Raw genomic sequence first — 136528 nt, 5'->3', positions numbered from 1 at the left:
CCAAATCTTTTAAAATGCAATGGTCTGAATATAAAACTTGCCAAGACATTTCTTTTTATTTTATTACAACGATGATTATGTATAACATCCACGGCATCTTTTGATGATGTGTATTATGTAACAAGCGCAACAATGTGGCCATCCATTCAGCCGCTATCCTAACTTCCCTTTTCTTTTGACTATTCAAAATCATTGAGGTCCAAGTTAATTTTCTCCACTCTCACTTCCTCTCATAATGTAGACAGTAGTCATGCGTGAAAGTAATATTGCACAGACCAGTGAAGCTGTGAGATTGCATTCTCTGTCTTTCTGTGCTTCCAACTGTCAGTGGTAAAGAAGTGATTGACAGAATACGCAATAGATTTGGAAATCAGACGAATGCTTAGTGTCAGAATTTTGTTGTTCAACTCATCTTCAGACATCAAACGGTCCAATTCCACCATCACATTACATCTGACTTGATGATACCTTTGATGGCTCATTACACTGTGGGGGAAAAACACTTGTTAATTTTTATGAAAGAATCGGGCAATTCTTACAGTGACACATCAGTCCAAAAATTAACAACTTATCACAGCACACTTATTCAAAGTGATTGACGCTCTCTCGCTCGCTTTAATTGTGCTAATTGACATATAGTTATTTTCTTCCCTTTCCTTCAGGGAATAATTATGTTGACAGCCAGTGACAGGTATGAATGTGCAGTGCAATGAATAACATCTTTCACTAAACAGCTGCATGAGCTCCCATTGATGTTGTATGTGGTTGTTTTAATTAGATTTCCATGTAACACTGATATCATTATATATCACTATAGATGCTGTTCCTTCCTCACTTACTCTTTTATTTCTTGTTGGGTGATACTTTTCAATTGGGAATTTTAATTAGCATTTCCAGCTGAAGAGTATAGATATCGGATTTTCCGAGCCATCTAACAACCCAACCATTGGCGCGCATGGTGTGACAAGGATGAAGCAACATGGTAGGGCAGTTTTTAATTACCTTGCTACGTCCTTCTATCAACCCGGCGAGGGAGGCTTGGAGCAGCAGCCTCCTTTTCCACTCCACTAGACCCTATCACTGCTGCAGCCTAGGGCCAGGACCCAGCAGCACGGCGGCAGCTGAGACCGAGGCAGAAGGGGGAAACAGTGCAGAGGGAACGGGCAAGCAGCTAGAGGTGAAAGCAGCAGCAGCCCACTGGAGGACGGAGATGGATGAACAGTACTCTAAAGGATCAATCTGCACTCGTAGCCACAGCAGATCATCTTTCTCCAAGACTGACCATCCTCTTCATCCATCCCTGCCCCCTCCATAAACGGCATCACCCCACTTCCCGTATGGCACCTTTTTTTAAAAAAACCAAATATATAGAGGAAGGTGGACTGGAACAAAAGGAAGAAACATGAGAGGGAAGGTTATGTGGTGTCGTGTATCTCCCTCAGAGAGAGACAGAGAGAGAAAGATCGGGCAGGGATTGTGGGGTGTTGTACTGGGATGTATTGATTGTTTTCACTGTGATATAATTGCAATTAAAGGTTGCAAACAGCCCAGTGGATCAGTTTCTCTGCTGTCACACAGCAGGACGCATGGCAGCATTGATGCATCCCAACACATTTCCTCAGCCAGCAGGGAAAAGTGCTAATACACTGTCGGTCCCTGTGGACTGTGTGTAGATTACTGCCATGGCGTGCAGTAATTTAGCTCTGCAACTCCATATAAACAAAGTATTTTACTGAAAAATAACACCACAGCCTCAACGAGACGAAAGGAGAAGTAGCATTTGTACTTCTGGGGTCATGGGGGAGAATAATATCTGGACAAGAGATCAGGAAAAGTACATCTGGTATGTTGAAATCAGATTTCCCCATAGTACCTCGTTGTGTTTGCAACTGGAACAATCTAAATACCCATCAAGGGCTGTGAGCAGTCATGAATATTTTTCTCTAAGACAGTCTTGGATTCCTGTTGGCCCATGAAGAAAGAAAGCAATACAAAGGTTTCCATTGTAAGTTACCAAAAATAACAATTCAGAAACCAATGACTTCCCTCAAAATTTCCGGTCCGTCAAAAAGCCCAGAAAAAATATATTAAAATGATATCTTTGAACTTCCTCCTCAGATGAATGGTTAGAAGTGGTGCAATTCCAAGCTGTTATTCTGTACCCAAAACCATTCAATGTTTGCTCAGCTTAAAACTGCACCTGTCAATATTATCTAATTCACTGGCCCTGTTTCATGGGAAATGGCTCGGTCACAGTGATAAAACTCACAATCATCACTAAAGTCAACAGTCGCCCTCAACTCTACAGTGTCAGAGTGTTTCCTATGGTTAAGATCATTGTGTTGGTATTTTTCTGCCTGCAGATGATGGCTCACTCACTGCTGGTAGCTGCAGCAGGCAGCTGTTTTCTGTGTAAGAGTCCTAAAACCCGACTGAACACCACCTCACCGGCCATGAACGGCAGAGAGGGAAAGTGTTGCACTAACTTGTGAACTGGTGGTGCGTTTAAAAGCTAAAGAGCCAGGTTTTTTTTCCCTCTGGAGTTGGTGGAGAGGAAAACAGAATAAGCTAAAAAAAATAAATAAAATAAAAAAACATTTGTGACCTTCACTCATCAAGTGAGCAGTTTGTTAACACAGTCACTGTATGAATTGTAGGTGTTATAGTGTGTCACTGTGATGAGTGGCAAAAAAAACCCCAATCAATTCTGATTTGCAGGTGCAGATGAAGTAGAATAAAACAGGAACACACAAAAAATGAAGAACACAACCTCCTCTGCTAACATTGGTATCTGCAAATATCTCAGACTATCGCATGTGCTTCTCAGAGCGCCCTTGGGTTCTGTGTGGTCACATACTGTTCCTCACAATAAGCTCAACATTGTTGTTTAAACAGTGTGAATATCAGCGCTTGCTGAGTGAATGACTATGAACCAGCAGCACCATTAGCTTCTGACAGCGGAGTTTGGATTTTGAAGCTCCACTCTGACAACAATTTGAACTTTTCAAATAGTGTCACATTGACATAATCAACAGTTACCCCATGATAACCCCGTCTGACTCCCTATCACAGCCCCAATCAATGCATCCCATTAATTTTTTTTTTTTTTTTGGAACCTCAATTTCCTGCCCGTGTGCGTGAGACATCTTTATGGGAACCAGATCGACTGTTCATTAACGAGAGGAAGCTGTATCAAGAACAAACATCTTTAATTAACACATCCCCAGCACTTCCTGTCTTTGATCTCCCCATTTGATTTATGCCTCTGCAAGAAAAGGGTGGGGTGGTGGTGGTGGGGTGGGGTGGGGGGGGGCACGAGGAGTTCGGAGGGGACAAAGATGCTCTATGAGAGAACAGTGAAAACTGTGGAGCCCCTGTTGATCAGGAAGTCTCGCAGCATTAGGACCTTTTCCCTGTGTGTCAAGGGGCCAGCTCAATTACCAGTCAGTGCAGCTATCTCTGTAATAGCCTGATAAGGCAATAATCCCAAATCCATACAGTTTTAATGACTTTCTGTCTAATTAAGGACTGTTTTATAAAAGCCAGACACATCACAGGCCTGCTCATTGTCCAGAGAGCTATTGTTGGAAATATTAGCGTGACCAGTTAAGAACGACTAAATGGCTTTTAAAAAGTATTAATACATATATTTTACTCAGAGAATTAGTGTCATGGTAAAGTAATCCATCTGTGATTGTGCTGCTCAGTGTCAAAGAGGTCAGAGCAAAGTAGAGGAGAGAAATCTTCCCTAACTTAGTTCTCACACCAGGATTTAAATCTCACCAGTGGGGAATGTAGATCTTAACTTTGTCTTCAAATGTGTTTGCATATCGCATTTTAGTACTAGACCAAAATCTGCAACAAATTTAAAATGGATTTGTATGAAGATTATGTTCTTGAAAATGGAAATCCCAGGGCTGGCTGTCATCTGTCAGTCTCCTGTGAAGTGAAGAGATGACACATTTTTACCCTCAGATATGTCCCAAAGTCGAGATTCTGTGTTTGTTAGTCTTTAGCCCCCTCAAGTGGTGAGCTGTGACACTGTCCTGTCCTGTATCAAAATCATGTATTATTCTGTGTCAAACATAAACTGCTATACTATAAAGATATTATATAGTCCCTCTCTTGAACTGCTGAACTGACTTTGTGCTGTTTTTTTGTCACATTTTTATGTTGAAAGAGAAGAAAGATCTACAACATCACAATAATCTTTCTTTCAATAATCTAATGTTTCCAAGGTCCTTGAAATGCACTAACAGAGTTCTACTGTAGGCTATAGTGAGCCAGCTGACTTCTCTTAATTACACCAGAAGAAACCTGACAAACATGGCCCTGAACACTGAAGTAAAAACATTTATTTTCCATTCGGATACATTAAAGACATGGAAATGTGTTTTTCCACACTACATAAAGCATGCCAGTTCACATGGACATGTCATTATTTTCTGATGCAAATATTCACTAAAACTTGCAGTCTATTTCATCAGAAAACTCATTTTAAGGTCTCAAATTGGAGTAACAACAAATGTGATTTTCTGTATTTAAACAAATTCACTGAAAACCACATTTTAAAAACTCTGGGTGGGAATAGTTGTATGTTCAAGGACAAAGTTGTTTGTCATTGTATAATACAGATACACAGGTAGGCTAAAGTAGCCACATGTGTTTTGTGAGAGTTGCCAAAATATGTTCGAAGGATTTTGTGTGCCCAAAAAGAAAAAAGAAAAAGAAAAAACACTAGTGTCCTTCCCAACTATTTTTGCTGGTCAGAACAGGAAGTGTGCGGCAAGCGACTGTGATAACACAGTGTGAGACAAACCACAGGTGCACACCTGACTTGTGTTGCAGTGGAAAGTACATACACACTTTTCCACAGCAGCTGAAGGCCAGGCTGTGGTATAAAAGAAAGATTCCTCGCAGAAACTTTCAGACACACTGCAGACATGCTCAGGTTTTTGGTGTTGACAAGCCTCGCAGCCATTGGTAAGAGCACACTGCCATACAATCATTCATTATTGATCTTTGTCTGTCAGTCTATCAGTTACTCTCTGTGTCATCAGTCAGTCACTCTGTGTTAGTTTAGTCCAGACACAGGAGCTGTAGATTATCTGATCTATTTCATTTCTCTCTCCTCTGTCCGTGGTGGAAAGTAAATGATATTGTAAGGTTTCTGGTAAACCACATATGAATCACCCCCTGTTTTAATCTACTTGTTTTTTCTCAGTGCTGGCTGAGCTGGAGCCCCAGCCCAGGTACCTGGAGGACAGCGTTGAAAGGGTTGTGGGGGGTGAGGTGGCCAGACCCAACTCCTGGCCCTGGCAGGTAACCTTCTGCTGTGACACATAGTGTTTATAAGAGTTACATTTATATTTAAAAATGTGGATGATTTCAGCACAAAAACTAATATCTCTTTCCCCCCTCAGATCTCTCTCCAGTACAAATCTGGCAGCAGATACCGCCACACATGTGGAGGAACCCTGATTGAGAGAGGCTGGGTTATGACTGCAGCTCACTGTGTGGACAGGTATCATAATGATTAACCACAACACACACTCAGTATCCTCTGGCCATGAAGGCTTTGATTAAAAAAGAAAAAAAAGAAAAGAAATAATGGCATTTGTTCAAAATGCATTGCTTACTCTTATCTTGAAACTCAGCCATGATTTATTTCAGTGTTTTAAATGTCGCCAGCATCAGGACGCAACTCACAACCTCATTTATAACTGTCACATTGTGAAGGGGATTCCATTTATTTGACTAGAAAGAAAAGAAAGACGAGAAGAAAAGTCTCCAAACAAAAATAAAACAAGACAATTATTGGTGTTATTTATTTACTTACTTTAGTTTACTGTAATAAGAATTGATAAGGCTCAAACTGACCTGCCATTAGTTTATTTGAATCACATCTGTATTTAATATCTGACCAGTGGCGTGCACAGACTTTTTGAAAGGCAGGGGCGAAAAGGAAAAAAAAAGGGCACATATAGCGTGTCCTCACCACTGAAGAGGGCACTTGAGCACACGTTTTGGCTCCCAGGGGGCACTTTAGCACACATTTTTCAACAATTTCCCCCCCCACCCACCCCCCCGTGCACGGCACTGTATCTGACTGTTGTGTTTCATTTTGCTTTTTACAGCCACAGGACTTGGCGTGTCGTTATTGGTGAACATGACCTGTACAGCGACAGTGGCAGGGAGCAGATCAAGGAGGTTTCCAGGGTCTACATCCACCCTAGATGGGACGCCAGCAGATTGTCTCAGGGGTGAGGAGTGTATGATGATTATTTTTCATATTTTATGTGCATCTAACATGTTTTTGGTGATTGAATGTGTATAGGGAAGTGCAGGTCTAACCAAGAAATGATATGTCTTCCCTGGAAGTGTTGTATCTTTCCTCCTGTTTAATACGGATCTCTACCTCAGATTCGACATCGCCCTGCTGCGTCTGTCCTCTGATGCCACCCTGAACTCCTACGCCCAGCTGGGTTCTCTGCCCCCCTCTGGCCAGGTTCTGCCCCACAACAACCTCTGCTACATCACCGGATGGGGACTCACTTCCAGTGAGTTGACAGCATGATCCCTCTGGGCACAAACTGTGGCTGGGTCCTTTCCATAAAGCTCAACATATCTTCCCTGTGTCTCCGTGTCTAGCTGGTGGCAGCCTGTCTGCCCAGCTCAAGCAGGCCTACCTCCCCCTTGTCGACCACAAGACCTGCTCTAGCTCTGACTGGTGGGGCAGCACTGTCAAGACCACCATGGTCTGTGGTGGTGGAGCTGCTGAGGCTGGATGCAATGTGAGTCTGCACTAATGTAAAACTGAAAACTGAAAAATATAAAGCCATAGACGTCATTTTACTTGTACTTGTGCCAAGCCAAAGAAGTAGCAGGATGAAGTGATATTAGTGAAAAAAGAACAATTTAATCCACAATAAAAGTGGTCTACTGGTTTTAAATGCACAGCTGAATCATTCTATCCATGATACTGAAGATGCTTTCTTTCATTGACTTCCTCTCAGGGTGACTCTGGTGGCCCTCTGAACTGCATGGTTGATGGAAAATACTACGTCCATGGTATTGCCAGCTTTGTGTCTGGTTATGGATGCAATTATCCCAAGAAGCCCACTGTCTTCACCCGTGTGTCTGCCTACATCGAATGGATGGACTCGGTTAGTATGAGGGATATGCACAATGCACATTTATGATAAGTGCTAGAAAAACCTATTACAGAACTCATCAATCAAGGGAAGATAGAATGGATATGGTATATTATTCTGGTGATACCATGTAGGTTTTATAAGATGTCTGATCAGTGCTTCTCTTTTCCAGATCATGGTCTAAGCAAATGATGTTGTCCATGTGGCAGGATATGAAGACAGAAACTGTATTCAACCATGTTTCCATCTACTGTCTTCACTTGTCTGGCCTTCATTTTCTGAAAATAAAGAAAAAACATTTGATCAAAGTTTGTATCATGATGACTCATCTTTTTATCTGAAAGTTTATGCAACCAAGGCTGTGATGTGGCAGCGTGTTTTCACACTGTGATAAAGCCTGAGACAGACAACAGGTGCATGACTGACCACAGCCGAGCTCAGGTCAGTTCAGGTTGTGAGAGAACAGAGACGAGTTGCAGATGTGCTTTTGTGTGTGTTGGCTCCTCACCACTCTCACAGCCACAGGTAAGACATTTCAAAACAGCAAAGTAAATAACATCCTGATAGAAAATGTTTTCCTGGCTTGTGATAAAACACACGGACACAGTTATTTCCACAAAAGGAAACCCTGATCACTGGTGTTTTGATGAGTTTCCTCTTGTGCATCAGTGCTGGTTGAGTTGGAGTACAGACTAACTACACAAACAGCAGCACTAGAAAGGTTGTGGGAGGTGATGAAGTGCCTTATCTCAGCTCATATCACTGGCAGGTGCAGTTACACCAGGCACAAAACAAAGTTGCAAGATCCTTTCCCTCCTCACAGTTCACTGCAGGTGTCAGGTGGAGCCAAAACAGGTAGGTTTGCATCATGACTCCCAATTTGGTCTTTAAGTACAGTAGGCCTAGGCTAATTTCAGTCAAATACTCCTCTATTCTGTCACCTCCAAAAGTACGCTGCATTAAATTGTTATTTAGGAATGTGTTTTAAGGTTTAATGCTTTTTTTTCCATTTTAGCTACTGTATGAATTAGACAAGAAAATTGATACCACTCTCATGTGCATTAGATGTAAAGCAAAGGCCAAAGCACAAAGATGAGGAACAAAGGCTGAAACAGCTAGCCTAATGCTACCCAAAGGTAAAAAATGCCTCACACTTTTGAGTTTAGATGGGTTAAACAAGATGACCTATGCTCGTGTTGTGTATTTTATTAATATTTTCAGAGAGGACCATGCTGACTTTCCTGTCTTAGCTAAGCTAGGCTAACACACTCACCATAGCTATGAGTGGTGTCTGTCTGCTCATCTCATTGTTGGGTGAATGTGAACAGGTGGGTACTGTACATCATAAAATATCAAAATTGTAGCTCAAGAAAAAAACAATCCCCTCAGAAGTATTTCTGAAGTCGTATTTGACAACAAAAGACCACCAGACCTGCACCAGCTCTGCTGTAGACCACCATGGTCTGTGCCAGGGGAGGTGTTCAGAGTGCAATGTGAGTCTGCTGGTGTGAATGATATGAAAATATTGAATACACAGATTTTTTTTTTTTTTTTTTAACTGGATCTCCCAAACACAATTAAAGACTCAATAAAAATGCAGGATTACACCTGAATAATATGAATCTCTGTCTGTTCTACTTAGATGCTTACATGTAGTGGGATAGCTACTATATATTCATAGATACAGTAGGCTACTCTGCAAAGGTTTTAGCCACTTGTGACAAAGTGAAGATGCCGAAAATAATTTCATCAGCAGTTTATTTTATTAGTTAAATCCTTAACAAATAAGTGTATTTAGTGTGACCACACATGACTTTAAAAAGCTCCAGCTCTCCTCAGCACACTTTGGTGAACTTAGCTCCATTCCTTTGTCCCTGTGTAGTCTTAATGATTCTGAGATCAGCAGGTCAAGACCATCTGTTGCAGGATGCCTTGTTCTTGTCACCGAGAAGACTTTCTGTTTGTGTTACTTTATCTTTACTGTAGCCTATGTATGAGGTTGTTATGCAATGATACAGAATAAATTTGAATGGGTAAGAATCTAAACATCTAAAACAGTATGTCTTTCATCTCTTTTATAGTTCATGGTAATGTATTTGTTTATGCGGATCAATTCTTTAAAAATGTTTCATAGGGTGACTTTGGTGGCCCTCTTCACTGCATGGTGATGCATAATGATGGTATAGGAAGCTCACTATTCTTCACCCACGTCTCTGTCACATACTGTAACATTGATTAACATGGTCACTAATGTGAACACACTGTAAATGAAAGGATCTGTTACAAAGACTTTTATGTATATTACATCAAACCATTTTTTTTTCATTTTCCAGGTCATAAATATCTCTTGAAATGGATTATAGTCTTGCAACAGAAACAACTCTGAATTGAGCTGATTTTGTATTTGCAACCCGTTTGCCTGTTCAGACTTATCAATAAAAAAAACTTTAAAAATCAATATTTGTGTTTTAGACCATTTCTCAAGTGGTTTTTCAACAGACACAGACAAATATATGATGCATCACACTCCACCATCAAAGTCAAATCTTTTCATTTGGATAAACACCCTACAAACCACTGCTTTATGCCACAATTTCCTTAATCAGCAAGTTCTCTATGCGACAGAGACGGGACTTGATTCACAGCCGAGCAGATGGTGCACCGAGGGGCTGTACCAGGGATATGAGGATAGACTTTTGTGTTTTTGACATAATGCAAATGTATTCTATTTCTGAGCTCTGTCTACTCAGCCACCGTGAGTAAATGCTGACAGTCATTTTGCAGTATTTTGTCTTTTGTTATTTCTCAAATTGAAGTTTTGTCCTCTAACTTTTCTGTTTTTTCATCCGTCAGAAACTGCGGCGTTTAATAAACAAAAGGTTTTTGTTACCCTTTTCTGTTGCCTCTCTGGTGATTTTGTGACATTTTAGAAGAAAAAAAGCTGCAGTGAGTGAGTAGCTATAGTACACGCATGATAAGTGTCTCCCTTCAGTGAGAACCACACATGTGTCACAGCTGTGCTTACAATCAAAATCCCAGACAGACTGACTGAGCACTCTGACAGGAGGATTTCAAGATACTTTATATGTATCTTCACTGTGTAATAAAGAGGCAAAAGAATAGTGTCTTCATTATGTTTTAGGTCAGTGCTTCCTTTTCTCCTCTGACTTCCTATTCCCTCACTTTTGTATGTTAAATCTTACAAGCTTATTTTATTGAATGTTTCATTTCGACCTTGAAACGCTGCAGTATCCTCCATAAATAAGACTAAAACAGGGCCTAAGGGGAGGCTATATCATTTATGTGAATGTGCTGGGTATTGGTTATGTGCTCACAGCTATACTTTTATTACTCTGGGATTGCTGTAATGGATGTTTCTAACTACATTCTTTAAAGCCAAAATAAAGAAATCTCACACTAGAACATCCTCTGCATACTAACAGGCCCTTTGTGTATCACATGTTTACATTCACAGTTGCATTTAATCGGAGAAACAGTAGTGCAATTGTTCTTTTTTCAGTTCCAAGATGAACAGTACTATATGTTATAAAAGATCCTTTTAAGAACGAGATTACCTGCCTCACTTAATGGGTTTCTTACCTCCACACAGGTGTTTACACACAGGCAGCAATTGAGGAGTTCCATTAAAGCCACATGAAAACCAAAGTGTAAAACTGAGAATTGTTTGCCAGATAATTTCTTGTTGACAGGAAGGTGCTGTTCCCCTGTAAGATGGTGAATTTTTCTTTTTGACACCAGCTTTGTCAAATGAAACATAACATAGAGACCACTGTGCAGGTGGTGAGGGTTTTTTTTAGGTGCTTTTCTTCTGTTGAGTCTCAACAAGAAAGTGAATGAGGAGACTTCCCAAACTGGCAACATATTCCCTTTATTAGTTGATTTTTTGTTTCGTATATGATAGAAAAAAATGACATGACAGACACATCCAGTAGGTTTCACTGCGAGGCAGCCTTCTGTGGGACACGGGCACAGTAATACTCACCTGCTGTGGGTCTTGTCGGAGAGGAGCAGATAACAGAAGTCAGGTTGTAGCCTACAGCGTGTCATTGATGAGCTGTCTGAGTGTGGCTCAGCAGCTGCAGGATGTGCGCTCGGTATCTGCAGCAGAGAACAGCACTGTCTACCTAAATGTCTACTTCCTGAGGCCACGATAAGTCTGGCATACAGAGTTTAAAATAAAACTCAATATTGTGCCTGTTGCACAGAGCAAACATCCTGAATTTGAATATGTGTAGGTAAAAATGAATGTTTTTAAATCAAAATCATATTTTATATATATTTCTACAATTTACATTCTCCTCAATTGTCCATGTCCCCTTAGACTAAGCTGCAGGAACTCTTTCTACTATGCAACAACACTGGGACATATGCAGAATATGTAATATCACATCCACAGGGCTCATGAATACTTATCAAAGGCTTTAAGTGGAACACTGTATTTTAGCCTCAGGCTTGCTAAGCTTTAAACATGATCTTGATCTATATTAATCAACTTGTGACATGTATAGATATGTACAGTTCATAATCCCATTACTGTCCCCCCCCTCTCGCTATGTTCCCATCTACCCTGTGTGTATGTGGAGCTCAGCTGTCTGTCCAGCTTAAACAACCTGCTGTTGACTTTAGATCAGCTTTGACCCGACTGTGAGTTTCTGTGATAGTGCAGGCGCTCGCTCATTTTTTATGTATCATGACTCTGTGGCCCCTTTCAAAGCATGCTGTGGATCCATGCATGGCATACTGTGTGTGACACAGCCTGATCCCCTCAACCAGCCCAAGTCATCACACATGAAAGTAATCCCATATAACCCTCATGTGCTGTGTACTTTCATTGTCTAAAACTATTACATTTCTTTCCAGCCACTCCAGTTTGTGTAAGACGCACTTACAAAAAACACAAATATACTGTAGATGCAAGAGCACTTTAAGGAAATTAAAGCAGCATATGGTGCAGCTAAAACGCTTCAGAAATCACATTCAGAAACTGCAAGGTTCTTTCTCTTAGTGCTGGAGCACTATATCATTTCTTAAAATAAAATAAAAAAATTGGTATTTTTTTCCCCCCTGACAGATCCCAGTGGTTGATCGCCTCCATTTGACAGCCAGAAAGAGAACAAAGTCGTATACACACTGACACTGCAGAGTAAAATGCATGTCAAGATGGGGTTTTAACTGCAGAGGTGCACTTTAGGAAAATGTCAGAATGTATTTGTGCGCGCTGTTTTCAGCCTCTTTCTATCTTTGGCAAGCAGCAAGTTGCCCTTAACGCAGCAAACAATAACTGGAGGGTAGGGGATGGAGGGTGACAAATGCTGTACAGATTGTAAAGCAGCTCGAGGCAAATTTGTGTATTGCGATATTGAGCCAGAGGAATATAACTGAGTTATGAGGACTGAGGCTTATAGAAAAAGCTCAAATATTTCAGGTAGAGGTTTTGTAATGAAAAACAGACAGAGACCTATACAGTATAAGACAATCTTATGCCGGACTATGAGGCCAGTGCTAGTGGAAAAAAAAAAAGATCTCTTAGCTGAGTCAGTAATTCTGCATATTATGTGATAGTGATAACGGTGAGACAGACACAGGTGGGCATGTTGGTACTGAACAAACCAAACTCACACACACACACACACACACACACACACACACACACACACACACACACACACACACACACACACACACACACACACACACACACACACACACACACACACACACACACACACACACACACACACACACACACACACACGCAAAAAGACAAAATGAGGACAAGGGGCCCAGAGGGTATAAAAAGAGAATCAGACAGAATTCTCCAGTACAGAACTTCTGGAGACTGCAGACATGCTCAGGTTTCTTGTGTTGACCTCTCTTGCAGCCCTCGGTAAAAAATCTGATTGTTCCTCACTCTTGAAATTCTGCACATTCTCGCCTCTTCCTAACACACTTGACCAGATGATATGTGACTGATGTGCTGCCCGTGCTTCTGTGTTTCTCAGTGCTGGCTGAGCTGGAGCCCCAGCCCAGGTATCTCGAGGATGACAGCGTGGAGGAGAGAGTTGTAGGAGGAGAAGTGGCCAGACCCAACTCCTGGCCCTGGCAGGTACAGTACTCAACAGCAGCAGCAGGCTCAAGATGAACTATTTATAATAATAATACATTTTATTTATAACGCACTTTTACAAGTGCTTAAAGGGGAACTATGCAAGTCTCGTCGCTTTTTGCACTGTTTCCCAGAAAAGCTGTGCATTTGTTTCCAACAAAGCCGGCGAGAAATCAATCAGTAGAGCGGTTCATAATGTTAAATATCATATATGATGTTACAGCGTGTATATTTGTGTAGTTTATCTGTCATAAACAAGAGATTACGGGTTATGGGCATGTTTGTATCGCGGTGCCGCAGAGACGAAAGCTTGGACACCGGGTCGGCGGCTCTGATCTTGCAACGTTGGTTTTCAGCCAAGAGAGGCGAGGTTGAAGGCAGAGAGCCTCCACTCTCCCTCGTATCAAGTTAGAAGTCATTTATTAAACCATTACAATTACTCCAAAGCTGTTTAACTGAGGTAAAAATGTAGCAGAGTTAAGCTAAAAATCCTTCATAGTTCCTCTTTAAGGTTAAAAAAAGACATACAATGAAAAGGGGGTACAGTAAAAGAACAGTTTACAGATTAAAAGCCAGTTTAAAAAGGTGTGTTTTTTGTGATTTGAAGGTGTAGGGGTCTGTACAGTCTCTGATTTAGTCAAAAAAAAAGAAAAGAAAGAAAGAAGAAGTTTAGTGTAAAAATAGCAATGAGAAATTATCTGGGCTCTGCTTGTGCTGTGCCATAACAAGCACCCCTGCCATGAAAAGCAGCCCTTAAGGTTAGCTTGTAGTGATGACAAGTTGAGGTTTTAGTTAAGGTTGCTTTTCGCAGCAGGGGGGCTTATTACAGCATAACAACCGCTCTGTGCCCTTATGTTCTAGTTCTATAATATCTTGGACACTATTTTTGTGTGTAATCACACACATGTAAAGCTGCCCCCTTGTTAATACTGTCGGTTCTTATTTCATCAGATCTCTCTTCAGTACAAATCTGGCTCCAGGTTCCACCACACCTGTGGAGGAACCCTGATCAAGAGAGGATGGGTCATGACTGCTGCTCACTGCGTGGACCGGTGAGAGCTTTAATGCATCACAGAAGTCTAAATCTGACTGAAATCTGGATGAAGTAGAAACATGGTGCTGACTGAGCTGAACAGCAACATTTCCTGCTGCCATAAGTGCATATAGCTGAGACACTGTAGATGGAGATAAAACTGGTTGTATTTCAGCTACTGTTTTAAATCAACGATCAAACATCCTGCCAGTGGAGGGATGAAAATGTTCTTTCTTTTATGTTGACAGCTCCAGGACTTGGCGTGTTGTTCTGGGAGATCACAACATCAACACCAATGAGGGCAGAGAACAGTTCATGAGCGTGAGCCGTGTCCACATTCACCCCAGGTGGAACTCCAACAACGTTGCTGGAGGGTAAGTTGTTACTGCACCAAGTCTAACTCACCTCTGTATTCAAAATGAACAAATACTGATACATGTTGAAAGCACGTAGTTACATGAAAAATGTGGATATTACATCTAAATGTATTGTCAGTGTCAGTTTGAGTTTTGCTGAGCGTAAAATCCTTAATGGACTTTACTCTGAGCATGAATTGTGAAACACAACGGATCATACAATCCAAACTTAATTAGAGCTGCAACTCTAATTCTGTCTTGAAATTAAACTTTAAATTTGTCAACTGGCAGAAAATTAATCGGAAGCTATTGATAATCAGTTTATTGCCTAAATTGTTGCCAAATTGTCAGTGTGTTCCACAGCTTCACAGACATTAGGATTTGCTGCTGTAAAAGGAATATTTTTGAGTTTTGTACCAAGAGAGGATCAGACGAATCAGATGGATTATAGATCCACCTCTGGCTTTAAGAAACAACAATGAACAAAGCAATTAGTAGATTAGGCTAGAAAATCTAATCTGCAGATTAATTAATAATGAGATAACCGTTAGTTTGCCCGAAACCACTTTATTCAAAAGGCAGACAATAGCCTCTTAAGAAAAAAGTCAATTACAACAAGCTTCTGTAGACACAGGGAAAACATTATAACTCACTGACCTCTGACCCTCAGGTATGACATCGCTCTGCTGCGTCTGTCCTCTGATGCTACTCTGAACAACTACGTCCAGCTCGGCGCTCTGCCTCCCTCTGGTCAGATCCTGCCCCACAACAACCCCTGCTACATCACCGGATGGGGACGCACACAGAGTAAGTGTGGCTTAATGATACAGTAGATGCTGAATTAGAGAGTTTGGTGTTTACTTTAGCTACCGTATGTGCAGTATAAGGCATGATCGTGCTTTCAGAAGCTTAAACACAGCTCTCATGTTGCCTCCAGCTGGCGGTCAGCTGTCTGCCCAGCTGAAGCAGGCCTCCCTGCCCTCTGTGGACCACAAGACCTGCACTAGCTACGGATGGTGGGGCAGCACTGTGAAGGACACCATGGTCTGTGCTGGTGGCGCCAGTGAGTCTGGTTGCCAGGTGAGTCTAAGAGATCTTAGGACTTTATCATAAAATCCATTCTCACATTCTCTGCAGTTACAGTATCATCTGCACAACTGAACCCAGGACTTGGGGACGGTATCCATAGTATTTCAGTACCTAAATTGCCACCCTTTATCAAGGATTGTAATTAGAGATGCACCGATCCAATTTTTTCCGATCCAATCCGATGCCGATACCTGGGCTCAGCATATTGGCCGATACCGATCCCATACTACTGTTGAATGAATGAACCGTATACCTCGCCATGTGAGTGAAGGCATCAGGCTTGACAGAAACATTTAGCCTCCTTAAAAAAAGGTAACAAATTAACACATATATAAATGTACTTAACAAATAACAAAGTGTACATTAGCAGCAAAAATAAGTAAATAACACTAGATTGCTGTAACTGTATTGCTGTGTATGATATTAATAGAAAAGAAATGACTTGATCGGAATGCTGGATCGGCCTCATTCATCCGATATCCGATCCAGCTAATTAGTCAATATCGGAGCTGACATCCGATCCGGGTATCGGATCGGTGCATCTCTAGTTAGTGGTAGTAGTTGCAACTTGTAGCTTTATTAGTGATCAGTCAAGTATTTACTTATGCTTTATGAATCATTTCAAAGTTATTAATAAGAAACAAATTTGGATATATAAACTCTTACCGTGATATATAAGCTTCAAAAAGAAAGGCAAAAACAATCTTTCACAGCCTATAACAGACCTTAAAAGATTAAAATGCAATTCATTACAACTAAATTCTTGTTTGAAAGTTATTCTTACTTTTATTTTATTTTATTCCTCCCAGCTCAGAGTTTGAATTCAGTTCATTCCTCTAGTTGTCTCCTAAAAACATGGACTGCAGGAGTTATGTGTGGATATAAGCAGGAGCTGGGACAAACGCTGGAAAGAACTTGTCAGATTTCAGTCCCACTCCACCATAACAAAGTGAGATTGAATGTCCCCCACTGAGCTAAAGCCTGACCCTTTCCTGTCAAGGAAGATATTTTGGAGGACACATGTGGGATTACTTGCTGCATCAGCAGGGGCATAAGTCAGGAACAAAGATCCAGGCTATTGCTTAAGCTGCACAAAGTGTCAAAGTCTTGCAAACTCATGTTCTGCACAAACTTGCTCAAGGCGGTGTGAGATTAAAAGGGGATACGAGAAGCTAGTGGGAACATGTTGCTCTTTGAAGAAGGAGGTATTTTTCCAACTGCAGAAATAAAGCCATCAGTCATTGGTTGTGAGATCTGACAGTGCTGTGGTGTTTTCTCTGAATCCAGGGTGACTCTGGCGGCCCCCTGAACTGCAGCGTTGGCGGCCGTTGGGTTGTCCACGGTGTGACCAGCTTCGTGTCCTCCTCCGGCTGCAACGCCTACAGGAAGCCCACCGTCTTCACCCGTGCCTCTGCCTACATCAGCTGGATGAACAGCGTCAGTATTCACCACTAACACAGACAATCATGCTATTTGCAGAAAAAAAGTTTTCTACATGTATTCATCCTTAGGAACAGATCTATTAGGTACTGTACAATACACTGTTCACTTTCTTGGAACATAATGATTTATTTTATCCTTACTTTATCAGATCATGGGTTAAGAAGGACAATGATCTCCATGGCGACAGGAGAGGACTCTGGATTCATCTCTGCTTCTGTCCGACTCTATCACAATAAAACATCCTATAATGTGCATTTGCCTTGTGTCATTTTCTTTTTCTCCAGACACTGGTCAGCCATAAGTAACCAGAGGGGAAATGTGATTTAGATTGCATGAGTGGTTCTGCAAAAAAAAAAAAAAATTACCAGCTGTATATCTATCCAGATATTTGTGTGAGATGACCTTTAGCAACTAAATAGATTTTTTTTTTAAATGAAGAGAACTGCTACAGGCAAGATTTATTAAATATTACTTTCATTAAAGCGGTGGAAAATCACATGTGATAAGACTTTAATAACTGTAAAGTTTCAAAGCCATAAAAATGAGTTAACATCAACTGACAGAAAGAGGCTCCAAAAGTAAAAATGTAAAATAAATGAATAATAATAAATAGTCCAATCAAAAGCAAAATTTTGAATGCCCTTGTACTCCACTTACAATGTCAACTGCAGATGAATAATTCATATCAACACATGACAAAGTAAACAACAGCAAACTGATTGGCTGGCTTGATTGAGTTAAATTAAATAACAGTAAATTGGACATAATGTGCACAGCAGTGTGTGACATTAATCTTTCAGTTATGCCCCACATGCAAATTTCTATTGAGTGTCATAGATTCGCATTCAGATGTTTAACTGCTCTGTCCAGTGTTTTTTTATAGTCATTCTATTATCCATGCTCTGTCGTCTGCTTCCTGTGGCTCGGTCCCTGGGGAGGCGGGAGTCTGTTAGTGGACTGTGAGAGGAGATCACAGCGTCAACAGGAACCCCACAGCAAAAAACACTCCTCAACTGCAAATGCAGAATACTAACTCTATACCACCTCTATGATAGATGCCTTATTCATGACAAAAAAGTAACACATTGAAATCGCTATAATCTGGACAAGACGGTTCCACATCAAACAATTGCCACAGGAAAAAAAATAAAAATAAGAAATAGCTCAAGCTGTCAAAAAAGATGAACTGCCACTTGGATGAAAAACAATATAAAAAGAAAGTGGACACATACACACACACACACACACACACACACACACACACACACACACCAAAAAAAAAAAAAAAAAGGTGAAAAAAAAAGAACAAAACTAACACCGGCCTTGACTGGGGGAGATAAGCATGAGATGGAAAACATCTGCGTTGTAAGAGAGAGAACAGCCTGTATCGCTTACTACAGCACAAGTCCTACACTTACATAGTATGAGGTATGCATATTGAATTTATGATCATCTGCAAGGCCTGACACGCACCAAGCAGCGACTGCTGACAGCTCTGAAAGCTTTGAGGAAGTTAGTTAATGTCATCAGGGGCGGATCCAGAGTATTTTGAAACAGTGAATTTGGGGGGGGGGGGGGGGCGTCCAAAAGTAACAAAAATGAAGGCTGCCATTGATTGCTCTGCTGAATGTTCATATTGAACAGTTACACACGTCTTCATCTTGCTTTAACTGGCCACATTGAATCTTTCACCTTGTAAGGAAGATGTCTGTGAACTTTTTATTTTCCACTTGTCAATATTAAAATTATAACCAATCAATAACCAACTCTATCTTGTAAATAACAAATGGAACACATTAAATTACTGTAAAATAATAAAAGTGAACATCAATATCTCATACTCTTACCCAGTAGTTAGAGCTCAACTCTGTACAATAAACATCTCAGTGTTTTGTGTAACAGTTGGTCAGTGTATGCAGAATAACCAGAACAAGCATTACTCAAATGGTGAAATTCAGAACAATAACAATCTTTTATTACACCATTTTCTATATTTACTATACAGAACACTATAGGATGTTTGCTGTACAGAGTTGATTAAGAGCCTAGAGTAAATATAGCAGTGTTAAAGAGCTTTACACAGTGATTCACATTACCACAGGTCAATGACCATTTTTTTTTGGAGGGGGGGGGCACACAGGGTGGCCAATTAGATTGTCGGGGGGGGGGGGGGGGGGGGGGGGGGGCATGTGCCACCATGGAAGACCTGCCCCTGATATTATGTCATTCCTAATTATCTGCCTCCAGTTTATGTTCGGCAGGGTCAGAATTATTTTAGACAGACAGACAGACAGACACTTCTTGAGAACCTTGCCTCCTGTGCTCCTGTTTTCATGACCCAGTAAATCATTGTGTTACAGCAGCTCCTGAGAAGTAACCCATGTCAGAGAGATACTGACTCACTGGTCAGATGGCAAACAGTGCCATATTGTCTGAGTTTTTTTTCTTCTTCTTTTGAGTGTGTGTGTATGTCCGCGCCTGTTTGTGTGTGAAACATTTTGTTGTGCCTCTGCAGCCGTGTGGCCATATGGTGGCGATGATGACTTTACATCCTCCAGTAAATGTTGTCATATTGTCCCACTGTAACACAGGGATCTGTAAATTTAAGTGGAATGCCAACTGCATCTCTAACGAGCCAAAATGTTTAAAGCTTTTACAGTGTCATTGGATTTCTGACACAGTAAAGTGTACAGAGCTTTTCTATGTTTAAGCTGCTTTGAGGGTAGGGATGTTAATTTTCAAGTAAAAATTATATCTGAATGACTTAAAGCAGAAGTAAGCCATCCGGTCGTTTTGGCTAACTTCTTGTCAGCCGATGGAGTTAGCAGCCCCGCCCTCGTCATGGATCTATTGGTCCTCGTCCCTATACGTCACCACATTCACGCGCATCCCTTGGCTGCACAAACAGCCCTTCATTCTGTTCTCTCTCCTCATTGGATAAAGGTTGTAGGATACAAGGAAAGTTTTCTCCTGGGCTCAGAGCAGAGCAGAGTGACTGACAGACCCGTGTTTCAGACCAAACACTCTATGTAAGTGATTGCTGTCGGAAGATATACTGTAACTATTTAAGACTTATTAACACAAATATTCCGCTTACTTCTGCTTTAATATTCACATTGAATTTCACACACACAGTACACACACATGCCCTGTTTCATGTGGACGAGTAAAAACAAAATCTCACTGCCATCAAATTTCACAATTTAAAAAAGGATCAGTAGATCAGAAGAGAGAATGAGAATCTCTCCTCTGATTGGCTGACTGTTTTTGAGTGGCATGTGGTCGGACCAATCACAGACAAGTAACTGAAACCTAAGCTGCATTCATAAAAATTGAAAAAAAAAAACCAACTGGTCACGGTGGGCGGAGTTACCTTGTGTGTGACATCACAGAAAGGAGGAAGTGCTATCAGCTCGTCTTAAATGTTCCTACCGTACAAATGGGCGGTGTGTGTTTCTCCGTTTATGACCAGTTTGATGCATGGGGCAGTATATACGTGGCCCAGAGACCTCCCCAAGCACGAAAAAATAACCAAAATCACATTTTTCATGCCATGGGGCCTTTAAACAAATATTTTCATGTTTTTCGGAAATGTATATTTATATTTATGAAGGGAAAAGCTACTGTGATAAGAAATAGTGCATTACATTGCCATATAACCTTAGGTAATCTTATGGTCCCTGCAGGTTTGTCCAGAGGCCGTCCTGAAATCCATCCAGCTCGGCTCCCTGCCAATGTTTTGTGCACATTCAGTCCCTGGGCAACCTCTGCTAAATCACTGTACACACCTCCGTGTAGATGATTAAATCGTCTAGTTTCAGGGTGGGTGGGTAAAACAAACTAACAGACAAATGCTGATGAGTTTTTAGTTGTGTGTTGGAAAATTTGCTGCTTGATTACCTGCCATTTTGGAAGATAATTGGGAAGTAATTGGAAATCTTAATTTCTGTCAGAAAACACAGAGTTTCTGTAAATTATTCACATAGAAATCGGCCAAACAATTCCACTACCAGCATGAAACATCAGCTACTTCATTCTCATAAGACTAATAAGAGTCTACAGCCATGCTAGCTGCTCGAGGCTGTACTTAGGCACAGTGGCGCCTAACTGAGGAGAATGTTAATGTCTGCATACTAATACAATCACAATAACAAATGCTAACATGCTGATGTTAATCTGGTATAATATTTACCATTTGGTTGATTGGAATTCAATACAAAATACAGCTGGGGCTGATGGGAATGCCACTGGTTGTGCAGGTATTTGCCAATTTAAAATTCAACCTGATAATAGCACCAGAGTAAAGGTCAGGTTAACATTCAAGTAATTACAGTTTGTCCTCAGAATAACGAGTGTGCGTGTGTGTGATGTGTGTGTGTGTGCGCAACATCAAAGGACAATCCATCCAATAGCTGTCAAGACATTTTAGTCAAAGCCACAAATGTCAACCTCATGGACACCCAATGGGAACAGGGGATGAGGAATGAACAAAGTCACCTGGATTCATCTCCTGGGGACCATGAACGTCTGTTAAAAAACCCAATGCCAAACTGCACTGCAGATAAAATATTCTTGTCAGATGCCAAAACTAATGGACCCATTGAACATCAGTCCAACACAATGGTCCTTTGAACAACAAAAAACACCACATTTTTCATATTTATTCTCTGACTTGTGTCTTTTTCTTTCTCTTCAGCTTTAAAATTTGAATGTGGCTTGAAGGGCTCACTTTCTTTCCAGCTCTATAAGGTCATCTGTCTTTTGATTTCCTACTCTGGCTCCATGACCTGTCTGTCTGGGTTCGTGATGAAGGGGCCTAGTTTATTTTGAGCTGTGGATCCAATGCTGTTATTAGGCTACTGTGGAGAACAACAAAAAGTCTATCCTATAGTGCCCTCCTCAAGGCAGAGAGCTGTAAGAACTAAGATTACAAAAAGATAGTGATTGAGATGGAGTGGTCGTTTTTATTGAACGCTTTGGAGAAACCTGAGTGCACTAGGAAACTGTCACGTCATCAATAAAGCAATGGATCAACATTTGCTCCCAGTTGGGACATGATCAAGTAGACTGCATGTCTTTCCCATGCAAGAGTCATAGCCACTGGCAGATAGACAATGTGAGGAAATGATTGAGCTTACAGTAAAGTGTGCTCTCTGGTCCCTGCCTGTTACTGCAGTATAGGTAGAGGATAAATAAGCGTGAAGGACCACAGGCTGTTCAGGTGGCAGCAGCCTCTCTCTGGATGTCAGGTCAGTCTTATATAAGCTCTATTCTGCTCAATAGTGTTCCTCTCCTGCAGGGAAATAAGTAGTATGTTCAATACAATGGATGCTGAGCTTTCAGCAGATGAGATTTCACACATTTATTAGATGGGGACACAGTGCCACCTGGTGGACACAAGAGAAAATGATGGTAAGAAATGTGTATTGTTGCTGGAACAACTTTGTTGCTTCAATCAGCTTCGTCTGTCAGGACAGTGAGGGGTTAATCTCTCAAAAATAATACATTTTAGATCTTTAGATAATATGACAGTCTGTGAAAATGTGTTGGTGAATGGTGGTGACTCCTCTTCCTTCAGTTTTATGCACTAGCCACAGCTGAACGCCTGTAATAACTTTACAAAACACACTTTGCATTTGAAATAGCTGGGCAACGGCCACCTCCGACTGCCTCTTCATCATGCATCCCTGCCCTCAGGTGATTTAGTCATTGTAGCTTAATATTTAATAACAGAGTGAAACTGCGGGTGGCAGATAAATAAAACATTTTTAATGGATGTCTTCAGTGTCAAAATATTCCTCATTATAAATTACCTACCTTACCTTTTATAAATTTTATGTTTATGCAGAGTTAAAATGTGAATAAATATTAAAACGCTCTCTATAATGGATTATTTCTGCACTTATATACAGGTGAGGAACAAAATATATACAATGAATCACACATTACTTCACTGGGATCATGTAGAATTGTGATAAAACGTCCAAATATACTGGACTTTTTTTAAAAATTGGGAATTCTTTGGTTTGTTTTTCAACACAACACAGTGAGAAAATAAAATCAGACAATACCAAAAATATAAAGTACCATTGTAAGTTATAAGAAGCCATCTGTTGACTCCCTGTTCAACAATACTGAAATGCTCTGCCTCACTTAACTGAACATAAATGTCATTAGAAGATTAACATTACTTGTGTGAGTTAATACTATACTTCACCAGTGCTTATGCACGGCAGCATAAACCCACAGTTGTTAAATTAATTGTTATTACTCTATTGTTTCATTATTTTCCTTTTTTTATTGTCTTAATGTATTTTTGCCCTCATTTATATCCTATTTGCATTGTTCTTGTGGAGTTACTTCATTCAGACAGGAGGCCTTAACCAAAACACTGAGTAGATGATGACAGGTCCATCAGTTTGGTTCTGTTTGGCACTCCTCCTCCTTCTTTGTGCTACAAACCCTATGAGTAACCCTCACAGGTTTCACACCCTGACATATCACAGTTTGTTTGCCTCCATTTAGAAATCACACCATGCCTTCGATGGTGTCCAGCTTCGGGGAGCGCTCAGACTCGGTGCGCTGCATCTCCTGCTGCCTGAAGACCTCCTGGTACTCTTTCACCACCTTCACCACCTCGTCATGTCCAAATTGCTCGGCATCATCGACTGGTAGGTTCCCCCACCTGAACAACAGGGAGGGAAGGTCATGATGAAGAGAAAAATAAGCAGGTGGATTACAGAGGAGAATTTTTAGCGATTCAGACGTTTTCAGTGATGGGTTCACAATATACAGTGAAGTGAAGTTTTTTTTTTTACTAATTTTTTATTAAAATAAATCTTCCTCTGAGAGAATTTTTAAAAACTTCAGTTTGCAGTGCAAAATGTTTTTTTTGTCATTCAAACATTTGTCAGAAATGATCAAACACAATTAAGTAAGCTGGTTAAAATCATTGATCAAATTAAAACAGTGAACCAAATAAAAGCTTAAGGACATAGAGATGTTAGGGATGTCACTCTCACCTGTCTGCTACAAATGGATCAACTTTGCAAGTTTCAGTGAGAAACTTCACGACATCGATGTGGCCTGAGGATAAACATGAAAATATGACAGTTAAAGTTTCACATCAGGTGCAATCAAACAATTTCCTGGTAACTCAAACAACATTTGGTCTTGAATAGCTGTGGAGCTGCAACATAACTATCAAACTCACACCACCCATAAATGGCTAGCTGTTCATGATTTGAAGTTTGTTCTAATACTGTAGCATGACAAACTGTGAGAGAACAAAATATGTCTGACAGACAAATAAAGCTGCTAAATATATGAACTACATAAATAAAAAATAAGATATATGTTTATTGCCTCCAGTCACAATCCAACCCAGAGTCAGATTTAGGAGTGCAAAGCTCTGCCTTTTTCATTTGGCAGAAAACACTTATTACTTCCATGTTTTATCTTGTATACAGATGACTTGCTTACAAGGCTGTTTTTGAAAAATGTTGTTGTAGAAGTCACTACAGTGCTGCATTAAATTTGCACTGTGAATACACTTAAAGCACAGCAGAAGACAAATAATTGACCATATGGTGCTCTGTAAGGGTTTGTGAGCTGATTCATTAGTGGTCTTGTATAATGTGAGCCAGAGGTACTGAACCTCTGTGGTTAATCATGAAAACAAATGAAGTGAAAACTAATTACAGCTGCGAGCGTCAAAACATATAATCTAACAAGTGCAGCCATTTTTCTCTGTCAGTAACAGATCAACAGAATCTTTTTTTACAGATCACACAGTGAAGATACAAACAAAGATAAACAGAGTTTGTTTTTAACACAGTGACGGAATGACTAAAGTCTGTTTGTGTGTGTGTATGTGTGGTAAGGGGTTGCCATGTCAACCAATCTTTTCGCCACTTTCTCATCATATCCACAAGTGACATGTCACACCACATCATTGTTGCTATACAGCCACAGTGAGTGACACATTACAGTTCATCAAGAGCACAGGCTGAGACAGGTGCAACCCGACAGGAAGATGAACATGTCTGAGCAGAGTGTCAGGTGGCTCCAGTCGGGTTTAACCACTCAGGATCAATACATGTGTTTGAAAAGTACAAACTCCAACTTTAATAACACATTAGTTAACGGCCCTGCACACCCACACAGGTGCTCTCACTTGTTCTGGTCGATTAGACCTCTGCTCAGGTTTGAGTTGGGTGAATCAATAATTCATGAACACGTGAATGAATGTGTAAGTGTTGTAGAGGTGTGTATGCTCACACTGTCCACAGGAGGTTTAATTAGGTAGCAGAACATGAGAACACCGTTGTGTGGGTGGACTATAGATCTGTAGAATTTCTCTTTTTTTTTTTATTTGTAGAATTTCAGAATTTCTTTTATTTAATAGGATAAACCCCTTGAGAGGAATCCTCTCGTTTTCGAGGGGGTCCTAAAATACATTACAACCAAAAAAAAGGACAAAACACAATCAACAATCTACAAACATATTGTACAACAACAAAGACAACAGACATCAACACAAATATAGAAGAGAAATGTATAATAATAACATAATTGCAAATTCAAATTACAGTGTGTTATATAACATCATCTGAAACATGTGCAATCTAACTCAAAATACGGTAAGAAGACAAGGCATATTTAAACCTATGAAAAGAAGTCAATGAGTGTATGTTTAAAGGAAGATTATTCCAGTCTGATGGCGCTTTAAACATAAATGCTCTTTTACCAATTGTTTTGTTCAGTGTAGGAATAAGGAAGAAGTACTGAGATGAGTGCTGTAATTGGTATGCTGTGGAATATGAAATCAAAAATTGTTGTAAATAAGCAGGATAATTGCAATGTATACTGTACATTTAAAAATAAACTGTAACCAGTGATTATGTCTTCTTATACTGAGTGTGGGCCATTTGAGTGCATTATACATGATACAGTGATGAGTGTAAAAAGAACAACCAAGAACAACCGAGATCATTGTAGAAGTTTGAAATTGTTTGATGATTGTGATTATGTATAAAACAGGATGGTTTATTGCAGTTTAATTGGAGTTTTCAGATTTTGAAGGTTTCCTTTGACCTTTAAGAGTGTGGGACAAACACTATTTGTACTATATTGCATATTTTTTGCCCTTTGATGCCACAGATTCGGTACCTGACTGTTTTATGGTTTTCCGCTGACACTAATTAAATGTAGCTTGTTCGTTAAATGAAATTTCAGAACCACAGATGAAAAGACCAAGAAGACCTCACCCTCTGCTGCAGCGATATGAAGTGCTGTTCGAGAATCATAGTCTTTTAGATCCATGTCCATTGATGAGAGAGAAAACCTGAAGGACAAAATAAAGGAACAGTTCACAACTATCCTTTTAGTACATTAAAAAATATATGAATATAGTCAAATGAAAAGCATTTTTCACAGAGTAATATGAATATAAATCTACAATATACACTGAACAAAAATATAAATGCTGTACTTTTGTTTTTGCTCCCATTTTTCATGGGCTGAACTCAAAGATCTAAAACGTTTTATATGTACACAAAAGATCTATTTCTCTCAAATTGTGTTAGTGAGCACTTCTCCATCCACCTCACAGGTGTGGCATATCAAGATGCTGATTAGACAGCATGATTATTGCCAGGTGTGCATTAGACTGGCCACAATAAAATGTCACTCTAAAATGTGCAGTTTTATCAAAGCACAATGCCACAGATGTCACAAGTTTTGAGGGAGCATGCAGTTGGCATGCTGACTGCAGGAATGTCCACCACAGCTGTTGCCTGTGAATGTAATGTTCATTTCTCCACCATAAACCGTCTTCAAAGGCGTTTTAGAGAATTTGGCAGTACATCCAACTGGCCTCACAACCGTAGACCACGTGTAACCACACCAGCCCAGGACCTCCACATCCAGCATGTTCACCTCCAAGATGGTCTGAGACCAGCCACCCGGACAGCTGCTGCAACAGTCGGTTTACATAACCAAAGAATTTCTGCACAAACTGTCAGAAACTGTCTCAGGGAAGCTCATCTGCATAACCCCACTGCCACCGAGGCCCATTGTTGTGCCATTCATCCACGACCATCACCTCATGTTGCAGCGTGATGATGCACGGCTCCATGTTGCAAGGATCTGTACACAATTCCTGGAAGCTGAAAACATGAGTCAGCATGGCCAGCATACTCACCAGACACGTCACCCATTGAGTGTGTTTTGGGATGCTCTAGATCGGCAACATGCTCCATGTTCCTGCCAGAGCTGGGGACACACTACGCCATTTTTTGCCCGATTTTACGGGTCTAGTCTGCACCAGTTGGCACTAGTTGGCGACAGTCGGCCTGGCGAGTCGGCGCAGAAATCTGTTAGTGTGTGATGGGGAACAGACTCAAATGGACAAGTGTGTGAGGCGAACAGACACCGCTCGACTTCAGTCGCAGCACTTCAAATATGTTTGATTTTTTTGAGCCGATTCTGGACGCAGTCTGGTAGTGTGTACTGGTCACCGACCCAACCGCAAACACGTCGCCCACAGCCAATGAAAAAGAGGAAGCGGGATAAATGAAACAGTGCCTGAACTCAGCGTCGACTCCTCCACAACTTGATCCAGACCCGTTTTTTCTTTTTAATGGATTTCTCACAGCAGAGAGCTGCACAAACAGCAGCAGCAGCAGCAAGCTAGTGTACAGTATGTATGTTGTCCATGTTTGTTTACACTTTTACACACAAAATGTGTTGACATGGTTGCCTTGCAGCCACGTTCACGTGGGGAATCACTTCCGCCAATAAAGCGAGTCACAAGTTAACTCAACCAAAGATACTCTATATACTTTCTAAACCGTCTTTGACTCAACTAACCGCATTTGTGGAAATTACACACAACACTCTTAAAGTGTCACTCCTGCGAGAGTTTTTTGCGAGAGTTTGGTGCGTTCAGGTGCCTTCAGTTGGTTTGACAAATCGTGTAGTCTGTGCTCCCTCATCTGGCAGAGTTGTTAAGTGTGTGATCCCCAGTCGTCATAAAAATCTGCTGAAGCCAGTCGGTAAGTGTGAACTCGGTCTTTTCTAAATCGGCAACGACTGTGAAAATCGCGTAGTGTGTCCCCAGAACACAGATTTAGCCAGATTGTGAACAATATTTGAGAGAAATAGATCTCTTGTGTACATATAAAACGTTTTAGATGTTCAGCTCATGAGAAATGGGAGTAAAAATAAAAGTGTTGCATTTATATTTTTGTTTTCATTGTATTGGTTTGTCATTGCATCTCAACTCAACTGAACACCTGTGGGAGATTTTGCCCTGAACTGTCCAGCACCATCATCAAAACATCAAGTGAGAAATGTCTTTTTTAAATATGATCTTAACCCCCAGTAGTTTTACACAGACTATCTATACAGTTTCTTATATAAGACAAACAATAACCTGTCTCCAGGTAATGCACCTTCTCAGGGCTGACACATCTCCGCTGTAGGCGGCGAACATCAAGTTGAAAACAGACTTGTTCTGCAAACACAGGAACAATAACTTAAAGATAAAGGCACTGAATGTAACATATCGGTCAACAAACTGGGAAAGTAACTGACCCTGTCATCTCCATCCTGTCTGCGAGGGTCCTGCTTCTTCACAAAGTGCCTCAAGTTGTCATAATTATGGAAATTGAAGAGCGACACAAGCTCCTGAGGATGGAAATAAATTGGTAACAGTTATATGTACAGAAGAGACAGACAATAAACGTTTGTGCACCGATCTTTATCAGTACAAAGATTCAATGGAAAACCAAAAAGTCACTTGGACAAGTTCAAACAAAATTCATGAAATGTTAAAAAGAGTCTAGACTTAAAGCAGAAGTAAGCGATCTGGTCGTTTTGGCTAATGCTGCGTTCCAGGCAGGCTTTTGAAACCGTAAATTACAGCTTCAAGTCACGACTTACGACTTTGTAGCGTTCCAGGCAACCCACTCGTGTTTTTCCGACCTGTTTTACCTGTGAAAGTCACTATAACGGCCACTCGTAACTTCCGACCCGTGAACTCGTACCAGATCGAACTGGTACGACTTCACAGGTCGGAAAAACACGAGTTGCCTTGAACGCACCATAACTTCTTGTCAGCCGATGGAGTTAGCAGCCCCCGTCCTCGTCCCTACGTCACCACATTCACGCGCATCCCTTGGCTGCACACACAGCCCTGCATGCCGTTCTCTCTCCTCATTGGATAAAACTTGTAGGATACGAGAAAAGTTTTCTCCTCGGCTCAGAGCAGAGCAGAGTGACTGACAGACCCGTGTTTCGGTCCAAACACTCTATGTAAGTGATTGCTGTTGGAAGATATAACTATTTAAGACTTATATTAACACAAAAATATCGCTTACTTCTGCTTTAATTTAACCCTTTGATGCACAACATGGGTCTAAAGTGACCCGAGTGAGTTTTTTTGTGCTATATCTTTGCGAAAAATTTATTTCATCATATAGAATTCCAGGTATTCCTCAATTAACTTGTTTTTGATCATAATACATCCTTATTTTATTTTTTACTTTTTCACTTTTTAAATAAAAACACATTTTGTATCACTACCCCTCTAATGCGCAACATGGGTCTAAAATGACCCACATTCATTTCCAATGTGATTTCATGCTGAGTGATAGTTTCTTTGCTGTAACTTTTGAAATCTATCTATTTTATGATTGAATGTTCCAAGTATTATTTAATATCTTGTTTTTTATTAGTGGGGTCATTATTTCCATTTTTCATTTCTAACTTGTGAACAAAAATGAACAAAAATGTCTCAGTGAGTGGACCAGTTGAGTAAACAAGTATAGCAAGAATACTTTAATTTTAGCATTCCCTCACTATCTATACCAACAACAGACCATTGTTTCCTTGATTATCAATAATGACTAGTCATTACTTGTCATTTTCCCCCATTAATAGCTCTGTTGACATATTCTACTGTGGTCAACAGCTAGCCATAGTTTATTATGTCTGAGTAGGCTATTTCAATTATATCTTTGAAATCACTGCACAGTAGCCTATTTATCATTTTCTTCAGTAAATGTTCTTTTTTAAGCACATATAGGTAGTCATATTTACTTGTTTTACAATTATTCCAATTTACCTAAAGAAACATTTGATGACTCATTAAAGATAACTGTGCATAATTGATAAGGTTTTAGTTACCTTGAATAAGTAGCTACATTACTTGTCATAAAGGGAAATAGCTTAATATTAGCAAGTTAGCTAACTGTTAACATGATGACATGTTCTAGCTGGTGACAACAATAGAATAATATTCTATTGTTGTCACCAGCTAGAACATGTCAACAGCTACCTAGCTAGCTAGCTGGTGACATGTTCTACTGTAGTTAACTAATACAGTAGAATGTAGAAATGTCAACTGCTAGCTAGCTAACTGGTCCACTCTCTGAGACTTTTTGTCTGTTTGTTCATAAAATAAGAAAGTAAAAATGGAAACAACACCCTGTACTAATTAAAAACAAGATATTCAAATGATACTTGGAGGATTCAATCATAAAATATATTGATTTTAAAAGATACCACAAAGAAACACTCACCCAGCATGAATTCACATGGAAAATGAATGCGGGTCATTTTAGACCCATGTTGCACATTAGAGGGGGTGTGCATATGTTGTGCATCAAAGGGTTAAATCTTCTTCACATTATTTTCTCTGTAAAACAGATGTGTGGTGATTGATGGTTTGAATCTAAATTTTCATATGTTTGGCTTTGGTATATTGTTCAGGATCATCCAATACTTTGGAGGTCAGTGGTTTGATTCCTGGCTCCTGTGTGTGAAGGGAAAAGCTGTACGAATGTGAGCGTGGCCTCCATTGTAAAGCCGATAAGACTAGAAAAGCCCTACGTTAACACAGTCCATTTCCTACTGTCCTTCCAATGTCACTTCAGCTCCACCTAGTGCTCAGATGAATAGAAATGCAGGGGCAGACAGTGATCCATCAGAGACCATTTGATGCTATAATCCCATTAAATATTCTTTGACATAAATCTCCCTCCTTAAAAGAGACAGTCTAAATGCAAAGACACAGCAGGCAAAGTGTATGTCTTGTTCTTGCCTGACAGAAGTGGATTCCCCGGACACTGTTTCCAACCCTGTCCAGTGGTGGAGACCAACACATCACTCCCATGACGTTGGGGATCACAAGCAGCACTGCACCGGAGACGCCAGATTTGGCCGGCAAGCCAACCTGAGAGGTGAGACAAGAAGATGAGACATTTCCTTCACCGCAAACTGCAACAACGAGATTGCTCTTGTGTAAGAGAGGTGATGTGATACTATATTTCAGCGGTTCCCAAACTTTTTTGTCTCGTGACCCCATTTTGACATCACAAATTTCTGGCGACCCCGTCAATCAAGATGTGCCAGCTCAGATATTTTTATATGCTGCATTTTATTTGAACTTGATTTATATTAGAGAAAGTGAAAGTATTGTATGGAATACAGTTGTTTAAGATTGTGTGTGGTGTTTTTAATCATAATTAAAAAAAAAAAAAATTATCAGTAATTTATTTTACTGGACATTTCAGGCGACCCCATTTGAATTTCAGGCGACCCAACTATTCGCTTACATGAAACACTGTTACTTACATGAAAAGCCATCTGGCCAGAAAAGTCATACATGCCACAAGAGTGCATGAGACTCAAAGTGTTTCTCACTGCCTCAGCGCTCAGGACGCGCTCGCCTGTGATTGGACAAATCCCTCCGTTGGCCAAAGTGGCGGCCATGATGCTCCCTGACTCACAGGTCACCTCGATGGAACAAAGCTGAGAGCGGACACAGGCAAGGTTTAAGATTGACATTTTTTTTCAGCTGTATTGATATCAGGATCAAAAAGAACATAATAGATTCTTTATGAAATGTTCTGCTCATGACAGAGAGGGTTACCTGGAAGTAGAAGTCTAAGGCATCAATCATCTCTGCTCCCGGTGGAAAACACTGGTGGATGAAATACAATCACCATGACTATGATTGACTAACATATGCTGGCTAACAATGCACATGATTTCTCAACCAGAAAATCAAAAACATCTCGGGCAATTCTTAAGGCTCTGGCCCCTCAAATGAGATCAGTTTGATTGAGGCTATTGGACACACACACAACCCCCTGTGGCAAAAGGTTATTGGTGGCGCATGGAGGGCTGTGGGTGTGTGGAGAGGTTGCAGTAAAGTAGTTTTAGTTGACATCAATGATGATTGTATGAGCAAACTAACTTCAGTTGCAAAGATGGACTGGAGGTTGATTCTTTCCCCAAATATGAACTCATGTAACCGCTCTGAGCATGTTGTGAAAACATACATGTGAATGCACAACACTCAGCTGGTATGTATACATGGGGCTTTCTCTAAGACAGATACAATAGAAAGTTATAGGGATTTATAATCCTACATATTTCAGTGTAGCGAGAAAATGTTCTATCACTGACCTTCTTCTCTTTCATGTAGTATCCAATGGCAAAATTTCTGTCTCCTGTTTCTTTTTCTGACTGGAACCTGAGACAGATAGGCAGAAGGGGTCAATACTGAAGCATCAATAATGCAATAGGCCAGTGAAGAGGCAATCTGCCCAACACTGTCTTAGAAGTTAAGTGAGTTAAACCTAATGATAAATCATCTCTAAAATATTCATCTCACGTGGCGTTGCTGAATCCGACGTATTCTCGGCCCGCCATCCTTTTCACAAACTCCATAACCTTGGCACATAGAGACAGGTGTTTATGTGCTCTGCAGTGCCCACTCAGATTATCATGTCATAGCTTGATATCCATGATACTTACATAGTCAAACTTCTCTGCCTTATTCGAATGAGGCTGAAAACATAGTGAGAATCATTTATCTGTGTAAAAAATATGCTGATTGTAATTGGTACACTCATTGGTTCACACATTCATGGACACTAAACATGACTTTGGTATGACTGATTACACTGGGTAAAACAATACATGAATATATCGCTGATTGTGTAATTTAACACCCTATTATCAGCTGGTACAGAGAGAGTACAGATAGGCAGCGATCATAGACCAGAGGGATCAGGTAGAGTTCAGGGAACAACAGGAATATAGACAACTGCAGAAAAGATCCTTCTGATCCATTTCTTTCTAGTTTGAATCTGTAAGACCACCTTAAATGTGCCAACAAGCAGTCATATTCATTGGATGACATACAATTTCTCAAAAACTACCATATGTTAGGTTATGTTAGTTAATAAATCACTTGCCACTACTGCTTTATGACATTTCCCCAGGCTTTGTCATACAGATCATCATTGTACAACAGACTCGATCAGCGGCCTGCAGGCTTCAGACTAAAACATGCTGCACATTACAGGACTAAATGGGGTTCATTATTTTAAGATGTTGTATTTCCAAAAAAGAAAAAAAAAAAAACAGTTTTAACTTCTGGCCATGTTCTCATTTAACATTTTTGGACAGATGGCATAAAGTCTGCCACTGATACAATGAATTATTTTGCATAAATATATATTTCAGAATTTTTCAAACTTTTGGCAAATGACATAACTAACCACAATCTTTTTTTATTTTGAAAATAAAAATAGGAGACTCAATGTAAAGTAGCTGCACACAGTCCAAAGTACAAGTACAGTAAGGGTCAGTAAAATGTTCTGTGTCAGTGACTTTTACTAAAAGGAGAGTGATTTACTGTACTATACATGCTGACTCAACTACCACACATCTGTTTACCTTGATAAGAGAGCTGATCACTATGGCTCCAGCGTTGACCATTGGGTTGTGGGGCTTATCTGGGGGGGGTGGGGGGTGGGGGTGACAAGATAAAGAACAACGTTAATGAGAAGCTCTGTCCTGAATGAAAGCTGAGAAAACAGGAAACTTTATTTTCTTTCAGCTTTCGATCAGCTCATCCTCTGTGTCTTCTACATACAACATCAGACAACATGAAACGGCCAAAGCAGATGCTAAAAAATAGAGATAAATTCACAGATAATGAAACGTGATGTGAACATACTGAGGGGCAGACCCATCAACACATTAAAAAAGAATTATAATACACAATCAATGCTAATAATGTATGTATTGAAAAGCAGTAGTAACAAATCTCCTCTGAAAATGCTGCAGTTCAATTTCTTAGTCAGAACAAATCTCTTATAATTATCAAAGCATTGTTTGGTGGATGAATTGTTTTTTAAATTGCAAAAAAATGTCCATCACAATGTCATTGATACCAAGGCGACATTTTCAGGTAATTTTGTTTGTCTGTCTAAAAACCTCATGATCAGAAAAACTAGAAACATATCCTGGAATTTAGGAACGAGAAGCCAGCAAATGTTTCATGAATATTAATCTGACTAAAGGGTTTTAACTATGATGGTGCTGGAGCTTTCGTTAGTGTTTGCTTTTCCTCTAATAAGAGAGATGTCCTTTAAAATTATTATAGAAAGAGAAATTAACAGTTCTGTTTGACCATGGCTCCGAAAACCACAACAACAAAAACTGTCAAAAAGAAAAGATACATTTCAGATGGGGAGGACGACATAATGCACCCAGGGAGAGCTGCAGTAAGTAAAGGAAACTAAGAGCAAGTAAATGATCTGGCAGTGCAGACAAACGTATCGACCCACATCTTACATATTTCTTTCTCTTGTCAGTTTGTGATTTCCTCACACTGGCTCCAGGGCGATGTTAGCTTTTAGCATCCATCAGCACAGTGCCGAGACCTTACTCACCCTCATCATCAAGTGAGAGCATGTTGAACTTGAGTCCGCTGGGCTCCATGCCGACATAACGGTGAACATGCTCTGTTCCCGCCTCATGAACTGCGATGGCGTACTGCAGGGGCTTCACACAGGACTGCAGGCAGAACGGCTGCTTGGTGTCACCTACTGAGTGCCTGGAGGAGGAAAGACCCAAGCATCAACATTAAAGGAGCAAAGGATCAGGAAAATATGAGTCTCATTAAGAGCCGCACATCAATATAATATCAATATGATGATATGATATGATGCATGATTAAGTCATAGCAGCTATGAGCTTTTTGTCATATAACACTGTTTCTCAGCATCATTTAAATTGAATCAACTTTTAAGCCAAAATCAAAAAGTGTTTAGAAGAAGGGAAATTTAAACATAAGGATCAATGACGACTCCATGGAAAACTACACATCTACAAAGGAAGAATCATAAGCTCCATAACTGCTACTCTGTGGTGGGTAACTTTGGGCCCTCTTACCTCTGGCCATCCACGGTACACAAAGACATGCCCCACAGTTTTGGGCTAAACTTCGCCAGTTGGGGGATGTAGTCAGCAACCTGGGGCCAAGATACACACAACAGTTCACAGATCACAGATCGCACAATTTTAGATTGAGGAGTGAGTGTCAGAGCTGAAGCACTGCAGCAGATGAGATGTTCGAACAGTCAGAGAACTGTGACAGTCACACCACAATCTGCAGTTTCTGTTAGACCTTAAAGGAGTCATCACCCCTTTTTTTACGTATCCAGTCCTCTTGAATTCTTCAATTCTTAAAAGTTATTAGAATTTTTTTTTAAAAAACACACTTTTTCATATGGCAACTTTCTCTCGTGAGAGTAAGTGCGAGGTTTTGATGTCCGGATGTTCATTGTATTAATATGTAATGAGGCGCGCATTGATTGGACGCAGGAAGGACAGAGCCGGAATGGTGGCTGGTGAAACCGCCTAGGCTACTATGCTGCTCTCTGTCGTGTACCGTAACCATGTTATATAACTTAATAAAATAAAACAACATTTAATCGGTTCATTGTAAAACATTATTGATGCGTAACGTAATTGTTAGATTTCATCAATGAGACCAACATTTATCTCCTAAAAATAATTTAACCAGCCGGCAGTAAACGTTTACAAACCTGCGGGTAAGTTCAGAGATCGTTTCCTCCCCAGGCATGACGACGTAGTTTGGCCGGCCAACGAGCTCTGCAGACGGGTTGCTGAGGAGCTGCTTCTCTGGTGGAGATTCACTTCTCCCAACGTCAGAGCAAACTTCTAAACAGCCGTCATTTGGATAAACTAACCGCACATTGGGGATCTAAACCCTTACTTTCTTACATTAAAACTTAATAAAGTGACGAAATAACAGCGCTACAGTGGGAAATAAAACAACAAGTAATGGTGGCGCCGCGGAAGTCGGGGTGGTGGAAGAGAGGTTGGTTTATGAAAGCAGGCTCCTGTGGTGACGTCAACACAGGAGCAGAGTCAAAATCTGGTAATTAGCGGTGTGCTGCCTCATGAGCTACTCTGGCTTAAACAAAGAGCCCAAACCAAAAAACTCAGCCACTTTCAAACTCCAGATTTTCAGCCAAGTTTCCACTGAGGTCCAACACCAATATACATGTTTTAACAAGGAAAAATGCAATTTCCAGGTGATGACTCCTTTAACCTAGATTGTTCTACAATATATACAATATAATATATTCCCTCAACACAAGAGACCTTGAAATTCTGTTGTTCCATTTCTAAGGAACAAAGAGATAATAAATACCAACCTTCCCATCACTTTGGTTTTCCACTCTGTCGTAGATTTTATTTATTTTTTCTGCAAACACATCAAACTCAGGGATGATAAATTTCTTCCTGAAGGCCTGGATCAATAGGACAACGTTTCCACCAACACATCTACAGAAAAACCCACATAATGCAGAGTTACTTGAGAGCACTTACTGAAAATGACACGTTTTACTGGATGTTGCAGTGACATAGTATGTAGTCTGCATGTGTGTGTGTTTGTGTGTGTGTGTGCGTCTGCAGGTCTCAGTGTGAGTGGGGAGCAGCTGCCAGCTGCCACATTATCACTCTGAGAAACAGGCCTTCGCGTTCATCAGCCTGACAGTAAATAAAGCTGACATGTCCCAACACACGCTACATAACACTGTTGCTTTTTACACCACAGGCCACTGACAGGTTTAGATTCATCGATTTAAAGTATTATTTCACAACATGAAGCCCAGTTTATGGCTGTGTGTGCTTTATCTGAAGCGCTGAATGACTTGTTTAGGCCATGTATCAATCAACTGAGATCACAGGGACAAGAAAACATGCTTCTTGTTGCAGTATATATTTATATATATTTTGTTATAGGCCTATATCTTTACACATTTTTTATTGTCGCTGTCTTTACCTTTTAAATGTCTCTGAAACGCGTTGTGCACCTATCCATTACTCTCTTTAAAATGAGCCCTTTAAATAACAGTGAAATACCAGCAGGTTTTAACTGTCCATCACTTTCCTCGACATAGCAATGCACCAACAATGCGTCTGTCAACACCTCATTTTAAGACCCACACCACCATGACGCCCCCTAGATCACTAGTGTGTTTGCTTTTTAAAGTACAAGGCTGTTGGATGGTAAAGTGACAACTGCAACAGTCTGAAACTAGTTAAGACACTTGCATCATTCTTTGCATTGCTCTGTGCCAGTGAAAATACCATAGACATTGTGGGTGGGTTGGGGTTAAAACTGCTTTAGCATTTTGTAGTTTCATGCAATCTAATAAAAATCCACCACAAACACAGCTCATCTAAAAGACAATACAATTGGATGATTACATTTCAGTCACAATCTCAGCAAACACTAAGCTTTACAGACTTCACACACACACACACACACTGGCATCCACAAAGTATTAAACTGCATTCGATTATAAATGTGTTTGCAATATTATGTGAGTCACTTGTGATTCTAAATCCCTCCACAGTCTTTATCTTGTGTATAAAAGTCAGATGTCAAATTCTCCTAATTAGTGAGGTGAACTGTGTGGAAGACAAGGGAATAAAAAAAGGCAAGACAAAGGAGGCACTGGCAGACACACAACCATGCAGCAAGTCACTTACAACAAAATCCTTCATTACACTGGATTGCCGTCGGAAGGTCAGACTAAAAATAGTTTGGTCTCATGCCTGCACTGGCTGGTGAATGGAAAATAAAACACCATGACAGAGCCAGTGCTGAGGTGCTGGTCAAGTTTGAGGGGGAATGTAGAGAAGCAAAACTCTCAGAGACAGACACTAAAGTGGGAAAACTGCAACATCCATGAAACTATGTGACTGAGTTACTATATTTATGTTAAATCTATTCATAAACTCACAACCTGCCTTCTAGTCTTGCTTTTAATTGATTTTTCTTTTATTTATCGTTCTGCTTAACTATATTCTAAGATGTTTTACTGGTATGCCATTCAATTCTCTGACCATTTTCTGTATTGCTTTTCTTTGTGCTTTTGCTCACTTCCAAATATCTCCACTCATTTTATCATTTTACCTTTACTATTGTGTCTTCATATATGTATTTATTGCTAATTTACTTACCCTACTTTTTTTGATTATTAATATTCTACCTTTTATTTCTTGTTCTACAAATTTTTCAAAACGACTTCATCTTTACCACTCAGTCCTCAATGTTTCCTCAGTGCAGTCTGTACCTGTTCTCATTGTCTTTACGGTTCTCCAATTTTTTTCTTGGTCATTCAATATTCTGTGTGTATGTGTGTGTGTGTATGAATATATTTTTCGGAATTGACACAAAGATGCTAAAGACATACAACCACACCACATATGTATTTGGGAGTTGACTTCTGGCCCATGTTTTGCACTGAAGGTAGTGTCTACTGTCCCTCAGGAAAAAGACAGAGAAGTAGTAGACAGACCACAAACAGAGCTTTGACATCTCTGCAGCAGCCACCGGGCTCAGAGCTAATTAAAGGGCTGCACTCTGTACTCACATACAGTTCACCTGTGAAGTCTGGAGATACTGGCTGTACATCAACCTAACACAATGGAGCTGTGTAACATTTGGTTTATGGTGATAGAAGCATCGGCTGTTAAAAGGATAAGCAGGCACAGTATAGACACACTGCTTCCTCCCTCTGAACTATGGGTGAAGTTCAATGGAAGTTCTTAATAGATCACAAATTACTAGGGCTGGGACGATATGCTTTTCTCCCGATTCGATTCTTCTACGATTTTTTGGATGGCGATTCGATTTAAATTGCGATTCTAAGATATTGCCGATTCTCTCGATTTTTAGTCTGCATTTTTAACATTTATCTGCACACAAATACTGTGAACTTAAACCCTTTTCAAAACCTGTACTCTCTGTATGTAAAAAAGGCTAACAAATGCACATTGCACAATATTTAAAAACAAAACAAAACAAAAAAAACAAAAAAAAACAATCGATTTTTGAAAAAAAAAATCGATTTAAAAATCATCAAAAAAGATATTGCAATATTTATGTGAATCGATTTTTTCTCCCACCCCTACAAATTACTGTGTTATTCTAACTGGAACGTATGTAGACGGAATAATAACCTATATGTATGGTGTCTGGAGCAGCTGAATTAATTCAACCATAATTAACTTTATTATTAACACCTGTGCTTTTCCAACTGTGACGCATCAACTTTTTTGAACAAAGAGTGAAAAAAATTCTCATATCTGTGTTTGTGTCTTCGGTCAAGATGAAATCCACTGAATTTATGAAGTCAAGTCATTCCTACGCACTTTTGACTTGCCTGTGGAAAAGGTCTCTGTCCATCATCACCTCGGCAGACTTCTTCACAGCCTGTCTGAGCTTCTCCATGCAGTCCTTCAGACGAGGGTCAGACGGATGAAGGCCAGTTCTCCTCAGGGCCTGTAAATAGTGGAAACTATAGCTATGCAATGTGTACATAAGCAGCAGGGTGAAGTGAGTATAGTTGAGACATGTGTACAGTTGAAACACCCTTAATGTCTTGCCCACGCTGCAAGGCTGAGCCACCATTTTTACTCAGCACATGCATATTAGCATCCTCTTCGGTTGTGGGAAATTTGAAGAGTTTTAGCATCTCCAGTCCAAAGATATCAGCAAAAGTCTGTTTACTAAGGTAAGAATTTCACTTTACCATGTCCCTTCCTTCCACAATGAATAGCTTATTATCCTTTTGTGACCATCAAACATAACTTACATCATTGCGAACGTTATTTTGTGCCCTAAAAACTCACATATTTCATGCTATCCTAGCATGTGAGGACACTGCACAATCTAGAGAAATACACAAAGTGGTCAGCGGGGTATAGTTGAGACACAATGTCTTAACTGTACCCTGATAGAGTTCTATTACTGTACATCACATCATGTGCAGTGTAGGCTAACGATAACATGTTATAAGTCATAATAAGACCAAAAAAACAAACAAAATGAAAAAAAAACAACTAATATTTATGAAACCTGAACAGTGTTATATTAATATATACTATTAATATTATAATTTTATGTTATATAATTATAATAAAATAATATGTATATTAATGATACAATAATATTCCATTGTTTTTTTATAAAGAGATATGAATTTATATTGAAATATCTTGTCAAATTGTCTTAAAAAAAATGTTTATTGCATTTACAAGTGATGTTCAGTCATCATCAATGGGTTTCAATAGGTGTCTCAACTGTACCATGGTACCGTCTCCGTAAAAAACGTAAAACTGCACCTCATGTTTATTACCTGATTGTGGAACAAATAAACAAATAATAAATGATATTAATCAGTAAACAGCATATGAAAAATCACTTATTTTCAGTAGGCTATATAGTTTTTTTTTGTGTTTTTTTGCAATATCTGTTCAAAAAATGTCACAATCATACTCAGTCTACCCAGTGTGTTTTCATCCACCTACTGAAGTAAAGTATGAGATGGGAACTTGCTCCTTTCCGTCTGTGATGGTGTAGAAGAGCATGTCCTCCACTCCAGAGCTGGGAGGCTTGGGAAGCACATTCCTGGTGAAGTGACACAAAACAAAATATCACACCAAATTCATATTAAAGAAACTCATACATAAGCTAACTTATTTTACAATCTAGTTCCACCAGTGCATTATAGCCTACAAGAAACAGCTGACATGCCACCATTAGATTCTTACCTACACAAAAAGGAACAAAAAAGGCACAGTTGATGTATAGGCTTTATGCACTACTCCCTGAACTTAAACAAGCTCTTGTATGTCCTGTCTTACACTATTGGACAAACTGATTAATCCAGGTGTCTGACCATTGTTGTGACTACTGAGGTCAGAGTCAGACACACCTCAGTTTGTCCAATAATGTAAGACAGGAAATAAAGGAGCTTGTTTAAGTTCAGGAAGTAGTGGAGCTGTGCATCAAGCCTATTTTTGAAGCTAGTAATGACACAGCGTGTGTGTGTGTGTGTGTGTGTGTGTGTGTGTGTGTGTGTGTGTGTGTGTGTGTGTGTGTGTGTGTGTGTGTGTGTGTGTGTGTGTGTGTGTGACTGCCATGTGTTGTTTGGATTTTTTTTGACAGGTGCACCTACAGTAACAGGAGCCCTCCTACTACTGAAGCTCCACTGTATTAACACTCATATCATAGAGCTGGTTGTCTACATGTTAACTTGCTGATAAGACCACTAGGAGATGTTGGAGATATGAACTTATTATTTCTCTGCTATATATGTTTATATAGGCTACTCCATGTGTGTATAGGCTATAGTACAACACAGTAGCCTACTGAATTTCTGAGCTAGTGAGAAATTCTTCAGGAAACACATTGGTTAACATGTAGCCTAATGAAAACGTTATTCTTACAACATGGCTCAGGTAAAATGTATGGAGGCGTGAATCCACATTGCCACGTTGTGTGTCACACTGTAGAGATACTTACTTTTTGACATGGGAATGATCCAAGTGCGTGTGTCGTCGCTGGGACGCGGCTGTTGACTCGGAGCTCAGACAACACGCTGCTGCTGGCTGGATGATGAAAACCTTCTTCGTCGCATCTGTGTTTTTGACGACTTGTTGGACACAGTGAGACAGACGCAGCGCTCTCAGACAGTGCATGGCTGCCTCAGCCCGGCTCTATGCTGGGACTGACAGACAGTAGATAACACTGACTGTGCGGACTGTGTTTTCCCTTCACTTTTAAAAACCCGTTCAGCCGTGGTGGCTCTGCGAGGTCACCGACTTTCCACAGAGCTGAAGTTTTGCTGCCTTCACGTGTCATAGGAAGTTCAACAATTTGCCAGGAGCTTATTGCTTCCCCACGATGACAGTGTTCATGTTGTTTAACGGAGTGCTCGTATCATTCAAAACATCAGTTGATATTGGATATTTAGTAACTTATATATTTCTTTCTACACCAGATAGTTCCACAACTTAACATCAAAATAATATATTTCACAAATAATTATTAATAAGATATTAACAGTAGGTACAAAGCGCATCGAAAATACCACAAGTTGTTTGTAATTGATAGGCAATATTTTTTCCGAGTGGCACTTGAAAGCAGCAGGAGGTCGGTCTAATAAGTTACAGACACCCCCTCGTGTTTCTAGCTGTCACCCAACTGACAGCCGCAGTAGCGAACCAGTCGCTCCAGATTTATTTTGGACACGCAGCAGGTCTCCCGCCCATGAGAATAAGTTCCGCATTTTGTAAACAGATGGTTGAAATTAATTATGAAGAAAATGGGCCAAATCAAAGCAAGCTTTATTTACAACAAAATCTCCCACATCTCAAAAATCCTATAACCTGTTGTGCAGCAACACATGTTCAGCCAACATGCTGCTGAGTTTATTAAACACGAACTGAACCTGAATCTGTCAGTGGATTACTTGATAATCAAATGGACTGGTAGCCAAATAACAGGGAATTCAGTGTAGGCTAAGTGAACCAAAAAGCATGCTAAAGAAATTAGTAGAACCGGTACACAGAAATTTCTCAGCCTGAGATAGTAGAGGAGAGATTACTGTAAATGTTGGTAGGCTATTATGTCTGTATGAGCTGACTGACACAAAGATAGACATTGACAAATGTTTATCAGTGTCCTACTGGTTTGCCCTTAATATTGTACCAATTATTTAAGAATAATAATCCAACAGTGTTGCTTCTTTGCCTTTTTAGCACCACCTTGTAAAATGTCCAGCCAAAGGATTTTATAAACTATAATACTACATCATAATATAAAATTATGATTAAAAACAAAAACTGATTATGAAGACACTTTGTATTGGTAGTATATTTATATTTACTTAGCCCTTGATGATTAACATTATTCATAAATAACAGCATCAAAAGGCACAGCATTGTGTTAACAAACAAAATAATATTCATACAGCTAATTTTACTGTACACTTTCATTATGTCTTCTCATACTGTCTACAATTGTCATTAAAAATACTTTCACGTGGCAGATCTTCATATATAAATATAATAACTGCATCTTTATATAATTGCATTGCCAGTTGAGATACAGAATATGGGTATTTTGAAAGGCAATATACAGTATAGTTTATAGTTTAACCTCTGTAATGCATCAAAATGACACATAATACATTAAAAGCCTGATGACTTTGAATACATTTCCTCAAAGTCGTCATGAGTTACACACTCTTTGAAGGACGAGGAAGCACCAGCTTTAGCCCAACGTCAACCACCCAGGACGGCATGTAAGAGAGGGGGATCCAGATAAGCTTGGCATCCCAGCCAGCGCTGTATCTGGTGCGTGGGTAAGCGGCTGTCAGAGCGTGCTCCATGCAGTTGGTCACCTTGGCGAGGTCAGTGTCACACACAGCATTCATGATCAGCCGCTGGACCTTGATGTCTGAAAAGGGGCATGAACAAACAGATGAAAGTGCATAAAAATGCATCATTTCATGTTGATACATTTTTCCTCTCTCACCTAACACTATGTGCTGTATATTGAGCAGGATTTGTGATGTGACATTTTCACAAACCATGAATGTGCATTTTCCCACACCCTTCATTTAAGTACTTGATTACCCTTTATTGGCACTCAATTATCAAGAGCAAACCTGTTTACAGAAAATTAGAACACAATCCCATTTAATTGCAATTTTCAAATCATACTTTAATTTGAAAAATACATTTTGCAGCATCCCGCACTCACACTTATCGAGGTATTTGTCTCCATAGCTGGCTTGGACTTCAGGGCTGAGCTGGTTCCACAAGCGATGCAGCTCCCTCTCCAGTGGGTCGAGGCTTGTCACTGCAGTCTTGAAAAACCCTGGCTCAATAATGCACACGTTGATTCCAAAGTAGTTTATATCTCTCCTGGATACAGAAAATGAATGTTCATATTCAATATTAAACACAAAGCTTTAAGTACATTTAAGAGCACCACTTTCTAACAGGTCACCCATTACTGTATAAAGGTTTTATAAGTGTAATTAATGTAATAATGATATGTTACAATGTTTGGGTTGCCAGATTGCACTCAATCCTAAAATTTGGCAATAACTCTCCCACAAATAAATAGCAGTGAGTTTTACGCATCAAGTTGCAGTTATATGTGTTGATAAGCAAGCAACCAATACATTTACAGTAAATTAAAACACTTGGATGGCTTGGTCAGTAGTTGTCCATTAGAGAGTAGAGAGTTAAATGGTTGAAAAGACAAGTATCCTGCTGGGGGATTTTTTCCTAACCTGGCAACAGAGAGAAGACAGTAAGGGTATTGTTTGGGAATTAAGCTCAGTTGAATTAAAGAAGACCAATGTCCTCCTTCCCTGATCTTATCAGCCAATAGTTTTTTCCTGGCATTTTTTTTTTTTTTTTTTTTACTGTGGCAGTGTGGTAATGTGTTTAGTGTTTTAGTTAGTTTGCTGAATGGAATAAATGTTATTGCACTAAATGTGTTAAATGGTTTTCATTTTGCTGAAAGTGTTCACTCACTGCACTACAAATTTCCCTCATAGGCGAATAAAGATGGTGACTTGTATGACTGTTTGTCCTCACAATCTGAACATACTGTGGGCCTTTGTGAAGAATGGGGAAAGACAAACCTGATAACTGTACAGTATTTTCTTTGTGTGCGTATCTGATGTTGATCAGGTCGCACGTCTTACCTGAGGCAGTCAGAGAAAGACTCCACTGCAAACTTGGAGATGCAGTATCCTCCCCCATTCGCAGCCACTCTACCAAGCACTGATGCTACGTTTACAATACGGCCACGAGCCTTTTTGATGAGGGGCAGGAAAGTCATCGTCATGGCGATCACTCCATTCATGTTGACTTTTAGTGTACTGTGGAAATCCTCCACTTTCATCCACTCCGTAGGGCCCATGGGTAATGAGCGTCCAGCATTGTTCACAATACCCCAAAGCCCTGCGAGGAAGGAAGGAAGTGGAAGACAAACGGGGGAAGAGGACATTTCGTATCAGAGACAAACCTTTAATTAACAGGGTCCTCCCATATTTAGGCTAAATCATGCAAATTATCTCTCACCCCTTTCGCCAACCTCCTTCTTGGTGAACTCCATGGCTTTCTGGATGCTGTCCTGACTGGTCACATCCAGTATGACGGTCTTTAGATAAGGCCCCGCAACCCGCTTCAGATCATCAGCTCCTTTTTCCGTGAGACAGCCGGCCACCACGCGGAAACCTTTTCGATCGAGCTTCTTACACAGCAAGTTTCCAAACCCAGTGTCGCAGCCGCTCACAAACACATACTTGTCAGTGATGTTTTCAATCTCCAGGCTGTCTCTGTACAGCCACACCAGAATCCACAGCACCACAACTGTAGCACCGATGTACAACCAAGCATTTTCCCTAAAAAGAGAAGAGACAAGAGGATTTAGAACAACTGGAGAACGTGGATTTGACTCTCAGAAAATATCACCCTAAATATTATTACCCTAAAAGGTCGTAGACGAACTGTGTATCCATGCTGCTTCCAGAATTAGATGTGGGGTTTTTGATCACCTGGAGGACCCTGTGCCTGCTGGCAAAAAAAATGTTGAGCAAATGTTAATAGGCACTGACATGGCACAACTTCTAAATCTGATGTTTTCGGGAATTCCCACACATCAAAATCCCTGCTCGATTTCATAAGGATGTGGGGCCTTATTGAAGTACTGGGCTGCTTTATTGAACCTGAGAGGTGCTTGTAATACAGAACTGCTCTGGGCACATGAGAAATCTTTGGATAATACTCTTATGGAAGGAAGAAAGGCATTTGTGAGGGAATGAGACCCGAGGAGGGGGACTGGGGTGGGGGGTGGGGGGGTGCATTGTTTTGAAGCCTAATTTTAATGCCCGTGACGGAGCTGCTTAAGCTGCTCATTGCTGAAAACCAATTAGTTTTCAGGCTTATTAGTGAGAAAAACAGGGAAAAAAAATAAATACATACTTCTGTGGGTACAGTATTACCCATGATATCAAAATTGCCTGCAGACTTCAATCAAATACTGTTGCTGTTCAATTAAAACATAAATGATTCAGTAATATCGCCGCTCTAGTTAGAAAAAATAATTTTAGTTCCACAACATTTGCAAAAATATAGAGACAAACGCCTCAAATATTGGTATTAATTAATATAATGCTAATTAAAGTTCAACTTCAATCCTTACACATTTAAAGTAAACTTCAGTTTGGTTGAATTGCATCACAATTTCATGTTAATTAAAAACAAACAAAAAATGAAAAAATAAAACAGACCCAAGGCATGTGTGAAAAGAAAAGTTATTTGTATTAAGTCAATGGTGATATAAAAACTGTAATAGTAATAATATCCTACCTTGTTCTTTTCTTGAGAGGTGATGGATCTCCACAAGTTATCCGTCCTCTTCCCTTTCCCTTTCTGGTTATTCTCCTGTCTTAACTCAGAGAGGCTGGTCAGAGAGAGGCTTTATTCCTGTGGTTTATCCCTTAAGACAAGTCCGCAATTGGTAATCCTCAATCCGTAACCATTTGGTTGGTGCATGTGTGTGTGCGTTTAAGAAAAAAAAAAGTGGCTGGAATTACAGGAGACATTGAGAATTTTCTTTGCAACGTGTGAACTTTGAGAGCAGAACTTCTTTTGATATCTCAACTTCCCACAGTGCACGATGTCCTTACAAATTACTCCTGTTTTTTTTATGTACTGTATTGACAAGAAACTCATGCTGATATATTTTCATAACCTAGTGGTTCTCATGTTGTACAATCATAAGCACTTTATGTGTTAAGACTGTTCATACAAACTTATAATAATCCTGTGTTAAATCACCGTGTGTATAATCTTGCTGACTCATTGAATTCAAGGTCCTATTATATCAGTTTTTAAGCTTAAACAATATATGTAGTATACTCGGTAAATAGTAGTGGTAGTGTAATTAAGATGCATTTCTTGAGACTAGTTAGGCCATTATACTGTCCATTGTATTGTGGCTAATCAATATCCTTAAACCCAGCAATAAGGACAAGTGTTTTGTATAAATGTGACACTCCATAAAAGGTAAATTTGCCATTTTCTTGTGTCACTGCTAATTTCATGCCATGATGTGCACTAACTGGAAGATCAGGTCCGTTACCTGGTTACTGTCCCAGTATTTGTGGAGTTAAAGTGTAATTAGTTTCCAACCACACCTGCACTTACGTGAGTGAACTTAACAGCCACGTGCATCATGACGTAACTTTCCTTCACGTCACACATTCCTTGAATGTGATCCAATTTTTGTATTTAGTGTTTCACAAGCTTTGTTCTGTTGCAAAACTTTGTCCACTATTAGATGTTGAATAACTAATATTATTGTGGCATTTAGCTTTTTGCCATTGTTTTTTTATTTATTTTTTATAACAGCCATAATTAAACCATCAGCTCAAAATCAATACTTTACCCAATTAAAATGTCACTTTTCCTGCCCACCACTGACACCTACTGTCGGTATGAGCAAGAGAGACCTTCATCACTGGTTGGCTGAAACGTCACTCAGTGAAGCTTTTCAGGCAGTTTTGTGTTAAGACTTTTTTTTTTGTACAACAGCGGTTGTACAAGAACAAGATTAAGAACTGAAGAAGCCTCTTGGAAGAGAGGTCAAAGGTCAAGTATGCCCAACCTAATCCAGTCAACCTTTCTCTGATTACCATAACCTGATATGACTGAGAATCCTCTGCTGTGTACAAAAGTTGATTTAGTCTCGTTTCATTAACACAGATGTATTTTTAAACTTTATTAAAAATAATGTTGCATCGTCAAATGGTAACAAAATTCAAAGTTGTCTGACAAAAACCGTACAGTCATCACTGTATACTGACATTTACAGAGACATACATAATTTAAGTATCAGGTCCTACAAAATATTTTCAGGAGATACTACAGATAATATGAAGCGTGGCAATCTAACTTATTACAACCAGGTGAACTAAGTTTTTACATGCGACACATTCCCAATTCCATACCGGCACAGCCTTTTTCCACAAATTGTTTAATTTAGATTATTTGTGAACTGCAGTCACTTCTAAACTTAATACACAAGCTCGATCTTCGAACATCTTTGGACAACTTCAGCATCATCGTGTGGTTGTCGGACGTTGTCCTATACTTATTATTGTTCCTCATACAAAAACTAAAGCAGTAACGCATGTGCCGACTTTCAGCATTTCACTGGACAAAGTAGTCATCAGCATCAGCCCACTCATGCAGATGAATGAAGTCATTGATGCCTGCATCTTTGTTGACAGGAGTCAGCAGGTTTTTGCTTCCGCTCCAGTGTATTTACTCTCAGGTGTAAACCTATCAACGTGTCTTTCTGTGAAGTTTATGAGGAGGCAGACTGAAGCTGATCCTTATGTACGTACTCCAGAGCTGTGGCGATTGTCCTCATGTCCATCTCAATACTGCGAGCCCAGTTCTCCACGTCACCGATTTCCTGTGTAAAACAGAGTCCCAAAAAGAGAGTCAGTGGTGACCTACGATCAGGACCAGCAACAGGAGGGAACACTGACCATTCAAGGAGAATTTCGGTCATTTTTGACCCCTAAATCGTTGTCCTGATGGTCACCCAGTGTTGGGGGGAGCAAAAATTGATGCAGGCAAACCAGAGTTACACCATGGCTAGACGGCACTAGGGATAGCCACAACGCTAACCTATGGGGGCAATTCTTTCAACCACAACAAACACTCAAAAAACAATAAAATATCTATGGTACATGACTGGAATCCTTATGACACACCACTGAACTCATATAGTGTACAGTATAAACAGTATAAACTTTGTGTTTTTGCATGTAGTCACTCACCTCAGATAGCTGAACTCTGAAACATCCTGGAAAGACATTACTATTCGATCGCAAAGCGCCTGCTCTCCCCGCCACAGAAACAAACACTTTTTCCTTACAAAAATAAACGGTGGAGCAGTGCAGTGGTGACAAAATATCTCCGACCATTAATTTAGTCATGGTGTAACTCCGGTTTGCCTGCATCAATTTTAGTCGCGTTTTTTACTCCCCCCAACACTGGGTGACCATCAGGACAACGATCTAAGGGGCAAAAATGACCGGAATTCTCCTTTAAGCTTCCTGTCTCCCAGTGAAGATGAGCTGGATAGTTGCATTGATGAATTGCTTTTACCACCTGTCAAATCCGCTCAGAGCTAGAGGCTGTGACGATACCCCTCCATAAAACTAATCTGCTTTTAGTAAAGCTGATAAAGAAACTCTAAGTTCTGATGAGTCACTGCAATTAGAACATTTTTGTGTCAATTCTTCTCGTTGAACAAGGTGCACTGTGGGATAGTTACATCCCTTTTTCCAACTCAGTATGCTGAAAGATAGTCACACTTTGTGCTGCTTCTAGGTGGAGTTTGGGAACAGATATCATTTAGAGAAGCTATACGGCTTACTCATGCAGGGTCGCAGGGGTCTTGAGCTAATCCAAGCTGACAGGGCAGGGTACACCCTGGACAGATCACATACAGGTAAAAGCCAGTGAATTAGAATATTTTGAAAAACTTGATTTATTTCAGTAATTGCATTCAAAAGGTGTAACTTGTACATTATATTTATTCATTGCACACAGACTGATGCATTCAAATGTTTATTTCATTTAATTTTGATGATTTGAAGTGGCAACAAATGAAAATCCAAAATTCCGTGTGTCACAAAATTAGAATATTACTTAAGGCTAATACAAAAAAGGGATTTTTAGAAATGTTGGCCAACTGAAAAGTATGAAAATGAAAAATATGAGCATGTACAATACTCAATACTTGGTTGGAGCTCCTTTTGCCTCAATTACTGCGTTAATGCGGCGTGGCATGGAGTCGATGAGTTTCTGGCACTGCTCAGGTGTTATGAGAGCCCAGGTTGCTCTGATAGTGGCCTTCAACTCTTCTGCGTTTTTGGGTCTGGCATTCTGCATCTTCCTTTTCACAATACCCCACAGATTTTCTATGGGGCTAAGGTCAGGGGAGTTGGCTGGCCAATTTAGAACAGAAATACCATGGTCCGTAAACCAGGCACGGGTAGATTTTGCGCTGTGTGCAGGCGCCAAGTCCTGTTGGAACTTGAAATCTCCATCTCCATAGAGCAGGTCAGCAGCAGGAAGCATGAAGTGCTCTAAAACTTGCTGGTATACGGCTGCGTTGACCCTGGATCTCAGGAAAGTGTAAAGTGTAAAGTAAAGTGTAAAGTTTCCACCATCAGTGATGGTTTGGGGTGCCATGTCATCTGCTGGTGTCGGTCCACTCTGTTTCCTGAGATCCAGGGTCAACGCAGCCGTATACCAGCAAGTTTTAGAGCACTTCATGCTTCCTGCTGCTGACCTGCTCTATGGAGATGGAGATTTCAAGTTCCAACAGGACTTGGCGCCTGCACACAGCGCAAAATCTACCCGTGCCTGGTTTACGGACCATGGTATTTCTGTTCTAAATTGGCCAGCCAACTCCCCTGACCTTAGCCCCATAGAAAATCTGTGGGGTATTGTGAAAAGGAAGATGCAGAATGCCAGACCCAAAAACGCAGAAGAGTTGAAGGCCACTATCAGAGCAACCTGGGCTCTCATAACACCTGAGCAGTGCCAGAAACTCATCGACTCCATGCCACGCCGCATTAACGCAGTAATTGAGGCAAAAGGAGCTCCAACCAAGTATTGAGTATTGTACATGCTCATATTTTTCATTTTCATACTTTTCAGTTGGCCAACATTTCTAAAAATCCCTTTTTTGTATTAGCCTTAAGTAATATTCTAATTTTGTGACACACGGAATTTTGGATTTTCATTTGTTGCCACTTCAAATCATCAAAATTAAATGAAATAAACATTTGAATGCATCAGTCTGTGTGCAATGAATAAATATAATGTACAAGTTACACCTTTTGAATGCAATTACTGAAATAAATCAAGTTTTTCAAAATATTCTAATTCACTGGCTTTTACCTGTATATAGAGAAAAAACAACCTCACATTTTTTTTCTGTCACACCTATAGGCAATTTATAGAGGCCAGTTATCTTATTGTGCATGTCTTTGGGCTGTGGGATGAAGACGAGAACCTGGAGAAAACCCAAATACACTGCACCGCCCTTATGACTAAATTAAGGAGTATGTATTTGCACATGCCAGAAATCTCTTATTACCCAGGGGGCAAAATCCCAGTTTTTTGGAAAACAGACACGGAGCGTTGTAAAAGGTTTGACACCAGAAATGATATCTAGGAACTTCAAGGATTAAAACCTGGGTGGACAACCTGGTCAACTAGCTGCTGGAAAGCTACAGGGGCCAAAACCCCTTTCTTGGGTCATTTTACTGGCGAAATTATGTAAATGCAAATATTTAGGTACTACAATGGCATAAATAGTCATACAACTATACAATTTGGCAGAGAGTATCTTGACACATAGGGGGGGGGCATGAAAAAAAGATTCTGGGGTTTGTTGCAGATATCACCCTCAACATCCCAAAAAAGACAAAAAAAAGTACTGTTCGCCTGACAAATTCTCATGAAAATTATTATATTTCAGCACTTTATGGAGAATATCTATGCCTAACATTTATATATAAAACTTCCTTAATTCATAAGCTTCCATTCGAGTCCAAGATAGCCTTTCTATCTCAAAAGCCCCACTTGCTGTGGCCAACGGTCCTCTCTATCTATCAGTTCACTTTGGGGAGACGAGAAATAGAATGTTTTCTGATCATGCCAGTTAACATGGAGTTTTTCACAATAGGTGTTGCATTGTTTGGAGACAGCCTGTAGCTTTCCAGTAGCTAGTAGAAAGGCTATCTTGGACTCAAATGGAAGCTTATGAATTAAGAAAAAATTCTATATACATGTTAAGCATAGATATTCACCATAAAGTGCTGAAAAATAATAATTTGTCAGGCGAACAGTACTTTTTTTTGTCTTTTTTGGGATGTTGAGGGTGATATCTTAAAATTGAGTTGCAACAAACCCCAGGATATTTTTTTCATGCCTCCCCCTATTTGTCAAGATACTCTCTGCCAAATTTTAGAGTTGTATGACTATTTATGCCATTGTAGTACCTAAATATTTGCATTTACATCATTTCGCCAGCAAAATGACCCAAGAAAGGGGTTTTGGCCCCTGTAGCTTTCCAGCAGCTAGTTGACCGGGTTGTCCACCCAGGTTTTAATCCTTGAAGTTCTAGATATCATTTCTGGTGTCAAACCTTTTACAACGCTCCGTGTCTGTTTTTTTGCTTTGCCCCTGGGTATATTTTTCTCTTTTAGATAAAGAAATAGTACCTCAAGACTTATCTGTGATAAAGTCTAGTCTATCTCACCTTTAGGGCCTGATTGAAACCCTCAACCATACTGATCCACTGAGCAGTTTGTTTGGAGAACTGGCTCGCCTGCACTTGGAGAGTCTTCACCTCATGGTCGAGCTTACGTTGGTTAACGTATGCCTGAGCAACACTACAGTAAAACAAGAAACAAGAAGAAGCAGTATTGTTAATAAATGAAAACACGAGACAGTGAATTTGCATTCAGAAGCTTGAAGTCTCAGCCACTCATTTGTCAACCTACAGTACAGTGAAAACATACTGTTATATTTAGACTAAATCTTATCAAAGTCACTACAGGATTTCACTCATAATCTTTCTCGTGGAGGAACAGCACAACAATGCCCTCTGTATTGTACTTTTGTTCTTCAAGCTGATTGTCTGGCTTTCAACACAACTTACACAATTTTAACAATCTTAATGTACTATTTGCCGTTGTGTCACACATTGTAACAAAGCTATCCTGCCAGGAATGGATTGCTTTCTTTTATTAGTTCTGAAGGGGACATTGGGGGTATAGGTGCTAAGGAGGGGTTAGCTTGACTTTAATACCTCCGGCTAGACAACCAACCTTGACGTTCTATAAAAAGGGGATGTATGTCAGGGTCTGGAACACTGCACAGGAGCATTCACATCAAGGAACATGTTTGTTTGTACAAGAATACTTAAGTTCATATGTGCTATGCTAAAATATAGCTCTCAATTATGGTCAGTGGACAAAAACCAAATGAGATGTTGCTGTGTAAATGTCGATGAATAACACATACCATAAGACATATCATAGCACTGAAATGATTATAGTCATCATTTGAAAATTTATGTCAATTAGGGCACACATTTGCACCTCAATATTCTTGGATTTAAGTAGTTCATGTGTGGTCCTTCCTATTTGTTCTGTTTTTTTTTTTTTTTAATTTATACCCTTAGCTATACACTATTGGGTTGAGTTAAGAAGCAAATTGAGGACTTCGCATTAATAAGGTCTGGGTTTTTTTTTGTCTATTTGCTCAACTTTTATTGAGTAAACCTTAAATCTAAAGAACAGACTGACTGATTGGTTATCCAAGGATAAAATAATCATTTGTACAGCTCCAGTAACACATTTAACACTTATGGGACACTGCAAATAAATCAAGTGCTGGCTTCTACTGTGCTTGCCCTAACAAAGAGGGAGAATATTGAGTTTAAATATAATGGAGTTATGCGTAATATACATTTTTCACAACATAATAATTGAGAACGGGTCAACAGCTGGTCCATAAATGTCAATATCCTGTTACAACTACTACGTTACCGACTCAACAACAGTGAAAGTCGCATCACTTTCATACCCGACGTTGAGGTGGTCTACCAGGGCTTCCGTCAGACAGGTGGCTGCAGTTATAGCTTCACGTCTGCGTCTCTCTGTTCAGGAAACAATATACACACAGTTAAAACGTCAACACGGTGTGCAGAACTGAGGCCTCGTACGTGAAAGGCTGCTTTGTTTTTAGCATCGGTTAGCATCACAGCTAGCCGGCGGCATGAAGCAGTCAACTCACCCTGCAGCTCCTTCCGCTCATTTTGCTTCGCCTGGTGCTCCTTCAGTAGACGGGACAACATCTTTAACGACCGATGAGATTATTTAGTAAATGGTTTATCTGTAATCTAGCTAAATAACATGACGCTTATTGACCGGGGCGGAGGAGATGCTAACAGCTGAGTAATTTAGCTGCTGCTCACATCACAAGACCAGCCTCGAGGAATATCACACGTGACGTGGGCGTGTCCGATCATCTGCCGTCAGTGAGATGAGACTGTGGTAGTGAATTAATAATTAATTAAAAATTAACCAAACGAACTGTGTGCGAATCAGACTTACACAACACTGTGGTAAAAGATTTAGAGTGCAATTTATTTCAAAGTGAAAGTTTGTTTGATAATGATGTCAAAATCATGTTGAAACGTCATACATTTAGCCTTCAAAATAAAAGTTTGACGAATTAAAATATTTACCATTACTGATGCCATTATTACTAATTTTTATTTATTTATTTAAGTGATTAAATAACAAGTATGCCACTATGCAAGAACTTTCAATAAAATGGGATTTCAAATTTGACATAAGTCAAACTGATCTGCTGGTTTTTCTTCTTCTTTTGATTAGATTTTTTAATTTGTTTGGTCCATTAAACATCAGACAATAATCAGAAATCTACATAATTACCCAGAACAAAATGGCTTTAATGGCATGCTGTGTTTAACCAATAATCTGATACAATGGATCCTCACAATGGATAAATATTTTGTATTTTTGGTTGAAATGGTACTTCCAAGTGTTTGTTATTCTGATTTTTCAGACAGGCTTTGGGCCCTGCCATTACTGAAATTATGACTGAGCATGTTGGCAATAAAATACTAACTTAACTGGAATGTTTAATATACTGTTCAGTCTGGTTTGTGCAATCTAGTATTTACATTTACTTAAATATGAACTAGAACACATGTTTAAGAGGTTAAGGTTCTCTTGCTTCACTGTATATAACAATTTTATTACATGTTTGTATTATTATCTATTTTATAATTATTCTTAATTCGTATTATTTTGCCTCTTTTATTTCTCTTATTTCTTTCTTAAGAGTGCATAGCTGCATGGTTGTATTTGTATTTACTGTTTAGTTTTGAATAAAAGTACTAGTCAATGTATCGTTATTGCAGAGATGTCGCTTTATTTTGAAAAACTCGCACCGGAAAAGATGGTCTTGTCCTAGCCCTAGCTAGCGGAACACGGGTCTATGCTGATGGCAGGCGGCTACCTGTCAACAACCAAGGCATAGCCGAAACTAAAGTCTGTGTGACTCTTTATCATCTGCGTTTATCAGGTACGGACATTTTGTCGTTCACTGCTCGAGTGAGCTACGATTTTCTTCGACTCGATGGCGGACGCTGCTCTGGGAGCCGGATAGTGTTAGCATTACTTAGGTTAGTTAATGCTAAAGCCTCGGTGTTCAACACGTCGGCGAGCGAAGTTGCTCCAGGTGGTGGTGGGGGAACTTCTCACTTTGTATTAGTGGTTAAATGACATATCAACAATATCGCATTCAAACCAGTTAACACATGAATAGTTGGTGTTTGAAGCTGTCTTGATAGCAAATCCCCTGCTGGCTAGCCCCGATGCTAACATGACAGTTGAGGCTATTAACGTTAAGCTACAGCTGGGTTGCCTCTTCTGTTGCAGGTAGCAGGAAACACGTCGCCTCTTTGACAACTTTATGTTGTTGTTGTCCAATACACTCACCATTTGTTTGACAAACTGTATTAACCTGCACCCAAACCGTCTCCATATCTAACCATCTTGTTCTGTCGCACGGTATTTTGAAAGATAAGCAAGCAGGGGAGGTTTAGTGAGCCTTATTTTAGACAAGTTAAGGATGGGATGTTCTGTTATGGAAGATCCTCGGCGGTGTCTCGAAATAGCTTAAATAGATTAAACCACATCCTTGGGTAACGCGCATTTGGTGCAGTGCGTGTCTGAACCATAACAGCTCACATCTTCCTTGTGAGTGCATAATTCATAGTGTAAAACTATGTAACATCCAGGAATTGGTTACAGTAAGGCAATAATTACGTTACATTGCCCTTCAGTATAATCCCTTTAAAGATATATTTGCAGTTAATCGGGTTAATCGTTTTAATCCATGCAAATTCAGATGAAATATAATTGTGGATGCTTGTTTGCTAGTGCTGTACATTATTGTATCCCTGAGGCAGCATCACTACAAACACTCTTTCACTGTAATGACTCATGATACCCGGAAATAGTCAAACAGCTCTTTCAGTTAGATAACATCCTCAGTCCACAGTTACCTTAGTACTTTGAGCCCGGCTGTACTGTCCACTTACTGTAGCAACCCAATTTCCCTAATTGCTCTTAAAGTAGGTTACCTGCCTAAAGTCTTCCATGTTCACATTTGATGTTACTCTTTGCAGTTGTTGCAGGTCCTTTTGGTGCAGCCAAACAAGGCTGCAGTGTTATGGATGAACCATGAAGTCCCAATTGCAAGTCACTGGTAAGTGATTGTTATTGGTAAATTTGTACAATTATCAAATAATAGCCTAAAACACAACAAATATTGTGACTTATTGATAAAGTTGCAGGATTTAGTACTGTTTGCCTTTTTTTGTAGGTTGCAAGTAGTTCGATTTATGTAGGGACTGTATTCACTATTCAGCATCTGGAAAGACAGGATTAAGTGGAATATTTACTGTATATGTGGTTGTAGCATCTCTAATGCAAGCCGGGCTAAAACTTATGCAGTCTGTTACAACAGTAGTTTGCTGCTGCTGAAATGTATTGCATTATACGGGCAGGTGGTTATATTTTATGCTGGTGTTTTCTTCTCTCTAGTGCTGTCAGCCAGGCTGAAGGAAAACAAAAAGAACTGGTTTGGTCCCAGTCCATACGTTGAGGTAGCTGTGGATGGCCAGTCAAAAAGGACTGAGAAGTGCAACAACACCCACAGTCCCAAATGGAAGCAGGCTCTCACAGTGTAAGCATGACTCTGGTGTTTGTGATACGAGAAGATGCAGTTAAACAAATGGCTAATTGATTATTGATTGGACTATATGCTCAATGATAATAGAAGGATCATTATTTGGAACCAGATTTACTAACCTATATCTGAAAACTACACAGTCCATACACCAAACACTTGATGGTTGCTGATTATTGATTGTGCCATTAATTTAGGCCCTAGTATGAATAAATATTTTAGTTACTGTTAAGTAAAACCTATAACCCACCACAAGGGTTTTTTAGCGTAAAGGTTATTTTTAGCATGAATCATCAGAGCACTGTGTCTCAAAATCAGATTCTATTGTATCAAGTCTAAAATTGTGGCTATTGTTAGCACTCTCAGAGCTCATTCTGTAAGTGATGTCTTAAAATAGTTTTCTGGTTTTATGAAAAATGGACGCCACTGTAGAGAAATCAAACATAGAAGAGTAAACAGTACCCTGGAAATGTTTGGAATGAGCTCTGTATGTATAAAAGAGATGTGACAGGAGAAGTTTAGAAGCTATAGGTATTTTACAGTGGGTACCCCCCAAACAAAAACAAATACCACAACCATCACTGGTTGATTTTCCTCACAGCTGATTACTTTGTTTCATCCTCTTGACTTATCTACAGAATTGTGACTCCAGTCAGCAAGCTGATCTTTCGTGTTTGGAGCCACCAGACGCTGAAGGCCGACATCCTGTTGGGAATGGCCACACTGGAGATCTTTGACACCCTCAAGACTAATGACCTGAAATGTGAGTTCTCACTACTTTCTTACTCCTGTGGGCTAAATCTTGTGAGTACATTTTAGATAGTTTTCCTAAAATAATCTTGTTTAGCTTTTTGTTGATTGTTTGAATGGGAAAAAGGTGTAGAGTATGGCGTTAGTTGGAGGCTGGGTGGAGGGAGGGGGGCATTCCCATAGAACATTATGAGGTAATGAGGAAGTAGCCCCCCCCCCCACTGCAGGTCTTATTTATTCCAGGATGATATCAACTAGTTCCTCTTGTATCCCTTCCAGTGTTCATTTTGGCTGTCAGCGGCCAGCCATATTTGGCAGACGTTCACACTTTAGACATTATACACACTTGTTATCTGAAGGTGCATATCTGCCTGTGTTTGTTGTGAGAATGCTTTATTGTACTTTTATAAGCTTAACGACCAACATGCGCCCTGCTCTACTAGGTTTTCTTTTCTCTGGAATAGAGGCCTCACCTAAGCTTATGACCTTCTGCGTGCTCCGAGTGTGTTTATAATTTCACACAATGGCTCTCCTCAGACCTGGTCAGCATGCACAAGCCATGTGACATCAACGTCTGGTCCATGTTTTGCGTTACAGCTGCTTGTTTTGAATTTGCCAGCACTGAACATGATTTGGAGAGCCTTGCTCACAGCCACTCAAGGCCACATTGCTTGTTATACCTCATGACTGAAGTGCTTTGAGCTGGCTGACACTGCCATCATTTAAAGCTGCACACTACACCAGTGAGGAGAAGCCCTTCTGGTTTTCAGTGTTTGATTTTAATCTGGTTTTACATCTAAAGAGGAACTAAGCAGGATTTCTCCTGTAGCTATGCTACATTTTATTTTTTACCTTAATTAAAAAGCTCCGGAGTAATTGTGATTGTTAACTACATGACTTGTGACTTGTTACAGTGAGAACGGAGGCTCTCTGTCTTCACCTGGCGTCTCACGGCTGAAAACCAACCTTGCAACATCCGTGTAGTTACTGGGTCGCCGCCCCAGTGTCCCAGCTCTCGTCTCTGCACACAGACGCGCTCTGTAATCTTTTGTTTAAGACGGTTAAGACTACACAAACACACGCGCCGTGACATCGTATATGTTATGTAACGTTTTCCACTGCTCCATTTATTGATTTTTCGCCGGCTTCGTTGAAAACAAATGCACATAGGCGAAAGGAGCGTAACCAAAACAGCGGAAAAGCGAACGGACTTGCATAGTTCCCCTTTAAGACTGCAAACCTACATAAGTGATTTTGAGCACCCATGAGATCATTAGCATGTATTTTCATGTGTTTTGTTTAGATGGGTTAATGTGGTTCATTGTGTGATGCATTCACCATCCATATAACAAGCACCTGTTCATGTGATCAACATGTTGATTCTGTCCCTATCCCAGTGTGTGAGGTGGTGCAGACGCTGAAGCTTTGCTCTGACAGAGACCCACAGGATGTTGTAGGAGACCTGTCGGTCTGCCTGGACGGCATGCAGGTGGACCCTGAAACCTTTGCCCCAGCAGAGAGAGAACACGGTGAGGAACCACAAACAGTTCAATTCATTGTGAAATAAATGGTTGTCTGCAGTAAGAATCTGAAAACAGCTGCTTTAAGTTTAGAAGTCATCAATCTTGCAGTCTTCTTGGCCCCAGAGCAGTGTTTTTTTTTTTTTTTAAACAGTTAATTTTAGATCATCAGAGACATACTGTATCAACATGGTTGTGTATGCCAGCTGATTATGTACTAACACTGTCACCGTTACATACAGTACATAGAACACTAAAAAACATGTTTCAGAATTCAGATGTTGTTTTTCTTAGAAATGTTGTTTCCAGGATAAATGTGGGTCACAATATCAGATCAGAATCAAGGAATCACAGTAATCCCTACAAGAGCTCTAAATGGATGTTTAAGTTAAAGCAGAAGTAAGTGATCCGGTCGTTTTGGCTAACTTCCTGTCAGCCGATGGAGTTAGCAGTCCCCGCCCTCGTCCCTACGTCACCACATTCACGCGCATCCCTTGGCTGCACACACAGAGAGGACCGCCCCTTTATGCCGTTCTCTCTCCTCATTGGATAAAGGTTGTAGGATACAAGGAAAGTTTTCTCCTCGGCTTACAGCAGAGCAGAGTGACTGACAGACCTGTGTTTATATTAACACAAACATTCCGCTTACTTCTGCTTTAACAAAACAAATATCAGCCAATACACTGTTTGTCCTATCAAATTATTCCCAAATAATAGGGTGCTCAAGATAATTCTTTTTTTTCCTGCCAACAGGCTGTAGCCATAGCATCATGAATTATTAATTGTATTAATTATGTCAATTACCTTATTTTTCTATGTCATTTTAGCTTCTCTTCCAAATGGAACTGCAAAACAAAATGGGGATGCTGGAAACAGGTAAAGTAAATTACGTTATTAAAATATAAATGTTTTTCTCTGCAAATCAGGTGACTTAAATGTAATAATTAATGCGAACATTTAAATTTTGATCCCAGGTCAAGTAGAGACACGTCTCCCTCCAGTGACTCAGAGGAGTGGGTCATTGTACCTAACGGTCATGCTGTCAACGGCACGGCTTCTCCCTCTCGGTCCCCAGGGGGCTCCACTGCGTCGCGTCCTCCAAGACCAACCAGGCCGCCTCCTCCGACACCTCGCAGACCTGCAGCCTCACCGAGTAAGAATTATTCATGCAGTGTTCAAGTGATATCTGAGTCTCTACAACACATCAGCCCACACACAGTTTGATTACCAGTCAGTTCACATTCTCACATTCCATGTAACTGTTGTTAGACACAGTTTCCGTGTGTCTGTGTAACATCTGGCATCAGAGCAAATATGAATTAATTCATAAGACTTCCTCTTCTCTCCTCTGCCTTTATCCTTGCCTCTCTCCCCAGCCTCTTCCAGTAGTTCTTCCCCCAGTGAGCTGAGTGAAGCCCCGGCTTCTGATGGCTCCTCTCAGGTGTCTGCCAGTGGCTGTTCAGATCAACAAGATGAAACAGGTGCAGCGACTGCAGGTTCCTCGCAGACAGCATCTGGCCCCAAACCAGGGACATCTGCCTCAGCAGCTGTGGCTACAGCAACTCCAAGAGTCACACCTGTAACCACCGGCCCCTTACCACCAGGGTAAAAGAGCCGTTGCCACTGTTTAGTAGAAAGTTTAGATTGCAGCCTGTCATTGTGTAAATTTGTAGTTGTTTTAAAGAATTGTGTGATTTCCTCTGCTGTTGGCCCTTCTGAACAAATCCAGTTTCGTGTATTTTGTGTCTGTTCACTCATTTGCATTGGCTCTGCAGGTGGGAGCAAAGAGTGGATCAAAATGGAAGGATGTACTTTGTGGATCACATTGAGAAAAGGACAACCTGGGACAGACCTGAGCCTCTGCCTACAGGGTACGGAAACACTTCATTCATCTTTTATTCCATCAGTTTCCCTCCTTACTCAGTTCTCCAAAAGTCAAGAAAACTTGCATAGAAAAACAAAACCTACCTGTGCAAACTCTCTCTCACACACACGCACATTTGGTAACACTCTAGACAACAGCCATGTGTGGCATTTGTGTAAATAAACAATGATAAATACACATGTGGTGATCCACAAGCTTGTGCGCTGGGACCAGGCGTGTTGATATTGTACATGGATGAAACTCAAAAAGTAATACCATAAAATTTACGGTAACTAAATTATTACAGAGAAAGAGAGGGTTGCCCGCACACTCTTGAAGGAGGTCACAGTGATTTATTTAGCACTTGCACAAACGTTTTTGACCATGTGTGGTCTTCTTCAGGTGCCAACAGAACAAAGGAACGCTCACACCCATATATAGGGTCACAGGTTTATGGGTGACCCTATATATGGGTCTATATGGGCCTATATATTTGCCAGTTGACCAAAATGTCAACTCAGCGCTCCCTTCTTTTACCCTCCCTTTTCTACAGGTGGGAGCGTCGGGTGGATCCGATGGGTAGGGTGTACTATGTCGACCACATAACCCGAACTACTACATGGCAGCGTCCCACGCAAGAGTCAGTCCGTAACTATGAGGAGTGGCAGCACCAGCGCAATCAGCTGCAAGGAGCCATGCAGCAGTTTAACCAGAGGTTCATTTATGGGGTGAGAGTTGAATCAGTTGTTTATATCACAAATATAAACTGAATCCTTGAGACAAAATATACACACATGCCTTATCTCTTTGACATCAATACATGAGTATTAAAAGCACTTATTTCTACTGTCTACTGTCTGCATATAATAATAATAATAATAATAATTCTTTATTTATATAGCACTTTTCGCAGCACAAAGTCACAAAGTGCTTCACAAAACATAATAAAACAACACAACAAGAGCAGCAGAGACCTTCATGAAACATAATAAGACAATGCAGTATATACATAGATGAAGAGCAGCAAAGAATAAAGCAACAACAGTAATTAAGTGCCATGCAGTTCAAAAGCCTGTCGAAACAAATAGTGATGCTGTATCAATTTATTATCTACAGTAAGTGCTAATAAGGTGCTGTTTTTTATATTCTCTTTTTTTTTTAACTCAGAAATATAAAAGCTGATAAATTGCATATGTTATATTGATTGCAAAGGATTTGGGAATCTCTCAGAATCCTGCAAAGATCACACATTAAGAATAAGATAACACACTGGACCTGTTAACACCTGCATCATGGTAAATGATAAAAGCAGCTATTACATTTTTGTAGACCTAAATGTGTAATTCTCTCTCCTGCTCAGCTCCAAGACCAGCTTGCAGCTACGGCCAATAAAGAGTTTGATCCACTGGGACCTCTGCCACATGGTTGGGGTAAATATCACCAAGCAGTAGACATTCAGTTACATTTTTGAATGTGTACAATAAGGAAGATGTTTTCAGAATCTTTGTTTTTTGTACTGTATATGTGCATGGCAGTGAATTACAACTAGAAAGATTAAAATAAAAATTATTTTTTTCATGTCAGAAAAGAGAACAGACACCAATGGGAGAGTGTATTTTGTTCATCATCCAACTCGGGCGACACAGTGGGAAGACCCCAGGAGGCAAGGGTGAGTGTGTGTGTATCTGTGCCATGTAATATGCATCAGATTATCTATTACAAGCTCGAGAAACGTAAATGTTATGGATAATAATATTGCATACATTGTTAGCTGTCGACATCAGTCATGACGTGTACATGAATCATTTGTGTTATTTCTTGTCTGCATTCTGTCTTGTTTATTAGTGCACATTTAAATGACCAATTTCCTCTATAATGTGAGTTCTGAGTCTGACTCCTGTGTTTGTATCGTCCAGGCTGTTGAATGATAAGCCCCTGCCAGAGGGCTGGGAGATGAGGTTCACTGTGGATGGTATTCCCTACTTTGTCGACCACAACAGGCGAACCACAACCTACATCGACCCCCGCACAGGGAAATCCTCACTGTAAGTTGTCAAAGTGTTGGTGTGATCTGCCTCATATTAGAATGGGTGTAATTACTTTCTGAGTACTCGATGGTGGTGTATATTATGCCAATGTAGTTGTTTATCTGGTAATAATCTTTTTCCACAGTGAGAATGGGCCACAGATAACCTATGTCAGGGACTTCAAAGCCAAAGTGCAATACTTCAGATTCTGGTGTCAGGTAAGTGCTATTTCATCATCCAAGCATATGTGCTGCTGATATGCTTTCTCTCTCATAGAGAAATATAAAGTTACTGATACTGTATCTATGTATATCTAATGTTACTTAAATATGGAAAAAATAAAAGATATTGGTCATGACATTTTGCTGGTGTATAGTATTTAAGTATTTCATCTTTATTTCCCCTCTCAGCAAATGTCGATGGCTCAGCACATTAAAATTACCGTCTCCAGGAAAACCTTGTTTGAGGATTCATTCCAACAGGTGATCACCTGAATTTTTTTTTTTTTTTTTTTTCATTTAGTTTTTTTTTGTTTTGTTTTGTCTAACAGCACTGTCTTGTGAGCAATCACTGAGGTGTGGATGTGTTTTAATCCTTCGATCTCTATACACAGATCATGAGCTTTCACCCACAAGATCTGAGGCGGAGGTTATGGATCATATTCCCTGGAGAGGAGGGCTTGGACTACGGAGGTGTAGCCAGGTAAGTTCAGCAACTGAATTTTTTTTGTACAATTGCTCCTTATTGCGTGACTCATAAGGTGTGGTATGTTAACATTTGTACCTTGTTTTTTTTTTTACATCACCCATAACCAACAAAACCTGTTGTGATAATAGCAGAATGGTTTTGCATTTTCTCCTTTTTTTTTTAAATCCTGATCTACAAGATTTTAGCCTAGCCTCACTCAAACAGTATGACCAATCCTTTCTGTCCTCTGTGGTTTCATTTTCAGGGAGTGGTTTTTCTTGCTGTCCCACGAAGTTCTGAATCCCATGTACTGTCTGTTTGAGTATGCTGGAAAGGACAACTACTGTCTGCAGATCAACCCTGCCTCTTACATCAACCCTGATCACCTCAAATACTTCAAGTTCATCGGACGCTTCATTGCCATGGTATCCGCTCTGTTTGTCAGCACACTTCTAACAATGCCAACAGTGTTTAAACACAAGGTGATGGCATCATTGATCATTGATCATGTCACCTCACGGCCCTGTGTTGTCTTTCTAGGCGCTGTTCCATGGTAAATTCATCGACACCGGTTTCTCCCTGCCCTTCTACAAGAGGATCCTGAACAAGCCTCTTGCGCTCAAAGACCTGGAGTCCATAGATCCAGAGTTTTACAACTCACTCATATGGATCAAGTAGGTCAAACCTTAGTGTGTCTCTGTAGATGATGGACACGTGCATGATGAGGAGGGCATATACTTAGCAGCTGTAATCATCTGCTGTGGGGAACACCGCTGTACTTGTATTTAGCATATAAATGACACATCAGGATATACTGATCATACTTCAACTCTATCGCTGCTGATGATAACTGTCTGGCCTGCAGAGACAACAACATAGAGGAGTGTGGTCTGGAGATGTTCTTCTCAGTCGACAAGGAGATCCTGGGTGAGGTCACCACTCATGAGCTTAAACCAGATGGAGGGAACGTCCAAGTGACTGAGGAAAACAAGGAGGAATACATCAGGTACAGCTGCATGAGCCCACCTGAGTTACATTCACTGTTGCACCATTTTTAACAGATTTTCTCATTTACTCTGTGGTTTTCATGTTGAGGGTTAGGGTTATTACAATAAACAGCAATATACACTGAATGTTCTTCAGTTTCTGTAGGTCTGCATTATTGTAAGAAACCAAGAGTTCAAAGGTCACACTCAGTTCCACAATTGACCTATGGCTAAGCCCCGCCCCCTCCACTCACTCGGACAAACAGTCAACATTCGGTGACAGTTGCTATGGTAGCTGTCACAGTAGGAGACATTTCACAGGAGGCAATTGATGATTTTTGGAGACAGAAAGATTAAATATCATCTTAAAGTCACCAGAACTTAACTTAGCTTTACTGCTATGGCTGTCGGTTGCCGCGAAACGCCGATAGCGACGGGCTAATTTCTGTTAGCCTGTCTATGGAGTTTTACATTATACGTTATCATTAAGCTAGCGGACTTTATGCTTAGTTGTGATACTGGCTAACATCTAAACATCTCTGACAATATGTTGCCTCAAATACGTTGTTGACTTAACTTAGAACAGATGTAGACATCCTTGTTCATTTTATCCACGTTTAGTTGGTGTCGTGGTCTACCTCATAACTTTATCCAGAGCAGACACTTCTCTCGGTTGAGATGTGGCTTGGGAAAAGGTTAAAAAAAATCCACCCCGTCGCCCAGCCTCTCGGGATACCTAGTGTCAGAGATTCATGTACCCCATGCACACCGTTTGACCATTTTAAACTTAAAATGTCAAGAAAAAACATATAAAAACGAATGAAAACTGACTAACTGCAATGCATTTCAATGGACTTGGAAGCAGAGAATGTCCGAGTGTATGGGCTAGCTATGCGCACTGTGATTGGCTCATCGCGTTTGGGGGCGTGGCTTAGCCATAGGTCAATTGTCTTCTTCTTCTGTGTTTCCTCATTGTATCTTCATATCATTGCATTCAGGTTGGTGGCAGAGTGGAGGCTGTCCAGAGGTGTGGAGGAGCAGACTCAGGCGTTCTTTGAGGGCTTCAATGAAGTTCTGCCTCAGCAATACCTTCAGTACTTTGATGCTAAGGAATTAGAGGTAGAGTACTGGACTCTCTTCTCTCCAACATGTTTTTAAGCAGGAAATGATGATGTTTGGAGGCATGTTTGTTCATCTTAGAGTTGAGTGTATTGCTTACACAATTACAATATTGCTTTATTCTTGCCTTTAGGTCATGCTTTGTGGTATGCAGGAGATAGACCTGGTCGACTGGCAAAAAAGTACAATCTACAGGCATTATGCCCGTAGCAGCAAGCAGATCCTGTGGTTCTGGCAGGTTGGTATATACACACTGTAGCACAGTCTACAACGCCAAAACCCCTTTTCTGATTTATCCCTTCTCACATTGCTGTATTTATATAATACTGCAGTATACTGGTGCAGTTAATACATTCAACATGTTTTCTTTGTTGCTTCACAGACCAGAGATTGTCAAAACGTTTAACATAATGAAAACATTTGGAAATGTAGTAGTAAAAGTAATTCATGTTGGATTTGTTGATTATTTGTAACATGGATTGATGCCTTCACAGTTTGTGAAGGAGATGGACAACGAGAAGAGAATGAGACTGTTGCAGTTTGTCACAGGAACCTGCCGACTTCCTGTCGGTGGCTTCGCCGACCTGTTGGGTATGCAAAATGCACACCGACACACCGTGCGCAGTTATAATGTCAGAGCAGTTTTCTCGATTCAATATTCTTTATTTTTGTTGTCATTTAAATGTAGGAAGCAATGGGCCCCAAAAGTTCTGCATTGAGAAAGTGGGCAAAGACAACTGGCTTCCACGAAGCCACACATGGTAAGACCAATTATTGTTCTCATGTTTTCATAGTAGTCAGTGTTCTATGACCACATAGCAGGAGGATTAAACTCTCATGACCAAACCCTTTTATCCATTTCTGATGCAACCACAGGCAATCCCTCTTTTGTTGTTGGTCTTTGCTCTGGCATTTGAAACCATATGTTACTATGTGACAGTGCATTGTTGCTGTATCCTGAATTAGACAATTTACAAAGTGTATATTTAGCTTCAACTGCTACATTATGTGATGTGAATGCAGTGAACGTTTTTCAGGCATTAGCAGGTTATGCAGCTAGATAAAAATAAAATATTTCTTTAATGATCAGTCATTGTCTGTCTTAATCCAATGATGCATATGGTAATAGCCATGTGGATGATATTACCAGACAATGTTTTTTTTTTGGTGATGCATGTACTCATTTGTGCAGATTTAGTAGCTGTATTGAGACAGTTTCCTATTGCAAGTAATACTTTGCCTATCTTAGATATGACATGAATTCAGTGTATTTCTTATAAGAGTCATCCAAGCTCTGTCTCATTTCTCTGTGTAGCTTTAATCGTCTGGACCTCCCTCCCTACAAGAGCTATGAGCAGCTGAAGGAGAAGCTCATATTTGCCATTGAGGAGACAGAAGGCTTTGGGCAGGAGTAATAACCCTAACCCTGCAGGACGGGATGGAGGAGCAATGGTCGTGGAGGACCCAAATGGATTTCAGACCTGAGCACTTTCCAGGAGATTCTCCTTGCAGCCAGGAGCTTCTTATAAATTGGTAGATGGACGTATACACTTTGATTTTCTTTTCACAGTATCATTTGCAGCAACAGCAGGTTCTAAGCTGTTTGTTTAAATAGATTCCTTTTTAATGAATGAATTTTCTCCACAAGAGATATGTGAGTCCTCCTCACCCAGTTTCCCTCATCCCACATATAATCAGTACCTCCCTAAAACCCACCACTAGAGATGCCTTTCTCACTCGATCATGTCTGCACTCGTTGTGCGTTGCACAGGAGCAGTTTCCATTCATAGGTCTATGAATCTTTGCAGTAGTAACTTCTCAAGAGCCGCCTTTCGGGTCTATGCAGAATGAACAATTTCAGAGGAAAGAACCATATTTGTGCATTTTGAATTAAATAACAAAAAAAAGGTTCATATCTAAAAGCAGCATAAAAGGCACATATATGGTTTTGGGTCTTTCAGGCTCAACTTTTATTTTTGCTTTTGTTGAAAGGATGGATGAATGAGTGGGTGAATGGATGGATGATTTTTTATCAATCAATACCTTATTGACTGGACTGACACCCGTAGCACATACGCAGTTTCTTTAATAACTTTGATCAATGTGATCATGATAATGATTTCTCCTATGTTCACAGGTTGACTTCTTTACTTCATAGTGAATTGAAACTGAACGTAATTATGTAAGCAGTAAGATGGCTGTGATTGTTCTTAAGAGAGGTTGTATTTTTTATGTGCAATAGTTTTGTAGAAAACATTTTTGCCAGTAATAGAGCCAAACAGTGATTTGTTTGATCATTTTATAGCATTCTGTTAAGTTTCACCATTTACTATTGATTTAAATTCCTAATTTGGGTAGAGAACATTATATTGTAGTATATGGTGAAAGTGCTTTGGGTGGGATTTTATTTGACAAACTTTGCCTTCCCAACATGGTCTGTGCTGTACATAATATCAGCCTTTTTGACCACTGATAGACACTTCCTGTGTGAGTGTGAGAGACTCAAAGTGTGAAGTATTTCTGAAGTCTCTTAATAAATATGAGCCGTTACTGATGACGTGGGAGCATTAGGATGTATTGTGTAATAGAAAACAATTATTTGTTCAATAATGTCTTATTCCCACTGAATGGTAGCCAATTTGCTGGTAGATATCCAGAATTAAGTATTATCCCAGATCGATAATGAAGACACCAGACTTAACTGTTTAATGTGTGAAGTGACTAATGCAGTTTATGTAAATACACTTTCAAAGTAGAGCATTGTGTTTAATATCTTAATACATATAATTCACCCAAGCAGTGGATCCCCCGGAGTCACAGACTTAACTGATAATAAAAATTCCAATCAGTGTAAAAGTAATTGGCCCTAGTTTTATAGGGAGTTAGGTATTCAGATTTGTACAGTAAAAATAGCATAGTCCATGTCTTTTCCAGTAATGTCAAACTAAAACTTTGTTTTTAGCATCAGATTAAAATTTGAAGAAAATCACTACAGAACTGATCTACCAAAGGATTTAATTTCTTTTTTCTCTCTTTTAAAAAAAACAACAAAAAACTTAAAACTCTGTGTCACCATGTATAATCAGTTCTTAACCCCCCCGAATTAATTTAACATTTTACACCAACTGTCGCTAATGAGTCATCAGTTGTGCTTTATTTTACCCACAGTAAATTACATAAAGTCAACAAAGCAGCAGCTTTGCTTTCTCGATTTTAGAAACAGAATTTGAGCAAAATTTTAAAAATATTTCATAATTCAAACCAGAACACTTATTTATACTAAAAGACAAACAAACTCCCCATTTCTGTAGACATGTGTTACCTTCATCACTGTGGATTTCAAATGTTTTCTTCACAGGCTAATCACAAAAACAAGTTTGTATTTATACACAGCTTTGTTGTCCAATCTTACTGTGTATATATATGAGGTCTTGTTGATGAATATGAACAGAGCCAACCTGATAAGTTGTAATGTGCTATTTTAAATGACTAGTATAACTCCAGCTCTTTAGTCTGTGCATAGGTGGTGTGTTGCATTGGTATTATTAAACAATACAATTATTGACATATCCCAGATCACTGAAAATTTGTCATTGCAGTTTAAATTTGAGCAAGTTCCCTGGTGTTCCCAGCAAACTAAAAATGTCCTTATGGTCCATGTGACTGTAGTGTATACCATTTCATAGTGCTGGTACTATATAGAAAAAAACAGTCAGTTGTCATTGACTTGAGCTCACAGGTGTACTGACCCTCAGATAACTCTCAATGCATCATGCTTAATTGTGTCGGATGTTTCACGTTAGCTCTCGTGTATTCTCTTACTGGCAGTAGTAATTCAACACACACATACACACACCTACAAATCTCAGTGTGCAGACTTGTGAAAAGATTATTGTAAAAACAAAAATGAAATAAAAATAAAACCTTTATTTAAAAAGAAAAGTGTTGTTATTAAAATGTTGACTACTGAATTTGTTAACATGTTTAAATTAAAATGAATGAAATAGCACCTTGACACTCCAAACTGGCTGAATTAACCACTTGACTGTTTAATCACTACTGTGATCATGGGGCAGTTAAATGTATAGAAATATGCAAAGTAGTGTTTTAGTTGTTCTGATTACATTGTAAATCATGTTGATAGTGTAATCATTGTTTCTTCTTTTGAAGCTCTAACTTTTTTTGATAAGTGGAAGTCAATGGTTGAATACTATTTATTTGGACAATGGGTTTCATGTAACAATGGGTTGGATTGATTGAGAAAAATAACAGTAATAAAATGATTTTAACACTGGACTTATTCACGTGTGAAGGGTAATAATTATTGTCACTCCATTTTTGTTCACAATATTGCGGCCAATTTAAACAGCTATTTTTCATGTTTAATATTCTCTGAGAATATGACATAATATGCTTTCCAACATTTTGAAGAAGAGTAAAGAGAATCAATGTTAATAAAAGTATTGTCCCAGAATACAATGCACAAAGGTAATGGAGGAGCTGCTCACAACTGCAAAAACAAATTGAAGGTTGTGGTGTAATGGCTCCTGGAGACTGAGGAGTCAGATTAGAGTGAAATGTTACAGTATTTCCAGTTTGTTTGGAAAAGTTTGGTTTATATTTGTTCTGGTATCAGAGGAGTTGCTATCACTGCATGTCACTTATGGCCTATCTGGTGTAAACAAACCCAACTCATTTCTGCTGCTGTGTTGCTGAGCTGTTCTTGAAAGAACAAAGATTCATCAAGTATATATTTATAGCTATTCATAAGGTAGATATATAGATTTAGTTTTCTTTGTTTGGGCATTTAAGGAGTGGTAACACAACTGGGTTTCATGCAGCTGCACATGTCAAGACCAGTCATTCTGTGTCCTCCCTTCATCCAGATATGCAAAATTAATCCCTATACAGCCGAACCCTCTTAATCATGTCTGATTCAGTCCCTTGTGAAGCTTTCCTTTTTTGTTTGGCATTACTGTGGTATTTGAAGTTATATAATACTATGTGAGAGTACATTGTTGCGGCATCCTTGAACACACATAAACATAGGCTACTTGCATAATGTAAAACGCAATAAGATGACTACTAGTACAACTTCCAAAACAAACTTTACAACTATTCAAAGCAGCAAACGAAACTACAGTTTCAGAGTAATTGTCAGTAGACAAGCTGCATTTACCTCAATTGGTGTGATTGTGTTTGTTTTTTTACCTTACTGATCGGTTCGGTTCCTATCTTGTCTAGAATCTAGTCTTAGTGTTACTTCTAGACCAAACTGTGTTTCGTAATTAATCAATGATCATTTTTAAAACATTGAAATTCACCTGCAAATCAAACCCCTTATTATATAAGCAAAACATGGGAGTGCCTTTAAATTAAAGTGCTTTATTCCCTCTTGTGATTTTTAAATCATCTTCCACAGCAAAGCACACATTCTTAAATCTTGGCAAACACATTTTCAAAAATGTTTTCCTTTATTGACAATTTCATTGAACAAACCAGGAACAGAATTTTCTAGATGAGGAACATTGCCAGAATAGAACAGGTTCATCAAGGTCTCTGGACACTAAGTGGCTAATAGAACAAAAAATCATGTAAGATTTTAAAGGATATTTACCAAATTTAAGTTAAAATCCAGACTTCATAAAGATCTGAATTTACTTTGGAATAGACAGAGAATAGGACCGGATAAGCATGTGCTTCATCCTCCTTTTTGAACAATTCTTTCTGTTTTTGGCATTGTAACTTTGCATGTTTTTATTATAATAATGTTCGCAATAAACATTCATTCATTCATCCATTCATTCATATGAAGTCTATGGATACAACACGGAGGATTTACACACAGCATGGAACCTTTCATGCAGTGCAGCACCTCGGCGTCGGCGAACTTTCGCTGTGACGCATCACCATGTGCAACGGTATTTTTCGTCCCCTCGGCTGAAAGTCATGGCAGGTCCTGATCTGGTAAAAACTCTCCTGTACACCGTGAACAATCTGCTGCAGCAGGAGAAATACAAAGCGGCGTTAGCGGTTTTGAAAGGATTCAGAAATGGCGTCGTGTGAGTGAACACGTTCAATAAACTAACGAGTTAAACCACCACTGGTCATTTCACCACACAGCTGGTCGGTATGGTTGGTAGTAGCAACGTCTCTGGTTGACAGTTGACAGTTGTAGTTGACCGTAAACATTTTGAGAAAATCGATATAGATAGATATATATATATGAATTGAGTTTGTTAACTACTTATGGGTATGAGAGTAATGGGGTTAGATCTAGTTTTGAAGTCAGTTGTGTCCCTTAGTTAATTTTTTTTTTGCAAATTCGCCTATTGCCATAATCATTACCTTTGATTATCAGTGCATGTTGTTTTGAGATCCGCGGGGCAGAGACATGAGCTGCTCAACAGACGCAATGGAGGTGAACAGTTCAGGTCCCCTGTCCCTCAAGTCAAAACTCATCAAATACACAATCCAACAACTCCAAAACGCTCTCCTGTAGAAGTTATGATGGCTGCAGAGCAGAGTGATTTCAAAAGCGCAAGAATTTCCGAGTCGTAATGTTACATGTAGGCTACATGATTATTTCATAGCGGTTTTGGAGTTGTTGGATTGTACATTTGATTAGTTTAATGAGGGACAGGGGACCAGTACCATTCACCTCCATTGTGTTACTGTAGCTGAGCAGCTCATGTCTCTGCCCCATGGATCTCAAAACAACATCGATATTTAAAGGTAATGAACCTACCCCTATGACTACAGGCATTATGGCAATAGGCGAATTTGCCAAAATGTTGAACTATTCCTTTAAAGCACTGACTGACACTATGTTCATTTTCAGATATGGCGCCAAAATCAGAGCACCACATGCCCTGGTGATGACTTTTCTTTTCAGAAGTGGCAGGTAAGGTCCTATGTTTAATAATCACAATACCCTGCTACCACAGATTCATTGTGTCCTAACCTGCTGTTGTTTCCCCCTCTGGCAGCTTGAAGGAGAAACTCAGAGCCATTTTGAAGGCCACTTACACCCATTCCCGCAACCTGGCCTACTTTGTGTTTACGTATAAAGGGCTCCATGCCCTGCAGCAGAAGATCCAGGGAAAGAGTTTACAGTCTCACTCCTTTCTGGCTGCCTGTGTTGGAGGATGGTTAGTGTTTGGCGACAACAACAGCATCAATAGCCAGGTATAACCAGACAAGAAAAGTGTGCAAACATCCCCTGCCCGGCCTGCACACCCGCAAGACTGTAACTGATTCAACACGTGTGTGACAACTTTTTCCTTTTCACTTCAGATCAACATGTACTTGCTGTCCAGGATCCTGTTTGCCCTGTCTCGGCTGGCCGTGGAGAAAGGCTTTATACCTCAGCCTAAACATGATCCATTCCCGCTCTTCGCCACCCTGGTGTGGGGCATCGTCTTGTGGCTGTTTGAGTATTACCCACACACCCTGCAGCCCTCCCTGCAGTCCTCCATGAACTACCTCTACCATGACAGCAATGTATGGCATGACATAACAGACTTCCTTGTTTATAATAAGCCAAGGACAGCAGCTCAGAAATGAAGCTGTAGTCTCTTTTCCTTCACGGACTAGCTCACTATACTGTCCTATTGTTGCATTTCTATTTTTATTTTTTTATAATTACTAATATTCTAATGTTATTGAATCTTGCCTTCTTTAAATTATTGTTTGATCATAGTTTTACTATTGTAAATCTTTTTTATTCATGCTTGATTTATCAACCCATGTAAAAATAATACCAGCATATTTGCATACTGTATATGAATGTTATTGTCCACTGTGACTTTCCTGGTGATATGTGGGTGACTGTAGAATTGTCTGATTTTAATTATATCACAAAGTCCAAAAGATGTTTAATGTAATCTGTTTTGAATGTGCAGTTAATGGGACATAAAATGTCACTTTAGCAATATTACAGGTGACTTGGTTTAATAGTTGTGTTAGTAACATAGTAACACAGAACTGTGTAACATACACAGTTCATGAAAACCGAAAGCTTTTGCCTGCTTCACCTTCATATACACTGAACAAAAATATAAAAGCAACACTTTTGTTTTTGCTCCCATTTGTCATGAGCTCAAAGATCTAAAACGTTTTCTATGTACACACTTCACACAGCCATTGAAGAGGAGTGGACCAACACTCTACAGGTCACAATCAGCTGTGATTGCTAGTGGTGGAAAGTAACAAAGTGCATTAACTCCAGCTCTCAGTTCTGAAATATTTTACTATTTCTATTTAATGTTACTTTCTTCTTCTGTTTCACTATCATTCAGTAAGAAATACTGCACCTCAACCTTTATAATCAGTTATCAAATGTTCCTGAGAAACCAACAATATCTAAGTAAAAAAAAAAGAAAAAAGGGTAGCCTACCATAACAAGCTAAAACATTAATTCTGTAACAGAACATTTCAAATAAGATGATACTCTGAGAGACTGGTCATTGTATTATTGCAGCTTTATATGTTAATGTAGAAACAAAAGATGGACTAAAGGTGCAAAGCTGCAAAATGACTGGAAAAATCTGTTAGATCATATGTTAATTAATGACCAACATGATCACTGACTCTCGCTTTTCTGTTGAACTCGGTGTGTCTCATCACTTACGCTACTAAACCTGAATTGAAGAAATTACGTCAAAAGCTCACGTAGTGTCACTGTGAATGCTGAGTGTCTCTGGAGTGTGGGTGTTTTCTTGGACTGATGCCCCAGCAGATTGTGTTTGTGACACCAAGCAACTGTAACTCCCATTTTTCATGAGCTCAAAGATCTAAAACGTTTTCTATGTACACACTTGGATCAACACTCTACAGGTCACAATCAGCAACCTGATCAACAGAGATGTGTTGCACTGCGTGAGGCAAATGGTGGTCACACCAGATACTGACTGGTTTTCTGACCCCCCAATACAGTAAAACTGCACATTTTAGAGTGGCCTTTTATTGTGGCCAGTCTAATGCACACCTGGCAATAATCATGCTGTCTAATCAGCATCTTGATATGCCACAAGACACCTGTGAGGTGGACAGATTATCTCGGCAAATTTGTGAACAATATTTGAGAGAAATAGACCCTTTGTAGTCCAGTCATTTTATGAAAAAAGGTTGAACAAATTGCAACAGAAGCAAACTCAACTGATTTTGTATCCTCAACATGTCCTGAGTGAGGGAAAAAAAAGCCCTGAAGAATCCTATTAGGGGAAAGTTTCGAAAAAGACCAAAACATAGCCCATTCAAACGCCTATTAATTGTTTTTCTCACATGAATAGGGTAACATTTTTAACCTTTAGATATCTCCATGAAAATTACCCAGTTGATTACTTACATTAGGACAAACAAAAAATGTATTACAAGTTTTTTGAAATTCTTTGTCAACATGATAAACAGTGTATAATCTAATTACGTATATGGCTAACAACACCAGATCTAATGTCATACCTGCTCCACTAAGGTGGTGGTCATCTTAAAAAATTGCAGCCATCTTCAAATTTCAAGTGGTTTCTTGTAGAGTGGCCGATGGAGTCAACTCATCCCAATTTTCATGCTGGTACCTTCACAGCAACTTTACCTGTGCTGTCAAAACGGTGGAATTTATGCAAATTTGCTCATGTTAACAAACAATTAAAAAAAACTTGTAATATATTTTTTGTTTGTCTTAATGTAAGTAATCAAACTGGGTAATTTTCATGGTGATATCTAAAGGTTAAGATTTTTTACCCTATTCACGTGAGAAAAATAAATAATAGGCGTATGAATGGGCTATATTTCGGTCTTTTTCGAAACTTTCCCCTAATGGGATTCTTCGGGGCTTTTTTTCCCCTCACTCAGGACATGTTGAGGATACAAAATCAGTTGAGTTTGCTTTTGTTGCAATTTGTTCAAGGTTGACCCCCATTTTGTCTTAAAATTATTGTGTACATAGAAAGTTTCAGATCTTTGAGTTCAGCTCTTGAAAAACGAGAGCAAAAACGAAAGTGTTGCAATTATATTTTGTTCAGTGTATAATGAAGGCTGAATGAATGAGAATCAGTCAAACCTGTTTCCAATGTTCCCTCTGTTCCAAAGGGCTAAATATCACTTATGATATATAATTAATTCTACATCTGGCTGTTAATAGTGCACTGATTCTTGAGACTCACTTAAGGTTGATCATCTGATAATGTTTTGCACAAATATAACACATTTTTCATATTTTTGTTGATATTTGTGTTAATTATTTGATTACAAGGCCAGCAGTACCCACAAAAGCACATGTCCTCTGACAAGATCTGATTATTTCAATTTAATATTAAACTGTGAAAAAGTTGTTTAAAATACATAATATACTGTATATGTGAGATGAACAAGCACATTTTACAAAGCGTTTAACCCTTGGATGCATGAGCTACCAATACCTACACTCTTCCATGAGTGGGGTCAAAAATGACCCCAATTAGTCACCAATCAATGCGTTTTTGCAATAAATGCAAAAGAATGATTTCATTTTTGACATGTTCATTTATCACTTTTTATTCACATTGATCACAAAACAATCAATCAGGTATCAAAAAATGTCAAAATCCATTGTTTGTGTGTCCGTCTGTCTGTTTGACTATGGAGGACGAACAGAGAACATTCAGTAGATCTGGGGACCATAACACTGTCCACACATATGTAAACACACAGACATCTTCTCTCTTCTCACTGTGTGCAGCAGGATCATTTGTCGGGCAAGGTCCTCAGTAGTCCTAGCTAGCAGCTATGATACTTCATATGAGGAAACATAAAAAGGACAATGTTTGAATGGCACACAAAAATACTCGTATAAATCAATACGTAGCCATGAAGTAAATGTCTCTGCATTTATATGTAAGTAAATACACAGACATGCATGCGCGCGCACACACACACACACACACACACACACACCATATACATACATCACATCAATAATCAATAATCAACGTATAACAGAGCTTTTATTACAGGGAAATTATAAATATATTAAGAGTCTCACTCTCTACACAACAAATGCAGTAATGTTAGCTACCTTACTAAACTAGCTAACATTAAAGTACTAACATTACTTTGTAGTTAGCTAAATAGTGCCTCATTTTACAATACAAATACAATTACTCATACAAAGTAGGCTCATTTGATGACAATAATACTAACGTTATACTATATCACAGAAAAGTCATGGATGTGGAAAATAAGTTCATAAATGAAGATAATACTTACATGTATGTTGCTGTGTAAAAATGACCTCCTGGGTGGTGAGACTGCTGACATTAGATGTGTAAGTGGGACAGTAACAGTAGCCTATACTGCCAGTCAGTGTTGATAAGAATCAATGGTTCCTTGGAAATTACATTTCATTTCAGAATTTGTTTTATAAACATATAAGTATAGATTTCTTTATGTTGTTGTTTTTTTATTTTCAAAAATAAAACCAGTTTTATCCAAATTCTCAAGAATCAGTGACTGCCCATGGCCATGGCATCATACATTATGAGTCCTATGTTGTTTCAACATGTGTTATTGCTAGTGGTGGAAAGTAACAAAGTGCATTAACTCTAGTTCTCAGTTCTGAAATATTTTACTATTTCTATTTGATGTTACTTTCTTCTTCTGTTTCACTATCATTCAGTAAGAAATACTGCACCTCAACCTTTATAATCAGTTATCAAATGTTCCTGAGAAACCAACAATATCTAAGTAAAAAAAGAAAGAAGGGTAGCCTACCTTAACAAGCTAAAACATTAATTCTGTAACAGAACATTTCAAATAAGATGATACTCTGAGAGACTGGTCATTGTATTATTGCAGCTTTATATGTTAATGTAGAAAAAAAAAGATGGACTAAAGGTGCAAAGCTGCAAAATGACTGGAAAATCTGTGTTAATGACCAACATGATCACTGACTCTAGCTTTTCTGTTGAACTCGGTGTGTCTCATCACTTACGCTAGTATACCTTAAACCTGAATTGAAGAAATTACGTCAAAAGCTCATGTAGTGTCACTGTGAATGCTGAGTGTCTCTGAGTCAGTCATCTTCCAGAAATCTTACTGAAACAGTGGACTGACTAATTTATACTGTGTAGACTGTCAGAGTAGCACTGTCATCAACACATAAACCAGACAGAACCTGAAACTTCAAGATTTGTCCATTGTGTTAAAGGGATAGTAGCATTTTTTTTAAAGTGGGGTTGTATGATCTACAAATAGCCCCTAAGTACTTTAATTGCAGTAGAAGACTCTCTGCACTCCTCCCGTTAGCAACGCCAGCCCATAGTCCTGCCCAGAGATTTACAACATACAGTGTTGTGAACAGACCCAAAGAAACGGCCTATTTTTGTGGCCTAAAATAGGTTTTACCTGAAAAAAAAAACCCACAGTTCCATTGTTCGCTATAATATAATTTTTTCCAACTCCTCAAAGTGCAGGAAAAACACAGTTTTTATTTGGAGCTAACCAACTGCTGATCGGGATACGTAAGTTGGTTAGGTCCAAATAAAAACTGCGTTTTTCCTGCACTTCGAAGGGCTGGAAAAAATTATATTATAGCGAACAATGGAACTGTGTATTTTTTTCACATAAAACCTCTTTTAGGCCGCGAAAATAGGCAGTTTCTTTGGGTCCATTCATAACAATGCATGTTGTACATCTCTGGGCAGGGCTATGGGCTGGCGTTGCTAACGGGAGGAGTGCAGAGAGTCTTCTACTGCAATTAAAGTACTTAGGGGCTACAGTATTTGTAGATCATACAACCGCACTTTAAAAAAAATGCTACTATCCCTTTAAGTGACTAAAACTTATCTTGCAAGGAACAAGCAAATATTGGTCATTACTTTAAATATAATCTTTAAACATGTTATAATTATGTTAAAGTGATATGGGGACTCCAGATAGAGATAGAGACAGACAGAGCAGCCCCTCTTGGAACTCCAAGTCAATATTTCACCCAGAACACACTAAACATTTTGTTAACAGGTGAAAGCAGTACAACTTGAACTTGATTTACGCAATCTATCTACTTTGTTTTGGAGACAAATACATTCATTGACATGCCAATATTCATTGACATGCCAATTTAGCCCAAATGAACTCCCACACCTCTTTTCTGAAGAATACACCTGCGACAGCGTCAAGGCTGCAGGCAGGTCGTGACAGGGTGTGTGCGCATGTATGTGTAATTGTTTTCCATTGACACACTTTTGTGCCAACTGGAATTTTTGTCTGCAGCTAAACCAAGGCATCAATAATCACTATCCTATGAAGTGACCTGCACAAGTGGCCATTGATATGTGGCCTAAATGACTCAAAAAACTGGAAAATGTGTAAATCAATAAATGAAAACAATAAAACTGAAATAAAGTAGAGACGACTGATACCATGTCAACAAAGGAAAAGATGGAATGAAATAACAAATTCCATTATTAATGAAAGCAAATAAAAACATAATAATGTGTTGTTTAGAATCAGTAGGAAGCAATGTTCCCATTGACAAAGAGCTGCATTATGTTTACCTTCTAAACTTAATTTTGCAAGATTTAAAAATACAAGAGTACTGTAACATGATGCCAAACTTAAACTTTTTCTTCTTTTTTTTAACAGATTAAATATTAATCAGAAAAATCTATTTGATTTACCTGAACAATGATTCTGCTACAGCTCTCATATCTGTTTTTTTTATTATTATTTTTAACTTTGCAGAATATTGCAACACCATGGCTTTCGTGCACCGCAAGTACATATTAGTTCTAATGAACTGTTGCTCTGTTCCGGTGAACTAGGTGAGTCAGACCACCCACTGAAATCCTGCCTTTCATGTGGAAGGAAAAAATGTAAAAGTGAAAAGAGTCCAAGCCGCAGCTAAGATGTATGACCTCACTTCATTGTTTTATTGTCTAAAGTGGCAGTTTCATGTGTGTTTATTTGGCCTGATGCTTAATATTTTATTTATTTATTTAAAAGGGACAACACACATTAATGAACATTCGTACGTGTGCACAAATGTAAATGCATCAGAGTTAGCAACTTGCTAATTTGCATCCGTAGTCCCTTGGCAGGTAACACACAAACAGACAGAAATACACAAGAATTATACAGTGGTTCACAATCATATACACATTCATACATAAAGTGCATGTGATCTGTAAAGTGCCTGGTATAAAGTGCCAGTTTCTAAAGTGCAAGTGCAAGTTTAAATAGGTAAAGTGCAAGTCTAAATGGATGGATCCAGAATGTGGTGGCCCGCACCCGCCGCCTGGGGTGGACCAAGACATTGGAGACTACAGTAGCAGCAGTTATAGAAGTACCATTCACACACTTACAGAGATAAATTGCAATATAGAAAAATAAGACAAATGCACAACAAAACAAAAATCATGACAGCCAAAAGTATAGAGTAAGGCGGACGGGAACAGAGCACGGCACATGTGTTGCGCTCCGCGAAGGTCCCGCCTAGTCATGATTACAGACTTGGTTTGTTTTAAGCCAGTTTTTGAGGTGGACCTTGAAAGTGTTATAAGTGGTGCTTTCCCTTATTGTGCTTAAGTGCGTCAACAGCTGATTACCGATCAACAAAACAAATGGTTCTACAGCCATGTTAGGGCAAAGATCCAAAACACACTGTTTGTGTCTCTGTAAAATGGATTCATGACTTTCATGCAGGGTGTATTATAGTACCTTGAAGGATACTTATTGTTTGCATAACATACTTAAAGCAGAAGTAAGCGATCCGGTGGTTTTGGCTAACTTCCTGTCAGCCGATGGAGTTAGCAGTCCCCGCCCTCGTCATGGATCTATTGGTCCTCGTCCCTACGTCACCACATTCACGCGCATCCCTTGGCTGCACACACAGAGAGGACCGCCCCTTTATGCCGTTCTCTCTCCTCATTGGATAAAGGTTGTAGGATACAAGGAATGTTTTCTCCTCGGCTTACAGCAGAGCAGAGTGACTGACAGACCCGTGTTTCAGACCAAACACTCTATAGAAGTGATTGCTGTCGGAAGATAGAATTTAAGACTTCGATTAACACAAATATTCCGCTTACTTTAAGTTCATGCATATGTTTAATCACCTTTTACCTATGAAGTGACCGGTGTAGTGACCTTGAGGTTGATCCATATTAGATCAGAGCATCTGTTTATTTATGCTCTTGTGTTAGTTACGAGCTTTAAATAGGGTGCAGCCTTTTCTTGTTGAAATCTGACTTAGAAAAGAGCAAAGTAAGTTCTCAAACTAGACTCACCGGTGGTGGCATAACTCTTCAACACATATACCTAACAAACAGACAGCTAATGTAAGTACACATTTCATGGCACTTTTATTTAAGATATGCATAAAAAGTCAGTATGTTGTCACCCTAACCATAACCCTATAATAAAATGATAAAATCATTATTAATCAATTTGTTGTAAGTCAACATATTCCAAAATGAGAAAAACCTGTAAATGAGTAAATGGAGTATAATGACATGTTGAAACTAAATGACACCTGACCCAGTCCCTGACAACAAAAACCTGAAACACACTTAACACTTAAAAACCATTTCGCAACAGCTATTTGTTCATACTTTATGGGTGGGTCTGATGCTCATGTCAGACCCACCTCTAACGAATCAAACATGGCATCTGGGGTAGTGAGTTCTAGGGGTGGGGCAAAGGGTTATATAAGTGAAGAGGACCGCAGCTGGGACACAAACACTGAGCTTACGCTGAGAGACAGAAACACTAACAAATGGAAGGTGAGCTTTGTCTTTATCTGAGCTCTTTGTCTCCCACCAGTTGAACTTCACTTTTTTCTCCTTTTTTCCATCCATGATATTGGATGAGGTGCCATCTAAGTTGTGAATGCCTTTTTTTTAATCATTTTTTTTTACCCATTTCTTTAATCTTTTCTTTTTCTTTGCAGATCTGCTGATTCAACATGTCAACCTGCAGAAGACTGAGAACCAGGAGAGGCACAGGACCGAGGGCTTCATGGGCTCCAAAACCCTGGTGGTACGAAGAGGAGCCCCATTCAGGATCAGTCTGCAGCTGGCAGGCCGAGCCTTCAACCCCTCCACTGATTCTCTGAGGATCAAAGTCATGCTCGGTAGGCTGCGTTTAGATTTAATCTGGGTGTTTTCCTGACTGAATGCAACTTTGAGCATACAACAAGTTTGAACCACTTCAATTGAAATGTCTTGGCCTAAACTCCTCTCTCTCCCCTCCCCTCAGGCCGTCTGTACATGATGATACCAGTCACCTTCTCCAAGAGGGCTTCTCCCTCCTCTTGGACAGCTTACATTGACGAAGACAACGTGAACCTCTACAAACCCTCCGTCTTCATCTCCTCTCCTGCCTTTGCCTCAGTGGGACGCTACAGGTTTCAGCTGAGCGTCCACTCCAGGAGCGGCCAGCAGAGGAGCGGCTTCGGCAAATTCTTCCTGCTGTACAACCCCTGGTGTCGTGGTGAGTGAAAACATCAAAGATGGTGGGGAAAAGTAGCTTTGGCATTTAATGCAGTTACACAGACAGCTTACTGTTCTGTCAACCGATGTTCAGATGTCTGTTAATGATGATCAGATGATAAAATATGCACTAATTTGCATACATTTCCAGAACCGAAGTCTGAACAATGGATAAAGCCACTTTCAAAATTCTTGTTTTATTTTGTTGACATATTAGAGTCAGAAGTTTTTACAGAGGGAATTTTGGATATCTCTTTTTTTTTATCACTTTGTAAATGAGAAAATACTGTCACCAGCCCAAAAAAATCTAATTTGGCCATGTTTTTAGGAATAAAATGTTATATAAATCAGGCTTTCAATGATATATCAACAATCCCCTCTGTAAAAACCTTCAGAATATAGACAGGAATACAACTGGAAGGTTTGGTGTCTCTAAGTGCTGCTGAAGTGGAGATTTTGGGTTCAGAGTCTGAGGAAAAACTCATTTTGAGAAAACGGCCTTTAAAGACTCGTACTGTAAAATTCCATAGATTGTTAATGTAAATCATACTTTTATAATTGGTTGCGGATACAGAGGAGATGACAATATTTGGAGCCTACATCATTGTTCAGGAGAGAGAGAGCTTTACAATGATACCTGACATGACACAGGTCAGACAACAGGCACAGCACAGTGTGTCACACTAGCTGCTAACTTTTTGTAAATTTAGGAGAAATTTACAGACGAAAGAGACAAAATGAAGTAAAATAACCACCTTAATGTCTACCATTTCTTTTGACTTTTCTGAAAGAACACATGTTAAGGAAGAAAAATAGGCCAAAATCTCAAAATTGATCAGTGCATGAAAAAACTGTGTAGTGTACTAAATGCAATGTCCATTTGTTGCAGAGGATGCTGTGTATATTCCATTTGAGGACCAGAGAGAAGAATATGTTCAGAGCGACTCTGGGTTGCTGTTTATGGGGACAGCTACGAACACTGCAACAAGACCATGGTCCTTTGATCAGGTATGGAAATGATATCTGCTGAGCTGAGTATTGAGAAATGATTTCTTTGTAAGAAGTAAACAGAAGTTCATTGACGCCTCTCATTTCTTTTCCCCCTGCCTGTAAAGTACGAGCCCGGTGTTCTGGATATTTGCCTGAATTTGCTCCAAATCAGCCCTCAGCACCAGAAGAACAAGAGAGTGGACCTCCTGAACCGGAGCAGCCCCATCTACATCAGCAGGGTTGTGTCTGCCATGGTGAGCAAAACATAAATACTAACTCAGTGCCAGTGTTTACCTTGTGTGAGAACATGAGTGCCACTCCACCTAATAAAACAAGTGCTTGCTTGACTCGAGACATAGTGTTCTGCATTTTGAAAAGATGAACACACCTCCTGTGAAGCTTAAAATAGTCTCATGTAAGGATGGTGTAACTCCTTGCAGCAAAACAACTGATAGAACTATCATTAATCTGTTGCTGCACAATTGTCTTGTGCCCAGACCTGTCTTACCATCACTGGGAAGTGAGGTGGAAAGATAGAAAATCATGTTTCTTCTCTTTCCTGTTCAGATCAACTCTGAGGATGACCATGGCGTCCTAAAAGGGAACTGGTCAGGTGAATTTGAGCAAGGAGTGCATCCTTCCACGTGGACGGGGAGTGGGGACATCCTGAGACAGTGGTCCAAGACCGCTTACCGCCCGGTCAAGTACGGACAGTGTTGGGTGTTTGCAGCTGTGATGTGCACAGGTGATTATGTCAGAATGACTCAAATCAAATCAAAGAAGTTGTAAAAATCAAACAACTTTATAAACGCATTCTAAGGCCATGACTCACATCTCGTTTAGTTTACACACTAGGCCTACATTTTTTTCCCATTGTGCAATGTTCAGATGTTGTTCTTTCATCATTGTGTAACACTTGTACGTCTGTTCTGATTATATCTTTCAGTAATGAGGGCGCTCGGCATTCCCTGTCGTGTTGTCACAAACTTCAACTCTGCTCATGATACCAATGCCAACCTGGTGATCGAGGAATATTACAGCGAAACAGGGCAGAAGCTGAAACACAGCAAAGACAGCATATGGTCAGTAGTGATGTAAACAATGTCATTTACTCTTTGTGTGACGTCTTTTCCTTTGGTCACTGGCTTGTCAAATCCATTTTTAAACTAATTTGAATGACATTTATTGCACTTTATGAAGTAAAAACAATACTTAGTGATTTCTGTTTTGAACTGAACAGGAATTTCCATGTCTGGGTGGAGTGCTGGATGGATCGTAAGGATCTGGGATCTGGGATGGATGGCTGGCAAGTTCTGGACCCGACACCTCAGGAGAGGAGTGGAGGTGTGTGAGAAACATCTCTGATCTTGTTATTTATCAAGTTTGTTGCTTTTTAATTCCTCTGATCATCAACTAAAATTGTTCTAACCTTTTTTTTTTAATGTTTATTTCTTCCCTTGATCCCAGGAGTGTTCTGCTGTGGCCCAGCTTCAGTCAAAGCTATCAAAGAGCGCTGTATCGACCTGCTTTATGACATCCCCTTTGTCTATGCTGAGGTGAATGCCGATGTCCACACTTTCATAGTGAGCCAGGGCCGGGTGGTCGGCCACAACAAAGACACAGAGAGAGTTGGATCTGTCATATGCACCAAAGCTGTCGGCTTCCCCAGACTCCAGAACATCACAGGAGACTACAAACCCATCAAAAGTATGATCCAAAACCCCCAAAACACTACTTAACTCATTTACAGATGTGGCAAAAGTTGCTCTGCTCACATTTACTGTTTATCTTTACAAAACAGGTCCAACTTCAACACTTTCATCAAGAAGCTCCACAATGTCAGACGACTCAACAGGGAGAAGAGGTAATTTTTCATTTCTAATATGAATCCGAGTTATCAGTTGTTTAAACACACGTCATCTCACCCTGTCGCCCATCTTCATGTTTATACAGAAAGTTCATCCAAGGGAGTGTTAGTCTTCCTGACCCTGGATAAGGCTCCAGTTGCTGGAAATCCCATCAGCTTCACAGTTAAAGTCGTTAACAAGCACAGCACTGCCAGGACGATGAAGGTGCATTTCAATGCCCAGGCCAAAGAATACAACAACAGCCCCTTGGACACCTTCTGGGAAACACACGGCACCCTACAACTGGCACCCAAAGAAGGTACATTTATTTTTCACTCAAAAACTCCAAATTTTCACTTCTGTAGGAAGGGACTGGAATTGATTTCACACACACTCTTCACTCTCTCTGTCCCTTTTTCTTTACAGTCAAGGTGCTGAGCCAGCAGATCCTCCCAACCCAGTATGAGGACGTGGTGGGAGACAACCTGATCAGCCTTGCGGTGGTCCTGGAGGACGTGTCCAATCAGGAGCGATTCCTGGCCTCAGAGGAGTTCAGTATCAGCAGCCCACAGCTCACCATTCAGGTACAGGATTACAGCATTCATAATATTTCTCACCAGTTATTTTATTTGAAGGGGTTGAAGGGCCCCAGTATTTAACTTATTTGACTTTTTTTTTAGCAAAAATCAAATCTGTCTTTCATAAATACGTATTTCACTGAAGTGGAATCACACCCACATACAAATGAAAGCTTTCTGGTACCTTAGAATGAGTTGTTACAAGTCGTTACAAGTGGGCGACGCACCGAACCGAGGCGGCCATGTTGCATCGCCATTTTTTACGTTGAGTGGCAGCGTGACCGTAGGTAACCATAGAAACTCAGCGGAGCTATCGGCCCGGGGAGAAAGTTTTCCAGGTAGCATGCAGCGTCTGTTGTCTGTCTGACGTCTGCCCGATTTCACGTGAATGCAACATCAAGAATACGTTCAGATATGCAACCGCACCGCTAGATGGGGGGGATTCCTACATATTTATTTTGGGGGCTCACTAACCACATTTCTCCTCCAGGTTTCAGATGAAAAGTATGTCGTTCCTAACAAGGAGCAGACTGCCGTTTTGAGCTTCATCAATCCATATTCTCACATGGTGAGCGGAGAACTGACTGTGGTCGGGGCTGGGCTGATCCCAGGCAAGGCTCTCTTCAGGTAAGAACAAGGAGTAGGCTACTTGTCGTCTTTTTTTGATGAGTGTGTTGAATGCCGTAGGCACCATAGTGACTTTCACCATCATGTTTACAAAATGAACAGCTGAATAGAGGGTGTCACTGTGTCAGAGCAGTGACACTTATTGGAGGAATGTGGACTATTGTCTGTTCAAACAGGAGTGGCTGGCTTATGACATTTTCCAATAGTTTCTCCAGGGCTGGGCCAAGCATGCAGTGATCAGTTATTAAGTGTTTATGATGCCAGGTGTTCCTGTATAAGGAATCTGACATTATCATGTAACCTTTAAGTAAATTATTAGTTACGAATCAAGTCTGAACATTTTACCTAGGAGAAAGTGTCACCATTCACGCCAAGCAAGCAGTGATCAGTTATTAAGTGTTTATGATTACAGGTGTTTGCTTCCTGTGGACAAAATATAATCTGACATTATCATGTAACCTTTAAGTAAATTATTTGTTACGAATCAAGTCTGAACATTTTACATAGGAGCAAGCGTCAGCCATTCAAAAGCATTACAGTAGCAGTGTTGCCTAACGATTTTAGTGACTCATCTCCATGTCATTGTGCAGGATGCTCCCAGTGCGTCCAGGAGGAAGAGTGCAGCAGCACATCAGCTTCACCCCCACCATGCCGGGAATAAAAATGCTTCACGCCAGCCTGTTCCTGACAAACATCAACACCACAATCAGAGGCTTTGAGATGGTCGTGGTCAACAAAGCGTAGATCTCCTTTTCTTTGCTTCAGTTGTCATATTGGAAGCAATGCTTACATTAATTTATTTATGATACATACAGTATATATGTGATATAATAAATAAAGAATATATATTAATATATTTATTTATTATATTATATTATATTTATGTATCACCTTTTTTTCTATTGCAGTGCGTGATTGTAAATGTGAATGTTAATCTTTATTTATTTCATATTTATTTAGGCCTACTAACTTGAAACTCCTACTTGAAATTGAAGAAGAAAGTATTATCGTTTTTGTATTTCCTAAAAACAAAAATACAATAAAGCCTGTGAAAAATGTAATACTGTTGTACATTTGTGTCACTTATTCTGACAGAGACAAAATCTGTGAAGTTGGATTTATGTTATTGCAGTTACAGTTCTGCCCAAAAGAGGGAGACCTTTCCTTAACAAAGAAGAAGGTCACGTTGGGTTAGTCTGCCTGAAATCTCTTGACAGTTGCATGTAATTTACACCAGGATCATTCATTCTTCATTAATTAATTTGTCATGTGTGCCCTTATGTTTCGTACGCCGCTGGGTGGAGTCAAACTAAATGAAACCCGACACACTTTTCCCCACAATGCAATTAATTTATCTTTATTAATCTATTTTCACTCTGTCAAAACAAATTGACGATAAAGCATTATATACAAATCATAGCTAAGCTGACAGGCAGTGTAATCGGCACATGCACAACCATACCAGTTCATCTATATTACAAACGGGTTATTAGGAAATCAAACTGGAACAGAAGAGAAAGAGAAGTAAAACATGAAAACATGTACAACCTGGAGTCAACAAGATTTGAGTACTAACCTATAATACAGCATCTTCAAGACAATTCTTATCAAAACATTTTTACAGGAGTGGATTTTTGGTTTTTGAAGGGATTTTTTTTTTTAATGCCAAGCTCCCAAACTATACTGTATATATATATATTCCTCATTGTGTTGTAGAATTGAACCAGTAATAAATAGCTCACATTTTAATGGTAAAATACAGACTATTTTCAATAGCCTCTAACTATAAGGAGAACATTATTTGACATTTATCTAGCCGAAAAAAACTCTAAAATAATTGTGAAGGCGAAATCTATCCCTTGTAACATCACGACTTGGTTCTAACATTTGTCTACAATAGTATTGGCCAATGAAAACATTAGTTAAGTCTCAGAACAAACATAAAAAGACACAGCAGTACAAACAGTCTAACACCAATCTGAACTTTTTCATCCATGCAGACATACTCACTGTGTTCATTAAACAGGATGTAAGATTTTGCATTCAGTGCAGCGCTCTGGGTCACCACTCATAAAACGTTGAGATGAACTGATAAAAAACAGGAAAAGTTTCCCTGGGGGTGTGTGTTAAGAAGCTTTGGTCCCTTATTTTGCTTTGGTCTGTTTATTTTGGTCCAGCACTTTTGGCTTCATGTCTGTGTGTCCTGTCCTGCAGCCTCGCTTCAAAATCCTCAGTTCTCTTGGCTGTGATGTGAAATTGTCCGCCTGTGTGCTCGCTTAGAAATAGAAGTCCTGGGGGCAACGTCACCCACTAGCTGCACTTAGGTATTCAGGAGCGTCTCATAATTCAGGTGGAGGAGCAGAGCGTGGTATCTGGCGCCCTCTAGAGGTAGTCCAGCTCCAGTGCATGGCTCAGAGCTTCCAGGTCGGCCCGACAGGACACCCTCCAGAACGGCATGTTTTTCTGACAAGACAGAATATAAAAAATGTCAGTGAAATATAGATTTAATGTAAAACATGCAAACCTAAGGCAGACACACTTCAACAGCTTGCAGTTGTGCTGCAGATGTATTACAGATGTAAAATGTGGACTGTGGTTTTGGAGCTGGGCTGTAGTACAGGTTGTTGGCCTATGGTAAATTTGTTGAACTGTCAAAATGCAGGAATTCTGACAATTCTATGCAAACATCAGAAAAAACGTCCCAGAATAAAAAAACGAAACAATACCAGACACAGAAGCTGCAGAAATCAGGTGTCTTTTAGGGTTAATCGATTAGTTGTAGCCCATTTTTTATTGGTCACAGTCAAAAAAAAAAAAAAGGAAAAAAAAGAAAAACAGATTGAGTTATACCTTCTTGGCCACAGTCTCTTCTTCAGCTCCATCTCCTATAACCACATACACTGCTCTCCGACCAAATCTCTGAGACACACGCTCAAAGCAGCTCTCTTTACCTTTGAGAAGAGGAAGAATCAGAGTTTCAAATGTTAAATTAATGCATTAAGAGAAACACTTGAGAACAATTTGAATGGGGATATTAATTATTTTGATTCTTTCTGTCTCTGTTCCTTCATTCTCAGGTTTCCTCACCTGTCTTGGTGGCGCTGTATATGTTCTCTATGGGGAAGGCTGAGCCCAGACCATACAGTAAGACCTTGGACAGGGCAGGGATGAGCTGGGTGGTGGTCACCAACACATTCACACAGTTCGGCCTGAAACAGGAAAGGACAGACACATTTATACAATTGTCCAATCCTGCCCAGTGGCGGAGAGTTACTGTGCACTGTACTCAAATCCAGTTTTAAGGTTTGTTTACTTGTCTTGAATATTTTCATTAAACTTTAATTTAATTACATTCCAGAGGGAAAGCTAGAATGTACGGAACTTTGAAGAAATATAATAAGAGGGAATTTAATGTATGTAATTTAATTTAATTTACTGAAATTAAAATATATTCACAAAATTTAAGTAACTCACTTGATTAAATTACAGAGTTAATAGAGCTGAATTAATTTAATATTATTAAAAATAATGACAGTAAATCTAACAGAATGATTTTACCCAAACATCAAATTTACTTAAACAAGTTATATTAATTGAACAAAATTATCTATATAAATAAATTTAAGTTTCCTCAATCAAACTACTCACAGGTAATTTACTCAAAATAAATTAAATTAAATTCAAGAAAACCTATTAAATAAAAAAACAACAACTCCTTATTAAAATTGAGTTAAATCGCCTTAAACTGCAGGACTGTTTATTAGAATATTAAGAAATGAATGCATACACCCTAACAATTTGACCTTTGCATAAAATCTAAAATGCAATTCATACAGACAAATTTGATCAGATTGCTTAATTACATTACACTGAGTTACATTTTAAGATTTTGTGACCATGAAAGCTGTTGGTTATCAGATGTCAGGTGAAGAATTTGCAAATGAAATATATGTTTAGCTTCTAAAATATGATGAAGCGTTACAGATTATATGACCCAGTTACTGTTATAATTCTAATATATACCAATTATACTATATCATTTTTAAACTACCCTTAGAAGTGGGATTTATTCTGAAAAGCGTTAGGGATTGAGTCAGCTTTTTAATTTTGATAGATAAGTACATTAAGAGAATAATATAGAAAACAATAAACTGTAACTAGTACTTTGCTCTTACTCTTTACCTAAGTAAAATAAGTCAGTATGTAAGTGAGTAAGTAGTACTGCAGGTTTTAAAATCATAAACAACACATGCTTTTGTATCAACTATGATTCATTGAACTCCTAAATGATGAGGATATGGATGGCGAAGGTCATAATAACACATCATACATCATCAACTGTAGAAGCTAATGCAACTGGCTGCCTGATGTACATCAAGCTGTTGCAGCACAAACTGACCTTGAGTTGATGAGAGCCAGGGCTTTGAGCGCTTGAGTCAGCCACAGGTCGGTCAGGACCTCCATCTCTCTCCTCAGCTGTAGCCACTCGTCTCGCTTGGGGCTGCCCAGCAAACCTGAGCATCAGTGAGAGGCACAAACCTAATGGTCAGTAATTAACCAGCGGAGATCTAGACCTTTACAGGCCAAAAGCATAAACGTCTATATCTGATGAGATGTTACAGAGCTGTATTTTGACAGCAGCACTGACTGCAGTCCCTGGATGGACGTTTCTCACACAACACCCTCTTGCCAAAATCTCTGACACATGGTTTCCAGCTGATCTGAGGCAGCCAGATGTAATCAGTAGTGCCTACACTCATACAGTGCAGTGCACAAAGGTTTACCCAGAACAACAGCTTCTGATTCATGATCCCAGCTGACAAACAAACCTGTCTGGTTCCTTTTAGCCTTTTTAAGCAGATCCAGATTCAGTTAATACAACTGGTTCTACCTCAGTAATTAAATATTTTCTTACAAAGGCTTTTTTTTTTTTTTTGGCAAGTGCAGGCGTTCATCTTTGTGTTCCCGTTGCATTTTGTTCCAACTTCCTCAACAGCGGTTTGGTTGCTGATCAAACTGGAGCTTCTACAATATAAATACACCTTTCTGAAGACGGCCAACAGTTTGGAGTTGTACCTCACAGTTATTGGTAAATGTAACCAATTACTTCACTTTTTTTTTTAGCCTTTTTGTTGCACCTATAGGAAATATACCGTATATAGGATCACCTTTGTCTCATAATTGTTATCGTTACTTTTTTTCTTCTTCTTTTTTTATTACTGGTGTATTCTTTTGTCATTTGTTAGTTAAAGATGAGAGGGACAAACAATCCTGTATTAATTAAATTGTATGCTATGCACTTCCTCCTTTATGTTCAGATATTGACTGAATCCAGCAAGGGGAGGGGAGGGGAGGGGAGGGGAACAAGCCAGAGGGGTAAGGGTGGTACATGTATGGGTGGGATAAGAGTGGGACAGTAGCTCACATATTTATTATAATATACATTTTATGTATGTACGATGTACGGTGGTATAATAATAAAAACTTGATAAAAAAAAAACCTATAGGAAATATAAGATATTGGTAACACTTTAGATTAGGGAACACATTCACCATTAACTAGGTGCTTATTAATATGCATATAAGTAGCTTACTAGCTCCTTATTAAGCACTTATTATGCTACTTATATGCATATTAATAAGCACCTACTGTAGTTAATGGTGAATATGATATGTGTTCCCTAATCTAAAGTGTTACCAAGATATTTACTGTATATCGTGTGACATTTAAGTGAAGTAGCAGCTTACCCCCAACATTATTCTTGTATGTGTTATAGATCTCCTTGACCCTTCGGTATCGGAAGGCCAGTTTCCTCATCCAGTCCACCCCTCCATGGACGCCGGAGCCCAGGCACAGAGAGCCGGCGCCCGCTGGGCTCTGGAAGCCGTCCGACCCAAAGTTGTAAGTGCTGCAGGATCACAATACAGACAGTCAATGTCATTTTCCTGGGCAACTCATAAAAGCACTGTGGCCCATATATTTTCTAGATACAGGGGAATTGATTCAAGCTATTCTGGCTATGAACAAGAAGGCAGCGCTGAAACCATTCATCAAATGTAGGTGCGTGGGCCAATGTGACCACAAGAATTTCAGGGACAAGAAAAGCTCTCAAATTGAATGTAGCCGTGAATGAAGTTTTGTCAGTGGGAGAGCATTAAGTACAAATATTTAACAGTGGGAGGATCAATAGAAAGAAATCTTTCAAACTGAAAAATGTAGAGTTCAGTAAAATAAATACCTACATCAGAAAAGTACTTTAGTACAGTCTGGCTCTTTCTCAAATCACTCTTAGAAGTATCCCAGAGTGCTACAACAAGTTTATGCAATAAAACGTCTGGACTGAGGGAGACAGAGGGAATTATAAAGAGATATTTTGATGAGAAGTGAAAGCATTTCATAATCCTGTGACATACTATATGGCTGTAGATGTCAGGGAAATAAAAGACATGCACAGGCTTGCATGCATGAACACACACACACACACACACACACACACACACACAGAAGTACATACTCTTCATCTCATCTCCCTGCCTATTTCCTCCTGCGCACTAAAACCCAGAGGGCAAGTCTGGTTCACAAACCGCAGCTGAACTGTCTCTCGGCAGAGCTTTAAGTACAGTCACACAGTAGAAGCTTTACCTTAGGTCCTGCCCGTTGTCGTCTGATGCCACGTCATCAATATGAACCTGGTCACATTCCTGGGGAATTAAAAGGAGAGCGGATATATCAAGAGATCAGTTTCAGAGTGGAGGCCTGTGCAGGCAGGTCTCCACTCTTTAGGGGAGCCTCTGGGAGTAATAGCAGCTCAAATAAAAAAAAGAGCTAAAATAAAAGACAAGAATGGAGGAAATAAGGTCTCAGGACATGGTAGAGTATAGGACAGTCAATGAGTTTGTGCAAACCTAAATCTACATCGAACATTTTGGTAAAAAACATCTTTTAAGAATGGCCCATTGTCTCTGACATGCACAGCAATGTGCATGTTGTTCCTCTCAATTGGACATGAATACAACCAACCAAACCACAGGGATTAAAACCACATTGCATCTTAAAACATGTGGCCACAGCCAAAACACCTTAAGCAATACGCAGCTAAATCAGGAACTTGAAAACAGTTATTAAAATTGGATATGTTGAACAAAACAAAACCAAGGAGCAGAACTCAATCATCACAGGTCAAAAAAATACAACACACAAGTTTCTCGAAAACATAAAACAACAACAACAAAAAAAAACAATGAAAAAAATCTCAAGATTGCTCTTCTTTCTCTACAAGCCTCTAAATCACACAACTTTCACTATAGCCACGCACACATACGTGCAAAAACAGAGGCCTCGTCTAACTCCCTATTGTCACACAGCGACCCAGAACAGACAGGCTCTCCTATCACCTTTCAGCCGGATGGAGACGCTACCTCATCTTCCCTCCACCTCGACATAGTTCAGCTCCCAAGAGCAACAACTCAGCTCCCACTCAGGTGCAGAGATGCTACGACTGACCAAACAATGCAAACCATCCTTTCACACAGTCCACAAACATACTCGTATTTAAGTAGATATGCTCTGCGACAACAATCAAATCATTTCTTAATGTGGCTGTCTTTTGCACTTACAATTACCTCTGATGCATGACAGCGGCACCAGCACCCGCAACTGCTTGTGCAGCTACTGATACATAAGGGGGACAAGACAATTGTACCTCAAGGATTAACAGCAGTTGTCAGCCAACTATTACCTACAGCTTTAGAGATTTTCTGGGCCTTGACGACAAAAGAGGGGATAAAAACCGGGTTTGCAAATGGCTTTGTTGGCTCCTTTCCCTCGTCTTGACTATTCTTCCTCCCATTTGACTAATTTTCCTCTCAGATACTCAGACACACACCTATAATTACAGCACAAAGTGTGCTTGTTCTCTCTCCCCTGCACTCTCTAATCCTTTTTCTTTGTCAGAACAAGGCAGAGGAATGCAGGATGAAAAACATGTGGACTGTTCAGTCAGTCAATCGCAGGTAGTAAAACCCTTTCATCTCATGTCGAGGTCACCTCAATACCCCAGTGTGGAGGATTCAGAGGCAGCAGGTTTGGGTCGAACTCTGAGAACACTTATGCCAGCAGTTAACAACCCCTCCTTTTAGTATTCTTGCTGTACCGTCACTTCAGGAAGGGAAATTGTTTGGAAAATGCTGTAGTAACAGTTCATACAAGATAGATGTTGTGTGAGGGGATTTCTACAATGCCAGCCACTGTGCTTTATGCCAGGTAAGAAAACAGCACCCAAATGTCAAACTCTTTGCTGGGAAGGTTTTCTAGTCAGCCATATGCCAGTTTACACCAGTGGGTATGCTCTCACTGCTGCTATTTTCCAAATTACTGGAAAAAGTCTTATGATTATTGCAAAAAAATATGAGATGAAGTGTGCTGTGAGGAGTAGGTGAATAAGTAGTGAGATTTTTTGGGTGGCAGGAAGGCATGGTTTCTCAGATACAAGTCTGAGGGATCAGGTAGTCAACAGAGCAAAATGAAACCTAGCAGTTTTCTGAATTTTTTATTTTATTTAACCTTTATTTATCCAGGAAGGATTATCTCTTTTCCAAGGTGGTCAGGAAGAGCAGCATTACAAAACAATCAATCAAAACAAGCGAGAACATACATAGCAAGAGCAAGGTAGCAAAAATTGCTCCAATTTAATTGGATTTCTCCAAATTAATTGACAAAAAAAGAAACTAACCTCCAGGTCATTGAAGAAGAGTCTCGAGTCGGCCAGATTGAAGATCATCTCCTCCATCCACAAACCCAGAGACACGGCCTTTGAGGAGTCCTGATGCACACACAGAAATGCAAACGCAAACAATAAGTACATCAATTTTAGTGTGTCTTTAGCGTGGATGCACTGTTTATGTGTTTAAGTCTTAAGGCATTCTCAGCATATGTTTTCTGTGGAAACAAGTTTCCCCTCAGGCAGCATTAAGACTGTCAACCAGAGTCATGCACAACTTTTTAATGAAAGAAAACGGGTTTGACCTACATTTAAAATGATGTAAGAGGAACCGCTCTCTATCACTTCAGGCGCCTGCACCCTTGATAGTTTGTTAATTTATAATAAAATCATGAGCTCTGACTGAGATTGATGGCCTAAGAGGCTTGGTATTTGGAGAATTATCAGTTAAATTGGACTGTGGAACATCATTATTCTGTGTCTTGTCAGTGCAGCTGCCTGTTTGTCTCCGAACTGTCTTCACCTTGCGTCTGCAAACTCATCAACTGGACTGACACAAACAGGTTTCAAGGAAGAGGCAAGTGTGAATATGTATGTGTCAGTCAAACACTCTGCTGATTCTTATCTGTACCATCTCTGCTGACTTTTTTTTTTGCATTTTGGCTCTCTTTAATCCAACCTAAATTTGCTCTAATACATTTATGCATTTCAATAAACTTAGCACAAACTCATTACATTAAATCAGTTAAATCCCAGCTCCTAAACTACAATATTTTGAGCTACATCTAAGCATCGAGCCCACATCCATGCAAGTGAAGCAGCACTTTCAGCTAAATGCTAAGAGTAGTTTATCTTGCAAGCATGCTAACATTTGCAAACGTGCACTACAGTACAGTATCATCCTTTGCAATATAGTAAGGATGCCATTAGCTTATTAACAGGCATTTGATGATAAATCATAACTGGACAAATGAAAGATTTGAACCAGATTATTATCAGGTCAAGATAGCATTAGAGCTGCAACAATGAGACAATTGATCAACAGGGAACAAGCAGGCATCATATGATCCCTGATACTGTAGATCATTTTACTTCACTTGCTGGTTTTCAGTGTCATGTTACTTTAGAATATACTGTAATCTAGAAAATACACAGTAAATCCACTCATACTAACAAATAATGTGGGATGCAGCCCCATTCATTAGAATTAATCCCTTGGGCACAATGGAACTCTAATGTCAATCCAGCAGATTGACATTTGACATGGTCTTTGAGGTACAGTATATCAATGTGGACCAAAGTGGTAAACAAACATTAGATGTGGGGAAAGATGGATACATACTTAATGTAACAATACATCACACTGCTCTGTCAAATTTCAAGAGTTTGCTAATTAATTTTTGCATAGGGAAATAAATCAAATAGCTAAAACTAAGAGGATTCTCTGAAAAAGTGAAGTGAAGTGGAGTTAGCTGCTCAAAAAGCATAATGTAGATTTAATTTGAAATGTTCTGGTTGGTTATCTGAGGAAAAGGTGTCTCATATTGTGCTCTTTCAACTAAATAAAAACCTCACATCGCCCAGTTTCTCTGCTTTTTTTCTCTTGTATGGAAAAAAACAAACCTGGCAACCGTGTGACACCTGCTTACAGTACCTCAGTGATGTTTCTAATAAGCAAATTTTAAATCACCACCCGGATCAACCCATAACTCTAAATGTGTAACCTGTCAGACTGACAAGCAGCATGGGCGTGCTGTCATCAACTACAAAAGAAGGTGTGTGTGTGTGTGCGTGTGCGTGTGCATGTGCGCGCGTGAACATGGTATTGTTTTGATGGCAGCAGTGGCTTGTCTCTGCCAGCGAGATGGGAGAAGCAGAAGGGTGTCAGCCAAAGGTGAACACTAGATTAGTGCATCTGAAATGACAAGCAGATCTGTCTCCTGGCTTGATGACACAAGCAGGGTAAATTATGAAAATTACAAAATAGCCTTCTCTGGAAAAAGGTGTAAAGATAAAAAAAAAAATTGGGGTAATTAAGGATGAAGGGCGGCAAAAGTTCAACAGGAGGAGTAGGACGTCAAGAAAAGAAAAGAGACAATGACGAGGGGCAGGATTTGGAAAAGGAAGAGATGAATGCAAAGGATGAATAGGGAGAGGTTTAAGGCTTAGGAGAGGTTTGTTCTGCTTGTCTCGTAATTGAAATAATGATCTGTAATCACCTTCCTCCATAGACCAAAGCTGCTTCTGTACAGAGACAAACAAAAGCCTCTGTCTGGTTATCTAAGAATTTAAGAGAAAAGACACCAAAAGCATTCACTTCCTACTCACTCCCTCTATTTACAAGAGACGAGTTAGGAAAGAAAATTCACACAAAATGACAGAGTCGGGTGCAATATGATAGATGAGATAATGGAAGACCTGTAACAGAGTGGGGAGGGGGGGGGGGGGGGGGGGTTCTCTGCTCACCAAACTGCTGAAAACAACTGTCTCTCAACACACGCATTATTCTTTCCTGCACGTTGGGCCCAGACTTGTCTTCATGTGTAGATCCAAACATTTGTTCATCATAAGGGTTTAATATGTTGACCCTAATGGGACGAGCCAGGAGGGACACAGGCCGATACAGCTAATCCGAGATAATTAATGCCAGAATAAAATATATCAATGTTGTCATAGTAGGACAAGTTAGCTGCAAATTTGGGAGGGAGGAGAAAAAAATAAAAACTGTTGCAAGCCCATAACATAAGCTGCCTTGACGCTTTGGACTGTTAATCTGTTTTTCTGCTGTCACTCATGCAACTCTTCTGCTGCATGTCTGAGTTTTGATGTCAGAGTCTGTCCAACTGAGCTTCCCTGGATCCAGCAGCGGGGTGTTTTGGGTGGTGGGAGGAATCAGGAATTTCTGGCACATGAGTCACATTTCAACACATCTACTCTCTTGCTCTCTCTCTCTCTCTCTCTCTCTCTCTCTCTCTCTCTCTCTCTCTCTCTCTCTCTCTCTCTCTCTCTCTGTCCGTGGCTGGAAAGAAAGAAAAAGAAACAACGGCATGCATGGCCTGCCGGGGGCTGAACCGATCAGAAACGGTGCTCTCAAACTCCCATCAGCCTTGTGTCAACCCGCAGGGGGACCGTGAGAATTCAAAACACAGATCCCCGGCCAAAAACAAGAAACACACCACTGTCCACCCCCCACCCCTCCACCCCCTCCTTGTCAGCTGCCGGTCTGTTATGTAAAGGTCCCGCTGGCTGTCAATCACGCTGCAGGATGCTGGGGTAGCTAAACAACCCCGGTGCATTATGAAAAGAAACAAGAGGGCAGAAAGGCAAAACAGCCAGCGTGTGAAAATGCTCAGGGATGAGCCCCGAAGGTCGTGGACTCAGCTTCAGGCAGCAAAACTCTCTGACTGTTAGTCAAATAAGCACTCGGTCGCAGAAAACAAAGGGTCAATTGACTATACGGCACGGTTACAATGGTTTTGTTGTTATGAGGATATTTTGTGCTAAACGGTGCCTACCTGCTTACCGCATAATTAACAGCTGTCAAGGCGTGATGAGCTACAGCATGTTACTTCTAACCGTAAATGACAGAGGGAGGGGTCGGAGCAGCGTACCTTGCCAAATCTGGAGGAGAAGGTTCCCGTGAGGAGCGAATGGAAAATGATGATGGTTTCATCCAGGTCCCAGATAAACACCCGCTGCAGTGAAATAACAGATATGTAATGTTAACCTCGTGAAAGTTTATGTGTGTGTGTCTGAGGGAGAGAGAGAAAGATAAATATTGTAGAGAAATGCTGATAATTTTCAACAGTTTACCTCTATATCAGAGTCCAGAGGTGGAGTGGGGTCACTGGCTCTTTTCCTCCCTCTCAACTTCCCATCTGACCCCCTCCGCGCTGGGACCCCCTCCTCTTTACCTGGTGTGGGGGGGCTGGGCGGTGCATGATACTCGCCTGTAATAACACACCCACATACAACAGAAGATGATCAGTCAGTACAAAACAACTCTGTATTTATTGAATCAACAGAATATTAGCCATGCAGGAGAGTCAATGTTGTTTTAATCGTATCATAATAATAGTAGGCCTAATTAACTTTATTTATATTGAACTGTTCATACAAGACATGGCACACATCAAGCAGTTCACATCAACATTATCAGAATGTGCATAATTTATTTAAGAGGAGACACTACAGGTGAATATGGTAAAAGTTTTAAATAACAGATATCACCATGAAACTTCCCAAGTTTATCACTTACATTAAGACAAATATTTTTTGTATTACAAGTTTTGTCAAATGTTATGTGTAAATGAGGCAATATCTGTTGAAATTTGTGCTAATTTGCATACATTTCCAGAACTGAAATCTGAAAAATGGATTTCTTGTTTTATTTTGTTGACATATTAGAGTCAGAAGTTTTTACAGAGGGGATTTTAGATATCTCTTTCTATCACTTTGTAAATGAGAAAATACTGTCACCAGCCCTAAAAAATCCAATTTGGCCATGTTTTTAGGAATAAAATGTTGTATAAATCAGGCTCTGAATGATATATCTACAATCCCCTCTGTAAAAACCTTCAGAATACAGACAGGAATAAAACTGGAAGGTTTGGTGTCTGTAAGTGCTGCTGAAGTGGAGATTTCGGGTTCAGAGTCTGAGGAAAAACTAATTTTGAGAAAACGGCCTTTAAAGACTTGTACTGTAAAATTCCATAGATTGTTAATGTAATTATGTGGCCAGATTTGTCATAACCAACCAAACAACTTACAGTAGACGACAGAGCTGTTGCTCCTTACCTGTGTGTGACTCTGGGCTGTGATTGGGCAGCATGACGGGGTGCTCTGGGTGCTGATAGGCTAGTGGAGCAGTGATGGCAGCAGGGCTGATGTTGCTGCTGGTGATGTAGGGGCTGTTGTAGTGATGTGAGTTGTAATACGGAGAGTACTGACTCTGAGTGTAATTTGAGTACGCTGAAAACTCCTGTCGACAACACAAGCGATGACAATGCAGTAGCCGGTCAGTAACAACACAATATGTGCATTTTTATCCGAGAAACGGCGGGACTGACTGACTGAAGTGAGACGTTAGATGATTTCTACAGATGTCTTGGCAGAAAGAAATGCTGAGGTTGGATTACTCACTTGTTGGGTATGGTTGAAAGGGGCTGAACTGGAGATTGCATGGGTGCCTTGAAAAATTCCAGATGAAATACCACCACCTGAAAAATGAGGTGAAGACAAAGGTCAAACTGTCAGGTCATAATCAATTACATAAAAAAACATAAACCTAAAAAATAATTACAAGGTACAGATCGGTGGGAAATTATAATCTAATGTGACTCGGCAGCTGATATAACTCATCCGACCGGACTAATAAGCAGTAAACTTTATCTCATTCCTCAGTGACAGCTCAGTGCCACAAGTGCAATTTATGTCTGACACAACAATACAGGTGGGAAAGTCTGCTGCTCTGTCGCTGCCCTGGTTGTCTCGTCTTAGTCTAATCAGGCCAAGGGAGTGATATCTTCCTCCGAGCTAATTTCTCCCCCCACAGTGACGCCGTCTCATCCTGCAGCTTCCTGTCAAGTCTGTCCATACTGTTCTTTTGTCTGATTAATTCTTTCTCCTGTAATCTTATCACTTCCACCCGCGTATGAACTTTTGACACCAGTTGGGCGAAAGAGTTCACTGTGTGTGGCTCCTCATTAAAAACGTATAACTTCCCGACGGCATCTTGTAGTGAGATTAAATCAGAGCTCACCTTGAGGAGACCGTATAGGTGATTTATACCCTCTACTTTAATCAGTCAAAACGATAAAAGGCAGTTTTTCACTCATGTGAAAGACTCTCCACAGCTATGACATCAGCTGTAGGAAATAAGACCTGTATTTAGACACAGCCGTGCATTGAGCTACATGTCAATGTCCTTATAACGACAATGCGTGCATCCTAATGTTTAACAAACATAGCTTTTATCATATTCACCATCTTATTATTATTAGTTTAGTTGAAACGGGACTCCACATATTCATGAACATACAAAAAACAATTATTTGATATGTAAATATGTCAGATTTAGCTAATTAGAGCTAATTTTCATCATCTTATCTTAGTTTAGTGTGTTAGCATGGTTTGCAAGTACAGATGAGGCTGATGGAAATGTCATTAGTTTGTCAGGGATCTGGTCACAAACTAAATGTTTTGTTCAAAATTTTGTAAGGAAATGAAAAGTTGAAGAATCACCAAACTCTGCACCTCGGTGGCTCACATTGTAGCGCGCATTCAGTTGAATCCTGACCAAGCCTGGAATCCAACCTGCAGCCCTTTGTTGCTTGTCATCCCCCCGGCCCCTTGCTCTATACCAACTTTCACTGTCCTTCTACAATAAAGGCACAACAGCCTCCCAAAGAAATCATTTTTAAAGATCACTTCAAAACTTTTAACTGTCAGAATATTAGTCTAATTCATTCAAATGTATTTGTGATGTTAGATTTTCCTCAAAATAGCTCATGTCAACATATATTACCTCTTTGTCTTCAGTCTCTAAATTTATTAGGATTCATCTTCTGGGAACTACACATGAACAGTGGCATCAAAAGTCTGAAACAGAGTGGCCTCACCTTGTTTATACCACACCGCATGAATAAAGTCTACGAGATTATGAAATATCTCAGTGTCTAAGTGAACATTTTGACCTGCGGGCTGCTGGATCAGACGGAGTAAAGTTGGAGGATTATTAAAGTCAGACGTGAGCAACACTGCTAGTTTGGCTCAGGAATACCAGCAGGACCAGTCTGAGCACACACGGTGTAAGATCTAACTTCAGGAAAAACATCCAGACAGGCAACATTAGTTAGACGTCTGACTTTCGCTTACACAGATGATTGTGTGTGCATTGTAATTGGATTATCTGTATTCAAACAGAAAATAGGTCAACTGACATTCGCAAATAACTTCATGGTTTCCAACTGTGCTGTTTATTGAATGGGTGGTTTTTGCAACATACATCAGGAATGAACAGTTAATACAGTATAATGTGGTTTAAGTAATCACACACCATGGTTTTAAAGTTGATTTAGCATTCTTCTCTGAGATGGACTTAACCTGCAGGTTCTGACTGATGTCTGTACAATGTTTCCCCCCTGTGATAATAAAATTTTATGTTCCTCTTTTCTGATACGACTCGAACTCGTCCTGAAACATTTTTTAAGAGTCATTTCCTGCTGTCTACGTCCCATAATTTCATCGGTCCACTACTGCTCTCTCTCGCTCCCCGTTTCTTCCTCTCCCCTCCACAGTGCATGACAAACAGGAGAATAATGACTCAATGGAAGAACCACAGTGAAACCTCCCAACAGTCTTCAAAGCGACTAAAGGAGGTCTCTTGAGTAAACACAAAAAGGCTCCCATAGTCCCCATTTGGTTTCAGTTGTACACACAGCATAGAGTATGCCTTTCACTGGCTTTTTGTGGGGTGTCTGCGTGTGTGCGTGTGTGCCCATTTGAGTGTACTGTACAATGGCTGACATGGAAACATTCTGAAATCCTACAAACATTTGGTTGTTATGGCAGTTTATTCTCTTTTGAAGTTCGCAGTTAATGATTTATGCATACAAATATTCAAACAAATTTATTTTGTTTGGGAACAGTGTCCTTCAAACTGAGAATGCCCTCCATTTAAAAAAAAAAGTTTGTTGGTTCAGCACAGCAGCCTTACACTATAGTGGAGCACAATCATCCAAAACTGTGTTGTTTGTAAGAGGTTTCATCAAAAGTGTGTTTAAATGAATATTTACATTCCTGTATAATGTCTGACATCTGAATATTCCCTTAAAGGTATTCAGAAAATAAAAATTTGAGAATTTGAGCCCACTATTAGTGTAATAACTCATCTATCAGATGATGTAGCCCAAACTTTGTGCAAAATTTTATTTTCGAGTAAATCCGGGATGGAAGTGGGGTAGTTTTTTGTGCATTGGATAATGCAGCAGGCACACGGATTATGTGTCACGTTGCTCACGATTCATCAGCCACTGATATTGGATCCATCATCCATCAATCAAACGTCTGAGACACACACACACCATGTTCGGTCTCGCCCCAAACATTGAATATCCCGTCCGCTCGATAACAACCAATCAAATTTGTTTTCCTTACTCGGAGAAACTCGTACAAGGAGGAGTGACAAACAGGACAAACGGCCATTTCTGAACACCTTTAAAGAGGGAATAATATGGAAAAATGGAAGAATAACGGAACAACTTAAAAGTCTTTGATCAGGCATCATATCTGTGGGTTTTGGACGTTTAATGTCACCAACATGGCTCTGGGACTTTTCTCATCAGTAGATTCATCTAAAATGAAAATAATCTAGAGTTGTAGCCTTGATGACAACCAGTAAAACATAGGCCTAACCTGCAAAATGAAGGTTCAGTAATAGACTGGAATTCTCCACAAACCTAAAATAGTGTTTATTTGTTTTTGGTGTAAAGGTGGAACCCACCAAACCTAGGTAATAAACAAAAAAAAGCCAATTTGTGATAAAACTAGAGAAACGCTCTCCTTGAAGATTACTGTAAGCAGATGCTGTTTGAATGATTGGTCCATTATAATAGAGACACGCTCATATTCCAGGTCTGAAAGCACCAAGAGCATTGCACTGTAAAATCTGGGGTATACACATGATGGAAATACAATGTGTCCACACTTCATATGTTTACTGTTCTGTGGTGTTTTGTCTCTCTCTCCTTTGTCTGACCCACACAGTGGAAAGAGGGTCATCCCCCGTCTGCAACATTAAACCGACTCACCCCTCCGTAAAATGCACCTTAACCTCTCCCCTCTCACACACAAGGTCAATTTCACGCTGCTTTCAAAGCCATAAAGTCGCACTGAGCGAGTCATGCTTTGGGCGCCGGACGACTGAGGAATGTGTGCAACACAGATACACATATACACGTATACGCACACAATCACAAACACACACACATACACACACACGCACACTGAGCCATGCGTGGGTAGATCACTGCACACACTCCCAAGCATACCACGTCTTCATCTGAGCATTTGCTTTTTGGCACACCCTGTACCCATCTTTTGTTTTCTCCATTATTCTGTTTTTTTTTCATCTCTTCCATCCCCGTTATTTCTCTTCCTTTCTATCTGTTTTCTTACTCTCTTTTTTCTCTGTAAAAGACACAAGCGCTTGCATGCTGTGTTGTTGGTCTGAGTGGAGAAAGGGGGCCTGACCCCCAGAAAAGAGGAGGGGTGGGGAGACTTTTGACGCCAGGAGTCCAGACCGCAGCTAATGGAGAACAGGTGTGGCAGAGAGAAGGAGAAGAGAAGAGAAGAGAGTAGAGGAAAGGAGAGAAAGATGATGAGAGGGGCGAAAGGAGAACAGCGAGGGAAAGAAAAAAAAAGAGAGGCTAAGAGAAACGGATAGGAAGATGAGGAGAGGAGAGGTGGGTAGAAAGAAGGGGAGGAAAAGAAAGGAGGAATAAAAGAGTTGAGGATGACAGCATGAGGAAGGATGCTCCTTCCACGTCCAAGTGTGTGTTCTTACACTCAGCACGTACAGTGTTGTGTTCAGACTAACCGTGTGTGTGCGAGTAGCTGTAGAGGCTCTGACTGGGAGGAGTGCTGCTGAAGTTGGAGTATCCCAACAGGCCCGTCTGTCCCGGGGAATGACTCAGGCCGTCCTCTGTTTTTATGTCTACAGACAGAGCAGGAGATTGAACATGCAGTGTCAGAGACATCCATTTGTAAACAGCTGATATTATGTATAATATCCCTTCAAACACAGAAACAATGCATGTTGTCACTCACTGTATGATGGCATGCTGTAGCCCTGTGTGTGAGTGTAAGGTGTGTATGGTCCTGCGGGCTGCAGGGTGGGGCTGTACTGGGTCTGTCCATATGCAGCCATGACACGTTTATTCTGAGGGAAGAAATAATGAGGAAGCTTATGATGACAGATTCCTCTTTGTTTTGTCATGAGTTGAGTACAAATCTATTTCTTTTACAGCCTAAATGAAAACTCAATCCAACAAATGGAACAAAGAAAAATCTACTTTTGTTATGAAACAATGATGAAAATATTGTTAAAGGACAAGAATTTTTAACAGTTCTTAATCGGGAAAACTTGAATGTCTTACAATCTTATCTTACACTGTATAAAGCTAGATCACTCAGAGGGATATTACAATTCAAATGTGATTTTAAAGGATAATTACCAGTTTTTACAGCATAAAATACGATCATTTACTCACCCAGATAACTTTGGTGTCATTACAAGTCGTTCCAACGAAATTAGATCCAGCCGAGAGCCGCGTATATCCGTATAATGTGAGTCTACAGGGCAGCAGAATGCAGCCTCTAAATAACACATCATCTGCCGCAAAACTCGTTCATTTCACCAATATTTTGTTATGACACACTAGTGCTATTCCCCTCTGAGTCCGGGGTTAGCTGTTACTGACCTCTGACCTGGATGATGTCATCTCCGACCGCTGCCCGGCTCATTCTGATAATAATCATTCCACTTCGGCATTTGGGTCATTTTGTTCTGACAAGTCGGAAACACGCAGAAACGAACCATAGCATTAGCGGTAGCTAGCAACACGCTGCGCCCACATGGCACTCAGAGATGACATCATCCAGGTCAGAGGTCAGTAGGTCAATCTACAGACCCCGGATGTTGATAACAGCTAACCCCGGACTCAGAGGGGAATAGCACTAGCCTATCATAACAACATATTGGTGAATGAACGAGTTTCGTGGCAGATAATGTGTTATTTAGAGGCTGCATTCTGCTGCCCTGTAGACTCGCATTATACAGATATACGCGGCTCTTGGCTGGAGCTAATTTCGTCGGAACGACTTGTAATGACACCAAAGTTATCTGGGTGAGTAAATGATCGTATTTTATGCTAGAAATAAGGTCCAGATTGTAAAAAACTGAAATTATCCTTTAGTCAACAGTGTTTTATTAATTTCAGCGACAAATATGATGAGTCACCTGCAGCAGATAAGATGAGTTGGAAGTAGCTGATCAGAAGCCCTGCGAATGAGACAAGAAAAGTAAACACTATGAAAATCAAGGGTGAAATCAATTAGGAAATAAATAACAAGGAGGAAACTTTACAGGTCTTACAAAAATGGTGAAAAAATAAAATAATATAAAAAGACACTGTTGTTCATGCAGAATAAAAAAATAGACTGCACTTTTTAAAGATAAGGCTTTTTTAAGGTTCATTTCAACCTGTTTGTTGACTTCACAGTAAACAAACAGCCACTTTTAATCTATAGCACTTTACTGTTTTCTTTGTTGTATTGTTTTCTCACCTGCCTCTGTAGAGAGAGCTTTGTCCCCTTTATTCCGTCACGCCGCTGTTAGTCTGGTTCCTCTCAGGCCGTCAGCTCTCCTGTGGAAACAATAGCAAGTACACACCTTCAGGACACAGGTATGTTGGTGACTGACACATGGCAACGTGCCTTGGGCCCAGTTGCAGCGGGATGACAAGAAGAGACATTTTCTCCATGCACACAGTTCAAGAGGTGAGTAACTTTAAGGACAGGCTGAGAGGAGGAGAAACACAAAGAGGAAGAACAAGATGAGTGCGGTGTTGATGAGAGGAGTGTGGTCATCAGAGGTGAGGAAACCTGACAGGTAAACTGTTTCCAAAGAAAGAATTACGCTGCTGCTGACTCATTCTGCTGAATCCCATCCATGCATGTATTCAGGTGTATCATAGGTATTAGTACTGCAGAATTTCTTGTGTATGTCAAGTGAAACAATAGAGCTTTGTATGAGACTGTAGAGAATGAGATCTGATAACAGGATGAGACAAGAGAGAATTTGCAACACAATTTCCACTGAATTTTCACTGTGTTTGTGACTGTATGTAAATTCAGATTAAAGCAGAAGTAAGCGATCTGGTCGTTTTGGCTAACTTTTTGTCAGCTGATGGAGTTAGCAGTCCCCGCCCTCGTCATGGATCTATGGTCCTCGTCCCTACGTCACCACATTCACGCGCATCCCTTGGCTGCACACACAGCCCTTCATGCCGTTCTCTCTCCTCATTGGATAAAGCTTGTAGGATACAAGGAAGTATACAAGAAGTTTTCTCCTCGGCTTACAGCAGAGCAGAGTGACTGACAGACCCGTGTTTCAGACCAAACACTCTATATAAGTGATTGCCGTAGGAAGATAGAACTATTTAAGACTTACAGTATATTAACACAAATATTCCGCTTACTTCTGCTTTAATATACGCTGATTCTTTGGGTATTTAGTTCACTAGATTATCCCAAAAACTTCCGATTTGGTTCGTCCATGTATAAATGATCATATCAATCATCAATCATTTAAATTTTGAATTTCCAAAATAAAATCACAGTGATAGAAAATGCAATATCAATATCATGCCCTCCCCATTAACAGAAGTGATTGGAAGGAATGAGAGACAAAAGGTTCCGGCTGCATGGGCTTGAGGTCAAAAGGTCGATACCACATGAATTAGTCTAAGCAGGAAGCTGGCCGAGGTCAGCGTGTCCAACTGCAGAGATTAAATACCACTCATACATCCAGTCTGAAGCCAGCCGTACTGTGGGTGGTAAAAGCTGTGCTGGCAAACATTGAGGTAAAACGTCCTCTTGACTTTATGGACACCTCTAACCGCAAAGCCATGTCGTACACAAAGCTTTTTTTCCCCAGTGTGGTAGAGTGTGTAGAGTGTGGTACACAGATCAGTGACCCTTCAGCATGTTTGGGTTGAACCGTTGACATCATTACCAATCTCCCTAAGGTTCCTGGGACAAAATAGATGCAGAAACCTTATTTTATGAATTTTAATCTCTCTCTTTCTCTCTCCTTCAGTCTCTCCTTCTCTTTCTCTCTCTGCCTCTGGGGCCATTCCAGTCTGAGCAGAGCTGTAGCTAACTGCCTGACCCCCGACCTCGCTGACAACACAATGACAGAGACAGATGACAGTCATGAATTATAGGGGCAGCGGGGTTTTTACAGCAGCACAGAGATGAAGGTGAGGGTGAAAAAAAAGTAAAAGCTGCGTGAAGAAAAGAGACTTGAATGACAGAAATGGTGACAGGAGCTTCAGTGTCAGTGGCTTAACCTGTATTTCACATCTTTCATGTTGTTGTCATGCTCATTAACGCCAGTGTTTCTGACAGAGCAAGAGTGGCTGAGCTCCGAGCTGCCCTCCTGGCTTTTAATACACCCAGGACGGCTTGCTGTGTTTTCTCAGAAAATATGTGTATTCCTACCATGAGGAAGCCACAAAGACTCTACAGCCAAAAGTCCACCTGCACATCTGTGTTATTGACTGTTAAATAAACATAAATGAAACACACTATAAATCTTACACTGAAGAGGTGAGTTACTGTTCACCTTGTCTTTTGTGAAAATGGGAAACGGGAAATGAGAAACAAACAGTAGTAAATTACTTCATATCTCTTCTACTACAGGCAAAAACACTGTTGTTTCATGCACTGTTCAATTTTGAGATTTTGGGCTATTTTTCTTCCTTAAAATGTATTCTTTCAGTGGTTATTTTACTTCATTTTGTCTCTTTCGTCAGTAGATTTCTCCTAAATTTACAAAAAGTTAACATGCTACTGTGCTGTTCCTGTTGTCTGACCCATGTCATGTCATGATTTTTACAGAGGGGTTTGTTGATATATCATTCAAAGGGGGCGAAAATAGGGGCAAAGGGCGAAATTAGATTTTTTTAGGGCTGGTGACAGTATTTTCTCATTTACAAAGTGATAAAAAGTGATATCCAAAATTAGATCCAAACTTCGGACTCTAATATGTCAACAAAATAAAACAAGAATTTTGAAAGGGGCTTGATTGTTCAGATTTCAGTTCTGCAAATGTAAGCAAATTAGCGCATATTTCATCAGATATTGCCTCATTTACACATTTAAACATAAAATTTGACAAAACTTGTAATACAAAAATATTTGTCTTCATGTGATAAACTTGGGAAGTTTCATGGTGATATCTGTTATTTAAAATTTTTACCCTATTCACCTGTAGTGTCTCCCCTTAATATAACTGAGATAGTAATTATCAATTTGAACCAAATGATTATCTTTTGGCCTTCAGTCTAGAAAACCATGTTCGACTCTTTCTTTCCTGTGAGGTTTTCCACTTAAGACTGACCCTTAAACCTGGTTGAAGACCCTGATCTGACCTCTGCCACAGACAGACGCTGTGGAACACCGATCCCACTGCACAGAGGGGAAATAAGGAAAGTGCTGTTTTGCTTTTGCATTTCCTTGTGCTTCCCAGGGATCAAAAATGAAAGCGACGCCTGCTCGGGGTCTTCTTGACTTCAGCTGCATCCCTGCAACCGTCCTTGATGCACGCACACACAAACACAAAATCTGTGTGTCATAGCCAAGGAACTTCCTGGTTCAGGGTGAGGCCTGGGAGGAGGGCGCACAAGGCCATGGGAACTACAGGACATCGGAGGGAAGATGAGCGGAGCTCAGCAGAGATGCGGAGGGCTGAGGCCTGAAACCAAAGCTAAAACAAACCCAGCAGGGCCACGGGAGGCCACGGGGCCACTAGGCCGGTCCCACCAGCTTCACCTGGGTCCCAGGGTTCTGCTAGACCACTGCTTCTTTCACGGATATCAAATTCTAGCCTTTGTGCTGATGGATTACATCACAGGATGGTGCATTGTGCTTTAAGTTGAAATGTCATTTGATACAGTTAAAGGAATACACTGAGCTTGTGCACACATACCTGATGTTTAACTAAAATGTTGAGTGAGAAAAATATGACAAACCAACACACTCAACTGATCCTTGCTGCCAGCTAGCTTCACTGATCAGAAGAGTGTAGTACTCAAAACAAGGAGGGTCAAAACAAGCTCATTCATCAACATCATCCACTCCAACCACACCGTCCAGTTTGTTGCAGCGTGTTGGGTAAACATACAGAGGGGTGAGACAATAAAGGGGATAACACTTTCCAATAACCCTCTGTCAAAACCATTCAGAGTGTTGCACTTGTTTTGAAGTGGAAGCAGTTGTGTAAAGAGTGAAAAAGCAGAGTTTGAGAGAAAGAAGCCCACATTTTCATCATGCTCCCCCCGGCCAAACCTCCATAAAATGTCTGATTGTTGGGTTTGGAAAGTTATAAAAATTGGCAGACCCACCCCTGTGTGTGTGTGTGTTCATTTATGTGTGTGTGTACTGTAGGCTATGTGTGTGTATTTCCTAAGCTATTTGACAACTCAACAGAGACTTTGTTTTAAGTGTAGACCCCTCAACTCCATAGCATCCACATGCTGGATGGTAATTAGCAACTGACACCCAAAGGCAAGAAAAGAAGCTCTAGACAGTCTGTGCTGAGAAATCAAACTATGTGAATATGTTGCAGTTCGACCAGTGTATGTGTACACCAGAGAGACACAATAAACAATGAGGCTGAAATTTCCTACGAAGGGTGTGGTTATTTATTCTAATCAAATTATTTGAATATGTCACATGTCTGTTTGGTGTGTCTGGTGAGACAGTTGTTGGCACTGTCAATATGTGTGCTGTGTCAGTGTCCCGATACAACGTGCCAGAGTCTGGTTACACACCTCTGACTGTGACCCGATGATTTGACCTTTTACTGAAACACTGTGCTTCTCCATCAACGGCGTGACAAGGTGACTTGCTGCCCTGTAACCGTGCCATATGGGACCCCACCTGGAGCCGTCCATGTGGACAGCCTGTCTAAGTGCCCGGGGGAGGGGGGGGGGGCGTTGGGGGGCTTGATTCATTGCTGCTCTCAGACCCTCTCTCTCAGTTACTGATAAAAGAACACAGAACAAGGGCCCAGTATTTGGGTTTGTGTGACACTATCAGGCTTTTGGTGGTGGAAATTGATGCCATCTGCCAGCTACTGCCCTTTTTAACAACCTTTGACACACAGCTGACAGCTCAACTGGGCAGACTTTATAGTAAAATGCAAAAGCACAGAGCAGCTTCCAGTAACATGAGTTTAAACTCTACAATTATTATTGTTTTTTTTTAAACTGATTCCATATTCTGGAGCAAAAACAAAACCAATACCTCCTAAGATAAATTAACAGTAGATGCCTTAAGCACGAGCATGTCAGAGCACACTAGTAGCCTATTAGGTTAACAACAGGGAAACCACCTTAGTTTAACCTGATCATCCTTCAGTAAACTGTGTAATGACAACATTGAGATAAAAACGAATTAATACAACACAAGGGTGCAGGACTGTTTCATGTGCCCAGAACCACAGCTGAATCATTCCTCTTTCTTTCTTTCTTTCTTTCTTTCTTTCTTTCTTTCTTTCTTTCTTTCTTTCTTTCTTTCTTTCTTTCTTTCTTTCTGTCTTTCTTTTTTAGGCACGACACTACTGTACAGGCAAAAACACTGTTTTTTCATGCACAGATCAATTTTGAGATTTTGGGCTATTTTCTATTCTTCTATTCTTTTCTATTTCTATTCTTCCTTAACATGTATTCTTTCAGAAAAGTCAAACGAAATGGTAGAACATCCACGTTAATCTGGTTATTTTACTTCACTTTGTCTCTCTCGTCAGTAGATTTCTCCTAAATTCACCAAAAGTTAACAGCTACTGTGACATACTGTGCTGCTGTTGTCTGACCCATGTCATGTCAGGTATCATTGTAAAGCTCTCTCTCTCCTGAACGATGATGTAGGCTCCAAATATTGTCATCTCCTCCATATCCGCAACCAATCATAAAAGTATAATTTACATTAACAATCTATGGAATTTTACAGTACAAGTCTTTAAAGGCCGTTTTCTCATTTATAAAGCTATAAAAAGAGAGATCCAAAATCCCCTCTGTAAAAACTTCTGACTCTAATATGTCAAAAAAATAAAACAAGAATTTTGAAAGTGGCTTTATCCATTTTTCAGATTTCGGTTCTGGAAATGTATGCAAATTAGCGCATATTTCATCAGATATTGTTTCATTTACACATTTAAACATAAAATTTGACAAAACTTGTAATGCAAAAAAATATATGTCTTAATGTAAGTGATAAACTTGGGAAGTTTCATGGTGATATCTGTTATTTAAACATTTTACCCTATTCACCTGTAGTGTCTTGAGTCATCATTTAATCTAAACAATGAGAAAAAATTGTGAAAATGCCACAAAACTGTTTCTTAGGATCCAGGGTGACGTCTTCAAATTTTAGGTTTTGCACAAAAGAGTTCTTTGTCACAACGGGACGAAGGAAATCAGTGTATATGAAGAAGCTGGAGCCAAGCAGCAATAGTAGCTGCTAGCTAATCGGTTTAGCCCCACTCCACTCCAAGAGCTTTCAAACATTTTCTCACAAGCTTGACATCATGTTGGGAGCAGCTCATGCCAGAGAGTGGCGTACAATGCAAAGCAGTGTAAAAGAGCAGAAATGTAGAAAGTGTAACTGTAGAGTGTTTGGGGTGTTAGGGTCTGTGGCACCTCAACCTCAGCAACTGATGTCATTAGTAGAACGTTCCTGTTTCTTCACAAAGAAGAAGAGGAAGAAGAAAAGGAACAAACAGCGGGTTTATTTTGACGTTGGGAAAGCTGATAATGTCAGCGGTGACCTGTCATGTTTTTGTTGACTCCACAACATGAGCCTGACACTTGCTGAATCAGTGAAAAGCAAAAAACACAGGAGTAAGATGTTTCCATGTTTCAGGCACCTGCTGATTATCAGGGTGACCCATCTGGCTGAGGTTTTCACACACAGCCAGCATGCAAACGTTCCCAGCGTTTAGTCCGGCCCAGTTTGGATGTTGACATAATCAACCAGACATTAGGACGCTTGAGCAAACAACTTTAGGTGATTCATTCCTTTTTTATTGACAGGTTGAACTATCATGGGAGTGTCTGCAACTTTTTCCTCAAATGACCCATACACACGCAGGGCCGTTGCTAGGAATTCTGGGCCCCCTGAAAGAATGCTAAAGTGGGCCCCTGACTTTTCCACTTTTTTTCTTAGACTACGTATCTATTATAATTTTTTATTTAGCCTACTTTGTTTTGATGCTAATGCAGCATTACTATGAGTATTAGTCAGGGTCTTTTGCAGAATAATTCAGTCATACAAAGATTAGACTACTGGGGTTCATTATGGGCCCCTAGAATTATCATCACCTTTCTCCCCTATACAACGGCCCTGTACACACACACACACGTCTGGCTAATACAGCAGTTCTTAAAATGAAAACTGAAGTCCCCGTAATGACAGACACAGAGCTTCTTTGAAAAACCCCCCCCCAAAAAACCAGGAGTCATTCTAGGAGACAGTCCAATCAATCTCTGGCAGCAGTGAACCTGTTGCCGACTCTGTCTGCTTTCTGTAACTTTACCTCACAGACTTGGTGGCCTTTTCTTTCCACTTGACTGACTACTGCAACAAGACTGCTTTAAAGCCAGAAGCTACACCCACCCACACCCCCACCTCTGGCCCTCAGTAATCAAATCCTCCGTATTCCACAATGCCAGTGTCTTTATCTCAGTTTCTCCAGCACACACTCTTCGCTCACTTCCAAATGACCCCTCGAAACATTTTGCACTCCTATTCTTTTGCTCCTCCTCGTTCGCCGTCAACGCCCAGCACTGCAGCACTCACCCTCTAACAACATCTCTAATCATTTTCCCCCCCAGTAATATTGCCAAATCTGAGAAGACCACCTACCCCCCCCCCCCCCCCAAAGGCCCAGACTCTTTCTCCCCCCCAGAACCAGCGCCCTGAGACGGGGGGTCAGAATGAGGGACAGCTGGCAGAGACCTCCCAGCAGCCTGGAGGTTGGAGGACTGGGCTGACCCCAGTCAGATGGTGGTCTGGCTCCCAGGTAAAAAACATCTGGTCCAGTGATGGGAGGGTGGTCGCACACACACACGCACTTTCATAACTGACACACGCCTGACTGCATGAGTGCTCCTGCCGTCTCTAATGAACACACACTTTCAGAGCTGCTTCTTTATTAGTCATTAGGACAAAAGGCTTTGCCCTCAGTCTCCTCAGCAGATGAGGGCGAGCGGCCGCCCTGGTTGCTGACAGCTGGCCAGACAGAGCTTCACTGGTAGCCGCAGTTCACAGACATTACAGACGGACTGAGGTCCAATTACTTCTTTACTGGTAGATTTACTGTGTGTGAGAGAGAGAGAAAGTGAGAGGAAGGAGAGAAAGCAAAAGAGTGATTTATGTTTTGGAGTGATAAGAAGGAGGGAGGGTCAATGAGATGAGATATTATCTCATATAGGCCTATGCTGGCAGGACAAAAATGGAAAATGCTGGGGGAAAAAAACATATTCAGGTTCAATGCAGAAAGGTGACGCTGAAGAAAAATTCTGACTCCTTACAAAAATACTCCCAAAGCAACAGAGAATTATTAAATTCTCTTTTCGGTGGAAAGTAACCAAACCCTTATTAAGCAGAAAAAAAACTTGATATATGGCCGCTGAGGGCTACGCTGCGATGTGTGTGGCTTCACCAAGAAGAAGAAGTGATAAGGAAAGTGGAGATAGCCAGAGAGACAGCTGTTGTGCTCACAGCCCGGGGTCCAATACACACACACACACACACACACACACACACACACACACACACACACACACACACACACACACACACACACACACACACACACACACACACACACACACACACACACACACACACATGCATACAGAGACCTACACTCTGCTCTCTGGGGCTTAAGGGAATTAAAAATGGGGGAGGGACGGGTGGGAGAGGAGAAAACGTTTAGGTGGAGGAGTGATAACTTTGAGCCCTGAGAGACAAAAGATTAACCAGTGGTGTCACCAGCATCACTCTGGAGTTCTGATTTTTAGCTTCACCAAACATTCAGATTCTCACACACACATACACACACACACACTACTTCTGATATGAGTATATCCATGTCTCTCTAATAAATGCAGGCATTTTAAAGTGGATCTGTAGACAAAGCCAAGCAAATGGTCCCTGAAGAGACGTCACACTGAGATAAGATGAGAGACCATGAAACTGTTTTTATGTAAAAATGTAAAACAGGGACTTTAATCCTTCATCGTACAACATTCATATTACTTTTGCAGATAACTGGAGGAGTTTTGGTTCAGTCAGAGTTGCAGTTTGGGGGCAGAAAGCTGCACATGTCCAGAGTCGCTCATGAATGCCGCCACAGAAGCATTTCAGCTGAAACCTTAAACGTATACTGTACTGCCTGAGTTTATCAGACTTTAGTTCAACTTTTATTTTATTCTGAGTCTTGCTTCTTACAGTTGAATGAGGATACGTCACTACCTCCAGATTTGGTTTTTGACTCACTACCTCTCAGGGCAAATTTTAAAAAAAAAAAGCACAATTAAAAATAAACTACGTGGATAGTGATACTATCTTTTTCATTAATAAGCAAACAAATACAAAAAAGGTGGAAAAATTATGAGTAAATCAATATAAAAAAATACACTGATAAATGAACAAACACATGTAGACTAATGTCATTTACCTGAAAGTTAAAGTGTCCGTCTTATATAATTTTAACAAACTTTTAACTCTTTCATGGTCTTGCAACAAATCTTGAGTTAATGAATCTGTTTCAAAATAAGGAGAAACTAACGTACAATGCTACTTGTCACCATGCGTTATGTCTCTGTGTAACTGTTGCAAAGACAGAAACATTTTTTTGTGTGTGTGAAAGAATTAAAAAGTGTCATGTAGTTGAGATTTAAACTTCTCTGCTAGAAGAGCAACTTCTCTTGAGAAAACGGTGCTAAATGACTTTTATAGTGAGACTGACCAACATCTAACAGAGCTTTTACCACCGGGCTGAGACCTTCATTTCACACTGACAGTGTGGACTAAAAATGATTTCAGACAGCATGGGTCAACATGAGAGCCTGGATGTAACCTGGAGTTCAAGTCAGCAGGGTTGTTTGACTCCCAGAGCGAGAGAGAGAAGGAGAGAGGGAGAGAGGGAGAGAAACACACAGAAGCTGAACGACATCAAGAAACTGTGCGGCTGTGAAGGAATATAATGAAATTGGTGCAGATAAAGTCAGGAACAGCAGAGCTTCCTATGAAAATATTTATCATTCCACAAACGTTTGGCTACAGAGGGGTTTGGAATTAATTTGTGTTTTCTTAAGAGGGGGTGCCTTGCGCTACAGGATGGGGAATTCTCCACAGACCGGGACTTTTTGGGCTGCTGCTTATTCACAATTTATTAGAGCTAGTAATAAGAACCATGAAGCCTGAGGAGAGGGAGAGGGGAGAGAGGGAGAGAAAGAGAGACTCGGGCCAGTGGTGGAGAGGGAGTCCAGAAATGGGGCCTAATGTTATTAGGAGACGAACCACAGTGTTAAATCAAACACACCCGAGCACACACCTTCGGTATGTGGTCCGAGCACACCTCCACCACCCTCTATCAGACCCCGGGATGGTATTTGTGGGGGTTAAAATACAGGAATAGACGGAGATTTAGTAAGATTTACAGCCAGTCAGCGAACTGATAATTGACACTGACAAGGGCAGACATGCGTCCAGTTGATTTGATAAAATTCTGAAATGAGTGTGACATTTCGGAGAGCTGGTATATTGGAAACACATTTCCCTGAACGTAAACTTTGCTTGCCCTGCAACAGTGATGATAAGCTACCAGTGGAAAAGGCTCAAATAAAGACCATTTATGAAGTTTGAATTTAAGTTAATGGAGGGAAAAAAAAGCCACTGATCTCCCACATCTTTTTCAAAATTTAATTCAAAATTTGAATTAAAAAATATATATTCAACCCTATTCTAAAAATTACAAGAAAATGTTGTGCCAGATTTATTTGCTTTACATCTATTTATACAGATTTAAAAAAACAAAACAGAACCGACACAGTGGGCCCCATCTCTGCTCCTCTGACTGTGCAGCTAACAGAAATGTTTCAAGGTGATTTAAATGGTTGGCAAAACACAGTGGGTGAGTTTCAAGTCTGGAGCCATGAAGGGGTCCTTGAAAAATATGAATACCAGCCTTTGAAAAATGCTTAGCGAGGCTCCCCTAATTTACTTAATGAGGGTCCCTCTGAATAGCTGCTGGACTGAGAGGGGGTGTCAGTGATTTGGGTGTAATCTTCTGTACTTACGCCGAGCCAAAAGTGTTGCACCGACTCAACCAGCACCAAGAAAAACAAAGGAGCTCAATCAAAAGAGAAGGTGCCTCACACACACGCTCTCTCACAGGCACAAATAAGTGGTGTGCAGATGGAAGACTTATTTTTGTGGGGGAGTTTTCTGTTCTTATCAATGACTCTTACAATGAGTCAGAATGAATAACAGAACGCTGGGCTGAACAGTGAAGTGGAAAATGATGTGATAGTATCCTCAGCTGACAGAATATGTCAAACTGCACTGGAAAAGCAAATTGACTTTAACACTGGCCAGTCCTTTTGTGCATTAAGTTACATAAACGCCACATGTGTTTGGTGTTTGTCAGGCCTTGAGACTTTGAAGATTAGTGTAATAACTCCATACAGCCACAGCTGGTCCTTTTTATTTTATTTTCTCATATAGTCAGATATTATATGAAAAACAAGCCTTTGTAAATATTGTCAACATTATAATGTGTAATTTTTTTTGTTAATAATAGGAGTCAAAATAAAGTAGAGAAAAGTGAATAATTAAAATGGAACTCTTTTATGAAATTAAATGTTAAGTTTTATGCTTCCTCTGTTATATATTGATTATTATCATAAACTCATTATGATCGTGGTTCTATGCAAGATGAGTTGGTTTAGAGGCCATGAGAGCATACAGCTGAAATACACTTAAAGCAGTCTGTTGGACACTAACCTACATTTAATTATCAGACCAGAAGAAAAAAAAACACCAACAGTACATTTACAATCAAGATGTAAAGAGCAAGAGAGAGAGAAAGAGAGAACGATTTAACACTTACCATAATCCGGACAGAGGAACATGCAGGAAAAAAAATCCGACTATCAGTCAGAGCAGTTGTGTCTCCATGCCCCGGAGACGGAGAGACTCCGCACGCTTCTCCCAAGTGTCCCGCAAATCAGTGACAAAAGTGATGTTGACCCGCAGAGGAGGAAGAAGAGGAGGAAGGAGCGGGAGGAGAAGGAGAAAGAAGCGCAGGGCTCCGGGTCTGGAGGTCTGGAGGTCTAGAGGGTCTGGAGGAGGATCCAGGTGCTGACAGCTGACAGCTTCGTGCGGACACTCACTCGCATCGATCTCGCTTCTCTGATCTGGCTTCACCGCAGCGTGGAGGAGTGATGTTAACTAAACCAGAGGAGACTTCTTTTTCTGTTGTTGTTGGTTCCTCCTTCTCCTCCTCCCGCTGCACACAACCTCGTGTCCGTGTGGTGTGTGTATGTATGTGTGTGTGCGTGCGCCCCCTCTCTCCTGCACCCCCCCCCCCCCCCCCTCCTTATCTGAACCACTCCTCTCATTTAGCCTATTGCTCCCGCTGCAGAGCTTTACCTCTCTCTCTCTATCTGCTCCTTAGATCTCTGTTTGGTCGAGGGCTCTTCTCTTCTCTTCTCTTCTCTTCTCTTCTCTTCTCCTCTCCCCGTGTGTTTACACAACGAGCCAGCAGCTATTATTCTGCGCGAGGCTGTGGAGCTGCTGACTCTCTGTCTGCTCTTCACATAACGAGGATTTCTTTAGTGAGCGATAAACAACAACTCCAGGCCATTGACAGCGTTATCAGCAAGTGTTTGTTGTCTTTGACTGTGTGAGATTCATCAGGCCATTTCAATTTCTCTCACTGCCTTAATACTGTTTCTCTATCGGCCGATAACAATACTGTAACAGCTATTGTAGCCTGTATAAACAGCATTGATCCTTTCAGTAAACCCTGCAGTCAAAAATATATTTGAATAATTACATTAGGCCTATATTATGAAGATAGAGGAACTTATTTGCAAATTGACCATGAACATTACTGAATTGTTAATAAAGCATCATATTGTAAACAGCATTTTTGCGTTGTAGTCGCAGCTTAATAATAATAATAATAATAAAAAATTCCCCAAAAATCCTAAATGTAAAATCTTTGTGAACTTTCTACATCTCTAAACCAAGTGAATTGCAGAATACAATTATTTTCTGAAGTACACAGAACTTGGACATTCTCAAATATTATCAATATGTCTTGATTAAATGTTATAACTATTTGAAAATTAAACATCTAAATAATTATAATACCCTTCACTCATAAAACCTAGCATAAAGTATATGACTCATCATATCCTGCAGCATGATGCGGCATGTAAGGAAAATGTCAACGTTACCAAACAAGTCATGTGTATACAGTGTTGGTGAAGAGCAAATGCTATTTAAAAAAAAAAAAAAATCAGCAGCTAGCTAGTCCAGTTACATTCATGTTTGTGTTTGAATTCATGTAGTTCAATCACTTTTTGCCATTTTTTGAGTGGTTAACTAACACAACCTCAAAGCTGTAAAAGGAAAGGAATGATTTTTTATTTTGCTTAGCGTCTCTACTGAAATGAAACCCCCTCTGACCAGCCCTGCCTCCTTTTTTCTTATATCCTGACCACTGTGACGAATACCCAGGCCATACATTCCTCAGGCGGCCACTATCACATACTTGACCGTTGTGTAGTAGGTTACATGTCCAAAAGCTACGGCAGTGGTGTTGCTCAGTGCTCACACAGCGACAACATCATCATGGATAAACATCCTGAATCAAGAATCAACCCGTCCATAGTTTTTTTTTTTTTTGTAGGACCTTTGACATTTCTTACTCTTTTCCATGCATAGGCCTACTTATTTTGTGGGTTAATGTATAAGAGTGTAAACAAGTAGGAGTTTGTATGTAATATATTGGCCTGTGACTTATTCATACATTTTGTTAGAATTTCATATTACATGTAGATTGTAAATTTTGTTAATATGTTTTCACAAAGTAGTTTGAACTGCTTTTTATTCAGTTTACCAAACTTTTTTTTCCCTTGGCTATTGTCATTCAACTTTCAGTATGAAGACACTGGTTGCTTTCAGGACGTTAGGGTTAGTAATATGGTGTTAAGGTTAGGTTTAGGGGTTAGGGTTAGTGGTATGTTTTCAGAGTCAGCTTCCTCTCTACAGCACCTGCTGACCACTTCCTGAGTGCAACCATCATATTTTCCCCATAAGCTCCTCTGAAACGGAGGAGACACACTGCAGGTGTCTCATCCTCTGCCTTCCCGTTTGCTTAATATATTCAGGCTATGTGTTAGTGTGAGTGTGTGTGTGTGAGAGTGCCCAGCATTGTGCCATTGTCTCCATGTGTATTCTGTAATATGAGGAAGAGTGTGTTGGAGCTTGGAGCAATGGCTCAGAAGGAAACAGGTTCTTCTGAGCGGCGACAACAGGATGCCCTCACTGACACCATCTCTACACTGACATGGATACGAGATTTGAGCTACGTACTCTTCATCTGGGCTCGCTTTGGCATCACTGACCTTTCCAAAATAAAATAAAAGAACATCCTCTCAGGGTGATACGGCTTACAAAAAATGCTGAATTACAACTCAAATCGTGGATGAAGATGTGTTTTTTGCACAATGTAATGACAAAAGACACAGTTATTGGGTGAGATTAAAAAAAGAAAAATAGGCTAAACATTTTAATAGGCTTTATGCGCAACTCCACTACTTCCTGAACTTAAACAAGCTCCTTTATTTCCTGTTTTACATTATTGGACAAACTGATTAATCCAGGTGTGTCTGAGTAGTCAAAATGGCCAGACACAACTGGATCAATCAGTTTGTCCAATAATGTAAGACAGGAAATAAAAGAGCTTGTTTAAGTTCAGGAAGTAGTGGAGCTGTGCATAAAGCCTATTGTTATAACCTAAACATGGGTGAATATCTATTCTGAAGTTTGATTTTTTAAAGAATTATCTCTGATGCATTCTTGTTGTTATGTTGTGTTGTCACTTACGGCTTCATTTCCTCAATCCTGCCCATCATCGACGGACAATAATTTCTACAATCCTCTAGAGAATGTGCCTGAACCTGTCGCTATTGGCACTTGTCAGCTGTGAGAGTGACAGCAATAAGGAAGAGAGAATACTTTCTGGTCTAGAAAATGATTTACGGCCCTCACTCAGTGCACAGCATGGCTTGTAGCAACAGCAGTGCATTCTGGTTTATTGAGGTTAGAGTCAGGAGAGGAACTGGATTCTTTGCCTCGTGTGATGAGTGATGACAATGACGAGTGTGGAAAAGAAGCTCTCAGTCTTGGTCTGAGATACAACAATGTTATGTTGATGATTTCATCCCTATACTTCTTCTCGCCAATGTTTATGTTTAATGAGTGTATGGGGGGTAAATACGGGAAGTAGTTAAAAGTGCAGCGCAAGGCTTGTAGGACAGGGAAGGTCATTTTGCCTTCAGTGCCATTAGAACATTTATGGAGGGGTTGTTTAAATGTAAAATATTTTTACAATCTCACAGATATATAGCTACTTCCCCTCAAAATGATTTAATATCTGAATGAAACCATGTTTAAATTCAAGATTTCCACAGACAACATTGCTCGCTCTTCTCCTCTTCTTTGTTGATCGTGTATGTTACGTCTCTGCAGTCTGTGGAAACAAAGTGGGTTTAACCACAGGCAAAGATTTTTATCTGTCTGCACAGACACAAGACATCTGCGGGGTCACAAAAATACCTTTAAAAATACAACTTCCCGCTGGTTAAGGGGATAAACTAGAATACATTTTGACTTTTCCCATATGGTTTGTGTAGCAAAAGCTGCATGACTGTTAAAGACTGTTCATATGTTTAATTTTCTTCTGATTACCACTCACAAAGTGTGTTTGCCAGTATTTAAGATCACACACTGACAAGTTTAGGTAAAATTGCAATTATTCTTCAACAAATTAGCAATGATATTACAATTTTCAATAATATATATTTTTTAATATCAGAGTAATAAAATGATTCCACAATGAAGCAAGAAGCAGTTATCCATTAATACACAAAAAAGACAGACATATCCAACCATTAAGAATAACATCCCATTTTTTTTTTTTTACTGGTGCTTGTAATAACAGTTGTGACTCATGAGTAATGATGATCAGCGACACCAGGCTCATTGTAATTGATTGTGAAAATTATTGTTCAAAAACAACCCCAAGACGTCCATGTTTGGTTTTTTGGACAAGGGGTTATGTTGTTGAAAGAAAAACAACCCCAAGACAAACTAGAAAAATCCTTCACTGTGACATTGAGGCACCAAACGACATTGGCTTTGGGAAGTACGGCGACCCAGACATGATGAACCAGTCTGCCTCTGGTTCAAACAGCAGGCGGGCAGGCAGGCTCCTTTCTTCCACTGGAATGTGTGGTGGAGAAATAAAAGCTGCCATTGTCTCTCTCTTCCTCTGATGACTTCAGTTAGCTGTCTGTCTGTCTATCCTCTCGCCAGCTGCCAGGATCCACTGACACACTCTTACTGTCACAGTGTGTCATCAGCGTTCCTCCTGTCACGAGACGGGAACAGGGTGATTCTTGCGTTTGGCAGAGAAGAGAAAGATGTCAGCTGGGGGCTTTTAACTAGAAATGAGAACGTAACCCGTGCTGATGGAGATGCTCATGTCAAGTTCAACTTTTTGTTGTGTGAAACTCTGATGTGAACGCCGCATGAGCAAGACAATCCCATGCTGAGGGAAACAGAGAGTACTCGGTAAAGAGAGGGAGAGAGAATATAAACACGGGGAGAGATGAATGTAATATTATACTTTGCAGGGCTTAACGCAATGTGAAAGGGAGCGAGAGCCCTATAACCACCACATCTGCGTTTAGATGCCCCCTCTATCCAGTCTGCAAAGCATAAGGCCCATATTGCCTCAACCTACTCGCCCCTTAGCATCACCTCCAACTTCAATCACAAAATCCTCCCTTTTTGACTCGAAAGCGCCTGCAGCACACTTGATTTTTGGCAATTGCCATCCTCATCTCATTCCTTCTACATTTTTGTTTTGTTTCAGTTTGTACCACTCACTCCTGACAATAGTTTTTCCCATTTGGTAACACTTTACAATAAGAGTCCCTTAATTAATGTTAGTTAGTACATTATTAAGCATTCATTAACTGTTTACAGATATATTAACAATCATTATTATGTATTACTTAAGATTAGGAAAGACATTAATTAATGTAGCCTAAGCAGTTAATTAATGTTTACTACTCAAAGTTAGTTGAATTAGTTATCATTATGTATGCATTACTCATTAATTAACACATTAGTTTATATATTAATGCTTAATAATGTACTAACTAATGGGACCCTTATTGTAAAGTGTTACCTCTCATTTTTGTGATTCTTTTACTGTCTACTTTTTGTTCGCGGAGAAACAAAACACGGTGTCTGTAAAAAAAACAATGCCACTTCGATTTGTTTGCTTCCTATAAACGATCCTCCCAAAAGCTCAGAAGTTTCAAACTACATCTGGATCCACAACTCCTCATATATCAACTCCAGTAAATGACTTTAAGATGATTCAGACTTGATGAAGCTTCGTGTGTATGTGGAAATCCTCCACAACAAAGCAATCTGACTGTTTACAAAAATATAGCTTTTCTTAAAAGGGGTCATACATGGTTCTCACAAAATATGACCTCATTTGGTGTTTTGACACTGCTATTGCAGTGCTAAAGCCCTCATAGGGTTCTGGTTGCACTGACCCACAGCGTATGTTTTAAAGTCACCACGCAGTTCAGTGACCGTTAAGGTTCTGTACGCAAACATCTGCGAGTGTTATGTTTTCCGTACTTTGTTGCTTTCTAACTTTTAACAGCTAAACCTACTCCAGCACAAGTAAAAACGTCAGTGTTGAGAGACCAGGAGGCATATTCCCACTTCACTTCAATGATTTTCCCCTCCCTCTGTCTCTAATAAACACACCCAGCATCCCTCCATTACTCCCCACTGGGGCCAGTGATGGAGCAGCCCTCCCTCCCAGTGAGACAGCTCTCACCCATGCTGCTTATATGTTGTGTGTGTTATTTGACTGACCCTGGCCTCTAGCCGTGCAGCCGAGAGGCCCCTCAGGAACACACGCATGTGCAGGGCCAAGGTAGGTTGTTTTCCCACTGTAATATATTGCAGATCTCTATTTGATGAAATAATCCAAACATTGATAAAAAAGACAAACAAACACACACAAAAAAAACTATATGACATTTGATTCCCACTTGCTGTCGGCCCTATACAAGTACAACCAATACTTCTTAATAACTAAATTTTACTTTCCTGACTTCTCCTTCATTCAAATATGTCATGTAAGATTTAAAGGGATACACCAAAAAAAATGTTTGTGTCTTGCCTCACTCCCGAGTCCATGACAAGCAGATAGACACCATCCTTTCGACTGTGCGTGCAGTAACAAGGGAGATAGAGCCGTATCGCCCGTAATTAGCTTAGCTCAAACGCTGGAAGTGTATACAGTAGGTAGTGTTAGCCTGCCTCCTACCCGAGCCGAAATCAGCAGTCAGAAACTGATTTCATTTTAGCTCTAAACTCTGTAAATATATCACTTTATCGACATTTCAAACATTTTTAGAAAGTAGCCGTTTAGATCAGCAGTGTGTCGTTAATTTGTCGAAATACCAGCTGTTCACAATTTTGTTCGGACGTATTTTGCGCTACTCAAGCTAGCCGTTGTGACCAACGCACTTCCGGTTACTTTCATGAAATAAAACACCTGTTGCCCTTTACATACAGAAAACCATGACAATAGAATTTGTGCTTTTACTTTGAAATAGGAAGCTAACCTACCCTCGATGTAGCTAGCTTAAACCAAAATAAAGCGTCTTTGCTTGAACCCTCCGTTTTGACCGATCTCGTCCCGTTACTGGCATTTGACCGCTCAAGATGCCTTACCAGAGAGTTTTTTCTTAGCTCTGAGACGAAGATCGGCCCGCCGGTTTCCGTTTGGAGTTGCTGAAGAGTTTCTCTGATGACTTTAGGTGGAGGCAGGCTAACACTACCTATAGCCTACACTTCCAGCGTTTTAGCTAAGCTAATTACGGCCGATACGGCTCTATCGCCCTCGTTACTGCACGCACAGTCGAAAGGATGGTGTCTATCTGCTTGACATGGACTCGGGAGTAGAAAAAAAATGTTGGCATATCCCTTTAATTTACTAAATATATGAGATTAATCTTGATTAACTTACTTTTTATAGACCAGATGATAGATTTTGTGTTATACAACCAAATTATTTTCAACCCATTGCGTGCAGTCCACCTTCACTGCACAGGAATTTGCCCCCAAAGAAGCAGATACTGTACACATGGAGGAATCTATACACTGGCCCACACAAAAGCAGTCATATGCTCATATACCCCTTCACTGCTGCTCTGCACCCATCTTCGCCCTCTTCGGTGCCCCCCATGTCTCAGGAATGTGGGAATGATTGCCTTAATTTTATAAAGCGCACAGCTTCCTTTGGTTCAATTTTCACCAACACCATAAAAAAGAAGCAGTTGTAAGGTCAGCAAGAACCCATCTGGTTTTGCCATTGCTGCGGCTTTAATGACCAGGTAATAAAAATTCAATTTGACAGAAATTACAACAGATGTTTCAGGCTGTAAGCCTCAGACAGAGTTGGTTCCACAGCAGGATGAAACCTCAGCCTGCAGGAGCTGCCCCATTGGACTGATATAGTGGATAAAATCACTAATGTTTGTACAGCATGAGAACTGCTCCAACACATACAGTATGTGGAGGACTCCCAGAATTATGTGCATCACTTTTCAGTAAACACCAGCTGTCTTATCTGTAACGCGTGTTATGTAGGAATGCAACTCTATCATTAGTTACCACATTATCACTTAAGGTGACACATCAACATTAATACACAAACGACACAATGCAATCCATTAAAGGTGCCCAGTGATAAATAGCCTACAGCCTTTGTGTCAGCAAGATGATGATTCATCTCTGGCAGTTTGTGAGTCTGCGGTTCAATGTGTCATTGTGTTGGATTGTACTACAATGTACTAGGTGTTCATGTTTTTTTGTCCCTAACTTTCTAAACATGCCTCAACTTAAAGACTGGCATTGAATTGTAGCATAGTGGCACATTGCTAAACATAATTCTCTTTTGTTGTGTTGGTAAACTGACTTTTTTTTTTTTTTTTTTTTTTACTATTGGATGATATAACAAGGAATTTAACTTTGTCATCTCAGGCTTTAGTTAATTTTCTATATGAATATATTTTTCACAATTTACATTTATTTTACTGAGCAATGATCAACTGCTTCTCTGAGAACCACCGATAACAGACTATCACTGTTTGCATATATTTCCCTTGGTTGTTGGTTTTTTGTTTTCACGCCTGTGTGAGTTGTTGTGTGTTATAGTATAGTGGGAATGAAACTTGGTTTGTAACTGTGAGATGCACACACCGGATGAATAAGTTGTCACTCAACATCGTTAAAATGTTCTGTTTATTTACTGTCAGACCTGAACTTGTCAGACTCATCATCCTGTGTAGCAGCTACTGTACTGTTCACTGTGGATGTGTGAGAAAATAAACTGTCTGGTGACACTTTTCTCACCCTACCCAGGAACTGTAGCCCATAACAGTAAATGTTTAGAGGAATGTCTCAGCGGATATGTAGAATTAAACATCCTCGGGGCAGGTATTCATTTGACTCTTCTCTGTCTTTTCTCATGTGTATGCAGTAGCTGTGTCAACCTGTGTGAAAATAAAATACACTGCTGCTCCGTGTGTGACACTCTTTGTGAACCCAGCATCAACAAGATGCCACTTGTGAAAAGGCCCAACGCTTTAGTAACTGAGTACAATCTGATACATAGAATCTATCACACACCTGAACGACTGCACAATATAAACCAGACAATCTCTCAATGCTGTCCAAGGTGCAAATCTGAAGTTGGCTCTCTTCTTCAAATGTTCTGGTCCTGTTCACAACTGTCCAATTATTGGGAAACCATACTAAGAACCATATCCAAGATAACTAAAACACCTGAACCAAGGTTAACTCTACTAGGGGACACGTCGATATAAGGGCCAACAAAATCAGATTTATTAGAATAGCTTTGACAATAGCTAATAAATGCATAGCTCTTAGATGGAAGAGTGAACAAAGGCCAGATAACTTTGAGGGAATATGGGGTAATCTGATTGATTGAACATCCAAAGCTGTAGCTGCTGGCTAGAGAGATATTCAACTATCTATATTTTATTTGACTTTTCCTTTTATTAATTTATCTATATATTTTCAATATGTATCGTCATTTGTTTTGTTTTATTATTTATTATGATTTATTTTACCTATTTTATGTTATGATCCTATTGTACTATAATTTGTATTTAAGTATATCTATATAGACATATATATACCAGTAATAGTTAATGGGGGGAGGGAGTGCGAGGGGGGCTTGGATTGAAAAATATGTTCACAATGTGTTACTCAAATACTTGTCCTGAATATGAAAAAAAATTCAATAAACAGAATGTTAAAAAAAAAAAACAAGATGCCACTTTGACCGTGCAGTCACAACTAAGCTACTGTCTGTACCAGTGCAATTCTGAAACAGCTACAAACTGCTGACTGAAACACAAACACAAATGTGAAACACAGCTGGTGTTCAAATGACAGCCCAGACGATCGACACTTGTTCTCACTTGTGGTGATTTATAATTCCCCTATGTATGCAAATATAGCAAAACCTCAGACAGTCTGCCTCTCTCCTATGATGGACGATCTCCTGAGAGAGTTCTGCAACCTTTTCGCTTTTTGAAACCCCCTACACCTATACTGCCATTGAACTGACACACAACAACACACTCTCAGCTCTTCCATTTCCTGTGCACTGGCCCAGAGGTGAGACAGATACGTTCACATGGAGCGTTGCACGTTCCCACGACAGAGCAGAACTCATTGGACTTTAGGATCCATGCTTGAAAGCAAAGGGCTTTTTTTTTTTTCACCTCGCTCTCTCTGAAAAAGACAAGGCGTGTCGAGAGTATTGTATTTCTGTGCTGCCCATGTGACTATGTGGAATGGTGTGAAGCAGTTTCACAACAACGTGGCCTTTTGTGTTATTGACAATGAATGTGTTTTTCTTCAGATTTTTGACATCGCTGGTTGATGACAACACTTCTATAAATGGTTTTCCTTCAGGTAATGCTTTTTAAGAAGTTCAGGGAAAAGGTTTAAGATCTACTTTGCAGCATTTGCGGCATCAAAGAAAAAAAAATCTAAATGCGAAAATAAGAAAATATGTTCTGAACAACATGTCACTTTCCCATACAGAGATGATTTTCACCGTGTGTCAATCACTTGTCCTGCTGATGTTTCCATAGGCAAAATGCTGACTCATTCACAAGCTGTTGTTGTGTTTGTCGGCGCTGTGCCCTGACCTCGGTGTGAGAGGGAGGCATGGTGAAAACTTCCTCACCAACACAGATTAAGTATCATATTATTAGACTGTTTGCATTTTTTTCCCATGAAATCTATTCAGCTTTTATTCAAAGTGGTGACAGTCATGCTGCTCTTCATAACTAAAACGACTAAAATATAGACGGGTTAGTGTGTGTTCACGTCAACATGGATTTAAAACAGATTTAATTAAATCCTTATTTGCCATAGACTCAGGCTAACTCCATCTACACTACTGTCAGATTTAAAATGCACCACTTTTGCAACATTTATCCCTGGTGTTACTTTTGGATGCTTCTGGCCCAGTTTCAGTTTGTCTTGAAGTTTTCGGGGGCAGAAGCAGAGCCTTTTGGAAACATATACACCCACCGCTGCCTCCTGATTGGGGCTTATACAACTAGCAGTGAATGCAACACGAATCATGAAATACAAACATTACTGACCTTGCTAGCAGCTATTGAGCAGTAAATGCTTACTTTTCGTCTTTGGTCGTATTTTCTACAATTACAGAACTGCAGAGTACTAGCCTACTTCCTGTTTACACTGACATGCACAAGCCTCGTACGTATGTAAATGAGCTCTGTGCTGGTATGGACGGCGGTTATGTTCTGATGCAGCTTTCTTTTCCTGATAAACAACAGATCCAACGAGTGGGTCATTTGTGGTCCAAACTCTCCCAAGATTCACAATATGCCGCAACTGACAAATTATCACAGTGTTTCATGTAACAATTGCTATGACTGTCCACCAGTTTTTTTTTATTATTTCCTTTATTTCTTAATTCTTGAAGCAATGTGGTTTGTAAATTATCTCTACTTATAGGCTGTCACAAGCTTTTATATTATTATCCATTCTAAGCTCCATGTTGTTTGATGTGTGTTGTATTGACTATTTATTGTGGGCCATGTAGGCTATGAACCATGACAACCTGCTGCTCAAAATGAATTGCCCATTGTGGGATTAAAGCAGAAGTAAGCAGAATGTTTGTGTTAATATAAGTCTTAAATAGTTGTATCTTCCGACAGCAATCACTTATATAGAGTGTTTGGTCTGAAACACGGGTCTGTCAGTCACTCTGCTCTGCTGTAAGCCGAGGAGAAAACTTTCCTTGTATCCTACAACCTTTATCCAATGAGGAGAGAGAACGGCATAAAGGGGCGGTCCTCTCTGTGTGTGCAGCCAAGGGATGCGCGTGAATGTGGTGACGTAGGGACGAGGGCGGGGACTGCTAACTCCATTGGCTGACAGGAAGTTAGCCAAAACCACCGGATCACTTACTTCTGCTTTAATAAAGTTGTTTGAATTGAAGAGGAAAGGGGATCATGAATAGCTTTTATTTTTCATTTTTCCTTTGATGTTTTTCACAAAAAAAAATGTCATAAATGTTGCAGGAACGTGCCAGTGACTGATAAGATATGTGCTGGAATATGAACTTGAATTCTGCAATAAAGTATATAAAAAAAAATGAATAGCTTTTAAGATATTTCAGTCTGGGCCATTGTGTAATGTCATGAAACAAACATGAAAGCACATGTTGATCATGCTGAACTGAGACAACGTTCAAAACATGGCACATGACACCAGTAACACTGATAGTATAAGTGTATCTAGGTGTTGGGGACAAATAAAGGAGTAAAATGATGGGAGGGGTTCTGCTTGTCCTAATAAAAAGTAATGACATGCATCAGTAGATCTAAAAATAAGGGGTGAGCATGTGAGTCACTCCTGCATGATTCTAATTTCTACAGAATCTCAAAATGTCTATCTCACAAATATTCTATTTCACTATGAGCACTTATGTTAAAAAATATAATTACACTTAATGAACTTAACCTGCGGCACTGAGCACTACAAAGGGATCACTGATCCCATCCTACTCATCACATAGTAAAACAATGTCAAGTATTGCCAAGTGCAATCAAATAGGATATGCTTTTGGAGGAAAAAAAAAGTCACAGCCATTGTTAAAAAGTACCAACTGGCTGTCTTATGTTGCTGTTGTGGCAACACAACAGAGCAATAAATGAGGGGAATAAGGGATTCCCCGGCTAAATATGCAGCAAACAAACCTCAGCGACAAACATCACATGAACAGAGCCGCAGCAACTCATTTTAATATAGAGCAGTACCATACATCACAAATGTTCATGACCTTTTAATCACTCTGCAAAAAACAAAGCTTTTGTGTTGGTTTGTGTGTGTGTGTGTGTGTGTGTTATGATAATGATAAGGGATTAGAGTTGACCTGTGAGGGTACTGCATGATGTCATTGCTGCCTGTGTTGTGTTGGATTCCCATGGCTGGAAGGCTAAAGGAAACTAGAGTTCATTACATGACCTGTGCGTACATGTCTGTGTGATTTCTGCCTCTCTATTGGAAGGCACAGAGAATATTTAATCACTGTCAGCAAAAGGAAGTGAGTTGCAGGGGACAGAGAGTAATAAGATCAGGGGAAAGAGGGGAAAAGAAAGAATGAAGGAAAGAAAGGCAGAAAAAGAAACATATTTTCAGTCCTAAAGTGAAAACAGTGTTAGGTTTAAAAAAATGTAGATACTAAGACAGAAATAGAGCACTTTGTTTTATTTTATTGGCTCTTAGGAAGACCATCGGTGAGTCCTCATCATTGGGGACAAGCTGAAAACATCTCTTCTCATAAATCCTGCTCAAAAGACGAAAACAGTTGATATACACAAACAAAGTTCCAGAAAATGAAACAAAGAAAGTGAAAGATTATTAACACAAGAAAGCGCAGGGTGTTTTTTTGAAAAGAGAACATTTCAAATACTTTCTTACGGGTTCCTGAGTTACAGACGCCCTGCTGGCTCGCAATCTGAAACAGATTTTAGTTTTAGAAAGAGAGAAAGCAATAGAGGAGAAACTGCTTTTCCTCTCCACTGGATCAGACAGTTCTTCACAGGACAATCAAATAATAGAAAGAACTGTAGGTCAGAAATAATGTTAGAGACCTATATACTGTGTGTGGCCATGACATACCATTAACTTGAAATTCTGAAGCAGGAAGATTTACTTTTAATGAGGATAATAAAAAAGACTGGAGAAACGTTTGCTTAATTATTCAATAAAAAATAACAGGAACATTGTTGTTAAATGGATTATTAATATAAGACAAATTGCTGTGGCTGGTTTACCCATCTGTTTTCACGGTGTTAATATTGATTTATTCCAGAATGAAATGTGTGGAAAGGGCTCTGCCCTTGGCCTTTTGACCTTTTCACCCTGTCACCCAAAAGCTTGCACATAGGTCACTGAAATTGATTGCTGCAAATCAATAATTTGATATCTGATAGCGTAGAAGAGGAAGCTAATGGATGATTGTGGAGATTTGCAGAGCTGGAAGATGTGCATAAAGACCAAATCACAACAGCAGCAGCTCTGACAAAGACGTTTCCCATTGTAGTTTGTCCCTTTACCCCAAAGGAAATACTTTTTAGAGCAATGATTAAAAAAAAAAAAAAAAGGTCAAACAATAGCAAAATACCTGCATTTGAATTTGTGTTCTTCTCTTTTGGAATTTATATGCAGAATTAGACTTTTAATACACCACTTTTCATCAACTACTCAATGGAAATTGCTAATGTTGAGTAATAATTGAATGTATTAGGAATATTTCACTCTTAGTTCAGTTCATCTTTACAGTTTGCTGCCAAAATAGACTCTCCTTCCACCATTTCCCCCCCATGCACTCATCTTTCATATCTCTGTTTTCTTCTTTTGTAGAGGCAGCATGTTCCTGTACTTGCAATTTAAGACATTGTTCTTATCTTACAAAATGTTTGATAGAACCAGCTCTTAAAAGAGTATTACTGAATTACCCTGTGGCTTACATTCCTTCGCTGCTGAATAATCTGTGTCACCTTTTCACCTTCATGAACGGAGAACAGAATCTCAGAGAACAAGGAAATGATGTGGGAGAAAATTGTGATGAGAAGACGAGACACTTGTTTGACTCCCATAGTTACCTGCCCTCAGTGATCGGGATTGAAACTCCCTCAGGCTTGTTTTCTCTTTTTTTTCTTCATTGTTGAAGAGAAATAGAAGGGAGGGGCGAGAGAGAGAGAGGCCACAGGTGACCTTTTGGATTATCAGTTCGATGCCTGGGGTGATTGAGTGAGAGAGAAAGAGGGAGGGTGGAAGAAGAAAGGTGTGGATGCATAGGGGTAAAAAGGTAAGAGGTGTGAAAAAAGGAGCGATGTGTTCATTTCCTCTCTGGTCTGCTTGGTGGCTCCAGGCGGTGGATTTTCACCGTGGCCTCACGTTGTTGCACATTGTCTTGTCACTGCAAAGTGTGTGAAAACTCCGCCCACAAGGAGCTGAACGCTGAGGGAAAGAGAGAAGGTCTCAGTGTTAACACTTGATGATAAAGCGCCCAAAATCCCCAGTCACAGATGAATGTAAAACAGCAAATGAAGAAGCATCACCTTACTTGAGGGAACACAATTTCACAATGTAAGAAATACGTGCTTAGTCATGTATATTTCCCTATTTATCATCGCACACAACTGAAACGCACCAACATTGTGCACACCGTAAATCGACCCAAGACTTTCCAAAGCAGTTTGGCATACAAGTGCAAAAACCTTTTGCACACAGAGGACACTTGATCCACTTTCATTGAGACCTGTTGTATCTCAATACATTCTCTTGTAAGTGCATGTATGGTGTATATTAGTCAATGCTTATAATGTATATTGTATTCTAGTTTTTTCATATCATAATGACCCACGGGTTAAACCACAAGGACTATGCTCTTATCTCTACTTTGCCAATATGATGCTTAATTTTAGTCTCTGTGACGATATAGTATGTTTTCCAATTTTGACCATGATTGTATAAAATCTCTTTGGTTTTGTATGATTCTGCAGTTTGTTATGAATAAAATTTGATCATGAATCTGATTCTGAAAATTCTATTAGGCAGCCTGCTCCCATATAAGTTACTATATCTAGTCTAAACTATAGTCCTTGATTCAGGTCAATTCAGTAATGTCAGTCTTGCTTTTCATGAAATCACATAAGTCGCTATGACTGCCCATTCCCCTTAAGGTTTTCCAATATATTTTGTGTTATGTGTGGACACTTTGAAGTTTGTCACACTGGTTGCATAGAGATAACAGACATGTCTTTATGTGAGCCTTGACACATCCTACGAGCGCCGAAATATGTAACATTTCATGGTTGTAAACCAAACATTGGCTGAGGGCAGTTTGTCATCATGTCAGTCCAAAGCCTCAGCCCGGTGCGTCATTTTGTCATTTTGCAGACATGAAAATCAAAACCACACTAGACAGTGAGATACCACAAAATTGTACTGGGACACTACTCAGTGGCCATAATTGAGCTCCAGTTGCAGAAAATCACTGTAATTTCTTAAATGTACATCTATTACAAAACACTGCAGATAATAAAAGTGAACTTTAACTTTCATGGGATAATTGTTCATTCTGATGCTTCACAAACTAGAAGTCAAGAGAAAGTTAGAAGATCTAAGAAGTCGACAAGTTGATCAAAAATGGTCTTATCCGTTTATGCTTGTCATACATTCTGTACCCTCTGTGTTTTTTCATCTTCCCTTGGCAATGCCTTTTGCACTTTCATTTTTGCACCACTAATTCCATTGTGATTATTATGTTTTCTCTCAGTAAGAAAAGACAAGTGTAAAGCCTGACTGTACTCATCCCTGTCCTGCAGACAGTGCTGTGAATCCACAGAGCGCTGAGGCCCAACGCGCTTATGGCCATTATCTCTGAGCGGTTGACAGGCGTTGGAACGCCACACACAACCACACCTAATTAGAACAAGACTGTTTGACTTACTGCATTAGCCTGTTATTACTCAGGCTGGGAGTGAAGGACACATGGCTTAGTTTTAATAACTCCACACACAACTGAGGGAAAATCTGGTGCAATAAAAGTCAGACAAACTTTATAGCATTCATCACTCACGGCTTCTGAACTCCGCCTTTCCCAAATTGTCACTGTTGCTTCTGTTTGGATGGATGGAAAACGCCCACGGACACACACACGCACACACCTACACACACACACACGCATACATATTAACATAAATGATTAAGAACCCCCAGAGTCTCTCCAAAGATGATCAATAATTCATGTATCTGATCAGGAACATAATCTATTGACTAATTTAATCATCTGACAAGTAAAGAGGCTCTTAAAAGGCACTGTTCTTTCTATTAAGGTAATCACTCTATTGATAAACCACCAGGATGTAAGTAGCCCAACTGTCTTGGGACCATGACTGATGGATGCTGAGTGTTTTCTTTGCATTGTGAATGACCCTCTAGTTTGACCATCCCCCCCTTTATGGTTTTACCAACTCAGTCTTACCACTGTCACACTGTGGTTGAGGAAAACTGTAGCATGACTCAATGGTTAAATCTACCCCATTTGGAAAAGAAAAAGACATTCTTGGCACACAGCAGCAAGCATGAAAGTTAAACTACACGGTGGCCCAACAAAAACTCACCAAGATTTGGGCAAGGTCACATATTTCTCAACGGGATATCTAAATTCAGCAGCATGAGTTTCAACTCTTGAAATCGGTTTACACAGCTGAACTTCTTGAGCTGATAGTACAAGAGCCCAAATCATATTTTTTCATTGGAGTGCAACACTTTCCCAAAAGATCATTTGCTCAAACTGTCACCACGTTGCGCTGCTCCAATCCATCTTAGTTACTTATCTGCCTTTCATCTCCTTCATCCAGAAAGGGTTTTCCTTCCGTCTTTTCACCCTTGTGATTCGCGCTGGCAACAGTGAATGCTGACCCAGTCCCTCTGTTGGCAAAATCTTTCTCCATCAGTGCAACCACACTGTGATTCTGACAAGTCTGAACAGTTTTGGGAGCGATAGAGGCACAGTCGAATGGCCAATATTAACCCTGGCTCACTGGGTCCTGTGACAAGGCTTCGGAGAATGAGCGCCTGTTTCAGGCTTAAGGGTTGTGATAATAGTACTTTAGGGATCCATAAAAACTGATGGCTGCAGGGGTGTCTGCATGTCTCAATGTGTGAATCATGTTTTCTGCTTCTGAACTCAGCTTGAGCCCAGCTATATGGTTTGAGTTTGTGAGAAATGTTTTTGGTTGTCCCTGTCTTTATCACCGTCTTTAGATGTTGTCTGGCAGCTCATGAACACAGGATCCTATAGCTAGATGCTGCATGGTCTGAATTATGGAAAGGCTACATGTTTTGCTGTATCTGTAAAATATTAACTGTGCTTTTGGTGTTTCAAACAGCACTCCTCTGGAGGAGTCTGCTCATCGTAACTTTAGGGAGTATAACTTGTTTTTAAATAATCAGTTTTGACATCAGTTTAATAACTTAAAATACATGCCATTCAGATTTCAATGAAAATGTTGTTTCCATGTAAAAAAAAAAAAAAAAATCATATTCTAAATTACAAGACGTTATTAGCTTTACATGTTTCTTGGTTTGGTTTCGTCTTTTAGCAACTGTCGTTAGGGCTTTCTAATTAATTATTGCAAAGTAATAGACTAAACCCATCAATAAATCACTCCTTCTAAAGACTTAAGTGCACCTAATC

General features: G+C 40.0%; 9 protein-coding genes across 9 annotated transcripts; 5 read left to right on the top strand and 4 right to left on the bottom strand.

Moving 5' to 3' along the window:
- The first annotated feature begins 4938 nt into the window (after positions 1-4938).
- On the top strand, positions 4939-7449 carry LOC310986033 (elastase-1-like). The gene is made up of 8 exons (XM_083971738.1): positions 4939-4983; positions 5225-5322; positions 5424-5524; positions 6138-6263; positions 6424-6560; positions 6652-6794; positions 7017-7166; positions 7327-7449. The coding sequence occupies exons 1-8, from the start codon at positions 4944-4946 to the stop codon at positions 7336-7338; spliced, it is 807 nt and encodes a 268-aa protein (XP_083827864.1). The 5' UTR covers positions 4939-4943; the 3' UTR covers positions 7339-7449.
- A 5567-nt stretch (positions 7450-13016) lies between these two features.
- On the top strand, positions 13017-17454 carry LOC310985715 (elastase-1-like). The gene is made up of 8 exons (XM_083971336.1): positions 13017-13062; positions 13178-13281; positions 14233-14333; positions 14563-14688; positions 15341-15477; positions 15608-15750; positions 17047-17196; positions 17351-17454. The coding sequence occupies exons 1-8, from the start codon at positions 13023-13025 to the stop codon at positions 17360-17362; spliced, it is 813 nt and encodes a 270-aa protein (XP_083827462.1). The 5' UTR covers positions 13017-13022; the 3' UTR covers positions 17363-17454.
- A 4331-nt stretch (positions 17455-21785) lies between these two features.
- gls2b (glutaminase 2b (liver, mitochondrial)) lies at positions 21786-42253 on the bottom strand. The gene is made up of 18 exons (XM_083971729.1): positions 41921-42253; positions 40924-41023; positions 39777-39895; positions 36753-36882; positions 35461-35540; positions 34959-35122; positions 33958-34016; positions 33031-33063; positions 32888-32946; positions 32680-32746; positions 32141-32191; positions 31843-32019; positions 31310-31441; positions 28801-28893; positions 28659-28720; positions 26472-26548; positions 24225-24288; positions 21786-23887 (listed from the first exon to the last, which is right to left on the bottom strand). Exons 1-18 carry the CDS (start codon positions 42094-42096, stop codon positions 23731-23733), a joined length of 1800 nt encoding a protein of 599 aa, XP_083827855.1. The 5' UTR covers positions 42097-42253; the 3' UTR covers positions 21786-23730.
- A 1384-nt stretch (positions 42254-43637) lies between these two features.
- Positions 43638-45941, bottom strand: rdh5 (retinol dehydrogenase 5 (11-cis/9-cis); the record flags this gene model as incomplete). The annotated part of the gene is made up of 5 exons (XM_083971716.1): positions 43638-43858; positions 44165-44328; positions 45123-45381; positions 45502-45824; positions 45910-45941. The coding sequence occupies 5 exons, from the start codon at positions 45939-45941 to the stop codon at positions 43638-43640; spliced, it is 999 nt and encodes a 332-aa protein (XP_083827842.1).
- Positions 45942-48192: 2251 nt separating this feature from the next.
- bloc1s1 (biogenesis of lysosomal organelles complex-1, subunit 1) lies at positions 48193-54540 on the bottom strand. Its single transcript, XM_083971486.1, has 4 exons — positions 54319-54540; positions 54109-54181; positions 52778-52910; positions 48193-48904 (listed from the first exon to the last, which is right to left on the bottom strand). The coding sequence occupies exons 1-4, from the start codon at positions 54377-54379 to the stop codon at positions 48794-48796; spliced, it is 378 nt and encodes a 125-aa protein (XP_083827612.1). The 5' UTR covers positions 54380-54540; the 3' UTR covers positions 48193-48793.
- A 991-nt stretch (positions 54541-55531) lies between these two features.
- itcha (itchy E3 ubiquitin protein ligase a) lies at positions 55532-68189 on the top strand. Its single transcript, XM_083971584.1, has 24 exons — positions 55532-55638; positions 56747-56826; positions 57165-57306; positions 57948-58072; positions 59457-59588; positions 60407-60455; positions 60554-60732; positions 60956-61184; positions 61355-61450; positions 61997-62171; positions 62804-62873; positions 63028-63112; positions 63360-63488; positions 63616-63688; positions 63881-63952; positions 64084-64172; positions 64423-64582; positions 64698-64831; positions 65023-65163; positions 66142-66262; positions 66396-66500; positions 66757-66853; positions 66951-67023; positions 67578-68189. The coding sequence occupies exons 2-24, from the start codon at positions 56802-56804 to the stop codon at positions 67675-67677; spliced, it is 2601 nt and encodes an 866-aa protein (XP_083827710.1). The 5' UTR covers positions 55532-55638; positions 56747-56801; the 3' UTR covers positions 67678-68189.
- A 3994-nt stretch (positions 68190-72183) lies between these two features.
- On the top strand, positions 72184-74107 carry pxmp4 (peroxisomal membrane protein 4). The gene is made up of 4 exons (XM_083971137.1): positions 72184-72324; positions 73104-73166; positions 73252-73450; positions 73559-74107. The coding sequence occupies exons 1-4, from the start codon at positions 72212-72214 to the stop codon at positions 73826-73828; spliced, it is 645 nt and encodes a 214-aa protein (XP_083827263.1). The 5' UTR covers positions 72184-72211; the 3' UTR covers positions 73829-74107.
- A 7903-nt stretch (positions 74108-82010) lies between these two features.
- tgm5l (transglutaminase 5, like) lies at positions 82011-87511 on the top strand (the record flags this gene model as incomplete). The annotated part of the gene is made up of 14 exons (XM_083972201.1): positions 82011-82017; positions 82185-82367; positions 82493-82726; positions 83615-83733; positions 83841-83969; positions 84283-84460; positions 84662-84797; positions 84956-85059; positions 85183-85422; positions 85517-85579; positions 85669-85881; positions 85989-86146; positions 86631-86767; positions 87358-87511. 14 exons carry the CDS (start codon positions 82011-82013, stop codon positions 87509-87511), a joined length of 2055 nt encoding a protein of 684 aa, XP_083828327.1.
- A 1638-nt stretch (positions 87512-89149) lies between these two features.
- On the bottom strand, positions 89150-105415 carry eya2 (EYA transcriptional coactivator and phosphatase 2; the record flags this gene model as incomplete). Its single annotated transcript, XM_083972695.1, has 13 exons — positions 89150-89230; positions 89618-89718; positions 89855-89976; positions 91167-91281; positions 92516-92676; positions 93411-93469; positions 95500-95589; positions 99099-99182; positions 99301-99437; positions 100285-100468; positions 100630-100706; positions 105086-105202; positions 105316-105415. 13 exons carry the CDS (start codon positions 105413-105415, stop codon positions 89150-89152), a joined length of 1428 nt encoding a protein of 475 aa, XP_083828821.1.
- Positions 105416-136528: the final 31113 nt, after the last annotated feature.

This window comes from Trachurus trachurus (genome assembly GCF_905171665.1).
Source record: "Trachurus trachurus genome assembly, chromosome: 5".
Lineage (NCBI taxonomy): Eukaryota > Metazoa > Chordata > Actinopteri > Carangiformes > Carangidae > Trachurus > Trachurus trachurus.
Note: the sequence above shows the minus strand (reverse complement) of the source record. Positions and strands in the feature narration are given on the sequence as shown.

What these genes read in the sequence shown, in the direction of transcription:
- LOC310986033 (XM_083971738.1), top strand. Translation starts at nt 4,944, where the DNA reads ATGCTCAGGTTTTTGGTGTTGACAAGCCTCGCAGCCATTG. An exon ending in GCAGCTCACTGTGTGGACAG is followed by an intron (nt 5,525 to 6,137) that starts GTATCATAATGA and finishes TGCTTTTTACAG; the next exon opens with CCACAGGACTTGGCGTGTCG. An exon ending in CGGATGGGGACTCACTTCCA is followed by an intron (nt 6,561 to 6,651) that starts GTGAGTTGACAG and finishes CTCCGTGTCTAG; the next exon opens with CTGGTGGCAGCCTGTCTGCC.
- LOC310985715 (XM_083971336.1), top strand. Translation starts at nt 13,023, where the DNA reads ATGCTCAGGTTTCTTGTGTTGACCTCTCTTGCAGCCCTCG. An exon ending in GACCTCTCTTGCAGCCCTCG is followed by an intron (nt 13,063 to 13,177) that starts GTAAAAAATCTG and finishes TGTGTTTCTCAG; the next exon opens with TGCTGGCTGAGCTGGAGCCC. An exon ending in GCTGCTCACTGCGTGGACCG is followed by an intron (nt 14,334 to 14,562) that starts GTGAGAGCTTTA and finishes TTATGTTGACAG; the next exon opens with CTCCAGGACTTGGCGTGTTG.
- gls2b (XM_083971729.1), bottom strand. Translation starts at nt 42,096, where the DNA reads ATGCACTGTCTGAGAGCGCTGCGTCTGTCTCACTGTGTCCAACAAGTC. An exon ending in TGTACCGTGGATGGCCAGAG is followed by an intron (nt 35,123 to 35,460) that starts GTAAGAGGGCCC and finishes TTCCTCCTCCAG; the next exon opens with GCACTCAGTAGGTGACACCA. An exon ending in GGGGAATCCACTTCTGTCAG is followed by an intron (nt 28,894 to 31,309) that starts GCAAGAACAAGA and finishes TTCCATCCTCAG; the next exon opens with GAGCTTGTGTCGCTCTTCAA.
- bloc1s1 (XM_083971486.1), bottom strand. Translation starts at nt 54,379, where the DNA reads ATGTTGTCCCGTCTACTGAAGGAGCACCAGGCGAAGCAAAATGAGCGG. An exon ending in TGAGCGGAAGGAGCTGCAGG is followed by an intron (nt 54,182 to 54,318) that starts GTGAGTTGACTG and finishes TTTCCTGAACAG; the next exon opens with AGAGACGCAGACGTGAAGCT. An exon ending in GTTTCAATCAGGCCCTAAAG is followed by an intron (nt 48,905 to 52,777) that starts GTGAGATAGACT and finishes TGTTTTACACAG; the next exon opens with GAAATCGGTGACGTGGAGAA.
- itcha (XM_083971584.1), top strand. Translation starts at nt 56,802, where the DNA reads ATGAAGTCCCAATTGCAAGTCACTG. An exon ending in CAGACCTGCAGCCTCACCGA is followed by an intron (nt 60,733 to 60,955) that starts GTAAGAATTATT and finishes CTCTCTCCCCAG; the next exon opens with CCTCTTCCAGTAGTTCTTCC. An exon ending in GAAGACCCCAGGAGGCAAGG is followed by an intron (nt 63,113 to 63,359) that starts GTGAGTGTGTGT and finishes TGTATCGTCCAG; the next exon opens with GCTGTTGAATGATAAGCCCC.
- pxmp4 (XM_083971137.1), top strand. Translation starts at nt 72,212, where the DNA reads ATGGCAGGTCCTGATCTGGTAAAAACTCTCCTGTACACCGTGAACAAT. An exon ending in GGATTCAGAAATGGCGTCGT is followed by an intron (nt 72,325 to 73,103) that starts GTGAGTGAACAC and finishes GTTCATTTTCAG; the next exon opens with ATATGGCGCCAAAATCAGAG. An exon ending in TTTCTTTTCAGAAGTGGCAG is followed by an intron (nt 73,167 to 73,251) that starts GTAAGGTCCTAT and finishes CCCCTCTGGCAG; the next exon opens with CTTGAAGGAGAAACTCAGAG.